The 121,896-nt window shown below is 41.4% G+C and overlaps 5 protein-coding genes and 2 long non-coding RNA genes across 8 annotated transcripts in view; 2 read left to right on the top strand and 5 right to left on the bottom strand.

Moving 5' to 3' along the window:
• Positions 1-5,218: 5,218 nt before the first annotated feature.
• On the bottom strand, positions 5,219-17,864 carry LOC128438566 (uncharacterized). Of its 2 annotated transcripts, XR_008338343.1 has the most exons (4): positions 17,736-17,863; positions 7,352-7,617; positions 6,638-6,722; positions 5,221-6,524 (listed from the first exon to the last, which is right to left on the bottom strand). It is a non-coding gene; the product is annotated as an uncharacterized LOC128438566 (long non-coding RNA). The 2 variants fall into 2 exon arrangements; XR_008338344.1 differs by lacking the exon at positions 7,352-7,617 and having other exon boundaries at positions 5,219-6,524; positions 17,736-17,864.
• A 4,652-nt stretch (positions 17,865-22,516) lies between these two features.
• commd10 (COMM domain containing 10) lies at positions 22,517-78,607 on the bottom strand. Its single transcript, XM_053420412.1, has 7 exons — positions 78,490-78,607; positions 76,630-76,720; positions 75,865-75,975; positions 75,274-75,429; positions 72,954-73,064; positions 23,381-23,440; positions 22,517-23,019 (listed from the first exon to the last, which is right to left on the bottom strand). Exons 1-7 carry the CDS (start codon positions 78,516-78,518, stop codon positions 22,981-22,983), a joined length of 597 nt encoding a protein of 198 aa, XP_053276387.1. The 5' UTR covers positions 78,519-78,607; the 3' UTR covers positions 22,517-22,980.
• Positions 78,608-79,336: 729 nt separating this feature from the next.
• Positions 79,337-88,491, top strand: LOC128438049 (gastrula zinc finger protein XlCGF57.1-like). The gene is made up of 2 exons (XM_053420409.1): positions 79,337-79,674; positions 86,836-88,491. Exons 1-2 carry the CDS (start codon positions 79,380-79,382, stop codon positions 88,065-88,067), a joined length of 1,527 nt encoding a protein of 508 aa, XP_053276384.1. The 5' UTR covers positions 79,337-79,379; the 3' UTR covers positions 88,068-88,491.
• On the bottom strand, positions 81,700-83,471 carry LOC128438051 (uncharacterized). Its single transcript, XR_008338282.1, has 3 exons — positions 83,206-83,471; positions 83,004-83,093; positions 81,700-82,511 (listed from the first exon to the last, which is right to left on the bottom strand). It is a non-coding gene; the product is annotated as an uncharacterized LOC128438051 (long non-coding RNA).
• Positions 88,492-89,171: 680 nt separating the features above from the next.
• On the bottom strand, positions 89,172-100,074 carry ap3s1 (adaptor related protein complex 3 subunit sigma 1). Its single transcript, XM_053420410.1, has 6 exons — positions 99,781-100,074; positions 95,935-96,026; positions 95,173-95,284; positions 94,994-95,065; positions 94,186-94,293; positions 89,172-89,994 (listed from the first exon to the last, which is right to left on the bottom strand). Exons 1-6 carry the CDS (start codon positions 99,847-99,849, stop codon positions 89,866-89,868), a joined length of 582 nt encoding a protein of 193 aa, XP_053276385.1. The 5' UTR covers positions 99,850-100,074; the 3' UTR covers positions 89,172-89,865.
• A 3,080-nt stretch (positions 100,075-103,154) lies between these two features.
• Positions 103,155-109,748, top strand: cdo1 (cysteine dioxygenase, type I). The gene is made up of 5 exons (XM_053420581.1): positions 103,155-103,428; positions 105,324-105,401; positions 106,682-106,839; positions 107,325-107,494; positions 108,679-109,748. Exons 1-5 carry the CDS (start codon positions 103,259-103,261, stop codon positions 108,706-108,708), a joined length of 606 nt encoding a protein of 201 aa, XP_053276556.1. The 5' UTR covers positions 103,155-103,258; the 3' UTR covers positions 108,709-109,748.
• A 5,792-nt stretch (positions 109,749-115,540) lies between these two features.
• Positions 115,541-121,896, bottom strand: part of cep78 (centrosomal protein 78) — a 7,190-nt gene continuing 834 nt past the window's right edge. The window contains exons 2-16 of the mRNA XM_053420592.1: positions 121,564-121,826; positions 121,225-121,400; positions 120,942-121,014; positions 120,729-120,832; positions 120,408-120,582; positions 120,204-120,317; positions 119,798-119,862; positions 119,569-119,659; positions 119,077-119,191; positions 118,851-118,893; positions 118,587-118,754; positions 118,395-118,472; positions 117,858-118,039; positions 117,205-117,358; positions 115,541-116,924 (exon numbers count right to left, since the gene is read on the bottom strand). Of these exons, the coding sequence (XP_053276567.1) occupies positions 116,352-116,924; positions 117,205-117,358; positions 117,858-118,039; positions 118,395-118,472; positions 118,587-118,754; positions 118,851-118,893; positions 119,077-119,191; positions 119,569-119,659; positions 119,798-119,862; positions 120,204-120,317; positions 120,408-120,582; positions 120,729-120,832; positions 120,942-121,014; positions 121,225-121,400; positions 121,564-121,819 (2,367 nt within the window). The 5' untranslated portion in view covers positions 121,820-121,826 and the 3' untranslated portion in view covers positions 115,541-116,351. The remainder of the gene's footprint in view (positions 116,925-117,204; positions 117,359-117,857; positions 118,040-118,394; positions 118,473-118,586; positions 118,755-118,850; positions 118,894-119,076; positions 119,192-119,568; positions 119,660-119,797; positions 119,863-120,203; positions 120,318-120,407; positions 120,583-120,728; positions 120,833-120,941; positions 121,015-121,224; positions 121,401-121,563; positions 121,827-121,896) is intronic.

The raw sequence follows: 121,896 nt of genomic DNA, 5'->3' as shown, positions 1-121,896 counted from the left end.
CAAGGAAGATGTTGGTTTGAATCCCGGATTTATGAGTGGGGTTTGCCTGCTTTTTCTTCAGGCATCTGGTTAGATTGAGTATTATTGGAGAATCTCAATTGACTTTTGGTGTTAATATGAGAGTGAATGGTTGTTTGTCTGTGTATGTCAACCCTGCAATACACTGGCAGACACACACAGACACACACAGACCATTAAAGGATAAGTGGTATAAATAATGGATGGATCAGACCAGGGGCGTCGTTAGGCCTGTTTTAGGGGGGCTGAAGCCCCCCTAAAATGTGCTTCAGCCCCCCAAAATAATTATTGTGATTTTTTTTTTTTTTAATTAAACTATTGTTTTACACATGGACAAGTTATTTATAACTCTAACATGCTACATGTCATTTTAAATTGACTTCAGGGCCATGAACATGTCTTCTGATCTGATATTGACCTCAACCATGAATAAATTGAAATAAATGTGTATATATACAGTAAATATATAAATGATAATGACTTGTGTGTGTGTGTGTGTGCGTGCGTATGCGTGTGTGTGTGTACGTGTATGTGTGTGTGTGTGTGTGTGTGTGCATGTGTTTGTGTGCGTGAGTGTGTGTGCGTGTCAGATGGGCGTGGTCAGTGTGATGGGTGGGCCCTCAGATGAGATGATAGTATTATTATTGTATTGGTGTCATAATTAATATATAGATTTGACCAAATGTAAAAAAGTTAAGAAACATTGTTTGTCTGTGCTCTGCTGTGTTCATATGAATAGTAGCAAACTAAATGAATCACACTGATTTGTTTCACTCCAACACTGTGTTAATTGATCAATGAATCCTGTGTGTATATTCAGAAAGACAGAGGTAGATGTTACTATACTAGTTATTTTTATTCAAAAAGTTTAACATATTTACAACACATCATTAGATCATTTCAAATATGTACAAAGGGGGACAGGGGAGGGGTTTGTTTTGAGGAGTAGAAAAAGGGTGAGGGCGGGGGCTTCTCCACCTCTTCTCTCTCCTCCAGCTCATCTCGGCCTCCTCCTTTCTGTAGCTCAGTCCCATAGTTGGAGTTTTCTCCTGCTGCAGTTTCGTCTCCTTTCGGCCCTGAAGCAAGCACCTTCTCGTTCTCCTTCTCCATGTTGACCTCCACCTCACTGCTCACTTGTGCAGACTTGCTTCCAGAATTTTAGCCTTGGCCTGACAGTCAGTGAGCTCGGCCAAGCAGTCAACATAGGCCCTGAGGCGAGCATGCCCTTTCTCTACCTCCTTCGTTTTGACAACATCTTTGGCTTTCAGCTGGTTTTCCAGCTGCTCCACCTTCTCCGTCAGGGCCTGGATTTCATTCTCCTTCTCTGTCTCCATCTCCCTCTCCGTCTCAGTCTCAATCTTAATCTCCTTCTCCTTCTCCTTCTCCTTCTCCTTCTCCGTCTCCTTCTCCTTCTCCTCCTCCTTCTCCTTCTCCACCGCCATCTTTATGATATCATCTCTGTCTTTAAGATGGTTTTCCAGCCGCCACACCTCCTCCTTAAGAATCAAAATGTTCCTGTTGGCTCGGAGGATTTCGACATTGTAGATCGTCACAAGTTTCTCCTTCTCCTTGTCCTTCTCCTTCTCCTTGTACTTCTCCTTCTCTTTCTCCTTCTCTTTCTCCTTCTCTTTCTCTTTCTCCTTCTCCTTCTCTTTCTCCTTCTCCTTCTCCTTCTCTTTCTCTTTCTCCTTCTCTTTCTCCTTCTCCTTCTCTTTCTCTTTCTCTTTCTCCTTCTCCTTCTCCTTCTCTTTCTCCTTCTCCTTCTCCTTCTCCTTCTCCACCTCCACCTCACTGCTACATCCTGTATCAGGCTGGGGTGGCTCCTGGTGCAGCCTGGCTTCCATCAGCTTAACCTTGGCCTGACAGTCAGTTAGCTCAGCAAGGCAGTCGAGATAGGCCCTGAGGCGAGCGCGCCGTTTCTTCAGCTCCTTCGCTATGACAACATCTTTCTCTTTCAGCTGGTTTTCCAGCTGCTCCACCTTCTCCGTCAGGGCCTGGATCTCATTCTCCTTCTCGGTCTCGGTCTCAATCTCCTTCCTCTTCTCCTTCTCCTTCTCCTTCTCTTTCTCCTTCTCCTTCTCCTTCTCCACCGCCATCTTTATGAACTCATCTCTGTCTTGAAGGTGGTCTTGCAGCTGCCACACCTCCTCCTTAAGAGCATTGATCTTCCTGTAGGCTGTGAGGAGTTCGTCATTGAGGATCTTCAGAATATCTGGTTTCTCCATGGTTCACCACAGAGAGTAGATCTATCTTTTGAAAAAGCTGTTGGATGAGTTGATGCACTATTTTTAGTAGAAGTTTCTGCTCTTGTCTGGAACTTGAAGTCAAAAGGCTTTATGTCTGCAGGTGACAAGATGAAATAGTGTGTAAGATTTAGGTGAATTTGATCAATCAAACATTCAATATAAAACAATTGACACAGATAGAGAGACACACGCAGAGAGAATGAGAGAGAGAGAGAGAGAGACAGACTGGCTGGTTTAAGCGAGAGATTGAGATTGAGAGAGGGAGAGAGAGAGAGAGAGAGAGAGAGAGAGAGAGAGAGAGAGAGAGAGAGAGAGAGAGAGAGAGAGAGAGACTCCCCTTCTGCTACTTGTGTATCTGGTTGCCATGGAAACTCAACTGAATGCAACTGCTCTCTCCTCACTGGGAAGAGAGAAATCTAAACTCTGAGTGCACCACTCAAACAACTATAATTCAGAAACTATAAGTCCTATCTGTGAAATAAAGACATCGGGAGAATTCCAAGACTTTGCCGGACACACAGATATATTTGAAATTTGTGAGAGTAAAAAAATGGGACCGTGTGAGCAAGTTATGCAAGTTGATGCTCCTTCCAGAAAAGTTTTCTCTGAAATAACATTAGACCCAATAGAGAGGGATTGTTTTTTTCCTTAAAGGAGCTACACACCTCATGTAATGTGCTCCTAGCATTAACTCAAGCTTCCGTCAACTTGTCCTTCAACACATTCAAACTACACATTAACCAAAAAATCACCAGTAAATTTTTTGGGGAAATAAAACTTCCCTCATCAATCACCATGGCACCAAGCCCCTTTGATTTGAATTTGAATCTGAATTTGATTGACAGTGATGGAAGCTGTTGTTTTTTTTACTTTATCTTAAATACTAAAGTTAAACACCAAGGTTAATCTTCCCAATGTTACAAAACACATCGTTTGGTAGAATAAGATGTGAAATGGGAACATTTCCTGGTGCTACAGGTGTTTTGTCCACAATGCCTCGCTCTGCCTGGCCTCGGAGACCTAACGCTACTTAGCATCACGTTAACACATATCACTCATTAAGATAAGCAGCAGAAAACACAAAAGAAGCCAGCAACAATATTTTCACATTTGTCATAAAAGCAACAGAAAACCGCACATTATCAACATGTAACAGCAGAAGCTTCATATTATACAGCGGTTTAATTTCAAACTTGAATAATGAGCCTGAATTGTATTGGTTAGCATGCTGGGTAAACACAGAGAGAGGGTGAGACATGACTTACCTCAGTCAAGGTCAGAGTGCAATAGCAGCTGTCTTAAAATTTAACAGTATTTAAAGCAATCAACAGCCAATCAGAGGTCTCCTATCAAAATACCAACTTTGATGCTGTTCATCAAAGCATCAAAGGAGGTATTGAGAGAGTGTCCCTGTCAATCAAAATAATCTTCTATTTCAAATCTTAGCATCTGGTTGCTATGGTGATATAACCACCTACTGATGAGGAAGTTTTGCGATCATTTATTTCTGTAAATAAAAACAGGACGTTTCATTTTGGTGGACTTTTAATTGCGTCATTCTTGCAGCATCTGATCTTTAATTTTTTTAATGGCTCCTGTCTTATCACCTTCTTGTCTTAGTATTTATATATATATATACATATTATATATATTATATATACATATATATTAAGGCTGTCAACGTTAACGCGTTAACGCGTGCGATTAATCTGGAAACCTTAACGCGTTAATTTTTTTTTAACGCAAATTAATCACATCACCAAGTCTGACCACAATTTCCTGCCGTAGTCCTCCAGCGCGGATGTTTACCTGCCTGTGGGTGAAGAAGTAGCGAAGTGATGAGTGAGGAGACGGACCCCGGTGTGCTTAACGGCAAATTTAGATTTAAAAAGCTTCTGAATGGGAGTTTAGATAAAACCAGAGTTGTGTGTACATACTGCAGTGATGAACTGTCTTTCCACCGTAGTACAACGAGTCTGAAGTAACGTCGTAGTGCAAAGCACAACTTTGCTAACACAGACGCTAACACCGAGTTCAAGCCGTGCTCGTCAAGCTACACTGGCAGCGGAGTGCAGCAGAGCCGGTGCTCTGTCAAAAAGACGATAACAACTAAGCTAACTAATGCTATAGCTAAATGGGTTGCAATAGACTGCAGACCCATCAACATAGTTGAAGACAAGGGGCTTCGAGACATTATCCAGATCGCCTCAGGGGACTCATCCTACAAAACGCCATCGAGGAGAACTATTGTCACAAGAATCCATGAACTCTATGGAAGTGAAAAAAAACACTGGACATCAGTAAGCAACCATAACTACATCGGCATAATATCAAGTATCAAATAATGTTATTCATTGTAGAGTTTGAAAAGGGACTGTTTACTTTGTCTCTTCAAAGACACCATGGCATTCATTTTCTTTATAAACGTTAAGCCTACTCAATGTAAAAGTCATGAGGGTAATATGTCATAATATGTCAAATTATTTACAGGTAAGCAGTTATTCTTGTACTTGATGTGGTTGTCTGCCAAATAAATTTGTATTTTATAGGTTGTTGCTCAGTGACTAAAGATATTGTTATTGCCTGAGATGTAAAATAAAGTTTAGAAAAGCCCTAACCAGTTTGTTATACATTTCTTTATTTAAACACCGTACTTGAAAATAGTATTAAATAATATTTAAGTGTGATTAATCATGATTAATCACAGCCTATTTACGTGATTAACTTGATTAATTTTTTTAATCGATTAACAGCACTAATATATATATACAATATATATTTACATATATGTTTATATACATTAACATATGCATGTAATAAATGAAACAAAATACATTGTTCATTTCATTGTGTAACTCAAAATTCAGACTTAAATAGTTTAAATTTATTTTACCAAGAGGTTCATGTCACACTGTATGGAGAATATTTAAGATAAGACGATTTTCTACAACCACAAATTCCATTGCAAGTGTTTTGCAGCAGAAAATACCTTCATAGGTGTCTATGGATGAGAGTAATACAACTCAGAGCTCAAACAAAACCTAAAGAATCACGGAGATGGATGACCAATTACAATACATATGATTAACTGGATATGAAATGACTTCTACAAGAGGATATGACATTTTGATCATTTTGCGCAGCCCTAGTTTTCATTGAAATGCTTGTTCTCTCACATGAAAATACTTTGTTCTTTAAAATGCACAACAATGTTTGTCAGTAGGACTTCCTGATATCTTCCTCAACGATGAATGGACACACATTCTGTTCATCCACCGACTGCCCTACCTTACACATGGCATGACAGTATGATTTTGAAGGTCGGATTTCAAAAACATCTCAGAGTTAATTTTTACTGTTTTAGATTCTTAGTACTGGAGATTCTTAACATCTTTCTGTCTAAAGTTGATTTTAGGTCTATTTAAGAAGACGTGTACTGTTTGTAGTGATCTATTAATGCAAAATGCAACAAATTGGTAGCTAACATGGTCTATCAATGAGGCCTAACTGGTTTGACCGCTATAGAGGCTGTTGGAATATATGAACTTCATTTGTTTGGTTAATCTTTATAGTTATTTCTAGTTTCTTGGTAGTTGTTTGTTCTGCCTTAAAAGATATAAAACAAGCACGACGATTTCCATGACTTTTATAACTTCAGACGACAAGAAATAGCCAATAACGATTCAAAGGGAGCAAACAACATGGAACCTCGAACAAACACAGGAGAAATGATACATGTAAAATGATTGAGAACAGTCAATTATATTAATGATTAGATAATAAGATATAACAAATACGATTCTTAGTTTCAAAATGTACTCAAAGGAGAGACGTTTAAATGTGCAAGAGTATTGACATTGACAAATGTGACAACTGAAACAATAACATTTGTATTGGAAGCTATCAAATCTGCACCATCAGCAAATGTAGTCATCCTTATAAATCCTAAACATCTCATTTAATTCAATTCAAAAATATATCAGGTAGCACTATTTTGACATGTGACCATCAAATACTACAAATTGCAGCACTGACTGAACTTTCTCAGAGGTTTGACCCAATAGTTAAGTCTCTGGGCTTCAGAAGAGAGTTTCCCTTTAAGTGCCACAATAAGAATCCTTTTCCAACAGTTTGGACATCTCCATCCACGACAGGTCCCACTGCACCTCCGTCACATCCAACTTGGTGGCAGGAAGCACCCCTGCTGGAACTTCCTGTTTGGAAACTGGCCAGCAGCTCCAAGTGCAGAACTTCTGGTACCTTCAGGAAAATACAACAGGCAGTGAATCATTTACTTCACCACCTGTTGGGCTTGTCGTTCATGCAGTAGAAAGTAGGAAGTCAAGACGGATGAAGATTTTATAAATACTAACCTGTAGTGACAAACGAGCCAAACAGTCAAAGGAATGACGATCAGAAGTAGAACCCCACATGAAGCAATGATCCATTTCCAGGAACCTGATCAAGACGACATAATACTTGTTTAAATAAATAAAACTGTTATAATAACAACAACAATTGGATTTCCAATCAACTTGGCGGACAGATGTAGTAAGTGTCAGGAAAGGGCCCACTGTATTTTGGTATTAAGCCGATCCAGTCATTTTTTAACTCTTTCTTTAACATTGTGCTTTTAAAACGTTTTCCTAGGGAATAATTCTTGGACCTTAATGAAAAAAATCTGCCGTATGTAGAGGACTGATATCTATGAGTGTGTGAAATTTGGTGCAGCTTGATTGTATTTAAGGGGACTGCTGGGCCTTGTTGAATATGCGCTCTACTGAGTCCCATTGTAGTTTCTTTCATCTTATTAGATTCTGAGGGATCTTCCTGATGAAATTAGACCTTGATGAAAAGACAGAGCAGGAGGAGAACCAGACAACCAAAAGGCTTCACTCAATAATGAAAAATGTGTTGATTAATATTGAGTATTTCCTCCAAAACAAGTAGATGTATATGAATAAGAAAAATAACAGTGGAGGCTGGAGTCTCCTCTGATGTGAAGTTTCCTAAAAGAAACAACAGTTGATATGTGACACTGATCCACTTCTATAGAACACACAGCAGAGTGATGATGTTCAGCTGACCACTGTCCGGTCTCACTGATAACCAGCTCTCTGGACTCTGCAGCTGTCTGACGCACACCTGTAGAAGCCTTCATCTTCCCGTGTCACATTCTTAAGAGTCATCTTTATGACTCGGTCTGAACCGGACGAACTGTTAGAGTCAATCAATGCTCTGTTTTTAAAGAAGCTGGTTTGTTTGTGTTTGCCGCTCTGATGCTGATAACACAAGGTGACATCGTCATCCGTAAACACAGGGGAGGCTTGGGTCTTCAGAATTATGTCGCCATCTGTGGAAGAAAAATAGAAGGCAAGATTGAACTCCTACTTCTTTTAGCCCCTAAGGATGCTGAATTTTTGCGGGCGCAAACATTCAGCATCCTTAGGGGCTAAGCCCCCCCTTTCTTTCAAACCTAGAAACGCCCCTGGATCAGACAATGTTTTACATCTAAATCTGTGGAGTTCTCTTTTAAAACCCACCAATCCAAAAACCCTAATTGAACTGGGGACATGTTAAATTAGGTTACACACACTGTAAACACGTTTTTCCTCTTTGACTTTCAGCGCACTTCAATCCAATTAGAGACATTATGGAAGATGGGATCCTCGGCTGATGAGCAGCACTTTCACAACAGAGACACTCCGAGGAACACTGGACACTTTGAATAAATCAATTCAATGAAGAAACCCACCCTGTCTCTTTTATAGAGGCACATGTCTGTTGTCACTAGAAGGTTAATGTGTGTTGGTATGTTTCTAGTAAAAGAAATGAAATATTTACTATAATTTTAAATATTTAATGGAGAGTGCAGTTTCTCTCTGCGCCCTTTACTTTGCTTTAAATTGACATAGTGACAGTTGCAGTAAAAACACTATCTACAGTATAAAGTACAGTCTACAGAACCTCATACATCTCAACCAGGAGACAAATAAGGATCTTAATCTTGTAAAAACAGCTTCTCCTGTCATACTTCTGTTTTATATCCCCTCTGCTTTACTCGATATAATAACATTAGACAAGCACTGGAGACGGAATTCGATATTACTACATTTTCAACAAATGCAGGCACAAGGAAAACAAAGCTCTATGAATTGGAGGGAACAAATAAAGACGTGGTGCTTTGCATTATTGTGGTCGACACAATAGTAACCTGGTCCCTGGACACTGCCTACTGCTACCTCTGTTTAATATCACTGCTGAGAAAAAAGAAATCAGACAGTGGAATTTGGGAGGTGAAGTATTACTGAACACAGATCTGTACTGACAGGTTAGGAAGTGAACTGTTCCCTGTTGTTGCCCCGAGTGCTGACCTCTGATCTGTCATCTCCTATTCACAGTATGTTGCCCTAAGAAGGTGGTCAAGCCTGAAACTGTTCTCAATCACATTGACCATTAAATAATGGTGTTAAGAAAAATCTAGTTTATACATTTTAGTGCATTTATTTATATAGTGAAATGTATTTGACTGCATAAAGTCATCATATAGAAAGTGAGGCAACAATTCATGACATGTTTTATTGATTAAGCTGTTAACTGACATGTTGGATGTTTATGTATAAACACTTATCTTGATATAGTTATAGCTAAAAAAAACAAAACAAGGTCATATGCATTTATGACTTGAGACAAACCCATAAACAGATGTTTTCTACATCTCTAACTGAAGAACACATGTAACAATATGACGTATATCACAAGCTGTTTCTTTTGTGTTCTTCTTTTTCTTTCTTCTAAATGGTTTAATGTTTATGTTTCCTTTTGTCTTGTTATTGTAGAGTAAACAAAATCATTAAAGATCCATCTTACATCATCTAATGAGACTGAGCAGATTCTACTGGGGGAGAAGTCGTCTCCCGGCAGAAAATAGAATTCCCTCTCTTTCCAGCTGCGGGTCACCTGTGCTGAATTGGCTGAATTGGTTTGTGACCCATCTTGTTCGGTGAACTGAGCGACTGAACTTCCCCATCAGGTCCAACGCAAGACCAGCTATTCAGCTCCATGCTATACCCAGGAGGCTGCAACAGTCAGTCATCCCTCTGTCCTACTTTCCTTCTTTTCATCTTCCTCATCCTCCTCCTCCTCCTCCTCCTCTCACATCTTCCCACCCTCTTTCTCCATCCCCCCATTTCACTCCTCTATTGCAGGAAAATAAAATGTAGCACTGGTCCGCCTCAAAGTACCATCGATAAAAATAAAAACACTTTCTGGACATATCTGGGAAAATCCTGCAGAAGATTGAAAGCTGTAGTTTGTTGGGTATATCAAAACATTTGAGTGAAATCTTGATGCATAGACATTCACTTAATTATAAATAACATTTGAGTTTCCGTTTCATGTGAGCAGTATTTGAATATGCAAAATGTAATGAAATATAAACAAGTGAAAACAATATAGAAAGGGGATAAGAAGCAGCTGCCTGGAAATTGATGGAGTTCAGGTCGAATGAGCTGCAAAAGCAAACAAGCTTCCAGTTTTTCCAATTTCTGATTGAATTTCTGTCGACAGGCAAACCAAAGGAAAAAGAAGAGCAGGAAAACCAATGAAGGCAAAGAGGGTTTCACATCTGCAAAGTATCAAACTGGTGACGACACATATACTCAACTGATCACTTGTTCATAGCTGTATTTCAAACAAATCTTCTAAAATAGCAGCTTAGCTTCAGCTTTTCTTCTTCTTGTTGTTTGTGTGCATTATAGGTAAAAAGAGAATTCCACTTAACAACATGAGTGAAGACAGTTGGGGAGACATTTTTACTCCAAACATTAGAAACAAGTTTGTTAGATCAAGTCTATGCAGTACAATGCTTATTACAGTATTTTGATTGCAACAGCTTCTATAACAGCCTGATGAAGTGTTATTGCTCGGTTCCTTTCCTGATCTTCAACTACACAACTCTGCAATCGTTAATTAAGAGAGAGAGACACAGGCAGACAGCCGGACACAGAGACAGACAGCAGGGCGGACCAACAGAGACAGGACCAGAAGGTGCAGAAGACAGGAAGAATCATAGAAAGTGACAGACATTGAGAGACACAAGAGAAGGAGAGAAACGCGAGTGTGGGAAGAAGGAACGCAAGAAGAGGATGATGAGCTCCCCGGGCTGTGAACCCGCCATGTGTAGAAACATGCTGCACCATCTGTGTTGAGACTGTTTACGCAGCTCACCGCTGCTCCAGACGCCCTGCAAACACCCACCCAGTGCCACCTCGCCCAGGACATCATAGGGCAGGGCGGTGGCATGCCTCAACTGGCACAGAAACAAAAACAGCAACAAAAACAACATCTACAGCAAAACACGGTGACAGCTGAGCAAAGTCAGGGAAAGGCCACGGCAAGTGTCGGAACACCAAGCACAACACTTTGAGAACGGCAGCGATATAGAGATTGTAATACAGTCACCACCCAAGGTAGACTTACCACAGCCTACGAGATTGTGAAATTATGTCACACGCCCATGTTTAGAAGCCACATGGTAAACAGCTTTATAAGAAAAACATGTTTCATTTGCAAATTCAAGAAGAAGTACTACACTGCCTAGAATCCTCAGGTGAAATAGCAACATTTCTGATTGGCAAAGTTGCTGTTAACAAAAAAATGCTACAAAATAATGTCGGCTACAACCGTATAATCCAGCGATGCATACGTGTTCCACAGAGCAGCATTGATGTCCCTCTCGAACATGTCGTTTTTTTTAGAGGTGAGGAAAAGAGTCCAAAGAGGAAAATTACTTCAAAGATATATTCAAGAAGAAGTTTGCTGGAAGTCAGTTGCCTGTATTCCAATTTGCAATATTCTTTTTTGGCTCTAAATCAAATGTTTTTATGGTCATGATTCATCTTGCTACTGATCGGCCGGGCTCCCGGGTTAAAACTATCGAGGAGAAGAATGGAAATGTATTTTCTTGGACCAGAGCAATTCTCAAAGTCTTTATCACCATCTATGAAAAACAAAATGTTAAGTTAAACACTAAGTAATAAAATAAACACTTTACAACTGCAATAACAGCAAAGCCAACATCAGTGAAATAGGACAGAAACATGGCAGCATGTTACTGGCATCACTTGATACCCCGCAACAGAACATTACCCTAAACAGCAATGACAGCCATTGACTGCTCTCTGTCGTCAGGCCTAGAATCACACACGAGCACTAATCATGATAAATCTAAATTGATCACAACTGCCGACAATGAGCCAGGACACAACCGCCACGGTATCTGCCACAGCGACTCGCGGAGAACAGAGAGAAGCAAAAGAGTGAGAAAAAGAAAAGAACATGACAGAGAACAAACAACACAAGTGATGTCATCGAGAGAGAAGGAGATGAGGCTTGTGAGGAAGGAAGAGAACGAGCAGAGGGGGGAAAAGGGGCAGAGCAAGTGGAGTAAAGGAGGCCGTTAAAGAATGACCAGCGAGACAGAGAGAGTGTAGTTTGTGTTGACAGTGCTGTCGTGTCTTGGCGGTGCCAGCTAGACTCGAGGGACGTCTTCAGCAGACAGTGGCTGCTCAGAACCTGACCTCTCTGCGTGGAACCAGAACAGACCAAATGTCCGCAGGGAGGTGGTGGTGTTCATGGTGGTGAGAGATAAAGCCACGAGTTCTTCCAAAAGCATTTTAGAGACACAAACATTTGCCATCGACTGACCTATCCCAAAAGCTCTCACCCGATTGTCCAATCATGGTGCAGCCACTGTAAGTGCACAGGGGCCGGCCTGTGAAGATAAGATTATGTTTACACATTCAAGTGCTGCGTATAGGTCTGTGATAAAAGCAGCACACAGTATAAACTCCAGAAAAGTTTGGAGGTTTTTAGCACCCGATTACACCTGTGCTTTTCAGATAACCCAATCTCCTAATTTTCGCATTTGTTGCTAACCAGCTTGTTACAGATCAAAGTACCAAGTTAACAAGGTACATTATAGAATCACGACATTTGCTTTGTGTTGCAGGCTTTTTTCCCTTTGACAACTGACAAACACTGAAAACTAGTTGCATCTTAAAATCTGAGTATTGTTAGTGTTCTGCTTTAGGAGACCTGACCTGACTTTGACAAATGATTCTGGTTTTAATTACCTCTGCCAAGGAGTTTATGTTTTCACCCCTGTCCATTTGTTTGTTAGTTTGTATGGTTGTTCGATTGCGAGCAAGATTACAAAAAAGTTATTAGATGGATTACAACGAAACTTGGCAAAAGGAAGTGGTGTGGGTCAGGGAAGAGCACATTTAACTTTATGAACTTTTGTGTGGTTTTAAAATCCCTATTTGTGGTAAAGTGAAGCGTAATTCTTGAATAATTTATAACTGTATCAGCAGACACTGTGTTGTGTACTTTAATACTAGAGGTGAAAGCTGCTTTGTATAAATATAAATAATAAATTACAATATCTGTTTGGTTGTTTTTTCCTAATATTAATGCTAGATAATATGGGGACTGTGTGCAAAATGTAATTTGGAATTTAAACAAATAAAAAATTACAACACATTGAAACGCAACCCTACAAAAAGAAAACAGACTCTGTACAGACACAGAATCTGCAACCAAATATAAATCTCCATTAAGTGGAACAGAGAGACATTATGATGTCAAACAGACAAGCAGCAGTACCAAGGTTTCAATATCAGTCTGATGCAGAGTATGTCAGACTAACAGTGAAAAAATTAAACATTCCCTATGCCTCAGAAGCAAATCCTTCATTTAGGTTACATGTACTGTGCCAAGGTCAACTCCATAAAATCAAATACGCAAGATCAAAACTGCAACTTGTTTATTGGAAAATCTGCCCATGTGGCTGAGCATCTTGGCAGGAAGATGAAAAGATGACTCACAGAAATAATGTTGGGGAATGAGGAGAAAGCAAACAATGAAGATCACGGGTAGCGGCCTGGTTAGTCCTGATTGGCTCTGAAGCAGAGACCAGACTGGACCGATCCAGACTAGGCTGAGTGCCCAGCGCTGCCACCTAGGGCAGGGGACCAACAGAGGGGCGCGGGTTGAATGAATATGTCTATTCATTCTGGCAACAGCGCGTCCAGCTAGGCAGAGAGCATGAAGCAGAAACAGGGAGAGACAGAGAAGGATGAGAGCTTTAGGAAGACATCTTGGTCATGACTGGAAGGGTTTGGAGAAGCAAAGACTTTGAAGAATGAAAGGAGGGAGGAAGTTGGTTTGAAAGGGATAATGATGTATCTCCTTCGAACAATGGGGACGGCAGAAAAGCAGCGGTGGTGTGACCTTTGCATAAAGGAGCCTGTGTGAAGATGGTGCATGTGCGATGCCTCTTTGTTAGAAAACTTTCACAACTTAAACTTTGGCCCATTAACCAGTGTTCTGTACGCTGAGCATTACTGTTGAGTCTTTTCACAGCGTGTTATCCTGCCCCTCGGTGCAGAGACGAGTAAAACAAGGCAGCTAGTTAAATACTCAAAAACAGTATTTGCAGACCTGCCTCAGAGGCATTATGTTTATATACAGTAAATTTACAACAAAGATGTGACGCAGGAAATATAATAATGGACAAATTCCTTTTTTTCTGCTGTAGTAATATGGTTATACTGAACACAGATATACCAAAACAATAATAACATAATATAATAAAAACCAAAACCCATTATTTCCCCTTATTTCTTCATACCAAAAGTATTTTTGTTGACTGAAATTTAACCACGAACAGGAATGTATGCAACCCTGAGGTGGCAAAAGTCACCACCAGTCAACTCAAAATGTTCACAATACAGTAAATGTGCATTATCCATATTACAGTCTCTGTAGGTTTATGTCTTCAATATTTAAAAGACCAACAGTGACAATTAAAAGCAAAAAGCAACATACATAATAGTTGGATGTATTTTGACTTAGCTTGGTTCGCACTAAACTGAAGGAACTGCAGAAAAACAAAATAATTAAATTCACATTAACAAAATAGCTGTACTCAAATAGATAATTGAAAATAGTCCACAAACTCCACCCTGATAGCAGTCAAGTCGATAACAGATACAAGATGTCTGCCGTTATTTGCCTGGTCCCAGATCTGACAGAATGTTGGATGGATCAACGTCAGTTAACTGAAACTGCTCTGAAACTCTGCCAGCACCGGTTGGATGCTACGAGCGACCCGGTGCATCAGCGCCCAGACACATTTCAGATGTGCGACTGTTTTGAAAACAACTCGTCAGATCCAGACTAAACCTTGTTCATAATTAATTTCAGTCTCCTGAGGTTGACTTCTTGATCAAATTCCTAATAAATGTAAGACTTATTGGACTAATCTCTCAGATGTAAGGGGTCACATCTTCCCTGCTCACTCACTGACGCCTCATCACAGTCTTCCATTCTCTACAAGTTCATTTTCATACCCTCAGATGAATCAAATCAATGGCTACCTGCGAGGTAGATACAAATCAACAAACTCACATTTTGTGATGGATGGCAGTAGCTTAAAATGTATAGGATTTGTAGTTAATGGGCTAAAACAGTTCATTCAGGCATTCCACTGGGAAAAAACAACCTTATAGGAGAATGGACCCAATATGTTCACAGTATCGTCAATTATCTAGCTTTAGTTCTACTGAACATTCCTTCATCACACTTCTACCGTACATATGCTTGAGCTCAGAGCTCTGCTGATCCGTGGATGGACAAGCGGGTCCCTGGGCAGTGACAACAAAGACGAGGGCTAATTTTAGACACGCTGCAGCACAAAGCAAAACCGCCTCGGAAAATTAGAAGCAGGCTTCTGCTTGATGAGATGACGACTAATGCTGGTGACACATCCACTGGTATTCATGGGGATAGATTTATAATGCTGGCAGATGTCGGATATGATCACATCACAAGTACATAAAGCAAACTTGACAAAACCAAACTTCATATGTCAGGGGTTTTGAGTCTCTAATGATTCCCAGTGAACGCGGTGTCAAAAGTTTGAGTGTCGGCGTGAAGAGGGGACAGTGTGACTGAAGGGGACAGAGGCAGAAAGAGTTATAATAAGTCCTTGTCCAGAGGAACACCTTGGTCCTGAAGATACAGATGAGAAAAGAAGCTTTAAGGAGCAGCGAGTGTCTTTATCTATGCAGGAACCGCAGGTGGCTGGGTCAAGTGGGGGCCCACGGCTGGGAGGGGAAGATAGTGAATTTGGAAAGTTGTGGGAGAGCGTTATAAGGATCATGAGGCGGTGAGAACAGAAGGAAAGTTTCAGGAGGAATCTGGGTGTCCCAGTTCGATTCAGTGAAATGGAAGAAAATTCATTTCATGTGAGAAACCTCCATATAAACAAGCAGAGAAGACACTGGGGTTATAACTTGTTCTGTCTCTGCCCTGCAGCAAGACAGAAACTCTACCAAGGATAATAACAGACTTTTAGAAAAGGAGGGAATACATACAGAATACAGTTTTAGAACTGAGGGAAAACTGTTGTTTATGTGGAGACTGACCACAGGTGGGTTATAGAGGTTGAGAGCAGCAGGTCATTTTGGTAGGAAAGCAAAGAGAGAGCAGCGCTAAATATTTGATGTGGCCATTCTGCTGGAAATTAACATCGGAGAAGAAAGATGAAAAGCCGGGAAGAACGACAGGTGGCCAAGAGAAAAAGATATAACATGCTATTAAATTCAGACAAAACGTGTATGAACATCGTTTTGCATGCAGTGAGGTTGTATAGCTGTAGCTCTAGAGGCGCAGTGTATGATAAGAAGTGTGTATGACAAGGAATCATAGGAAGAGTAGGTGACAGTCAGAGATTGAAGAAGTCAGATATAAGTAAAGCAACAGGAGATGACTGAAATGACGGTGGTGACATCGTGACTTTGGTTGCAACACGATAATCAACCGAGCAAAGAAGAAAGAAGAAGTGTGACCTTCAGAGGGTTGTGGGCAGTGAGGCAACGCTTTGGATCCCAGCGACCGTAAAACCTAAATGAAGAAGAAGACTGAAACGAAAGAAGAAGAAGACACATTAAAAGGCGGTAAGGCAACTTGATGTCGGTTGCCATTTGCCAGTAAACCGAACAAAGAAGAAGAAGACTGAAATGACAGACGGGGCGTAACCGATCCAAGAAGAAGAACCTTAAGGTTGGTTGCCACCCGCCAATAAGCCGAACGAAGAAGAAGAAGAAGAAGAAGAAGAAGAAAACTGTAATAACAATTTCAAAGATTTTAATAGATTTTATGAAAAATTATCAATTTGCACATAAATAAAATAACGATGTGGGTGTATCTTGTCATTTAAACCATGACCTTGTAGGGCAACTATTGTTTTATTACTTAATAATATTGGTGATAAATCCGTTACATTAAAGATGATCTATTTAGCTCATTTTTAGCTCTGTATTTTATTCTAAGACTCCACTGCAGTAACTTTTCCATGATTCACAGTTTTCTTTTAAAAGTTCTCTCAAGCTGTCTGTTATGCAACCCCTCAGTTGACCCTCCGACCGAAACAGGCACTACTTCCCTGAGCCTCCGTTAAAAGCCCAATTTCTTCAGATGGGCCGGACAAGCCTGCAAGGGGCAGCTGGCACTCTCGAGCAAGCATCCTCTTATCTGTGCGGAGCTGTGGGTATAATCGATTGGAAAGAGCGACTCCTCAAATCCATCCGTACACTCAGAATATGAGAGCGGACAGCACGGACATCCGCTGTGAAAAAAAATAGAGCAGGACGTATCTGTTTGGTAAAGACTATTCCCATTACCTGCTTGTTGTGTGACTGTGGATTCAGTCTTTGGATCACAATCTGCATTAAACAATCAATCTAACTATTTTTCCAGTTATGCCCCTGCTAAAGGTTGTTTGTACTCGAAAATAGCTAAGATGCCTATTGGGGTCACTCCACTTTTCAGTGGGGGTGCTGTGACATTCAGGGTTTCCTATTAATGAGCCAATCGGCAGAGTTTAGTTAACTCCGCCCACGATGCCATGTTTTGCTCTGCGCTGGTTGGTGTGGTTTATTTTAGCAGGAAAACTAATCAACAGATTCCGGTTAAATTTTAAATTAGAATGTTCACTTAATTTCAGTGTTTTCCACATTTTTGTTTGAATTTTCAGGGAATGAATCATGGATCTCAATGCAATGAAATCTAAGAGTTTGAACAATGTGTTACAGAACCAATTGAAAATCAGGATTTCATGATTTAAATGCTGTTTTACTGGGGAGCTGTTGGGCCTTGATGGATATGTACTCTCTGGTGAGTGAAAAGTATTTGAAATATTTGAAATAACCATGAAAAAAGAGAGGACAGCTTTTAATCCTTGAAACTGTAATATTTCCTCTGACAGTAACCGTGACATCACTCAGGAGACCGTCACCTCCTTGTTGAAATAAACAAACTGACCTCCTGAGTGTGAGGAGGGAGAAACCACCGAAGGCTTTAAATTCAAAATGAGCAGCAGAAGAAAAAACATCAAGCACTTACCATTAAGACTCCATTACAACACACTGGGTGTCGTTGTGGATGCCTGTGGAGACATCAGTGGTTTTCTGTGTTTTCTGGTAGTTTGATAACTGCTAAGACACAAACCAGCGCCATCTTGGAGTTGATAGTTAACCTGTTGCTAGCATGAGCTCCAGACGTGTTAGCTGCAGGTTTTTCTCCGCCACCTCCTCGCCTCCACCCTCAGGTGTCCTCCTGCTCGGTGAGGAGGTGTCAGTGTCTCACCTCCAAAGTCACTCTGCTTTTCACCGAGTCCCACATGAAGACGTTTTTAGTTGAAAAAAAAAAAACGAGCTAATGCTAAGACTCTGCTGCGGCTAACAGGAAGTGGTCATGAGGTCAAAAGTTCAACACGTGCCCTGCAGCTATTGGCTGATTCAGATTTCAGTTTTATATATATATATATATATATATATATATATACATATGTAAACTTTATAATCCAAAATGTATATTACATAGCTGGCAGTAAGGGATGAGCGAAAATATAAAATTACATTACATGTAATTTGGCAGACGCTTTTATCAAAAGCGACTTACAATTGGTGCATTCAACATCTATGAGGGGCCATTCAGGGGTTCAGTATCTTGCACTTCGGCATGCAGATGGGGAAGAGTGAGGATTGAACCGCCAACCTTCTTGTTGGAGGACGACCACTTTACCCCCTGGCCTCTTAAACTATAATAGAATAAAACATTAATGAGAAGAGATCATTAAACTAAGAAAACTGGAGAGTACGAGTTTTTATTCATGCTTCAATTCAATTATATATTAAAGTTTTCACTACAGTGGCTGAGAGAGCTCAATGCACTGCAGGTTAATAAAAAAACTTCATTAATTTGTCTACATGCGCGGCAAAAAGTCCCAGCACGTGCAATCACAGAAACAAAACAAGGAAATGTTTCCAGGGGACCCAAAAAAAGTGATGAACCCGGCTGTAGTTCAAAGCTTTGAGAAGATCCATCACCACTGACGAGTAGCAGACTTCAATAACTTCACAAAGCAGTGAACTACACTCAGGTTCACCTTTTGTTTGGAGTCCCCCTGGAAAACATTTCTATTGTTGTTTCCCTATTTGGGTTGTGACTTTTTGCAGCGCATATGTCTTCAAATTGAGCTCTCTCAGCCACCGTAATTCACATACTAAAAAACAGAAACAATGAATCACAAAATGTTCTGCTGCCTTTTACATATGTTTACCACATTATTTTAATCTTCTGCACATTTATAGACACATGACAACAATATATGCATACTGTTTATCTGACAGAAAATACAGAAAAGTATAATAGATCCCTTCTAAGCTACTGGTTTTTGCTATTTGCCAGAAAAAAGTTATTCGGATTCATGCCATTTTTAGTTGGTACCATGTTAATACATCTTTTCTGATGGTTAAAGCAGTAAAACACAAAAAAACTCTTTGATGACAGACGATAATTGTATTTTCTGATCATGACACGTAACACAATCGCTCATCTGCTGAAGTCGGGAGTCGTGGCTGCTTCCACTTCAGCTTCTTTTTCAAGAGACACTTAAAGTTCAGAAAAGAAAAGTCAACAAAGACATTGATTTTTTGTTTGTTTTAATACCACTGACCTTTTTTGGCTTGGAATGATTCAGTAGTGGGTTGTGCAGTGATTGAGAGGCTGCGCTTTAAATCAATCCGAGTGCACCGGGTGGGAAGACAAAGGTCAAATCTGTGTTCGGTTAAGTGTCCTATTATAGCAGCACTTTCCGCTGGAGAGCTCAGTATTAAATATTTTAATGACCAGGCGCACATCAGAGGCCGTGGCATGCAAACAGATTGTTCTTGACGCGACACAGATTTATCGTGAGTGCCTTCCTGCCATTGTTCACTTTTTATTAGCTGCTCGAAGCTCGCCAGTCAGTTGTGAAGGGTCATTCCTCGTTAATGCAAACTGGTGTCGTCTGTGCAGCTTCAACAGTCCCGCTGCCGTGACTCCTCACCGTCCATCGTGTTATGGAAAACACTCACGCTCGAGTCTGCGTTTACTTTTGGAAATAGTTTTTGTCAGGCACGACAGGGACAGACACGAGGACACAGACGCACTGTAAACACAGACGCACGACATTTAGAAAGTCCGTTATGAGTTCACTGCTCACTCTGAAACAAGCCACGTCTCGATGAGCTGGGTACACGGTCGGACTTTCGGTGAATCTCGTCTCTGAACAAATCGCTCCCAAATAAAAGTCCATGAAAGCCACGGAAACAATCCCAGTGTGTTGTAAACAATCCGGTGGTGAGATGTTAACGTCATGTATGTGCTGAGCTGAACATGGACCAGAAACAGACTGAACGTGCTGCCAAGTGCCTTTCGATGGAGATGTGTTCTCTTACTGATGTAGTGTAAGTGCTTCTCAATGGGGATGTGACCACTCAGCTGTCACATCAACCATCTCCCACTAGAGATTTCATATTCCTGTCTGTGTGGGCTGAAATTAAACTGGACAAATCCAATGGGGGCCCCTGAACAACCCACAAGTCACTATATAGATATAGATATATATACACACACGAGTTCCTACCCACAGGACTATAAAAGTCAAACTCCCCTTTGTCTGGGCGCCATTAATATGCTGAGTTTGCAAGAATGATGCCACTGATGCACTTTTTCTTGCACGATGGACATTGTCTCATCCTTGTCCCCTGATGTACTGATCTGTGACTTTGGTCTCTGTCTCTGATTTGCTTTTAATCTTGTATAAATTATGATTTGTTTGTATCTATAAACCCCCGGATTTCCCTCGGATGGGATAGTACATTGATTTGGACTTGACTTATTATGTCACTAAGCTTCAAATGAATTTCTCCGTTTGTTTTTATGACCAAACAATTATCAGCTTCTCTGTGTTTGCAAGATCTGTTTGGATCAATCGCAGGAGATGTCATTGATATATCTCACTTTTTAAAAAGTTCCCTAATCCTAAATACATCATGAGACCCTGAGAAGGACGGGTTACAATCGTGGTCGTCAACCATTTAACATCCAGTAAAGGAAAAAAGTTGTGTTATCAATCCAAAGTATTTTGGTTTGTTAACACTGGGTTGAATTGTTTGCTTTCCCTCTGTGTCCTGAAGATCGACTATCTGGGTCTGTCATCTGTGGCCAATCTCTGTGAGCCCTGCAGCCACATACTGAGGTACAGAGCAGGTCCATCAGATACTTGTTTAAGCTGGAAAAGGACAGAGCCCCCCCGAACTATATGCTCTGCTCCTCAGATGTGTGTGTTCACAAGTGTCCGGCCAAACTAAGTTTTCCTCATCACACACAGCAGAGCGTGCGAACAGCTTTGACAAGTACACACAGAGACACAGCTCACCAGACATAAGTACGCAAACTCAGACACACACACACACACGTACGTACACACACACTCCCCCTATCGCTCTGACTGGGACTGGGTGTGCTGTGTTCTGCCGGATCTCAGTGTGAGTCTCAGTGTGTGAGTGTTTTTCCCCCTTCTTGTTTTCCAGGCGGCCATCTCTGCTAAGCCCCGCCATCTGTTCTCCATGCTGTGGAACACGCCGCTCCCTCCGGCTGCAGCCGCTTGGAAATGGTGGCAAAAATTGTCAATTGGAGTAAAACAGATCTTGAGTCGTGCTTCAGACGGCGGCTGGGACTGTTCTCTGAGACAGGTAAGTCACTCTGGAGGAAGTTTTCCTATATTCTTTTTTGTGTTTACCAGTGTGTTTTGTGGTAATGTGTTTGTTCAGTTGTGTGTTTTGTGGGTGCTTACATCTCCATATAAGTTTAGCCTCAGTCATTCATTTCATAGGAGAATAATAAACTTTTGGTCTTTACAGTTGGATATTGTTAGTATCTGTGAAGTTGCCAGCTGCATGTTGGGTTCCCATAGTAAAGTGAGTGGTAGCTCCACCCTTGTAACAAGACGGAAGTGGAAGTGATTTTGTTAATTGGTGAAGTGTGTATTTAAGTTTTTTTATGACCCTTAAACATGTTGGGTGTCCCACAGCCTGCCGCCTGCTGAGGTTCCACACAAAGAGATAAGAGCTGCCCTCGGCTAAAGCTGTGAACTACGTGTACAACAACAGAAGAAGGGTTCTGACGCTATCTGAACATCCAACAAGCAGCACAGAGGGAATGTAAAGACCATCAGAGCAGAGGAGCGTGTCGCTGGAGAGTTCTTGGTCCTGAGCCGTTCTGTCTGGAGTTTCCATGTTCTACCTGAGTTTGTGGCCTTGTCTCACAGTCCCAGGACATGTAGATTGGTTAGGATATTTATCTGTACGTGAGCGTGGTTGTTTGTCGCTGTATTTTGCGATACACTGGGGACCAGTCCAGCGTGTACCCCCCCCTCTCGCCAGCAATCAATAGAGGATAAACGGTATAGATAATGGATGGATGAATGGATCTGACTTGGTTTTAAATCTATTTAAAAAATAAAACACACGCATGCACACACAAACAACAACAAAATCACAAGAAAGAACAGCTGCATGAACAAGGAAATATCCCTGCAACCATATACACACACACACACACACACACACACACACACACACACACACACACACACACACACACACACACACACACACACACACACACACACACACACACACACACACACACACACACACACACACACACACAAACACGATCACACACACAATTGCACACTCATTCTGGAGGTCCACTGTGCCCATCTGGTGAACCAACAGTCCAGGTTGGTCTTAATGAGAAATAATGAGCCTTCACTAAATAACAACTTGGAAGGATTTTATCTCCAATTCAGATTTTATTAGAATGTTATTCACAGAGTTACAAAATTCTTTTTTGTTTCAAGTCTTTCACAACATTTTTTTTTTAGTTTTTTACATCACTGGCTATTGGCACACTTTAACTTCATACAACTCATTTCAAGAAAAATGTATCATTTTGTTACTTATGGCAGGGTACAGACAAATGGTTTCCCCAACATCTCCTTGATGAAGACATTGCATTTCAAAAACATTTGAACACAGACCTGGATTGAATGGAGCTCAAAGGGGAAAGAGACTCCTGTCAAACCATTCTGACATTCTCTCTAATAAATTAGAGCAATAATGAAATCTCTAGGCTTCAAACAGCTGGCATCACTGTCAGCAACAACACTAACAACCTCTGTTTGTGTGTGTGTATATGTGTGTGTGTGTGTGTGTGTGTGTGTGGAAAGCGGGTGTCCTACAAAGAGCAGCAGGCATCAAGTCAAAGAATCCAACTGTCCTTGGACGATTTCAAGCTGAAAGAAGAGGAAACAAATGTTAATTTGGAAAACAAGTGCACACACACACACACACACACACACACACACACACACACACACACACACACACACACACACACACACACACACACACACACACACACACACACACACACACACACACACACACACACACACACACACACACACAAATGAAAAAGGGAAAGTCAGACATTGAAGGAAAAATAATTATAATAAGTATGAGGCAGTTACGCAGACAGATGTATCTTGTCAGGAGATGTCTGCTAATTAGGATAAAATGAAATATGGAAGAAACACCACGATATACATTTGATTTTCTCTTAAAGGCGACACGGCACACACTAAAGACACTAACCTTGTTGTAGAATTCAAGCAGCTCCTGGTGGTTAAACTCAACAAAGACATTTTCCTGGACCTGTAAAGAGAGAGAGAGAGAGAGAGAGAGAGAGAGAGAGAGAGAGAGAGAGAGAGAGAGAGAGAGAGAGAGAGAGAGAGGTACATTAAGAGAGAGTCAGAGATGGATATGAGAGACTAACTTCTGAGGATAAAAACTCAGCGGTAAGAGCACACGCGTAACAGTCAGGACCGAGACGTATCCTGTCGGCTTCTTGTGCTTTCTATAAAAACCCTCATTAATTATTGCTGCTCTCTGGCCAGGACGTACTATCCTCTAAGTGTTCTCCATCAGAGTGAGTAAAAATACACACGAGGCAAAGTCATTGTCCGCCAACACACGGCGGGAGAAACTCGTCCCTCCTTCTCCTTTGGGTTCGGATTCATTTCAAAGAAGTTGCTGCATCAGCTGCATACATCCAAATATGAACGCTGAACATAATTCTGAACAGTAGAATGTTTCAGCACCGACATCACAACATAGGGTCCGTGTCATTTGCAATGGTGTGTTGATTTTTTAAGTTAAATTAAAAAGATAAACAATAACAACTTTCTATATCTGCTGAGATTTTATAAGATGCAATATGTATACTTCAAATACTGCAAGGTCTAAAGTCAGGGATTTAATAAAAATAAATGAAATGGAGCAATTTTAAGATTTATGAAGAATCGTGAACACTGCTCCTGTATTTTAGCTTCAAATCGGTTTTCAGTGAAGTGACACCGTGAGTGACAGTTTCTTCTCAGACATTGTATACTGTATCAATATGTGCTTATACTTAGCGTCCCCTGGGAGACTTGTGCTTTTTCTCTCTTTCTGAAAAGACTAATGGCCCCAGAGACTATCGAGAGGAAGCGAGGTTATGCAGAAAACTCATAAGAAACCAAGGGCAACCATCTCTGGACTATTATTATTATCATCATCACCGTCACTCCATCAGAAAACGAAAGGCTGAACAAAACCCCCAAGAGCAGGCATAATGGCCATCCACTTTATCAACACCCATCGTTGAGCAAATAGGTATAATATGGGAAATGCTTAGCACAGAATAAGGACGGGAAGTGACTCTTAATAACAGTGCTGAACTCCTGGAGCTGAGGAGGAGGAGGAGGAGGAGGAGGAGGGGGGCAGAACAAGGCAGGAGGAAGAGGTTGAAAAAGTGAATTAATGATGGATACAAAGAAAGACAGAAACAAACAAGTAAAAGGAAACCTCTGCTGCGAGTCGTATGTATACTGTCGCGTCGGCAGCTCTCCTCCCTGCAGATCGGCGCTCGGAGACTAAAATGGGGCTGCGGGGCTCGAAGCGAACTGGTTGGCTGGTTGGATGCGTGGGTGGGTGGGTGGAAGGAGGTCATGTGTCACGGCAAATTAACAACAGAGATATTAATTAGAAGCAACGTTAAAAGTCAATATAGGAGGAGCGCGCAGAGGGAAAATGTTATCTCTTGTCAAAGCTGCGACTCCACAGCACGAGGAGAAGTAGGGCAGCCTTGAATTCAGCTGCAGCAGAGGAAAAAAGTGCTGCAAGGAGAGTTTCTGCTAAACAGGTAATACAACAACGTATTTAAGGGCTGGTAGCAAGTGATCAGAAATGAAGACGAGTACATTAAAGTGGTTCCATGAGGTGATGAATAATTCTTCAGTATTGTTAGGAAATGTTTTAGGTTAAATGATGAATGTTGCCAGCACCTCTGATCTGATTTATGGATCGATCTCCACTGTGACAAACTCTACTACAGTAATGAAGAGAAAACCAAGTGGTGCAGTACTCCGTCAGTTAGGTTAATGGGTCTTTAGCGAGCTGGGATCACATCGTAAAAAAAGAAAGAAACACTTGTCCTCCCACTGAGCGGCCGGCGTGACAGAGGTGAGACAGGGGGTAACTGGAAATGTAGCTTCAATATATGTTGTCAATCAAAACCGAGCAAGAATAAATAGATGAATACAAACCAAAGTGCTACACAACAGTGGCGGATAAAAGTTTGTTGGTATGCGTTCGTGCTGATGTGAATGTTAAACTGACAGCGTGTGTTTGAGGAGAATTTCCAGGCACTGCTCGGTGTGTGTGTGTGTGTGTATGTTAGAAAGAAAAACAGAGTTTGTGTCCTGGGAGCATATGCACAAGTGTTTGTGTGTATTTGTGTGTCTGTGTGTGTGTGTGTATGTGTTTGGCCCATCCCATTGTTCCTCAGGGTTGAGATTTTGCCAGGCAGTAACCCAACAAGGCTCTGACAGATCTGGGCTAACACTAATGGGGATAGGATGCATCATCCTCATCATCATCACTCTATACTACCAGTCCGCGCACGCACGCACGCACACACACACACACACACACACACACACACACACACACACACACACACACACACACACACACACACACACACACACACACACACACACACACACACACACACACACACACACACACACACACGTACACACATACACACATGCGCACGTACATAAGACTCCATCTCAGAGCCCAAATCCTGTGTGTCAGGCTACAGAAAACTGGATTAAAGCATGAAGATAATCATGAATTCACTTGCATGTTCTGTTCCATATGTTCCACTACAGGAGACTATAGTACAATATAGGCTACACACAGAGGGAGGTCCAACAATGAGACGGAATAAACCAACAAAACATAACATGGTTAAATAAATAAATCTTTCAAACATATGTCATTACTCAAATGTGGGACAATATAGTTTGTTGCATCTCTTCGTACAAGAACCTTTCAACAAGCTCACTGATGTAATTCCCTGGATGAGCTCATGTTCATTACTTAGATGTAATGACTGGAAGGTTCTTTGACACCGAGGAAGACGTCACGACTGACAGCTGAGACTGACTCCAGATTGGTCGAGCCTGTGTATCGGCCGGACCTCGACACTGCAGCTCCAACCCACCATCACTACCGACCAACCCAAGATGGCAGCACCTGCATCCAGGGTGATTTAGCTTCAGTTTATGGTTTTGACCCATTGAACTATGCAGGGACATTTCCAAATTACCAGTACCAGATCTCAGAAGTTTCACAGCTTGATACTAGACACAGCAGAAACTCCAAAGACAAAGTTGCAGAATAATGAACTACCCTTCAAGTAGAGTGGTGTGAACCTGAACGTGTGCACTCCCCCTGAAGCCCAGACGGGAACATCTGGTGTCATAGATTAACAACCTGTGAGTGCAGCGCTGGTGTTTGCAGGAGACCACTTTTATCAGCTTTCAGAGGTTTTTCTGCTTCTGACTGAACCATTCTGTGTTATTCCGATTGACAACAAAACAACACATTCAACGAGCAGTGCTCTTCTTCGTGCGGCTACAGGTGTCAGTAATGTCAGTTTACATAAGCCCATGGTGCAAGGCACTGAGCTGTAGACTTCTCATACCACAAGAAACTGTGTGAATGGATCTTTGTGGATGCAAAAATGCACTTTTCATCAATTATTTGCTTCAGCACAATAAAGCAAAGTTTGGATTTGAAACACTTGTCAAAGCAGTGAAATTCTTTCTCTCCGCTGAGTGCTTCACAACGACTGAATTCCTTACTTCTCTGCATTAAAAGCAAAGATAGGCCGAGTAGGAATGAGTAAAGGGAGCGAGAGGGGGAGACAACACGGGAGATTGACAAAACAAAGAGGGGAGAAGAGAAATAGAAAGAGACAAACGATAGAAATGAAAGGCAGCGTCGGAGCTGGAGGAAAGGAGAAAGACGGTACAGAGAAAAGAGCTTAAAGATTGAACATTTGCGATAACTCAAGAAAAGTTGAAAAGGAAGGCAAAGTCAACCTAAAGCATCTCAAACGTTGAAACTAAAAAAGAATCCACCGTCACAAAGAATGTGTCTTATATCCAGAAATTTAACTTCAAACCTGATACAACAACAAAGCTGTCGATAAGCTCACAGTGAGGCGGGGAAGGAGAGATGGAACAACACTCCTTTAGAGTCTGTGTGAAACTGCCTGCTGGGTGAAGCAGGCTTAAAATATGCATGAAAAAAGTCCACAGCAGACACAGAGTGAAGCAAATCAGGCTCAAGTGTCGACAACAAGCGCAAATCAATCTTCAGCTGAGATGCAGTCAAACGAGGTGACCTTGTGTGAGAGTTTGTGTCCTGGAGGAACATAGAGAAGTTTACCAGTTGGTCTGTAAGTTTGCATTGATCAGGGCAGGGAAGGTCAATACAAACCATTCAGCAATAGGATGTGTACTTTTTGTATTTTTTTGTAATTTGATTGAAATGTTATTTGACTCAAGACCATTAAGCAACTAAATAGCACAGTTTATAAAAAAAACTATAATTTTCTGTTGTAATAATTTATTGATGATCTTTTATTCTATGGTGAGTAATTTTAGTCAAAGAAAAAACATTCAAAAAAGTTAAATAACACATTTCTGGGGAATAACGTTTTACAGTGTACGTATGTGTTTTATGGCTTGTAAACTTTATTCTGCTTATTTTTATTCTTACTCTCTTCACTCTCTCTACCTTCATATCTCCCTCTTTTGACTTTTCTGGCTGTGAAGCACATTTTAATTTCCGTGCACAAAGTTCCTGTATAAATAAGTTTTTGCTTACTTGCATGTGGCAGATTATCATATTTTACTAGTCACTGCTGACTCCCTCTTTTAGTCTGAGGAGGCCATTTGTCCACAAGGAGAGAAGCAAACTGTTAATAGCCCTCCATTAAGAAAACTGCTCTGATGTGGGCGCTTTGGTAAATATACATGAGTAGGAGATAAACAATGTCCAGAATGAAAAATGAATGAATGAACACATCAATGATTACAGAGGTTTGTTTGTTATTGCCGAAGCCCAGGCTGTCAGGACTCCTGCTGTGCCCATGCAGTGGTCCCATGCAATGACTGGAAAGACTGTATGGAGCACATTGTCAGTCTGATCACGGGCCTCACCCAGCATGGGCAGGTTCATGTCGGTATGACGGATGGTGCGAGGACCATGCCATGCTTACCCTCATCAGCTTCCTACCCGGCAAACACTGTCAAGTGTGTTTGTGGGAGCATCCAGCCAATCTAGAACATCACAGGAGGGGGAAAAAGCCAAGTCCCCTCAGTGCAGGACGAGTGTGTTTCTACGGTGCTGCCAATAGGTGCAGCATGTGGAGATCTTTTAACCTGGACTTTGTTACTTTTTACAGAAATAATGACCCTTTCACATTTTGTCTCTAAAAGAAAGAGACAAAGAAAACAGATTATGGATAAAACCTGGTTAAACCCACTTGACATCACAAATGTCAGGTTCCAGGTTGGTTTCAATTTCTCAGCACATGAATTGGATCCACTGAATTCTGGCAGTTCAGAATATTCTAAATTAACATTCAATTCCAGCTACACTGCTGTTCTCATTGTACACACACACACAATTTGGTGGTCTTCTTATCACAGCCTCTGCCACCGTGCATATGTAACGCTGCCTGTCGATTCGGCCCCTCCACCAGCCCAGCATCCACCTGCAGGTTCCTACAGGGGGGGGCCAACGATATTTACACATCACTCCTCATTAACTCTATTTAATCATGTCTGGGCGTGTGATGGGGTCGGAGCCTAGATGTCAAACTCTATTGACTGCGCCCTGCTGCTGTAATAAACATTTCAAATGTGAGTTGTCAGACTTAGATGCAGTTAATCCCCTGCTCACCTTAAACGAATAAATAAACTTTACACGGGATTGGGTGAATCATCCTGTGTTTTTTCTGCTCCTGTCAAAATGACACCGGAGCAGCACAGTATTAAATCAGCCTCAAAAAGAGGGCGACTGTATTTTTTTCTGAGCTCAAGTGCTCCACAGAGAGAGGACATGAAAGGCTCTGTGTCACTTTGTGTGTCTTACAATGAGTTTGTCCGGATGGAGCTCCTCGACGCTGCCTGATCGTTTACTTTTGCCTGACGCAGAAGTCTTGACAGTAAAAGACAGAAAGAAAAGGTGAAACACACAAGAGGCTGAGATACTGGATTTTGGCAAACCCTTTATCCCCCCCCTACTCTCAATACATACTCATAACAATTACACCCTCCCCTTCTTGGCTGCTTTACTGCAATCTACACACAAGCACGCACACTCACGGACACACTCGTCTTTGTTTCATTGGCATCGCGACACGTCTTAATTGAAACAAAATCTGCTGCTACGCTCTTATGTTGCCATGGGTACACGCAACTCTACAAAAAGGGACTAATCTGGTTCATGAATTTGTCTTCATGCTTGAACTCTTGTCTGCCTGTTGTTCAGCTTACAAGCAACCACAGTCTATGTGTGGTGGCTGTCTGTCAGCCAGCTTGCATTACACGCATGTCTGTCAGTCTGTCCTCCTCTCTGTCTTTGTGCCAGCCCACATTCACAAGCCTCTCTGGCTGCCTGAGCTTTCTGCTTTCTGCTTTGTGTCATCTTAGTGCAGGATGATCAGCAGGGGTTATATTTACTTAGATTTCAGTTTGAGCCCTTCATTGCAGGGCTTCAAGCTAAACTTAAATCACTATACTCTGCAACATGATTACTCAGATGGCCTGTCCCACTGCTCTCTAGTGTTGAACAAGTCTCAAAAGAAAGATTGCGACAGTGCTTTTGCTTTATTAGCTCTGACACACACACTCTCAGAGCTAAGTGTAAACCACTTTTTGATCTTTTAAAAACCCACTTGTATAAGTTGAAAAGTTTGTTGCTTTGGAAATGAGTTTTTGGTCCTTATAATGATCTTTTATTGTTGAATACCCATTTCCATTTCATTTGCCGCTTTCATGCTGTGTTCTTTTATGCATTTTGTATTAATAACTGTGAAGCACTTTTTAACTGCTGTTTTGAAAAGTGCTACATAAAAAATGTTCAATAAAATAAAGTTTATGATCATTTTTACGAGGACGCGGAGTGGTGTCACTGAGCGAGCACTCGGCTGACGGAGGAAATAAAACTGCCAGGTAATCTATTTCAAAAACAGGGTGAAATCAACTGGCATCGCATCACCACTGACTTATCTTTCTGAATCAGAGATGAAAATAAGCTTACACTGATGAGAAACCACGTATCTGTCACTCATATGTAAAAGGAACATCTTAATGACACATTAAGCTATGTTCTGTTTAGTGTAATTAAATGTGTGAGCTGCTCAGTCGTCTGTCACAACAGATTCTCTGACGAAGCTGTGCTGTCTAAACACACTCTTTTAACTGCTCAATTAAGATTTTTGTTGTCTGCGTCAGTTCTACATGTGTCCTGTCGCCTCCTTCTATGTCCTGTCTCCGTCCATCTGTCTGTACGTCATCAGCACTGCTGAGGTGAGCTGAGTTTACAGCCACATGACTCACTGTCGAGGGGCAAAGCAGATGGAGGGAATTGGAGACAGGTCGAAGGTTCAGCTGAGGAAAACACTGATATGGAATTGGTCTCAAAAATATACCAAGCTTGACTAATGTCTTTCTACTCACACTGACCAGACCTAATGTAGTATACTGTATTTTATATGTCCAATAATTTCTCTAAGTACACTTTAAAAACTAGAAGGGGTTCGTATAATAAGGTAATTACATTATGACCCCCAAAACATTCAAAATGTCATGATCTATTAGAAGCAGCATTTCTCATTCTCATGCATGCGGCTGGGTATTCCCTTAGCCGGTTAGCTCCCACGCTGTGATGAGTGTGGGTATCTACAGTACCTTATAGCATTTGGACTGGATTTTTTTGTGATTCATTTGCAAGTAATACTGATATTAAATGTGTTTTTAAATCTTCCCCTGTGTGAGATTTATCTTACTTTCATAGTTATTGACGTAAGTAGAACCAATCTAAACTGTAATTTTTCCCAACTAATTTTAATAATTATTTTGTATGGTGAGTAAATAGGGATTTAAAATGTTTTGCATTTTATGAAAGTTCAGTGAGTTCCACCAAATCTCAACCTGCCTTTCTATGTTCTCCAGGAGATACAACACTTTGATATTAATAATTTTCTGATTAAACCAATGTTCCCCTAACCTCCCTGAAGGCCCAATTAACCCAATCATACCACAGGAAAAAAATGAAATGGAAAACCTGGCAAACTTCATCTGCTGATGGAGATCATGTGATATTACCAAAAGCCCCCTAAGAGCCAAATGGAGCTTAGGCTGAAATTATTTAGGCATTTCCCAGAATGTTTTGCCACCTCCCAGAGAACAGAAATGAACAAATAGCATTTAACTTAAAGTGTAGGTGGAGAGAGCATTAGTAACAGCCAGTTTTCCAATAGAGAGAAATGTACCTTTTGTTGTCTGTGGAAGCTCAAGGCAGTAAAAAAATAATATATTTTCTCTGCATCTTTTACTGTGGTTTAACCACGTAGGATTAACATGATGGAGAGTCTGGAACCTTTGACTTGTATTCACAAAGTTAAACAGAGAAGCCGAACAACTTCTCGTCACTTAAAGTAAAGTGGATTTATAACAATGAACAACTAGCCCCGAAGGTTAATGAATACCTGCAATCATGTTCTTTTAATTAACCCATCCTCAGTGTCCCTCTGCTACATGTCAATCTTATAAAATAGACTACGGCCAGTAGCTTTCCACACAACTGTAAAGTGCCAGTCAACAACAACAAGTAAAAATCAATAGTTCAAAAAAGCAGACCATGTTTAATCTTCCCATGACCCTATGATCCCAGAGTCGTTCAGAAAAACAGCCTGTAGACGCCACACATGCTCTGTGCACTGACGCTGAAAGGGAGGCACCAAGAACTGGTGTCCGCATCCACAATCCACAAAGCGCCCTGCAGCCATCGCACAGTGACAGACTTGGAACCTCAAAACGTCAGCCATTCACTAAAAGCCTGTCGACTACAACAAATAAGAGCTGTCAAATCCAAACACTAGAAACTGCCAATCACCTCTGGTATTTATAACGGAAGTAAGCAAGAGCTAGATGTGTGTGTGCACGCGAAAAAAGCCCACACAAACACGCACAAATATATAAAAGAGAAGAGGAGAGGAGAGGAGAGGAGAGAGGAAAATATCAGACATATGACATACAAGTGATTACATGGTGGAAAAGCCTTCATGTACAGTAAGGGGCCTTCATTAGTGTGTAAAGGAGCCAACATGTCACTCAATGTTTCTAATTTCAATGATCTGGAGAAAACACCTGGGAATGAACTGGCCTAGAACATTCCATCAGTCTGAATATTTCATCGCGTTTTCATGAGACCTTTGATAATGCTCTCATTCTATCTAAACTCTGAAAACAGCGGGGAGTAAATAATGGCAGAGAGGAGAGGAGTGTGTGCTGCCAAACCGGGGGGGAGACAGTGGAAACTTTGAAAACAATCAAAAGAAGAACAAGGAAGACAAAACCAGAAACAAAACAGGGATTTTGATTTGTTTTGTGCTGAGACAGGAGCTGGGAGGAGGACCCCGGCTGCAGGCCTGACAGGATGCATTCCAGAAATGCCCGGACTAAGAAACACAAACACACACACACACACTGCGCGTATACTGTACACACGCTTGGGCACATTAGCATGCATGGGTGGAAAGGCCTGCACATCCAAAAACACACACACCCTATAATCACGGTCAGATGGGAGGTTTCGTGACACACGGGCAAGAGTTCACACACATCCACACAAAAAAACTAAAGAATTGCACGTGTGTGAATTTTCACTAACACATCAGGTCCCATCAGTATATTTATATTTTTTATACAGTTATATTGATGATTTTTGAGTTATTATTGTCAAATCTGCCATCATCTTACTTAAAAATGTATCAATTACTGTATTTGAACTAGAATCCATTACTTTTAGTAAACAATTTAATCTTTACCAATTATTTTGATCCACCTGTTTGGTACCTTTTATCTTATTATTCAAACTGTTACTATTACTGGTCCTGAAGCCGTTTACATGATGCTATCAACATAATGCTTTTCTGTCTTACGTTTACGCACTTGTGTTTAAATATATATTATATATCTGATGCAACAGTATTAATAGCTTGAGGCATTTTTCACTTAAAACTGCCAACAAAGTTGGAAAGAAGTTTCCTGACACACGGGAAACGAGAGCCGAAGTGCAGTCTGCAGATTAATTAATATACAGTAGGTGTCCTGCTGCCTTCACAGGGCTGCAGGGAATTAATGACCTCAAGAGGCTTTTCCATACAGTACAAAGCAGCTGTGGACAACACAGGCTGCTCAGGATCGATATTAATCAATGCAGACTACTTTACTGCTTTAGCCGTATGAAGCCTTATATATTTTAAGGAGATTAAGTGCCTGCAGAGTGACACAGCCTCAGAAACGTGTAGAGTGATAAAGGAGTTGATCCATAACCAAGAGGTGAATGTAGTAGTTGAGTTCAAATGTCTTCACTGTGACACTGTGGGATCAATAAAGGATTACCTCATTTATTTATGTATTATTATTTATCAATATGCTGTGATTTCAGTCACCCACCTTAGTTTGATAACTTTAACTCATTATTTCAACTGTTAACTTCAATCGGTTACTTTTAGCTAACATCATCAACTGTTAATCCATTAGCTTACGTTTAGCTAAGTGACACTTGTTCATTAGTAATTTAGTCAGATAGTTAAACTGTTAAATTAAAATTGTTTGCCTTCCTTAGCTATTTCAAATTGCCGATTACTTTCAGCCGTCTTCACTTTTTCAATTGATTACTTTTAGCTAACTATTCAAACTGTTCATCCATTGCTTTTCACTGACCATTTTACCTGCTCTACTTACTTGCTAACAATTTGTCACGCGCACTCGATTGCAACCTGCGATGTTCATATGTTACACCTGACTCAGTTTGACGGGCAGCCTACACAGTATTAAATTTACTGGTCAATTACTTGACATTTCGTGTACCGCCTGGTGACTGCAGCCAGTTGGGAACCATCGCACAAACACACATAAATCACAAGCCTGTCGATGCATTTACCTCGACACTATGCTACCGGTCTGTGACCTCCAAACACACACCTTGCTGTTTCAACAATCATTCCCCTCCGGCTATGAATGAATGGGCATGAGAGGAGGTCTTCCCCTGTCTCCCTCTACCTGCTGAGGAAATTCTGTTTCCCTGTCCCTCTCTCATCTTCTCTTCTTCTCTCATCGGCAAGATACATCGCCCTCTCTTGAAATAATCCCTCACTTAATCTCCGTAACTTGCCTCAACTCCCGTCTCCCCCTGCATTAAGTGGCACCTTGTTATAAACAGCCCATCAGTGAGCTGTCTATCCGTAACCCGGCTGTGGACTGACATTTATTAAGACTCAGCTTTGCCTGAAGTCTCCTTGCCTCTGTCTGCATCCCCACATGAATACAGAGAACCAATTACAGGAACAACAGGGCATATGTCTACATGCTTCAGGAGGCAAGGCCACTAACCAACACACATAACAGAGGCAGCAGACGGATGGAGGCATGGTGGTACGAAGAGAAGCAGACCGATAGAACAAGAGAGGTTTTGAATTTATCCCACCAATAGTCAAGTCTGGGAAAAGCTTCTTGGAGGAACCCAATGCTAAGGGCAATCTTTTGACAAAAGGAAAAACCTCCCGCTGTGGTTATAGGGTGCGGTAACACAGGAGGACATAACACATTTTCTAAACAAACACCTTTATTTAAGACATTAAATGCACGAGTTACCCTGCACGAGTTACACTGCACGATCAAAATGTGCAGCAGCAGGAGGTAGCTACCAGGGCTAAACAAATAACCACCTTGATGGCGGGCTGAATAGGTCAACGGCTATTTTGCCTATTGGTTTTGTCTCTAAGGGATGAGGTCACCAATGTCCTGTCCATGCTCTCTGACTCTGTGTGTTTGTTCATTATTTGTTTGCATGCGTGTACCGTCCCAAACAGAATCCACCACATCCTGTGTTGTGGTTTACTGACAATGGGAACAGGGACAGGCTTCCACCAGAAGCTTATTCATACCGCTTCCACATCCGCCTCTTGAACCTTGCCATGCAAGACACAGTGCGACGCTCACTGATGATGATCTGCATGTGAGAAATCCATTCACATATTACTCACTGTGAGACAGGAAGTCTTCTCCTAAGAAGAAAGAAACCCGTTTTAGGTATGAAATCAGTAACACCGCCGGCTTCCTGAGTCTGCTGGAGCAATTAATTTTTGTCTTTCATACAAAGGCCTCCGTTCTGGAAAAACTCCAAGTTGACTTAGGACAGAATTGTTATTAATAGAGCACAGATGTTTGCATGCGGTATGTGGCCTGTGGCAAACAATCTATCAGCAGTAGAGCATTCAGAAGGTGAGAGACTGTTTACCAAAACATGTCACTCAGCTGTCACATTATCTCACCCATGACATGGAAGGAATTCTCTATTGTGGGCACCTGAGCTATTTACAGTCATTTTTATATAGTAGCTAGAGTCATGACGCTCGCAAAAGTGTCCCCTGAGAGTAGTTCTTTATGCTTCCAAAATCTTACCAAGTGGGAAAAAACGGTCCCTTCAGCCATGTCTGCATCTGGAGTGAAAGACTTAATACAACAAATAAAGCTACTTTAGGCTGTTTATCGGCTAAAGGATTAGCACCAGAGCTAACCACCTTGAAATAATGCGTTGGTACTAGGGCTGGGCGATTTTTCGATCTCGATTCGGGATCGCGATAAAATGTTGATCGATTTCGATTATCTCCTTGTGACATGTATTCGATCTCACGTGGCAAAAGTAAGCGCAACAACAGTGTCGGAGTCTGCCGGCTGCCGTCTGCAGGTAGGACACGACACGCCCACTTCCCATCGTGAAAGTAGCTGCAGTTGTGCGAGAGAGAAAAAGAGAGAACGAAGTTGGAAAAAGGAGAAAAAAGGAGTGAAACTGAAGTCGGGGACAGCGAAAATAATGCCGAATGTGAAAGCGGCATCACTACATCACCCGAAACCGAAGACATTGTCGAAAAAAAGGGTAACGCGACGTCGGGGTGTGTGTACGTGGTTTGGATACGGCAAAAATGACGAGGAGCAGACGGTCTGCAAAATATGCCGGCGGTCGGTACCAGCCAGGACGGGAAACACCACAAACCTTTTCAATCACCTGAAACGGCACCATCCCAGTGATTACACAGAGAGTTTGACTCTGCGGGCTCAAGTTTGCACGACACCAAACAAAGAGACAGGCAAGACCACTACGTCTTCCGTTAGCATCGCTAACGGGAGCGATTCTGTTCTGTTAGCAAAACAACGGGTCCATCCAGTCGTGTTTTGCTGCCATTGCCCCATATTAAAAACAATCGAAGCGGGGCAAAAATATAACGAGCGCTAATACTTATTGCTTAGCTAAAGATATGATGCCCCTGAGCACAGTGGAGAGGGACGGCTTCAGGAAACTGATCAAAGTGTTAGACCCCAGGTACGAGCTCACAGTTTAGCACTTGAATGTGTCAGAGGGTCTGACCCACATGTTTACTTGTTTATGTGCTCATTATTGGAAGGCATATTCATTTTTTATGTTAATAAACTTTATTGTAAATTTCAGTGAATCTCTTGTTTCTTCAAGCTTCAGGATCGTGATAAGAATCGAGATCGATCAATATGGAAAAACCTATCGTGATAACATTTTTTTCCATATCGCCCAGCCCTAGTTGGTACTCTTCTGTTCTTCCCATTCTGCCAACATTAATGCCTCATGTCTGATTTCTATGCTACGTAACACATTCAAATGCTATATATACTGTTCTTGCCTTTTTGGAAACTGATTATTACCGCTGCCAAAGAGGTTATGTTTGGCACTGGCTGGTTTGATTGTTTGTTTGCTTGACTTCCAAAAAAATGGGTGGAAGGAGGGAGAAAGAGCCAAGAAAGACGGATTTTTTTTCAGCACTTTCTTTGACATTGTGAGATTTTTACATATATCCCAGGGAATTATAACTGATTATTGATGCAAAATATTAAATTTGCAATTTGGTTTGGTTTTTATTGAATTTAAGTGGACGATTGGGTGATGGTGGAGAACTTACTGAGTCTCATTCTAGTATTCACTATGGAGTAATACAGAAAAGGCTATATTAATAAAAAAAAAATTAATCTTGAATTAGAAGAGAAATGATTGACTCAGGGTTTGTGGTAAAGTCCTCTCGCACAGGGATAATCATCTACATCAACTGATTACACCTCCTTTCCAGACTATATGGGCATTTAAAAAGTGTGCTTGATTGACAGCCCCCACGTGCACCTATTTATACAGGTCTCATTAGCGTCAGTTAGCCTGATGAGAGGTCTAATACGCCACAGTAATTGAGAACACGTGTGTGTCTGTTAACGGCCTTTAACAGTGAGAAGGGAAACACTTTTCTCTCATCACTTCCTCAAGCTTGTTAAAAGGTACAACGGGCATAAACAAGGGAAAACAAAAGTTCATTAGTGATGCTATACATGGGTGTAAAACTGGTTTCATTCAGACGATTGATAGTAAATGATATGAATGTTTTTTTTAAATGAAACAAAATTCCATCACTCACATACATTATCTACGCTGTTTATCCTTTAAAGGTCATGGAGGTGGTGGTTTGGGCCAATCCCAGCTGACAACAGCTGCTGTAAACCCTGAACAGGTCGCCAACCACTCACTCACATTCAAACTAATAGACAATTTAAAAATCTCTAGCCCTAATCTGCATGCGTGGAAGTACCCACTCCACACAGAAGGACTCTGGGATTCAAACCAAAGAACATTCTTGCTTCTTGCCATTGTACCACCGTGCAGCTCTGATCAACAAATCAAAAATGATTAACAATGAGTGCTTTCGGACTTATAGCAGGAAAACCACTGGTGTAACTTATAACATTAGTTGAGGGATCCATTCATAAACAGCACAACATATGGAGCTTGGAACTAAGAACCTTAAATTTGATGCAGCGAGCATTAATGTTGGTACAGCTACAGATTACAGGCAATGTCATGTCAAAGTGTTTGCTATAAAACTGGCCAATTGACAATTATATTCTAAAAAATTATGAGAGGGGACAGAGAGAGGGACACAGGGACAGAGAGGAAGACAAAGAGAGGCAGCAACATGGTGCCGAAGCCGAGTCAACAGAGCGGCCTCTGCTGGGGGTCATTTGTCAGGCCATTAGGTTCCACAGTTAATGAAATAAAAGAACAATAAAGAATCGCTCTGTCCAGTTCAACACAGAGAGTTGTTGTGTCAGTGTGGAGTGTCCTTTTCTCACCCACCACTTCCCATCCTGCACACATGAATATCCCCACCCACCCACATAAGCGCTCTTTCTCTCTCTCTCTGTCACTGCCTTTCTCTCGCATGTGCATGCACACACACATGCACGCAACTTACAGTGACGTCTAGGTGGGCAAGGGTGGGATTTTCACACGCCTCGCTCCCCAGAGCCCATTCAATACAGTACCCAGCATGACAGCTTGACATACACACAAAGCCTGGGATTGTCTGCACCCAGTGGGCCACTCACTGAACTAGAATGACAGAAATACACTGAGGCCCAGGATGATGCAGATACATAATACAAAGACTCACTAGTGACATGCCTGAACACACACACACACACACAACATACACACAAAGACACACTTAATGCATTTTAAGCTATATTTCTGAGAAGCACAGGCCTGTAAAGCCTATAGAATAAATACATACATCAAAAAGGTCACTGCCCGATTAGTCTTAACTGACATATTGGAAATTCAAAGACTTCAGTCGTTTGTTGGTTTGTTTGTTTGTTTGTGAGAAAGAATATACATAAACGACTGAACCGATTTCCACGAAAATTGTGGGAGGATGTTGTCGGGTTCAGGGAAGAGCCCTTCAAATTTGCGTGCAGATCAGGATCAGGGCGTGGAGTTTATATAATTTTTTTTTTAACTATCTTCATTGGAACTGAAATCTATGAGTGTGTGAGATGTGGTGCAGCCTAATTGAAATTAAGTGGACCGCTGGGCCTTGACGGAGGTTTGTGCTCTACTGAGTGTGGTTCTGGTTTTACTAAGTGTTAAGTGAATAACTGAATTCTGAAGAACTTGACTTTCAGTGAACTCAAACCCTCCCTCTTCAGTAGGAGTGCTCTGGGTGGTACTCAGGTAATGTGCTTTGTTCCAAGCTGCAAAAAAAGAGCCATAACTGTATAAATATCACTTTGATCAAACCTGCATTCAAGCTTTTAAAATGCAGTTTGATCAAAGTTCAACTGTTCTATTTCGACTGCCCTCCTGCGGTGCCATGAAGGGAAGGCGTGTTTGAGGCATTATGAAAAGTTAATTCATAAATAATAGCCAAGGCCACCGTGGACATAACAGAAATAAACATTTGAAAGCCACTTACTGTTCTCTGAATAAAATATTCGCTCCTGCCTACTTTTCTAAGCAAAGCAGTAATACAAATTCTCCCTCTCTCTTTTCTTTGTGTGATTGTTTCTTTCAGACAGAAGATAAATGGGGCCTGAGAAGCAAATGACAATTAACTATTCATTAGTTATATAATTCAATTCTTACTTGCTATATATTCCTTTGATATGTGCACACATTTTACTTTTATTGTTGTGTCTGATTTGTGCTGCTTGTTGTAGGACCAGGCTTTTCTCTTTTTTTCAACCCAAATACAACCAAGGTCTCCTTTGTTCTCATTCTCTCCCCGTCTTCCTCTTTTCTCTTTCAAGTCAGGCCACACCAGTATTCAGTCTTATGACACACAGCCTTTGTCAAGTACATTCCCTTCTACCCTATATCGAATTCTATACATGTATGTGCACAGCTCTGCAGCAAACAGCTCATGCACTTGGCCTTTTAGTTTTTACTGGGAGCAAAGTGTAAGTGTGAAAACAATCCAGAATAACCATTAAAATCATAATAAAATAATTTCTGAAGGCACCAAAACACCACAGGAAATTATTGATATAAGTCGTACATGTTGAGAGTGAATTTTAAATTGCAGAATAACACTGGGTCATCCCGACTTTTGTATAATGACCACATTGGAAAGCAAATCTACGCCTGAGTTTTAATTGAGCATTTGTGTAAATGAGTCAAAGCAGCAGCATGTGGGTACAAAAGTTCAATGTGGACACCAAGATAAACACAGGCAAAGGGAAAACATTTACGAGCCAGTAAAATGAGGCTGTGGGTTTTCACTGGTCTCGAGATAAAGGCATACTAAACATACCGAACACTTAGGCTTTTGAATAAATTGTTATTCTGGGTGAATGTCAAGCAACAATTTGGGATAAATCTGGCTCACATTTTGCAGGGGAGCATTGGTTCTGCTTCAGATCATGGAACAATCTGTGTTCGGCCTGTGAGCTAACGGACACTGACTGGGGACTACCGCACCATCGCCGAATCCTCTATTCTGACCCCTCTCTGGTGAGTGAGCAGCCCGACTTTAATCAGAAACACTTCTATGCAACACACACACAAAAACACATAGACATGCACACAACCAGGTTTTATGGGCGCTGGAGGGATTTTTGTGGGACTGGTGCCACTTCTGAACTTTGATGACAAATGACCAACTAGTCTCCTCCCGCTCCCCTGAACTTCCCTCGGGTGAGGCATGAGCCACATTATTATTCAACCACACGGGAATCCCCCCCCCCCCCCCCCTCCGTTCCTGGAGGAAAATATGACAGGTCCTCAGGCCCTCGGCCCTCCTCTTCCCCCTCGCTGTGGTCAGTGTTGAACAGAAACACAGCCTGGTTCTGATCAGCCTTTAAGTCGGCACGTCTGCAATGCGTCATCTGCTATACGCTGTGGTTGCTGCTTTCTCAGTGGCCTCACCCTCTATAAGCTTAAACCAATACAGGAGGAAAAAAAGCGCTTCTTCTCGTTGATTTGATTCATTGCCACTTCTTTCATATAAATGAGTATTCATGGTGCCGGAAAATTATTGCAGAAATCTAAAATTCAAGGGTTTGGCCATGAGCATTTAACTCTAAAAAAAAACCTGTGCGTCGGTTTGGGCTGGATGATTTTTTTTGCTTGGTTATTTTCTCTAATAGCTGAACTTTCATTGAACATCATCAGCCAGGTTGGATGTCAGATTCAGCCAGCGTCGCCCTGAGCTGAGCCAATGGCAGCTTGGAGAGTGACACCCATCACACCATGAACAAAACAGAATCTAGGGCACTTTCTTTTAAGAGGATTCACAGATACTCATTGATGTATCACATCAAAAACATCCCTAAACACTTTATATATAAAACATGTATTTTGTACTTACTCTATTGCAGTGCATTTTTAATACAACGCCCGACACATCCAATCCACTTTAGCCAAATTCACCTATTGAAGCCCAATGCGTGATCCATGACTGATAACTGCTCATAAGAAAAGGAAAGACACGGGGGAGTCTTCATGGATTTCCGATGAAACCTCTCCATTTGGCACGGAGGAAAGGAAGTGGTGCAAGCCATGTGACAAACTGTCACAGTTCATGACTATTTCAATGATGAATGAACCTGAAAACAAAGGCTCCAGAGGCTCGCTGAATCAGAGTACACCCCATAAAGAGACAAGGCTCAGACATCTGCTCATCATCGTAACAGGAATCCTGAGGTTTCAGCCCCTGTAGTGAATTTGTGTAATGTGAGAAAAATAATATTAAATGCACCTTTCCCCCACCTCATTCCAAATCTCTCACTCTTACTTTGGCCACTTAAACTTCATGCTCACTTGTTTCCTTCCAAAATACTGTTAAAAACCCGACTGTATGATTCTATTTTACTCACTCATACAGTTTCATTACTGTGGTGCTTATTGCTGCTTTCACTTACACATTTGAACTCCAAATAATCTCCCCTGAAATTATCTGGAGCTGCTGTAAGTGAGAATGCAAATGGGTCAGTTGCTGCAGACGTTCTCCAAAGGTTTCAGCCCCCCTAGTTTAAACTCCGGATAATGTCAGGGTGAGTCACACTCTGGATATTTTCCTGTTGTTGCGAGTAGAAATGAGTAGGTATGAATCAGGGTGGCCCAGCTGGCCCCCCCTTAGTAGCGCCACTGCATCAAGGCGCATTACTCAACAAGTGACTCCGCTCCTCTGCTCTTTACGAATCACTAAATTGTAGAACTTATCTTTAAAACAACCTGCTGAATTCATATTTCTGTTCCTGGATAAACGTTGCGTCACAATCTGCAGGAAGAACCTGCCTTCAGAAGTGTGTGTATGTGTGTGTGTGTGTGTGTGTGCCCAACTCTTTCACAAAATGACAATCACATTTGTTCAGTTATCAATCGAATAACCTTTTTTCAATGTGTTAAATATGTGTTTCATAAACTTTTGAATCTCTAGTTGTGAGGGCGTCTGTCTGGAGAATTTCCTGCTTTGTTCCTCATATGCAAAAGGCAAACTCAAAAGTCTACACCTAATAGTCAAGAGACTTTATGAAGTTCAAGTCTGAAAACCCTTGTATGACAATGAGACTCTCAAAAAGAAGTTGTGCATTGTTGGGAAGTTTCTCCAGATAAGAAAGTCAGCTCAGTGCCAGATTAACAAGAGTGTAATCTCCTTTTTCAGCATCAGGTAGTGTCTGTGAAAGGTAAGGTAGATAACTGCAGAGCAGCCTGTCTGCACCTGACCTCCTTTTCAGCATTTACTACAAAAAAGGTAAATGGCAAACTGGAGTATCTGAATGTTGTAAACAACATTAAATACAGAGGAAGAAAGGGCCAAGACAGAGCAAAAGGGAGGATTAGAAAAGAGAGGAGACAAAACTGAAGGGAGGGGGGGGGCAAAGAGAGAAGCCTTAAGATGAGCAATTTCATTTGAGAGTGAAGCAAGCGAGTTACGTTAATCCATTTCATAGTCACCCACCACACCACCCTTCATCTGTGGTCGGTGGGAGTGGCAGGGGCTGGGCTGGCCTAGATACATGCAAAATGAATAAAGCCATAATATCCTTTGATACAAGTCTTTGAAAGCTCCCAGCAGCATCTGTTCCTACTTTTAATCTGGTTAGGGTATTTCTCTAAATACAGCCAAATATTATCATCATCAGAAGGCGTTAGGGATGCGAGGATGTGACATGATCAACGGAAGGCGCTAATTCGGTTGAAAATAATATCAATAATCCCAATTTCTCGGTTACATGTCAAGCTCCATCAAAGACTATGAGACGAATGCAGCGGAACCTGAGGAAAAAATATGGTGATAACACAACGGTGTGGATTAACAATAAAGTAACTGACTTGTGTGTATCGCTGTGCGAGCGGAGGTTTCATACTTGGCTCCCGCTGTGTTCTCCGTCTCCAACAATCTGTCCTGTGTGGCCTATTTAGCGCAACCGACATCCGGCATTTGAAAACGACCAGACCTCAAAGTGTGCGATGCTTCTCCCCGCGCTCGTCATTACCATGTTTGTTTATCTTCCGCTCGCTCCCACAGAGGAGCACCCAGACTTGTTAAGGAGATAGAAGAAAGCTTTAAAAGTGGAAATAAGGCATACATTTCAGCCCGGTCCCAAGACGACGAGTGGTACCGAGATATTTCCATAATGGTAGCTTAACGGGGAGCTAGCCGGCTGAGCGAGGGGCACGTCGCCCTCATTAAGGCACTCGCTCAGGAACAGATTAGCGCTTCATTAACATACAGAGAGAATCGGGGGAAATTACCACTCTCCATTTCACAGTCTGAAAGGCAGGCAAAGACCGGAGTTGGAGATAAGTGGTGGGGAAAAGATGGACCCAATTTGGGGAAAGATAAAAATCGATGTACGGTATAAAACTTGTTATTAAGGCATCCTGGCTGTCTCTGACGGTGAATGTGCAAGACGGAGTTACCCATCACTGGCTGTATTGCTTGTCCATTCTTTCTGTTTTCACAACCTCTGTCTCTCATCTACAAACCAACTGCTCCTCGGTACTCCTTGAAAGAGGCCTCCCTGGTCTATATCAGTCTTTATTTACCGATACCATAAGTCCCCAGAAGCATCAGCATAAAAAAACTAGACTTCCCTCGTCATAATTACCGTGATGCTAGAGGGGAAGGAGACCCAGCACGACAGTGTGCTGAACAATGACCTGGCTTCTGAGGAGTAGCTGGCAGGGCAGGTCATACTGAAGCTTTAAATCCAAAGGCTAATGTATAGTAAGCTCACTTAAACTATAAGAAGAATGCAAAAAAGAAGATGATGTCATACTCATTTAACTTTAGCAATAGCGTAATAGTATAGACTGCATTTGAAAATGAATCTCGAGTCCCCATTTCCTGCCATTGTACAAACATGAGGTCAAACTATGCCAGATAAGGGGGCTGCCATCTTTGTGGAGCCGCGATATCAAGGTTTCACCAACACACACACTTGACCAATCACAAGTCAGTCTCAGCTGTCAATCATAACCTTTCAATGCGTTTTAGAGCATCGAATAACTAATTAAAACCAAACTTAATGGATTATGAGATTTGAGCAGACATCCATGTCATACGAACTACCTAAATGATACGAGTCCATCTTTGAGAAAAAGGTTTTCAAAGTGAAACTTTTTTAGTTTTGCTCAATGTCAGATTCACTAATAAGGAGCAGGTGGAATTAAGGACTTTTACCGCAGCCAGCCACCAGGGGGCAATCAAAGTGATTTGGTTTCAATATTGGAGGGTTGTCTTTATGTACAGTTTTTGTGTGATGGCTGACACCAGGGGGCTCAATGTTTTGGATTCACTTTTGGGAAGCTGATCTGTCCGACATCTTTGTATAACGTCATTGGTGTGAATATTATTATCACCATCCGTAAGCCAGCCCTTCACCTCCTCGCTGAAGTGCTTAACCTTTAGATTTATTGGAGCCTAATTAGTGAATCTCCACGTCAGAGGCCAGCAGAAATATTCTGACCCTCAACGGAACAGCCAAAACTTAACAAGTGTTTAATTATGAACTGTAACTTCGAAAGGACATTTGCATGAGGCAAAAATGAACTTCTCCAACCTCCTTGTCTTGTGAATTTTCTGCACTTGTGTCCTGATGTTTCTGGCCCTCACAAGACTAAAAACTTTAACCTTTCTAAGATGCATAATTTAGGAGACACCTGCCAGACGCTGCCCAATTAACATTCAGAGGTTTTGAACTTGTCCTGCATCTTTCTACATCGTCTCCTGAATCCTCATATCGCCAAACATATCAAAAAATCCAACTATTTTCAACCTTCTCTGTGGTCAAATCAGTGAAATGCTTTGCCGCTAGAATCTGACAAATAAAAAGAAAACCATGGGAAACCGATACATCCATTTATTTTCTTGTTCCTTGCCCCACAGCTTTTATTAAATAAAATTGTTACCACCTAGTCATGCAATATGTTGTCTTTATTTCCCTCTGACTGGTGGTATGCTAATTATGTCTTGTCTTTCTCTTTCCTGGATTCTTGGAGGGAGGCTGATTATCTCAAGGTTGGGAGGGTTATTATTAGACACACAATGCTCGCCGACAGTGGCCAGGAGGCACTCAGACTAAACAATGTGCTGCAGACAAATGCGATGAAAGAAAAGAATATGTATCAAGGCTCCGTGAACTCACGATTATTGCAGCAACATTAACTTTACAGGTAGTCATTTTACACCAGAAAATATCTGGAGTGGAAATTACAATATTTTTTCTCCCGGAAATGTTTCCCTTGACACATAGCCTAAACTGAGAAAAAACACAAGCATAAAAAGAGAAGACATAAGTCTGCAGCATTACTGGAATGAGATTTGTGGAAGCAGTGCAATATCACACCCGAAGCTTTTCTCTCTGACAGGCCCTTAAGAAATGTCCGCCGTAATGTCTACTATAAATAAAACCATTATTTTAAAGGCGAAAAGTATAACAAAGGTTTGGAGAATTCTGCGAGACTGTCGAAGATCATGTCTCATTAAAAAGATGCAATTATTATCTAAAAAAAAATTCACTTCAAAATCTGCAATTTAAACGTTTTATATTGAAAAACTTAACAGACCTTCCAGTGTTGTCCCTTGGTATTTTGGAACCACTTGTCTCCACAAACTACATGTTCACCACTTCTGAACTAAGCTGCTCTGTGTGATGTTTTTTAGGTTGTTTATGGAACTGTTGAGCCAGAGTCAGCTGTATAGCTAACATACACAACCACAATATACAATAGCTATTTTAAGATAAGATGAGATAAGAATTCTTCCCGAAGGAAATTCTTGTGCTGGCTTGCTCCAAGATTATAGTACAGAACAATGCAAAGTAGAACAGAATACAATTGTGCGTATACCGAGTAATGCAAAACAAGTGCCTATAGATATCGATAGAAATGAGACTATCAACAGTGGCATAATGCACTTCATATGCATTCCCTTTCGCTGGCTGAATGGGATTTAGATGTGATCAACATCTTATTTGAATAAGCTGTCAGCGTGTTGTAAGCTTCAGTTATATTACACAAAGTGCACGTGAATTGTGTTATTGCTGATGAAGAAGAAATAAGTAGCATTATATTGCATTACATTTTCTACTCACAAAAGAACTACAGTTCTCGTGCAGAGCTGCTGCCCTCTCTTTAAAACACCTGTACAGCAGCAGGCCAGCGTGGCTCGAGACTGGGTTGAATAATCAATGAACCACACAGGCAGGACCTCGGCTGGCGGTGAGAACACTGAGCCATAATGAGCTCAACCTGTGCAGTGAGATTCAGTCACATGTGAAACAGTCACCTCTTATTAGCCTGCTACATATCGAGGTGTCAGAGTCGCGCATGGAGCTGTAAATTGAGGTGAGTGCAAGAAAATCACACTAACATCTAACCTTGTTGTATAGAATTAAAGGCACAGATTCACATTTTGGGGTAAGGCACTTTGCATTTGAGGCTTTGGTTGGAACCTTGAAATGACAACGATACATAAAGGTCCACTTGGGATACTGTTATCCAATCTATAATTTATATTAAAGAATAAAATCAAATACATGTATTCAGGACTGTTCCCGTCTGTTTAAAAACAGACATTTACCGGCCGATCTAATGTGACACGTGGGTCCTTCCATCTCAACTATTTACAACAAATTTCCAAACAGGAATGATTTAGGTAAATTGACTAAACTGACTAATGCTCACATGACAACAAATCACTCAACAAATAATGTGTCCTAATAGAAGTTCAGGTCAGCTGCCAAAGCATCACATTTATCAATAAGAAAGACGGAGCAAAGACTTTTTGTTTCTTGTACAGACTTGTACTTCGAACTGGAAAAGTACAGTGAAAGTTCACAAATCCCTAAACAACTGCAACACCAACGCACATTGAGAAAAGCCTATTCTCATTTTAACTTTCTGTTTGAATTGAACAAAAGATATTTATCTTATGACCTGGTGAGCTTTAGAGGTGCTGGTAAGAAGAATGTTGGACTTTGGACAGAGCCACATTGGCTGTTTCCACTAGGTTCCAGTTTCAGCGGTTAAATAAACTAAGAGCATTTTCTAAAGCTTGAGGTAGTTTTTGTCATATTTAGTGTATTTGAGTGTAAAAATAATACAATAATCAATAGTACACCTAAAATCTCACAATGCAATTGACGGAGAAGAAATCATGGGTGTGTAAAGTTACCAGTGCTGCCCAAAATCTTACTTTATTACATAAGAGTCGTAATAGTATCTTTTGACTTTCAGCCAAAAATAGTAACCCATTCCTACCTGCTTAGAAGTCAGTTGTCGAAATGAATGATTGAAGGCAGGCGAAGTTAATAAGAATTGGTAAATCTGAGCTTTTGTTTTGTGATGTGAAATAATCGGTGGAACCACATTAAACATCATCCTCAGTAAATCAAATCATTGGTCATGAGCCGAATTTGTATGATATGATATTTGGACATTTTATATTCATACACTGCCAATAGTTCAACATTTTGTCCGAGCTCAACTGTTAAAAGTAAACAAAAGTCTTGTGATTCACACAAACTCAACATAACAACAACAGAAGCTGCATATTTGTCATCGCAATAGTTACAGTAGCAGGATGATTCCAATGCAATGCTCACAGATCACAAACCTATCTAATCCCAATGCAGTAGCCTGGATTCCTTTTCTCTCTTTCAACACCTCACATAGGGAAAGAAACCCAGGTATGAAGGCTTTGATTGTACTATATCCTTGAAGTGTGAAAAGTAAACGAAGCCCAAGCAAGGAGGGGGAAAAAGAAAGAGAAAAAAAGGGCTGGAAAAGAAGCTTCAGGTGTCATCCAGCTTCCACAGCTACCCTCAAGACTTTCATGGCTGAATCAAAACATACCCTCTGTCTCCTGTCTTCACTGTCGAAGCCTTTGCTGCCTCTCACCCTGCCCCTGCTCCTCCATCCATCCATCAGCCCTGTGTTTTTCTAACCTGAAAGCACGTTCATGCTCATGCACATATACATAAACACCTCTGGCCCATCCATCTTTGGCCTCGTTCACATACGCATACAGATAGCACAAATACTACACACGCCTGCATGCTCACACAGGCGCGTACAGACAGGCGAACCATCAACATCACCTTTAACCCTTCCTGTCTCCACACTACAATCATGATAGTCTCCGAGAAGTGAGAGACAGCAGAAGAGTAGCCTTTTTTTCTAGCTTCCCGAAGCGCAGGTTGTTTTTCAGCCACACTTTTCACCGTGTCAGGTCAAACTCACTTTATGCAGAAGGAAGCTCATCATCTCGAAACCTCTGGAAAGGTCCGTGAAAAGGTTTTTCCCATGTTTCAAGTCGAGGGTGCGTGCTGTCTCTCTCAAAAATGGATGCCTTCTGTCGACTTAAGTGCTTCGCTGAGGATGCAATTCCAAGCTGAACTTTCCCCTTTTATCTATGAGGGTGCAGAAAGCTGCCATCCAACTTTAAAACACTGAGCGCTGTCTGGGCGAACCAAAACCACACTCTTAATGGTGCAGTCACCAGATTTCGGCTATTAAAGAGAAGTGGGAGCTTGAAAACTGTTACAGCAACACAGCCGCTGGCAAGACTGAATAATGCCTTGAGACAGAATTAACTAAGTTTCAAAACCACTGGTGTCAGAGATGAAAAAGCGTGTGTGTGTTTGTGTGTGTGCGTGTAACCATCTCCCTTTAAGGGCTTCTCACATCTCCGCTGTGACTAAAAGGATTGTTAGGATTTTTTGACGTAACGGCAGAGAGAGAAAACTGCCTCGGTGGGAGCTGCTGCCAGAAAGAAAAGATTGTTTTCTCCACATCCTCGCCATCCCCATCCCGTCCTCCACATCTTCCTCCTGCTCCTCTTCCTCCTCCCCACACAATCTGTTCATTCTGCTCACCACACCGGTGTTTCTTCTTAGAGGCTTCAGAGCCGGGACGTCTTATCGAGGCTTCCCAGGTCTACAGGCGAGGCTGAGGAGAAGCTACTGTCACCCCCACTCTCTGCTATCAGCTCCGTGACAGTCACAATGAAGCCGACATGCATACTCAGGCGAGCGAATTCACACACATGGAAATAAATGCACACACACACACAAGTTTATCAACCCCTAACAAAAGTCTGGTTTTAGACTACAGTCACTTTCCTACAGGGCTTCTGCAGAAAGAAAGATTGTGCTTAATGGACCTAACAGTGAAAATGCTTTATGAAAAGTGTCAAGAGGAACCAGACCAGTAAATAGAGACTGGGTGAAGCTTACAACACGCTGACAGCTTATTCAAATAAGATGCTGATCACATCTAAATCCCATTCAGCAGGCGAAAGGGAATGCATATGAAGTGCATCATGTTCCCAAAGTGATTTTTAGAAATAAATGATGATCGCGATGAGGTTTGTTTTCTGCTATTCTCGCTTTTGTAGAAATGTAAAAGAGAGCAGACTTTTGTTTTTCACTGTTATGTAAATAACTGGAATTACCGCTCTGCAAGCTAAATCAATGCAGTTGTAGTCTATATCCTTCTTTTTGCCAGACTCTTAAGGTCACGGTGACCTTTGACCTTTGTGCACTGAAATCAAGTTAATTAATCCTTGAGTCCAAGTGATAACTGGGAAAAAACTTTGCATAAAGGCAGACTTGAGATATCATGTTCAAAACGCCATGAACATGATTTTTGAGGCCATCGTGACCTTTGATCAAATATAATCAGTTAATCCATGAGTCTAACTGATCACTTGTGCCAAATTTGAAATGATTCTCTTCAGATGTTTGTGTGGTCATGATGTTCTTGACCTTTGGCCTGCAAATTGTAGCCAGGTATTGATCGATGTCTGTGATGGATGGAATTACCACTTTTTTTGCTTGCTCTTTGCTCACACTCACAAAAACACGAGGTCACCATGAGAACCATAAATCAGCTTCACTCACGACCAGTCAGCTGTCAGGTTTATCACCCATCAAAACAACTCTCACCAACCTATTAACTAAATGTGCTGCCCTCAGTCGAGACAGTGGAATGAGTCACGCCACGAGACGGAAAAAACATGTTGGAAAACTTTCCTGCGAATCAAAATCATGAATGATCAGTCACAGGACAGACAGTAAGACAGTCAGACAGTCAGACAGAGGGAGAGAGAGCCAAGTCAAGAGCAGGACGGCATGTACATGTAAATACATGCAGGCTGTGCAGGTTCTTTGTCCATTGTTCTCTTAAGATCTGCAGGTGTGATTAGCCGCCTGGCAGTGTGAACAACCCGCGTTTTAATGAGTGACCCAGGAATCACACACACACACACACATAAACACGCTGAAATAACTTAACCAACTATTCGAGATGAAAATATCTTGCTGCCATGCTGTTTGAATACAGATACCACACACTTGAAGGCTTGTTTGCATATGTGTCTGGAGAGGGTGTGTGTGAGCTGGGAGGAGGAGAGGGTGTGTGTACCGTTGCATGACGGAAAAACACATTTCGGCATATTGAAATTACTGCAGCCAAATGAGTGCCGGACGTACAGAGATACCAGAGAGATCAGCCAGGCTTATCCAACTATATCTTTCTGACACAGTTCATCACTTAATATACATTTTTAAGATGTCTGAAATCATTTGAGACTTTAAAGTCTGTATACTTAAGGTTTTAAGTCATGTTTAGATCGGTTTCCCCTTGGCAGAAAATCATCCTCTTCGTTTAAAGAGCCAAACTTGTCAGAACCGGCGGCATCACCAACTTTCCAACCTGCAGCTCCTCAGCCCAGAGCAACAGCAGGAGGATTCCCACCCATATCAAACATGTTGGTTCTAAAGGAAAAGAGCCAACCCAGAGAAAAAAACACTTGAATGAAGGAAAAAACAATCTTTTTCCAAAATTTTTCCAAAAGATCCAAAGATCAAAGGAGCCGCTGAGGTTTAGAAAAGCTTGTCATGCTTTTTTTTTGATTTGCTTTTTATCCGTCTCACATGTTCAGCCACTTGCCTCTCCTCTTCGTGCTCATTTCTGAGCTTACAGATCATGTTCAAGCTCATAAAAGGAAAAAAGCTCCATCTTAATAAAATATCTGCTGAACCCAACATGAGAAAAATATCACCTTGCAAAACTGAAGACATTCACCCCAGTAAACCTCTGTTATTTCTTGTGGATTTTCTGTTAAAGCTGTTGGCACGGATTAATCCCAGCTGCTTATTCCAGATGTCCTGACATACACTACAGGATGTGATGGAGACCACCTGCAGGATGCTTTTACTTGTGTGTGATAAGGTGTGCAGTGCAGTGCACCCTTGGGATATACAGAGTGTGTAGGATGTGATCCGGGATTGTGTGCGTATCAGTATTTCCGCGTTGCTGTAAATACGTGTATGATGTGTATGTGTACGATGGGGCAAAAGCCTGAGAGATCCAGGCAGCAGACGCCTACATGAACAAGTGAGTTCTGACAATTGTACTCGACTTAGAACAATGAGGATTATCTCTGTACACCCACCACCACTGGCATGTTCTGGCCTATCTGACAAGCTGTCATCTCCAGCATTGTTCTCTCTGTGCTACTGCATAGCGACAAATAGTGTAAGCAAAACTGTGTGTGAGGGAAAATGAAATAGCACAGATTTTAAAAGAATGTCATGGCGAAATATTTAATCTACTCCACTGTCGAATATTTGAGCATCCAAGCTGGAGCCACTTGGATCGAATCCACTTACACTGACATTATTATTAAGTATGAAGATGAACGTCTCATACCACTATAAGGCTGCACTTTTCCAAAAATCAATATCGCAAAATACATATATCTTAGCCTTAAAAAACACAAAATACTTCCACACGCCGCATCTCTGATGCTTTGGTGTCGTGATTTCCTGCTCAAGGTCGGCTTTTTTCTTAGTAGCATCCTCCATTTTCAGAGCAAAACAATGGAACTTTACTTGCTTTACTGAAATGTCAAAAGGGCACCAACAGGTCAGTAGCTAGCGCCCTCTGCTGGATCACAAGCTATTTAAGAAGGGCTGACGTGCTTCTAGACTGAATATTCTAAATTCAAACAGGTCATTACAGTACGAATATGAACTTTTCACCCCACATTTTAATAAATGCATTCATCCCAAATAAAAAGTGACAGCCCAAACAACCTCTTTCAGATATCGCAAACGGGAGTGCTTCTTTATTCACATAAAATCTTCCACCCTAATGCTGATGCTTCAAATGTTAAGTGTGTTGTCTTAATGCTACATTGTCAGGATGATTTGCCTCTCAACAACTTGTGATTCAAACTGAAAATGAATGCAACCTTCGAGCTGCTGAACCACCACCGAGCCTCAGCTGGGAGCAACTTGGATGGTTTTTAAAGTTAGTTTAAAATGTGAGGAGATATTCAGATCACTAGAGGGATTCATGGGGCTAAAGCTGTGAGTGTGTGTGTGTGTGTCTGTGTGTGCCTTTGTTTCCGCATGATGCTTGTACAACATGAGAGTGCATGTATGTGTGTGTGCACGGGTATGCGCACCATCATTAGAGGAAGGTCAGTGTGACACTCGCTACACTACTTCATAAATAATGTAAAACGATGCAGGAATTAGACTTTGTAATTATACCTCTCCATGGCACTGTGGGCATAGTTTGCATGTATGTGCACGTGTGCATCATGTGCACATGTGTCTATGTGTGTGTGTGCGTTTGTATAATCTCTAATTAGGTCCAAGAGAATAACAGTGGCTATTAAAGTGTTGCATTAGTTAGAGCCGAGGATAAAGCAAGGAGCGCAGAGCTAAGGATGCCTCGGTTCATTAAAGTGTGTGTGTGTGTGTGCGTGTGCGTGTGTGTGTGTGTCTTTATAAAAAAGTCCAAATATGAATATGTGGAAGAGAGAAAATGGAGTAAAGAAGAAATACACACTCACAGGCTTTACTGTATTTGCCTGAAAGAGCAGAAGTGGATGGCTAATGTATATAAAGTGTGCCTGTTGGTGTTTGTACACGAGTGTTGCACTTGTGATCATATTCATCCCTGTCAGGTCAGCCACAGTTTATACTGCCACTTCCAATCTAGCGGCTGTGACGGCACATTGTATTTGGCCACGACTCTAATGACATTTAGCACTGACCGATGGGGACTGCGTGTCGCTCCAATTAGGAGAAGCACTCCTCTGTATGGCAAGCTGCTCCACAAACCTCGACTCCTCCCTGCAAATTTGGGGATGAATTATTGAAAAGGGCAACCCTGAGCACCTTGATGAGGCTGGCACATTCGGAAGCTGAATGGTCGAACTGACACAGCGAGAGGGAAAAGGCCACTGCTATCTCCACAGCTCAAAGCCCAACTGCTTCAATGGCCTTGACTGAAGTCCGGGCCTTTATTATGCAACCTACTGGACGTTCGGCCCTGAGGCAACCGAGAAGTCAACATAGTCAGAATTAACATCAAAATCCCAACAGCTGTCCTTGTGCTTGTAATTTCCCCGACACAAGAAATAGGAGATTTAGCAAATTGCCATATTCTGACCTCCAACTGTGAGGCCACATTGCTCAGAGGAAAAACTGCAGGATATGCTTCAGGCAGACCACTATCTTCTGTGAAGTCACTAGCATTTTCCCTCTATGAATATAGAAGCAAATTAAAAAGTTAAACAGCTAAAGAAGAAAGTGGAAAGGCCACGGATATCACAGCAGCTCAGCACAGATAAGACAGTTTGGCTGGCTGGTGTTAACGTACACTGCACTCAGAGAAGTGTTATTGTGTTGTAGCCTTGTTATGCTTAAATCATTTTAATGTAGGCATTTCCCCTCCTCAGTTGAACCTCAATACTCCATAATGGAAAAGCGAAAAGATAATTTTTGATATTTTAGGAACTTTATTGCAAGAGATCACCATATAGTAATTATTCAGATCCTTTACTCAGTACTTGATGAGCTTGAAACACCTGGATTACGGAGTTTTCTGTGATTTTTCTCAGCACATCCTCTCAAGCTGTCGGGTTGGCTGGGGAGAAGGGCCTCGGTAGGAGAGGTGTCCAGGAAACCAATGTTCAGAGAAATGGAGCAGAGGTAAAAAGTGTATATGTCAGAATCAGTACTGAGTGAATCTGCAGCTGTTGTTTTGTTTTGGCTTTCTGCTCGATTGCTGTTTTGCAGTACTCTGAAAAAGCAGCAATAAATGCAGTCAGATTAGAGTGTGGATAACTGGCTCGGGTCTGGTTCGGTCACGAAAAACTAAATGCCTGTCGGGTTCGGGTCGGACAGAAAATGTCTGCCTCTAATTCAGATACACAGCTGTCTTCACCCAAGTATTTGCATAAAAACTAGAACAAATCATGAGATAAATATTAAAGGTGAAGGAATTATGTAAACAAATAGAAAGTTTAAACGGCACAAAAGCCAAAAGTGGCTTTTGATATCGTGAAATACAATATTTGACTACATGGAAATGTCAGGTGGACGGTTGCGATGGGGGGTCCCACCATGAAAGCCCTGTCAATCAATTGTGCATTATGATACCGAGTGAATGTTTTCAAGAGCAGAAGATAACTGGAGAAACAACAGAGAAAACAAAACTGCTCCATATCAAACCATTATTTTCTTCATACACACAATCGCACTGAGAGCCATTGGAACATTTACATAAATGTAAAAAACCCAGTTGATTGAAATCATATTTGCATTTTTACTTTTTGTCATACTTCAAAAGCTTCTTTCCGAGTCACTTGACAGCTGAGTGGAAACACACGGCTACACAACCGCCCAGATAACTTAACTGTTAGGGACTGTTGCAGTTCCTGAATGTATGAATAAACAGCTTTCATGTGCCGCGTTTGAGAAATGACGAGTGTGTTATCCGTCCCCGCGTGTTGACTGAAGCTGCTGATGACAGGAGAGCGGAGCGGGTTTCTGTTCCGCCATGCTCCCCAGGACCCTGACCCATCTAATTGGGTTTCAGTGCCATCACAGACGCCAGTGTCAGTTTGACTGGTTTTCACTTCCGGATTCAGCTTTGACTTTTATTCAGAACTGACAAGAAAACTTTCTAGATTACACCTCTCAAATATACAGACGAGGATCCAGACACAGGTTCACACGTTCTCGTATTCTGAGGTGGTCATGAATGCGCACACACACACACACACACACACACACACACACACACACACACACACACACACACACACACACACACACACACACACACACACACACACACACACACACACACACACACACACACACACACACACACACACACAAGTAAAATCTCTCTCCCTCTTTCTGAAACAGATGCAAACACACACCGTCCATCCACCTTTCTCCATCACAAACACACACCCACCCACCGACCCACAACTATGCACAAGCCGACGCCGGTGTAGCCCCCCTTTGGTCATATATTCTCTTTGCTGTGTCAGGGTGTACTGAATGACTTGCTTCTCTTTGAATGTACTTTGTGATTGTGTGTGTGTGTGTGTGTGTGTGTGTGTGTGTGTGTGTGTTCAAAGCCTTCATATCTTTCCTCTGCACAGACTCTGCAGGACTGACAGTGCAGATGTACAAACACAGATACAAGTTCTGTGGGATTTATTTTTTTAACTGCAAACAATGTAGAAAAAGTCTCGTGCCTCGTGATCAAAGTTGCTAAATAACCACTGCAATATCCTCGCCATTAAAAATAGGCATAATAATAATATATTAAACTTTGTCGCGCTCGAAAATAAATGTCAAACACATAATGGACTTGGAGGCTTATATGTTAAATTTACATCACGCAAGCATTTGACACGAAGCATGTAACTGAAACTTCAGTTGCCTCAAAATGACTTTACCAGCTCCATAAATAGGCCAAACTTCAAGAACTCCTCACACAGCTAAACAAACAGCGTCCTGCTCAGCCGCTCGCGCATCAAGATGTCAGCCAGCGTTTGATGAGGCGACTGAAACCACAACAAACAAACCTCCGTGTGCGCGTCTGCAGCCGTCTCTCATCACCTGAGCTTTGTTTTGACCGAAACGCATTTTCTACTTCCCTACATGGCTAATCTGCACCTATCTGCCCTGCCCGCACTGTCAGGGCCAGACCAGGCGGCGAGGGGGGGGGTGGAGTCTGGCTTTGATACGGGCGGCCTTGATGTAGCAAAGATATCTGCTCCAATCTGAACTTGTTTTTTATTTATTATCTTGTTTGACAGGACTCCATCTCCACCACACAGGCAAGACTGGATAGAGCCTGGAGAGAACTGGGCTCCACCCAATCCCACCCTACAAAGACTGCCCACACACCCACACAAACACACTTTTATCCCAGGCTATGTTTCCTCTTTCGGCTGCCAATCAAACATTCATAACAACTCGCTTTTGGACTCTCCGCAACAACATCTTTCTCCATCTGCTTGTCTGTTTCCTGTCTTCTTTACAATATTCTGAGAGCGGAAAGAAAAAAAAAACCAGGACTCACAATATGAGTTTTGTCAATATTGCACAGCGGCGTCTCTTTCATTCTCCCTCTCTTTCCTACTGCAATACTGATCTGAGCGATAAAGCCTGCCTCTATTATTAGCAGTGTAATAGAGGGCTGTGGTTGTGAGGATCTGACAAGGAGATGATAACAAAAGTGCTTACTCCTCCGTTCTCCCCCGCGCTGCTCCTGTATCATTTAGAACACAGTCGCAGTGCAGCAGCAGATCATGGCTGGCTAATGGCCTTAGAATATTACCGCTGCCACAGTAAGCAACACTTACCATTACTCAGTTTGTGCAGACATTAAGAAGAACATCATTAAATTAAAGAATGTATCTGCAATTCCACCCCTCCGCCATGCTCCAATAAATATCTGCGATCAGGCACAAGAGCCAGATGCCAAATTAAGAGGAGAAATTAAGTAAGAGTCAGATTAGTCAGAGCTGGGGAGGCCCACAGTTGCTCTCAGGATTAAGATTCCCATTATGGACTTGCAGCAGCTTTTTTGTCAATTTTCAAAGCAAATGGTTTTGGCAGTTCTCCACCGAAACATGCATCTGTGGTCCGAGAAGATGCCCCTGGGTTCATTTCCAGACACGTTTATCATCTCCCCCAATTATTGCTCGTTTGGAAAAGATCTAGATTTGACACCTGGCATCGTGGAGTTGAGAATAAGTTCACGGGAGTTTGTTCCCTGGTTTCCCAAATATAGACAGGACTGTTTTTGACCAGAGGTGAAACATGGGAGAACCCACTGGTGCTTAAAGGTAAATTCTACTTTATTATAACTTGTGGGATGTTGGACCACAAGGACGCCGCTTCAGTTGAGTCAGACAGGGTAGAGAAATGCAAGCAGTCAGACAATGACCCGACGGTTGGGCTGGATAATTGCAAACACTACTTGAAGGTAAAATGAACCATGGAATATCTATAATAAACTCTTTGTATACAGGACAATTGTGCAGGGACAGCCACAGCAACAGGGGTAGTTCTAAGTTTACCCATCTGTGATTGATATGTTAAACAGACGGTTTGGGAAATAACATTACCACTTTTGTTTCGTCTTTCAAATCAGGTTTGTTAAGAGGTTTGTTTAGAGTCTCATCATGCGAGTCCATATTTTTTGCAAATCAAGCCCTCGAAAGTGGACTTGCGATGTTATTATCAATAACAGACACGAAGGCCAGACTTTCTGAATTTCCATCCATTAAGATCAACATGCACACAAAGACACACATGAGAGTAGACCCCCACCAATACACAATGGAGTCGTATATGACAGACGAGAAACAGAATGAACTGAGACCCCTTAACTTCTCTGCAGATACCAAACATCCCATGGAACACGTCCCCCACTTTGAGAAATGTGTGTAAAAACCTACTGCTGAGAATGTGTGTGAGCTTTCTCGATTATTAAGATGAGAAATGACAGAAGGAAGAAGAAGTGGGAAAACAAGATGGCACATGCTCATCCCCATAGGCCAATGTGACGATATGATTCATACAGAGTGTCTGCGGTTGAGCTAAAGGTGAGAGTCAATAACGGCCTAGACATTCATATATGTGTGTGTGTGTGTGTGTGTGTGTGTGTGTGTTGACATGGGATGTATGTATTTAAAGCACTGGGTACAACTCTGAAAAACCTTTAGAACAACTGCTTTGTATTACATGTTAAAAATGTTAGATCTATATGCCTTTATATAAAAATCGATACGTTTCCATATACGTCTGTATGCGTGTGTATATTCATGTGTGGGCCTGTGTCCATCTGTCTGGTATCCTCTCGTGTTTCTCGTGCCAAACCCCAGATAGTGACATTTCATAGCAGTTTCCTGAATCCATAATTCACAACACAACCTCCAAACAAAGAACAGTGTGTGCGGCCCTCATCAGACATGGGAACCGACACAGTTGCTGAAGCCGCGACAAAGTATAACTGTTGAGCTGCGACCTGGAGCTAATAAGACGTGTGAGACTGTGATCGTAGACAAGGGCCCACAGTCTGACAGGCAGGCAGCTGACAGCCACATGTGGAAGAAGGTATACTAGATTTTCTCTCTGTCTCTTTTTCTTTCTCCGCCTTGGTGGATTTTCTCTGACCCACATTAACAGGAAACCGACATGCAGACATGTGAACAAGTTTCAATATGACTCAGTGCGCCGTCTCCGCCGAAACAAAGCCTCTTTCAACACCATCCCCACATTTCCTTTGTTGTGATAGGCACCTGTAATCACCCCGTGCTCACGCAAAGGACAATCGTGAAATATTTAGAAACTCAAGCTCCGATCGTTCTCGGAGGAAACATGCAGGATTTATTCCTGGTGTCAGATGAGGTTTGTTTTGGAGCGACGCAAAAGAAAGCGTGTCGTGTTAGTCACACTCACCACTCATCTCTGCTAAATAAAGAGACTTGTTCCATGTCTTGCAAACAAAAGCTTCTGCATTAATCAAAAGATATTTTTTCACACAGAACAAAAGCCTGTCTGCCAAAGCTGAAATTCTGGTTATAACACAAAGTTAGTTGTTAATCTATACAACGGTCATAAATGATAAGAGGATTAATAGAGCCGCAAAATGAATTAGTAAAAATACAATGAGAATTGTTTAATATGTACATTAAGGAGAAAATCCACACATCTACTGCTTCCAATTTATATCCATATCATTACATCCACCAAAGAGGTTTTGTTTTCACCCCCATCAGTTGGATTGTTTGTTTGTCAGCAAGATTATGCAAAACTGAACAGATTTCCCCCAAACTTGGTGGAAGTATGAGGAACGGGCCAGGAAAGAACCAAAGAAATCTTGGCAATCCCAAACATTTTTGTTATCACTTTCTTTAACATTACATATTGATCTAAATGAAAAAGAAGTAACTTTTTTTCTCACATATTTAGACTTGTAGGATTGAAACAGACTAGCTGGGATGAAGTGCTGTCGGACCATGTCTCAAGTGAACAGTGTTTATGGTCTTAAAGTTTCTATGGCTGCTGCAAATGGCAAGCACATGATGAGCTGCTCAAATTGTATTATCTGCACAAACTTTCCTCAAAGGCATTCGTGCCTTTTCACTTGTTTGTGCACACGGAAAATAACAAACCACCGATTTTTTCCGGTTTTGGAAAGTCACCATAATTTGCTGGGTGCTGACAATTTTGCACGGGGGAGAGAGGGCTTCAAACAAATCAGACAATCTGATCAGGACAGAAATAGAAATGGAAATAATTTGTACTTTAAGCTCATAACCTGGAGCAGGTTCATGAAAAAAACAACACACGTGTTCTTAAGGACACAGCAGCTGCTCTTATCTTCTGACATGATGTGTCTGTTTCAAACAGCATCCGACAGGCTATCACATTTCGTGCAGTTGATCAAATCAATGGGACACGCTGTTGCTTTTATTCAGTCGGTGAACTGAGATGTTGTGATGGTTCCACAGGGTTTTCCTTCACACCTCATCCCACGAGCCTCAGTTTCGGCACCTCCGTTATAGGGGGACATGTATATTCTGTAATTAAAATGCAACATACTCTTAATAGCGGCTGACATATGTGGGAGCGCTAAACACACAAATTGTCAAGGGCTTTTGCTCTCAATGTGATGCCTGCTCCAATTATCGCAAAGACAAATGAGCCAAGCAGATGGAGGGCTGTGTTGATTAAGATGTGCAGAAAAAAAACCTGTGTGGAGGGAGAGAAGGAAAAGAGTGAGCTTGGTCAATATATGGACAAGTGATCGCAGCGATGGCAAGATAATGGCAGTCAGGAATGGTTCGGATGTGGCAACGAGGTGGAGGAAAAATAGGCTTTTCATAAGTGATGGAAGGATCATTTCTTATCTATTCATGTCTCACTGTGACTCATCCTTTAGAGCAGCCAAAAATAGCTCCTTCTCCAACTGCACACACGGTACGTTCCTCCACTCATTCATTCTCCTCAACTCAAACTGTGAGCAGCAATCCGGCGGAGTGCGGCAGGAAGAGGGCAGAAGTTGTGAGGGTTGAAGTTCACATGTAAATGTGCACAACGGAATGAGAAACAGTTCAAGAGATGTCAGCATCAAAACGTCAAATTAGGTCTTTTGAAGTGACGTCACATTCAGCAAGTGTGAATCACTCTGAAGTTCAAAAGGTTTCTGGAGATTTTTCATCCTGGAATAAAGAAACACTGTCTAATAATCCTGGATCTGTTGCTCTAGACTTACAAATAACCAATTCTAGTCCCAGAATGGGAAACAATTTCACTCTGCCCTTTTTGACCATGAAAGAGAAAAGATCTTTTATTTCAATTCTGAAAATCAGGTAATTATGTTGGTTTCCTTATCTGAAGAGAAAATCAAATGAGCAACAGGTTATTTATTTACTTGTCATGTTTACAGTGATATCTCACCATCATGGCGTTAGGAAGATTGAAGAAAAATCTGAAAGTGGGACATTAATCAAGAGATGGAGTATGAAGAGTGACACGGCCACTAACAAACTGATAAGAGAGGAAATAACAGCAGACGCAGGAATAAGAAAATAATGCTGAATCACCGGAGAGAAGCCGAGGAAAATACTGATCTTTAAAAGTTTAAAAGCAGCATACACAGTGCTTTTTATTTATATGGGACCTGACTAAGAAAAACAAGAAATGGCTTGTGTAGCTTGGTGCTTTCACTTTGTTTGTTCACACCTCCCACACCTCCGAGATGGAGGGTGCAAACCCTGAAAGGAGACAAATCACATTAAGCACCTAAAACTGTCGAACCCTAAATTGGAACGAGTACAGCTGGCAGTTTATCCGTGGGCAGAGGGAGCGCTGCCTCTGCAGACTATTTATCTGAGGCTTACTGTTTACAAGGATTTCAGCTCTTGAATTTAGGCCATGCCCACACTGATGAGGAGGATACACCTGAAAATGCCTTGAACATGAGAGGCAGGTCTCTGTTGCGCTGGCAAACATTTGCTAGTTGTTTTCCAAAAGCGTGTCCACATTGAAACGTCAAAACAAGAGAAAAATATCTTGTTCTTCTTGTTCTTCCATCAGTTGAATAACAGTGTCAACAAAATGGTGCATTGTGTCATTATTATTATTTTATTATTATATAAGGTTGTGTTTCTAACAGCAATCAAAGCATTTAGGTAGCGTAATAACGTAATAGAGTAGTTTTTGAAAATTGTTAGTGCAGAGGCCGAATTATCCCACTGGATTCAAGTTGCCTCAGTGTTCGTATCAGAGCTGTGTCAAGTTACAGCAAATGCAATCTGAACATTACGTACTATTGTTTCTTCAAATTAAAAGCATCACCAACAAGAGAATGTCTTTTCAGCAGGGTGAACAGCTTCTGGTACTGTGCTGAGATGTGTGATTAGATGACAAGTCGCTCAAGGCTGATTATCGTTAACTTCTGATTAAAAAAAAAAAGTTTGTTTGCCTTCACAGTGAACGGATACAACTGAAGAGCAACTAGAGCGATTGCAGCTGGGTTATGGCCTGTGCAGCCACCAGGGGGTGACCAAGATCAGTTGGCTTTACTTTTTGGGAGTTGTCATATTGTCTATGCTCTTCACTGAAAGACCTGGTTATTGTCTGGTTTTCCATTTTCACTGCAGTAGATCCATTAATCCAGTATCTATACAGCTTAGAACTGTCATCCTGAGACAAATAAAGTTGGTTTGAATTTGAATTGATCTTTTCAGGGTCTGGAGGGATCTGGAGCCACCAGCTGACATTAGGCCAGAGGTGGGCTACACCCTGGACAAGTCGCCAGCGTTCTGCACTATATCTGTCTGTTCCTATTTATGACCTATACCGCTGCCAGCCACCAGGGGGTAATCAAAATGATTTGGCTTCACTTTTTGGTGAGCTGTCATGTCGTCCATCTTTTTTTACAGTCTATGCTTGAAACAGACAATCTAGTCATTTTACTACTCGGCTGTAACTCCTGCACCATCTCAGCAGGGTCGATTTTTAACCCTGTTCTTCAGTGATGTCACCACATACTACATCTTCTTATTTCAGGTGATAGAACAGTGCACAGATATTTGTGTGACTGAAGCTTATAAATGCTACTGGTTAACCAAGGCTATATTACGTCCTAGGCTGTTCACCCACTACATTATACTTGGGCCGCCTCACGAGTTGACAACATAATTACAGTGATGTGTCAATTAAAACACCTGTAATTAAGCCGACTCATTGACTAATGAAATAAAGTCAGAGAAAGACATGAATGTGAACTTTTCTTAACCTACCCTCTATGTTTTCCATGTCAATTCCCCAATGTAAGACCATCATTTGTATTCATTCACCAAGGTGCAGGGGTATATGTGTTGTAAGGATAATCACCTTCTATCAAACTCTAACAGCTGCGGTCCGCTGTGGTAGAAAACAAATGATTTTTTTTTTCACCATCTCAAATTTCCCTCAAATTCATTCCTCTGTCTTTTTATAAACGAAAAATGAATCTTTTTTTAAGCGCGTCTAAATCAGGAAGCTCCGCACCGCAGTGCCAGGGCGAGAGGAGACGCTCAGCAGCTTGAGCGCTAAGATAAACAAGTCATGGAACACGGGCCGTGTGCGAGCCGTAACGTGATGATTATGGTGGTGGCAGCTAGTTACCGCTGCCTGATATGGAGACAGAGAGATGGTACCTTGTCATGTTCCAGCCTCTGCTGCCAAGCCTGTAAACTCTGTCGACTTCCCAACAGAAAGCTGTGAGGGATCAGTGTTGGACTGAAAGCACCGTGTGAACTTATATTAGATATATCCATTTGAGATTCTGGCTCTGTTTGTGTTTTATAAGTAAAAAACTAAAGTTTCGCCCGCCAAACTTCCTATTCACTTCAGAATCTGCTTACTCCAACAACGCCTCAAAAAGCTGTGTCAAACCTTAATCTTCTAAATGTGTGTAGGGTGGCTTAAATAAAAGCTGAAGCTAGGCAACATCTTGTAGTGTCAGCCTTGTCCAACCATCGGTGGGCCAGGATCTGGGATAAGTGGGCACTCAACCCCTTCAGCCAAGGCCTCCATTTTGAAACAGTATGCATTTTAATGTATTAGGTTGGCACAAGATTTGAGTCGGGGGTCATGGGCAACTGAGCTCTGTGTGGCTCTGTATTTGTGTGTGTGTGTGTATAAAAGAGAGGGAGAAAATGCCTGCACAAGACGAGTAGCGGCTCCGGTTCACAACTGTAAGGCCTGTTTTTTCCACGATGTGGCCGAGCGAGGATCGCCAAGGCAGCCAGCCTTTGCCCCGATGGTATGTAGACACTGTCATTCTCCTACACAAGGAGAGAGCGGCCCGGACAAAAATGTGTGAGTGCGTTTGTGCGTGTGTGTTTGTGTGTGTGCGTGAGAGAGAGAGTGAGAGTGAGAAAGAGAGGGAGAGTGTCAGTTGTCACTCTAATTAGGCAAAATAAATTGAACTCAAATTCACAAATATAGTCAGTGCACTACAAATGTCCGAACTTATTATATTGTATTGTATATATTATATTGTTTACATTCAATCCTGTTAGTTTTGGTTTCAGAAATGCAATCAAAGGGGCGCAATACAGACTTCTGTTTGACATATGTTCTTCCTGTTTTCATCAGCTATGTGTGTTGCGGCCACCTGACACTGATTGGTTTGTGAATGAACCAGTTCATATGGTTCTGAAGGTCCACACCATCAATGTAGGCGTGGAAGTAGCCTTAATGAACACGAGGCATCATGATTTACCTGCAACCTCAAATGAATTTTTTACATTTCACCACTATTTCCTTCCGTTTTCATGCAGAGCCACAGTAATTGTGTATTCTGCTCTGAGCGCTGCCAAAACTCAGGAGAGGAACAGACAGTGCTGTGTTTGAAGGAATCCTGTGCAAGGCTGAGGACTGTTTCTGTTTCTGTTTTCCAAATGCTTCTGTGAAGACATGGTCGAAAGTTTCCAAGTGCACAATGTAAGATATTGGAAAAAGTATAAGGACTAAAACTCAGATACTTTCAGATTCTGTAAAAAATAATAAGGAGCCAATTACCGAATACATGTCACTCTGAACCTTAAGACAGTTTTCTAAAGCAAGACTTTAGCTTTCAACAGAACCGTCAAATACCAGTTTAACATCAAAGGGGCTGGGTGATCAGTTTGACGCTGCTGACAATTTGTTGATACAGGCGGAGGAAGCACTCTGTGCCCTATCATTGCTTGTGGGATGACAACAGTGCCAGGCTCCAACCCACTCATTATAATCATTATTTCAAGGGAAGATGCCTATGGCTCATATCCTTTCATTGCCATTACACCCCGTCACAGCGCCAGGCAAGCAGACAAAGACAACCGCTGTCAATGTGAAATGAAGCACAACTCATAAAACAAAAGAATCCTATCACAATATAAATAACACTAATGAATACCTGTACATGACGTAATTATATAGCTGCTTTATTACAAATATTAGCATTTTCATGAATAACCCGAAGCCTTTTTACACTGTGTATGCTTATGAGCCAACTTTCACAGGAATGAATGGACGTGATTTGGCTGCATGGTTCTGCAATCAGTGCATCTTGTTTAAACTGAAATAGATTTCTCACCCCGGCATAGTTCAGCCAAGAGGCATAGCAGCCTCTCTAAAATAAACTCACAGTAAAAACTGAAATGAAGAGAGAAAAAAAGAAAAGAAAAGAAAAGAAAGAAACCACATGCACATCTGAAACTCCCAGTCTTAAGCACCCTTTTACCATCGCTACCGGCTATGGCAAAATGGCACCACATTATCAGGGGGATTAATGATTATTTCACAAACTGCGTGTGAAACAAAACAGGCTGAATAACGAGAGAGGAATAAAAGCTGATCACAGGAGTGGGAGATGCGAGAATAAAAGAGGGATGTTAAATCAATGAGATTTAAATGGCAGTTGCAGTTGGATTTGTGGGGTTGATGGCTTCGCTATCTGGGTGTCAAGCATGTACCGTGGGTGTACTGAACAACATCCAAACATCCCCAAATCCCCCAGGCACCTTTTGAGAGGCTAAAGAATCTGGGAAAGGGACTCGTGGAGAAAAACAGAAGTGGAGGTTAGAGGGGGAGGTGGGGTGAGTGGAAGAGGGAGATATAGAGAGTGTGTAATAGGGAGAGAAAATCAATGGGTACCCCCAGAGCAAATAAAAGCCATGACATCATCTTATGGCAAGGAGCAAGGAGCGGGGTGGCGAGGAGCTGAGGGGGAGAGGAGGAGAAGGGAGCGACGAGAGCAGTCCCATTCTCCGAACTGGATAAGAGCCGAACAATGTGCCCGCAATGAATGGGATCCCAAATCCCACAGCAGAAAAACAAATCACCAGTGGGAAAGAGGGAGGGCGAGCGAGGGATGGAGAAGGAGACAGAGAGAGATGGAGGGAGAAAGGGAGACCCTTAAAAAGATGTGCACACAAAGCGACAAAGCATCTCGGGACATGTAGAGCAAGGCAAGTAGAGATCGAGACAAAGCTGCCTTTGTCCTCCCTGGCTGGTGGGTGGCTCGGTGTGAAGGATTTGAACATGGTAGCATGTACATCGGAGCCCTCCGATATATTGATCGGCTGGTGTAATCCCCGAAATGATAAATGTAAAGGTTGTTTTGTTTGTGGGGTTTACAGGGCGAGAGCATGTGGGAGGCAGAAAGTGGGCTTTACACAACTCTTCAGAGGAAAGCTTTGAGTTTGGTTCAAAGTTGGGGCCTGCTGCTGCTGCTGCTGCTGCTGACACGTGAGGTGGGGAGGGACCTTCAGGGAGCCTCTGATCACAGCACCTCCTCACTGAAGTCAAAACGGGATGTTTAAACGCGTTCCTCATCACACAGTGTTAATAAATAAAGTCACAGCCTTCGCTGGGAGGGCTCAATGTGCATGTGGGTGTAAGCACGTTTCCATGCAAGTGTGAGTTGTTGTGTGTTTTCAGACAAAAGAGCTTCCGTTCCTCTGTGACTACAGCGCTGGTGCTGTAAGCCCGAACAGAGAAAAAATAAATTAGAATCACAAGGAGAGAAGTCTTTCATGTCTGATGCTTTGATAACAAAAAACAAGCAGGTTCCCACCAACTAGAATTAGTTGGCTTAAAATTTGGAACTAGCTGGGGACAACTTCATACAGAAATTTCAAAACAACAAATAAAAGATTCGCTTGTGTTTAAGACAATAAAAGAAAGATATACATGAAAGAAAGGTATTTTGGGGATTAACAAAAAAGGAGCAGAAAGTCATGCAAATGTGTAAAGGTTAAAAAAAAAATGCTCTGACACTCGGATCGGGCAGAAATATGATCCGACAATTTAGAAGCACTTAAGCACAATCAATAGCAGCTATGATGCAACACATCATGCAACAGATCATAGCTGCTCCAATGGAAAAAAACTGATCAAGAATAACTCCAGCCGTATTTCTTAAGGTCCCACGTGAACTGAACAATATTTTGGTTTTATATCCACCAAGAAGAAATATTTTTCTCTCTTCAGGAGAAATTGACAGTTAATGATACATTATTAACGGTTCTGTGTTCAAATATATATTTTGTGTCTGACATTTGGGCCAAAAGGAGGTGTATTTTGCATCAGACAGGTTTTTCATTGGAATCCCTGTTGGGCCTGAGCCTTCCTGTGAAGTTATCTGTGTGGATATTACCCAGGTACCATGGCTTCCTCCCACAATCCACTGGGGTTAGGTTAATTGGAGACTTTTGACCATAGTTATGTGAACCATAGACTTTAAATAAAAATGGACGACACATCTCCACCTCCTCCCACTATCAAGAAATTAAGCTAAAATATCTTGGCAAAGAAAGTTAGCAACTTTTTTCAGTCTGTCTAACATATTCTATTTAAAAGCAGAAAAATCTGTTTGGGATTTTGTCTGAAAGCCGCACTATGTATTTATTTTTTTCTCTCTCTGTGGTTTGAAACTCAAGAGCTTTGCTTTATCAACTCTCATCAAATCTGTCTGAAGCTATCAGCTGCAGAGATACTTTGAAGTCGGAGCCAGCAAGCAGAAGCTACATTAGCTCACTAGCTCTTACCCCCGTGCCTTTGTGGCCTGGCATGTCCACAATAAATATTGAAATCGGCGGTGGCTGCCTTGCAAGTGGATGTTCTGTATTATAAATGTCACCCTACCCTTGGCCGGTGGAGCAGTGGCTCATTCTGATGCCACAGGACAGAGATGGAGAAAGGGAGAGGGAGAGAGAGATGGAGAGGGAGAGAGACGACAGCGACTGGCGAGGGAATTCAACTTTCAGACTCATTAGAGCGGCGTAGGGGTGTGTGCTTGAATGTTTATGATTAAGAGGGAAAATGGATACTGTGGAGAATGAGGGACAAAATGACAGCGAGGGACACAGAGGGGAAAGATGGAGGGAATGGAAAGAGAGAAAGAAAGCGAGCCAGCCAGCCCTCTGCTCCACTAAGCCTCTCTTCGGGAGTATATTTGACTCGTCTGTTAACCATTATTTTCGAGCTAAAAATCAGTGATGCTCAAATTGAGGGGGGGGGGGGGGACAAGATCAAAGAAATAAATATGAAAAGTTTCTGGTCCTTATTTATAAGAACATCTTTGCATTATTCTTAAAGAATACTCAACAGTCCTGTCTCCTCAGGCCTTTAAAGGTTATTCAAGCTACCCAACCTGAAAACGTTCTCAGCTACTGGAACTACATGACCTTCGAGGGGAGGGGGGGGGGACACGAGCTGATTTTCATATCTCCTTTCCAATTCCAAAAAGGTTGTGGACCACTGAGCCAGACGACTCCCTTTGAGGCTTTTCGGCCTCCGAAGGCCACTGGAAACTTCCTCCATGTGATGTGGGATCCCTGCCTGTTGTATAATTCTGGAATGAGGCAGCTCTTGTGTCGGCTGTGGTCCACGATGGTGCCCACAAGCCCTATCTTGCTTTGCCCCCAATGATTTATCAGTGCAGCTTTTTGAAACAAAGACTGATTGTGGTACCGCTGCCCTGAGTGCGGTACGAGAAAATGATATCAACTCATTGAAAAGCCTCATTCTGTCTCCATCACACAGTTTATTTGTTCTCTTGTGCCTGTGATATACTACACCTTGAGCTTTATACTGCACAGATCAATGGTGCAATTGAGTTAATTAGTAACAGTTGGTTTTGTTAATTTGTGGCTAAATACTCTGTAGTAGCCCTGTAAATGCTATCCTCCATTATATACAACAAAGATTATACATTAATAGGTTAAGCGGGTCTTGATCCAGAAATAAATGATGTCCTATCGGGACCCGGTACTGTCCTGTTTTGACAGTGCTTTTCTAAGTTAACTTTTCTAGCCTTTATGGCTCAGGAAACTGACAGACCAATGGCATTCGTTGTAAATGATCTCTCGTGACGCCAGCCAGCCAATCAAATCTGTGAGGTCCGATGAATGTTATGACTGAACTCGGTGTGTGTGACAAACACAGAAATAAAAGGAGGAATAGTAGAGAAAAGTAAGAAAATTAGGTTGTTGAGTCATGTTGAAATTGGTAGAACATTGACTGCAGCACAGGGAAACCTTTATTCAAGACTATTTTAAGATACATCTTTACTTTTGGTTACTATGTTCTGTGTTTTGTGATTTTACTGCAAACCTTAACACCTACACATAGAAAATTTATAATTTTTCATCTCATGCAGCATATTTTAAAGCCTAAGATCAAATAGAAAGTGCATCTGAAGCTCAGCAACTTATGAGAGTGGAAAGAAGACATGGGTTCCTTCTTCACTTGGCTGTAAGAGTGTTTGGCACATAAGTATAACAGCTTCATCCCACCACGACCAAACCTCTGCAGACAGTATAGAAATAAAACGAGTAGATTGTGTACTTCATGATTTCAAGGGATGTGAAGCTTGACAAGAACTAACAGCCGTCATGTGTGGGGAAGATAGTGAGCTATAGTAGTCTCTTAAAATACAGATGAAAGCACAGATAACTGGTGATTATTTTCTGTGTTGATGAATGAGGAACTCCACAAACCATCAATAACAGCAACTGCCTAAAGTAAAGAGACATCCCACATGCTACTATTATTACCGACACCACAGCTAGTGAAATACACACAGCAAATTGGAGGAGAAATTTTAAATCCCCAAGTTTCATCTTTGTTGTCTCCTCCCCCATCCTCCTCTTCATCCTCTCTCTCAATGTCATCTCTTCGTCTCCTGTTTTTCCTCATCTTCTTCCTCCTCTGTTCTTCATCCTTCCTATAACCTTCCTCTGCACGCTCGTCTTCCTTCCGTCCCGTGCTCAGATCCTGTTTCTATTCTAACTTTTTCTTTTCTTTCTGGAAGCAGATCACTCAAGTCTTTTTTGGGTCTCTGCTGCTTCGCCAAACAAAATACGCAACAGGTCTCGTATATCTGCGACGATTGAGGCTATTTCCACCCGCCCTCGCTCGAGACGTCACTCTTGAAACATTGAGTGGGTGAGTGAGAGGACATTTACCTGTGTGCAGATGTACTGCACTGCTTGCACGGCACATCAACTCTCTGCTGAACCCAGTGCATATTCAGTTAAAGGGAACAGCAGCTCTTCCGGGTGGGATGACTGCTTCATCGATGCAGAAACAGTGATCTATAATTTGAACGTATGTCATCTCTCCACAGGTTTGGAGGCACAGACGGAAGATGTCATGAAAGAAAATCCCTGCATCACAAATATTTCAATGAAAACAGAAAATATCCCAAACAGCAGTCCACTAATTTCTCTAAATATGTATTTTCTCCACTGCACAGTAGATATTGGATGACACATTGTTTGGGGTAATGTGATGCTCCCTTGCGTTCCCCCCCCTCTGGCTCTTCTGAAAGCGTCCTAGTGAAGCAGGATGCTGGCTGGTCAAGCAATCAATAATATACAGACGACCGCCCTCGCCTTCCTTTCCTTCCCTCATTTTCTTTCCTTCATTATCTTTATCTTCATTATTTTTCTCCCTCCGTCCTTTTTCATTGTTTTCACCTCCTGTCCCCTTACATCCTTATACCCCCCCCCCCCCCCAAATATCTCCTCCTTCCTCCGTCACCTTCAATCCCACCAACTTCTCCTAATTGCAGTTGTGCCTTCCCAGTGAGGGGGGTTATACATCTGCACTGTAATTAGAAGGACACACAAGGCAGAATTTCGTTCCTAGTCACAACTAATTTTGCTCCTCGGCCATCGCAGTGTTTTGAAGATTGCAGAAGGTTTGCACTGAGCTATTCTGTGCCAGTTTGGAGGAAAACAAACTTACTGTAATCGCAGAAACACCAATGGTTGAAAGTGAACCAAGTGAAACAAGGGGTCGTATCCATCTCTCAGGTACTTCACTGCTGGAGGGAAGCTTTGCAAACTGTGAGACGACAGCGCCTCCTGCAGTCTCACTGCGGACGTTCACTGAAGTGTATCCCTACACTCTCCTAACGAGCCCTGTGTTAGACCCCCAGCTATATCCTCCCACAAGGGGAATCGTGTAAGTGGATTTAAATAAATTAATGCCTCTTTCTGCTAGCCTTGGGAAAAGAGGGCAGAAAATATTCAAAAACAACAACAACAAAATCCGTCTGATTTCACATTCACAAAGATAAAGAAAAACATTTCTTTAAAGATTACACCTATAGGCTCCACATTTAAAACAGCGGCAATTTGAATATGTCATGGCTAATTCCACGTTTAGGCTGAGCCCACACTCTCCAGGGAGCGAGCACAAAGCAAGAAAGACACTTGACTAGTCAGCTGGAACAACACGATGCAGGCTCGGGAGGCAATCAGTCCCAGCATTTTGTGAGAACAAGGCACCAGTCAAAAGCCTGGGAATCATAACTGAGAAATGTCAGTTTCCATGCAAACAAAGAGCGATCCTGTGGAATATATTTGTCAAACCATCAACAGCAATTGATTAATCGTAATCTCACTATGCTTGTGCTCATGTTTAGGTTGTCAGACGGATCGATACGTAAAGTCTAGATGAAATATTTCACACAAATCACATACTTCTCAGATGGAAAATCATTAAATGTGTAAAAAAAACAGGAATTTGTGTGTCGAACAGAAAACCACAGCCCATTGGATAAGAGAGAATTGAGTGAGGGGAGAAGTCTTAGAGTAACTGCATAGCATTAGCTAATTGGGATCAAACAAACTCTACTGAATACAAATGAGAAGAAACAGAAATCTAAGTTAAAAGTTAAAACCATAATTGCATCTTGTTTCTCTGTGTTTTCCTCTAGTATACAAATATTTAAGACAATGCTTCATTGCAATGCTGCACCAAAAATTGGTATTTGTATCTCTATGCAAAGACTGAGATATAAATAAGGAAACCATTTAATAATCAGTCATTTGCAGACAGCAACACTAAATCCATAACATATTGTAAATAAGCCTGGATACTGTGACTGCATGGATACAGTTCAGTGCTAGTTACAATGAGCCCCTGCAATAAAATGCACACACCATCCAATTCTAGCTCCAGAGTGAGTCTCTCAAGAGAACAAAGAAACCCTGGAGGTTTCAGATAACAAGCTCCCTGATCTCTGGTCTTTACACTACACTTACTCTGGAGCCAGATGTACATGCACCTCTGGGTCAACACAGACACCAGTGGGATTAACATCTATTAACAGGGAAGAGGGACAGATTGGAGACGCTCGTCATTAGGCACAGACACAGGAAACGTGTCTGATTTCAGTGGTTTGGTGTTCACAGCAGATAATTGATGGTATGAGAGAAGCAAAGCAAGAAAAATTATACATGTTTATTCATACTGTACATGTGTGTGTGCGTGTGTGTTCATACCTCGGAGTTTTCCTTGCGGAGCCCCAGTTGGAGGACGGCACTGGGAGATTTCAGTTTGGCTTGGCTGGACTGGGCCATCTGCAGGTTTAACTGCCATCCTACAAACTCCAGCTGAAAAACACACATGGCACCAGGATTCAGTTCATAGTAGCATAGCTGTGATAAAGACTCAGACTTTTAAACGCTCCCGACACATTTTTAATTCATACATTCTAAAGACTACAACAAACTAAAAAAGTAGCAATTACCAAAAAATAAGGAAATGAACAGTATTTGTGAAGAAACATTTATATTTGTGTATATTTATGAACACATTCTTTTATGATTTGACCTCAAATTTTTGCCGTTCTTTGATTAGTGCTATATATATCAATTTTATTATACAATTTGTGAAGATTGATTTTCTTCATATCGCTAACTATTATCTATTGGTACTTCTGTAAAACTTTGTGTCGTCCTCAAAGTTTAAGTTGTCAGACTCTTATTCTCTCATCCAAACTTTTCTCCAACGTCTGTAAATGTGAAAAAAAACTTGCAATGCCTCCAAAACACCAAACTCACCAATCCACCGGCTGATTTACTGAGCGCCACCTCATCAGTCAGCTGGAGCAGTGTGATAGATTAGCAGTGGAGAGTCAAGGCAGGACAGTTAAGTGTTTTACGATGCAGAGAGAGGCCATAATAATAAACCATGTGTGACTTATTGGGGCTGGACGCTTCCGCAGCAGAGGACAGGTGTGAGGTGAGGAAGGGCCGGGAGCCCGGGACGCATTATTCACGACTGGAACAACCATCCACATTAGCATGAATAAACGCCACAACTTTATGATGTGTTACTTAAGACTTCCAGTGTAAGCAAATAAATAAAGTTGAAATGATAAATCTGCAACGATCAATCAACTGAACTACAAAGTTAAATTCTAAAATACAGTGTATTCTTTTTATCTAAAAAGAGAACAGTAACTTATCAATTAATTTCCCTTCCCTTTGTTCTGTATTAACTGCTCCATCATATGTTAATGTCTCTGTAAATAATCTGTAAATAACTGCAAGAATATATATTTCTAGACACACACACACACACACACATACATATCCACAGGAAGATTTAACATAAAGTATGAGTAGAAGTAGAATATTGATTTAAATACTCAAAATATACTTTTACTGATGATTGATTAACGTTCAGTTGTATTGTTCAAATAGTTATTTTTTTGTGGACTGGAAAATGCATTTATGAAACCGTATAATACACAACGTGTAACATGCATTCATTTTGTGGATCATCACTTGTCACTGTGATAGGTTATTCACAGCACAGGGTGATTTCTTTAAGTTTCAAACCCAAAGATGAGAAAGAATTTCCAAATTTGAAAATTTGTAAGGAACAAATGTTTGTCATTCTTGCTCAAAGAGATAATGCAAAAAATCAATTACCAAAGCAGGGGCCAGTTATTTTTCCCTTGGCAAACTACTTGATAAATTGGCAAATACTTGCAGGTCTTATTGAGACTGCTTTCCCCCATTCTTACCATCGCCTGCTTTCCCCCATTCTTACCATCGCCTGCTTGTGTTTAATTGTTGGTGTCACAACTGGTGAAAATGATATCACATCTCTTATTCAGCTAATAAACAAAAAGGTGGCAATTAGTGTCTTTACTGTTTCCTGAAAAAGATAAACAACTAAATCCTGCTTTCTACTCAATGGAAAATGGAATAGAAAACAGCCACACGTCTGTTACACACAGTCTCTTGTGTGACTTGATCATTGCCCAAAGTCAAAGCAGTAGCTGAGGTCGTCGTGAAGATCGACGGCTGTCAAGGCCTTCTGCTGCCAGCGACACATTCATGGGTATAACGGAGAGAAGACGTGTGAGACACAGGCAGGTGAGGTGTTTGGAAAGTATGGCAGCAGAAAACAACTCCTGCATAATGTGACTGATGCGCATTTACTGCGTTAGATCCTAAATTCCCTGGAGTTTGAAAGCGAGCACTGTTTGAGATGTCACACCGCTTAATAAAGTTATAGAGAGGAACACGTTTTAAAATTACTCTGACAAATAGTGTGAGCTGTGTAAAGACCCTTTTTTTCAAACTAACAGCTGGAGTGAACTCGCACGAAAGCAGGTCATCCTCAATACGGAGAGTCTGATTCTCAGCTCAGAGCAATGTCGCACCAAATCAGTTCAAAGGGATGGAACAGTGAGAAGAGCCGCCTGAACCACTCCGTCTGGGACTGGATTCATCTGGCTTCGGTTAAGAAACAGTCGACTTGAGGTGGAAATGGTGTCACGTAGGTGCGGGGGGGAGGGTTCAGTACCTTCTTTGGGGCAAAGATGTTAAGCTTTAGCTTCTCCACTAGCTCCGGTCCAGCAGTGGCCCAGGCTTGAGAGAAGACCTCGGCCTTGTCTGGGTCCAGATGAACGGCCTCCAGCTGCTGCTGCAGAGAGACCGGCTTTACGTGATGATACACAGCCTGCAGGGACGACACAACGCACACAAGTTACTGTAGATTTAAAAACCCCTGCTAATGTTTCACAACAACAACTGATCACTTTTACAACAATTTTCCTTTATACAACTAACACGCAACGGTGCTACAACATAACACTCACAATACAACAGTGACCCCTGCTGGACAAATAGGCACAATGTGATCCACAATAACAGGAACCAAAATTAGAGACACTTTTCGAACTATGTGTTACAATTACTATGGTTTTTTTTTTACTTGGCCTCCACAGTCAGATCTAATATTTAACCCTAAAATGTACATGAACAATAAAAAACAATACATGAAACTCCAATTTAGGTAAATGATCATTTCAATCAAATTATAAACAAAAACCCTATCATGTTATAAAGTGATAAAGGATTGTTAAGGACAGATTGTCAGGTGACCTCCACTCACCTGCTCGAGTATGAAGGCAGCGGTTTCCAGGACTAGATTGAGAGCCTGTTTGTCCAATGAGAGTGCAGCCTGGAGTTTTTGCTCCTCCTCTTCACTGAATGTCTTCTCTCCCTATGAAGAAAAAAAAATTCTGAAAAGATTCCTGAAACATTTTCAAGAACTGACACATAAATTAAACCTATAACATAAACACAAATCTGACACCAATTTAGAATGTGGGTCAGGAGTCAACCACTTAAGGGGATTTCAATGTATAAATACAGCAAATAAGTATCAAATCAAAATCCATCTAAATGTAGTTTTGCATGTTATTGTATAATCTTTTAAAATCTTAATTCAGTGCTTTTAATGGTCCTGCAGATATCAGCCATGGTGAGCTATCATGCAGAACAGTCATCATTAATGTTTGCAGTTGCACCTATGTTTTTACAGATATGACAAATGTCAAAGTGTTGAGTATACTTTATGTTTTTATTAAACAAAAGGAGTATTACTTTCATTTAGCAGTTAAAAAATAAAACTAAGGACAAAAATGTTTCTTTGAAATGAATGACTGACAGCTTTTGACAGCCGGCAGAGTCTTGTTAAAAATAACAGAATGATCAACAGTGTCAGCCATGTGTGTGCATTAATTAGAGCCGAGCCCCCCTGATGCTCCAGCGAGTCATTATTCATGCCCCGCTCCGCCTGGCACCACAGCTTTGCTGCAAAAAGCCTCAAAAGCCTCTTGTCTTTAGCGCAGAGAACACCGTGCAGCCTCAGTACCTTCAGATGGAGCTTCTGTATGATGCGAGAGATCAGCCTGGAGAACTTGTTCACATCAATCGTGTTGATGAAAGTCACCGCTTCTTTTATGCTGTGTGGAAAGAGGAGCAGTGAGTTGTAATGGCAGCGGTGCAGAAGAGGAACAGAAGAACACTTCACACGTCTATTCCATGAGACAGATGTGAAGGACGAGGATAAATGGATCCGAACTGCCTCACTTGCAATAATACGTTTAATTGCAGCGTTTGGATGATAGACCTTCAGGCAGATGAAGGTCTGTCGACTGAAGGTATCTTCTTCTGCCTGATGAAGGTTTCTAGCTTATTATTGCAAGTCAGACAGTGTGGGGGATTTTGTTTGCTAATGACAGCGGCGTTGAGAGCACTTAGATCTTTTAGTTAAGAAACAGCATCAGACCTGTCACTGTCAGAGGATTCAAAGGTACGTCTATACATTGACAACAAACAGGAACTATAAAGTGCAGCGCCAACAAACAGCAGCCACAAACAGCAGTGTTTTCTATCGGCTGTAATACGTAGCACAGAGTAAATAAGGTCATCTGAAAAGGCCTGAATAGTAAAATGAGGTTATTTACATTGAACATAAACGTGCTACTGCAAAGTAAATAGACTTTACACACATCTGTTTCAGTAACTGTCAATATGGGCTTTAATACCTACAGTGCAGTAATATCTCAAAGGTAAAATGCAATCGGGAAAAAAAAGTTTTAAATATTATGAAAGTCAATTGTCAAATGGTTTTACGTTTCAGACTTTGTATTTCTTTAACCCCCCCTTTAATGTAAAAGGATTCTTAACTTTTAATCCAGAAGATTCAGGTAAACCTTGTATTAATTTTTCTATCAATCAAAAAAACTAGTTCAACATAAACTCACAGCAATACAAATGTTTAGTCTATTGATCAATAAGTCGATAAACAGAAACCTACTTGCGATCATTGATTCAACCTTTACACTCACTTTTCAATTCTCTGTTTACCGTCTCCAATGTGAGGATATAATACTTTCTGCAATTGTAAACTCAATATTTGTTTTGAATTATCAGCAGATTCAATAATAAAATCAACCTTATTTGTTGCTCTGACATAATTAAACATATCTACATACTTGATAGTATGGATTTAGAGGAATTGTGATTTTTGTTTGACACTAGAAAATAATCATAGCTCTATTTTCTGGAAGCAAATTATTGAGTATGATATAGATTATGCCATATCTCAGCAAAATATCCTTGAGAACTTGAAATCGAACCTTGTTGGCATTTGATTTTATTTACATTTCCCTCTGACATGTACGTGTACAGAACAAAGTGTTATTAGATAGATTGACAGACAGACAGGCAGACAGACCGATATACAGACAGACAGATAGACAGACAGATAGACAGATAGACAGATAGACAGATAGACAGATAGACAGATAGAGAGATAGAGAGATAGATAGATAGATAGATAGATAGATAGATGAAGAACAGCTGAGCCTGCTGTGTCTACATCTGTTTGTCCAGGAGGGTCACCTCGGATGGAATGGATGATTTTTTTGTGGACTGAACATTGTTGTCTGTATAATATATAAGAGTGTGACCACAGTGGTAACGAACAGATATTTTCCTCCTGTCTGCCTCCACACACATGTCGTGTATCTGTCCCTGGATGTCGTGGAGGAAATCTTCAGTGAGAGACATTAATAACAACACAGTTTATCAATGACAGCAGTAACTAGCATTCCGCTAAATCTCCTTTCTGCCGCAACACCTCTAGCTTCCAGGACGTGTCTCTGCAGGTGGGTTCAACATGGCTGTCCCTGAGTTTTAATACGAGCCGAGAAGAAAAGATTCCCACCTTCGTGTTTCTTTAATGATGGACGTCATGTTCGTCTGTGGCAGAGATGAAGAGTGTCAGCAGCAGCAGCAGCTCTCCACTTCCTGGACTGACGTCAGCCGTCACATGACCGTCAGAGCTGCGCGGCGAAGAATCAGAGGAACTACAGAAGTCCGTACGGAACAGGATTTAGACAAACTCTGGAACGTACGCGCAAAGTCACGAGAGGGTAGACCTACAGGCTATGGGACAGACAGAAAGACAGACAGACAGACAGACAGATGCACAGACATAGATACATAGATAGATAGACAGACAGACAGACAGACAGACAGACAGACAGACAGATAGATAGATAGATAGATAGATAGATAGATAGATAGATAGAGATATATATATTAAGACTATTAAGAATGGATCCTTTTTTATTTGAATGTGTCCTATTTTATATGATTATCGACAATTAAAAACATATATTTAATAGCGTCTGTGACATTATGACACATTATACTTCCAAGACAGTAGTGAACTCTGTTTTCAGTCCTAGAAATTGTTGTTTATGTTTGGTTTTACTGTCGGAGTTTGTTTAATTTAATTAATGAGTATTTCTACTTCACTGTCTTAGTAGTTTTACTTGTAATGGAATATTACTTTACTGTCTTGGTACTTTCACCTCAGTGAATGATCCAATTTCTGCTTCCACCATTGGTTAAGTTTATTTTGTTGCTTATACTTTAGTGCTTGTTTTACAAGTGCTTGTTACAGAGTATTTCTACTGTGCAGTATTAGTACTTTCGTTTCCTCTTCGTCCTCCAGTCCAACAGAGGTCGCTGCGGGCTCGGAGTCTCTGGTTTCCTGTCGCTGGCTCTCTCAGCTCGCTCAGAGAGTCAACGTACGCAGAAAGGAGGAAGATGTCCGCCGTGCTGATGCTGCGGATGTTGGTACATGAGCGGATCAGCGCTGCCGCTGAAGACTTCCTGCTTCAGGTGGAGAAAGGAGGAGGAAAGGCTCAAGTCCCGCCGATGAGAGCGATGCTCACCGAGCGGCTCACGGCGGCGGCAGAGGAGATCCTCGCTGGGCTTGAGGAAACCTTGGCAGAGTACGAAGACAGAGTGGAGCGGTCCGAGCGATCCGAGCGGGAGAGCTGCCGCGAGAGGAGGCTGCTCGATGCCATGATGCAGCCCGTAGTCCGGCTGCACATAGAAGGTCAGTCCCTAGATAGGGGTCGGCAACCCGCGGCTCTGGAGGCTCTTTGGCCCCTCTGCAGTGGCTGAGGGGATGCTTGAACTCTGTGTGATGTTGAATGAATCTAAGGGAGTTATGCTTTAATATAAAAAGTTAAGTATTGTGATGGAAATTCATCTTGAGATTTGAAATGCCATTGAGTCTTTATAATAGACTCAATCGAAGACGACCTTAAAGGCCGAATTATAGTCGGGTTGCACGCACGCACGCAAGACACGCAACACGCCCCTTTCGTGCCCTCTGGCGGCTTGCGTGCGTCCGCCAATTTTTCTAACTATACGACAAAACGACGCGAGCCTCACGCAGCCCGCAAGGCTTGTGATTGGTCGGCTTACTACATCCCGTCCGGAGTCTAGTTTCCGGTTTCATGCCCCACAATACGCGGAAATCACGGAAGATTTAAAAGAACGAATATGGACCAAATAGATGAGCACTTGGCAGAAGAGATCCGAAAGTATGACCACTTGTATAACCCGTCACTGACTGGCCGATTTGTCCGCCAGAAATAGGCTATGAGGAGCCGGAGTGGCGATCTAAATAAACAGTCGACAAAGAAGAAGACGTCTCTTCTTTGTGTGTTTTGTCTTCGACAAACAACGTTACTCCGCCTAGTGTTACTGGCGGTGAATTGCGTTGCAACACGCGCAACACGTTAGGAAGCATAAAGGCCAATGTATGCTTCTCCGTTTTGACGGACACGGACAGATAGGACCGCCCTCTCCAACGTGGAACGCCCTCTCCGTGCCTCTCCGAGGCTCCTCGGAGAGCTTTTCGTGCAGCTCTCATTTTTCTAACTACACGTCGAAATGACGGACAGCCCACGGATAGCACTTGGCTGTGATTGGTCCGCTAACGCCAGCATTTCGGAATGGAAACTTCCTGTTCCATTCCCTACATCACAATAAACCAAAATCACAACTACGACTCTATGATTAATGTGACAAGTGTGTTAAGCCAGCGGCGTTGTCCAGCTGACGGTGGCTGGTTAGAGCACTTACAGCATGTGTGTACGGTCACATACGGTTATAACGAACTTTGATAACGGGGGTAGCGGGCTAGCCACCATGCTAACTGCGGTGGGAACAGCGCAAAAACCCGCTGACTTTAATCCCACGGCTGTCATGACACTGTTTCTCAAACACCGTCAGGTTAGAAGCAAACACTTGGTAGTAGTTAGTATCGGGTGTCCGTGCTGACTGTGTGTGGAAGCTGGGGGGAGCTAGCTGCCTCCGTGTAGCTTCAAGCTGTTGCAGCTGTTGAATTAGCAACGCAGTTTGGAAACAAGACCGGGGAACCGCTGCGTTAAGACACGATAACATAAGCATTTTGACCCGCTGGGTGTCACTTTATTCAGCAAAAACTGTCGCGTCATCAACATCCTTTTTCTGTTAGTTGCCATCGTTCACTGTGTGTGAGGAGCCGGGAGGACGTAAATAAACCAGCGTGGACTTCTTCTATATACCTCATGAGGTAGGCTTGTCTAAGCTCGACTTCCGTTTCGCCATCTACTGTTCTGGCGATGAATTGTTTTCACAACAAAAAGGCTCGTAGAACTATAAATCAAAAAGGGTCCGTCCGATCCCTCTGTCCGTCTTTCGAAACGGACTCGGAGAAGCATACTGAGGCCTTTAACCAAAACGGGTCCGTCGATGCAGCTGCGTGGCCTTCCGCGGTTGCAGTCGCAGGATTATAATTCAGCCTTAAAGGGGACATATTATGCCCATTTCACCACAGTTGATATGGTTCCTTGGGGTCTTAATGAAATGTCTGTAACATTTTTTGGTAAAAATACCACAAGGATAATTTAAAACAGCACCTTTTTACTCTGTCTAAAACAGCCCTCCTCAGATCGACCTGTTTTGAGGGCCCCGCCCCCCTCTCAGTCCGCCCCCATCTTACCCCACCCCCTTTCACCCCTCTCATCCCTCCCCCTTCTCACCCCTCCCCCCTCTCATGGAGGTGTAGGACATAACGTTTTTACCTCCATTAATTAGCCTGTTTGAATGTGTTCTTCAACATCTATAGGGCAGATTATGGGCCTTTATGTCTAAAAGGAATAGAGCAGTAATTTCTTTCTTTTTTTATGCATGAGATATCAGTCATTTCTGCAATAAAATTATGACTGAGGAATAAAATACATAAATTACTCTTCCCTCTGTATTACTTTGCTAACTGCTCATCTTACACGTGTCAATTGTTGACATGTTACATATCAAACATTAAAAGCACACAACTGTTTCTATAAACTTTTATTGTCAGAAAGATTGCTAGAAAGATTGCCACAGAGCTTTTTAATCATAGTTATTAAATGTACTGGCTGGGACAGAGGTAATAAATACTAAAAATACCAAGTATAATAAATACATTCATTACAAAAATACAATTTGTGCCATCAGTAGCTATACTGTAAACAAAGGAACACTTTATATTTGTGTGTCACCTTTTATTCTCTAAATACAATGTGAACTTTGCTCAGCCGTTACAGGTATTTGGCGTACAGAAGCTTTGTGAGCTGGTGTTGAGGCTATCTGGGCCGGAGAATCAGGGTGGTCCTGCCCTCCTGCTCGGTGCTCCAGATACGCAGAGTGTTCCCTGATGCTCAGGGAAGTTATACAGGGTTCAGACCTGCCCTTGATTGAAACTCGACACATAGCTGGCTATAACTTCCTGCTTGTCAGGTTTCTCATACTAGGCAGAGAGATCCTCAGGTTTTGAGATCTTCAGCACCTCATTCACATATGGGGCCGGGTCCTGAAAAACCTCGTGAAGGATGAGGTCCAACAGGTTATCCACGTAATCTGTAATACAAATTGAGGGGAAAAGTTGGACATTTTGCACTTTTTTGTATTTATTATTTTCTTTTTATAATTATATTATTCTATTTATCGTGAAGACGATAAATAAATGGTCTTTAAATGGTGAAGACCATTTAAAGATAGCAGTTAATTGATATGTTATTTATGTTTCACATACTGTTTTCACATTGTTTGGCTTTAAAATAGAGACTGTGAGAATCACGGAAGATTGCATCTGCTTTCACCGACTTTTCTGTGCACTCGCCCTTCTTATATATTACATCTGTCCCCCGCCGACACACAGGACAAACCTCAAACAGCTCCAGGAGGCAGTTTTCATAGACAATATATGTGGGTGTCTTATGAACAGGGTTGGAAGATTCCATTCTATTAGAACGACAAAGATTTCACCAAAAGGCTGCAACAGCTAAAAAAGTGTAGGATGGTAATCTATGTGATTATTGAAATGTTTAGATTAAATATTGAGTCACTCACGTCACATCTTGTCCTCTCCCTCCTCCAAGCAAGGTCTCTTACAGCTGAGGTCCCAACACCGACATCAGTGCAGCACAGTTTTCTGTGTGCCTATGATAAAACAGACACAATATCCATGGAGTCACAACAAATGAGATGCTGTTACAACTTTAACACGGAGACACAATCAATGACATGACGAAGTAACTGAGGGTAAACCAACCTGTACTTTTGTAGTGAGGTCGCAGTGTTTTCATAGAAAGCTGTGTTCCATGTGTGCGCATCTTTGGTGGGTCCGTCTGGCATGCTAGCCTAGCACCATGAACAGATGTGCTTGCCTGAACACCAAAAGCAGCAATGTTATTCATGTTTGTACTACTGTCATGCATACAAGGATAAAAGGGCACATTTCCCAAAACTAGGGCTGGTAATGAATAATCGTTCTATTCCCGCACATTATGACAACAACATCCTCCGGTATCTTGAACGAGCGGCCATAGCAGCAGCTGCAGCTGGAAGTTAGGTTCGTGAGTGTTGTGCTCTCCACGCTTCCCCCCCGCTCGCGTATCCTCCCGTTAGTACTGTGCCGCCGATTTTTTTTCCCAAGGCAGCACTGGGCTGGAAGTTAGCTACGGCCGACACTCGTAGCAGCTACTACAAACTTCCGTAGCTAACTTCAAGCTCCAGCAGCTACAACCGGAGCTCTTAGCAGCTGCTACAAGCATCCGTAGCTAACTTCAAGCTCCAGCAGCTACAACCGGAGCTCTTAGCAGCTGCTACAAGCATCCGTAGCTAACTTCAAGCTCCAGCAGCTACAACCAGAGCTCGTAGCAGCTACTACCGGGGTTCGTAGTAGCTGCTAAGGGGCTCGTAGTAGGTGCTACGGCCCCTCGAGCGGGGGGGGGGGGAAAGCGTGGAGAGCACAACACTCACGAACCTGCCATGTGATCACCGTTCACCGTGGACTCGCCAGCCGTCCTCGATTAATGAAAACTCCTGTAAAGTCTCTACCTATCCCCCACCACTACATACTAGCCCCCCACCCCCTCACACACACGGCACAACATGCTAACGGCACTAGCCTCCACACAAAATGTCTAAAAGAAGCAAATACCAGAATTATAAAAAAAAAATACTTACATTTCCCTCGTCTTCATTATTGCCATGGAAAGATGGCACCGACCCCTCTTTCAATAACAACCTTTTAGAGAATCCAGCGTTATATTGGCCCAGGTTGATAAAAAAGTCCGATTCAAAGTGGTGGCAGGAACGTTGCCATCATATATGAACTCAATCCATCTCAATCTTGTGTCTTCTGAAGCTGGAGTCACATGAAGACATGTTTGCAGCCGACCATCGATTCATGCTGCTAGTTAGCTTATCCAAGTGTTTCCAAGGCTTGCAAGAATGAAATGGCGGACACTGGTGGACCGAGCTTATATAAAGTGGGAGGGTACATCTAGGGGTGGGTCGAGTGGTAGTGGGGGAGTGCATAGAGCTATGGGGGAATGTACTAAATGGGCATTTTTTGACTATGACGTCTATTTCGGGGGGAAATTCCATTGGACGCACTTTAGCACATAGTTTCTGAAATAGAGGAACCACAACAAATCGCGGGAGTGATTTTTTTCCAGAGTTTTTGGGACTGTAGACATGCCAGATACCCAAACTAATGTGTAGAAGCACTACAAAAGTGGAATTTTCATAATATGTCCCCTTTAAGGCCGGCGCCCGGCGCATGCTTCTGCGTTTTCACGGGCCCGCAAGCGCAAGAGCCCTTCCGGGCCCCTTACGTGCTTATGTATCTCTTCTTACGTGCGTCGCCCAATTTTTCTAACTAGACGGCAAAGCTACGCGAGCCTCACGCAACCCGCAAGGCTTGTGATTGGTGTGCCTACTACATCCCGTCCGGAGTCGCATTTCCGGTTTCATGTCCCATAATACTGGCCGAAACAACGGAAGATTTAGAAGAACGAATATGGACCAAATAGAAGAGCACTTGGCAGAAGAGATCCGAAAGTATGACCACTTGTATAACCCGTCACTGACTGGCGGATTTGACAGCCAGAAAAAGTCTACGAGGAGCCGCAGTGGCTATGTAAATAAACAATCAACGAAGAAGAAAGAAGGCGTCTCTAAGGTCGTCTTTGACAAAAAACATTACTCCGCCTAGTGTTCTGGCGGGGAATTGCTTTGTAAGACGCGCTGAACGCGCAACGCTTGGGGAAGCATGAATGACAAAGAGCCCTGCGACACAGCTGCGTGAAAAGCCGCCGACGCAGTTGCCGAAGCATGCGCTGGCCTTAAGAAGGGATACATAAGCACGTAAGGGGCCCGGAAGGGCTCTTGCGCTTGCGGGCCCGTGAAAACGCAGAAGCATGCACCGGCCTTTACACGACAAGCACGGGTGCTCAGGATGGAACAACCGGCTGCAAATTAAAAAAAGCCAGGACTTATACAAAGAGGCGTTTCATAGGACAGTATGAGAAAAAGAAGACATGCCAGAACTAATACAAAGAGGTGCATCATAAAACTTAATATGAAATCCTCTGCTGTGTCCGTCCACTGTAGCAAACTCCCTGTTTGCCAAAGCCACAGCAGTGAGACACCTGGTCAGTAGAATTTTCCTTTACAGTATGAGAACAAGTTAAAGTACCGTGTATAGTATGTCACAGATTTATCCCACAACAGGCAGCGACTCTTAACAGACCTTTTATCAAGATAGGTGTGAGACTGAACAGCGATGTGACACACACACATTCCAACTTCAAGATTAACCCTACGCAGCAAAGGTTTATTATAAATCAAGTGTGTGAAGGCGGTTTATCTGGCCCAAACTGCTCCTGCCCCAACTCTCCTTTCATTTGTTTAGAGTTCCATTCCATAAACATCTTCACAGACACACACACAGACCAGCTAAAAGTTAAAATCCTGACAGAGGAAAATAGAGAGTTTAATTCTGCCTGGACAGATTAATTTGCTTTCACTGCCAACGATGCTGGTTTACCTGTATGCTTTATATGTGGCGAGGAATTAGCAAACTACAACAAATGTCATGTTTTAAGACATTTCCAGAGCAAGCACATAGCCTCTGCTGAAAAGTACCATGCTGGAGATGAGCAAAAAAGCATAGTCATGTGTTTCATTTATTTCAAAGTAGGCCTACACATGCCAATGTATTTTTTCTCCTCTTAATAAGAGGTAAAAATAGTAAAAAATACTGTTGCCATTTTATTGCTGTCGTTCTATAATTTAATAAATGCAACTAACTGTAGTTTTTATATTTATTGTATACATATATATATATATAAAACTTTATAAGCTGTGTTATATTTTATATATTTTTTGCGGCTCCAAACAGATTTAATTTGGGGAAAGAGGGGGCAAAATGGCTCTTTCGATAGTAAAGGTTGCCTACCCTGGCCCTGCTGCACCCGGCTGCTCCACCTCTCACCTGAATAATAAGGAGGATTTGATGCTTTTGGTAATGAGTCTGTGCAGAAAACCAGCTGCTTTGTTGTTCATGTCTGAATCAGAAAGTCTGGACACATTTCTCTAAGTTTTACCCACAGGTCTGAAAGCAGCGTAACCAACTAACTAACTTCCCCTCGCCCTGTTCTCCTCTGTTAGTGAGCTAATTAGTTTATTCGGCCTCAAAAAGAAAAACTTTTTTACCAGAAAATCTTCTGTTTTATGCTGCTTCCTCTACAAGCTGCGTCGTAACACCAACTGTACACAACCTCAACCTCTCTACTTCCTGAATGTGATTGTTCAAAAATCACAACAGTCGACATTAAACATCAAAACACTTCAGGAAACTCTGAAATGATAAACGTATTTATTTATGTTTCAGTGTGTCCTGCAGACGTCCAGCAACTGATGGTGAATAAAGAAGATGTTCCCCCTGAGCAGCAGCAGTGGAGCCCCCTGGTGGACCAGGAGGACCCAGAATCCCCCCACATTAAAGAGGAACAGGAGGAACCGTGGACCAATCAGGATGGACAGCAGCTTCAAGAACTGGAGGAGGCTGATATCAAGTTCACATTGACTCCTGTCGCTGTGAAGAGTGAAGAAGAGGAAGAGAAACCTAAATTGTCAAAGCCTCATCAGAGTGAGATGAAGGAGAACAGAGCGGACTGTGGAGGACCAGCACCAGCCAGGAACTCAGGTTCTGATGGACGTTTACAGCGAGGTCCGGAGGACAAGACTGAAGACAGTGAGGATGATTTGATGGAGACCAGTGAACCTCAGGCTGGTTTAAATACAAGAAATAACAAACAGCCTGTAAGTGATTTGGGATGTAAGACAGAAACAAAATTGTTTAGTTGCTCTGAGTGTGGTAAAGGATTTAACAAAAAGAGCCATCTAAATAAACATATGAGGAGTCATGGAGCAGAGAAACCATTCAGTTGCTCTGAGTGTGGTAAAAGATTTATCCAAAAGGGCCATCTAAATATACATATGAGGATTCATAGAGGAGAGAAACCGTTTAGCTGCTCCGAGTGTGGTAAAAGATTTACCCAAAGGGGCAATCTAAATATACATATAATGGGTCATACAGGAGAGAAACAATTTAGTTGCTCTGAGTGTGGTAAAAGATTTATCCAAAAGGGCCATCTAAATATACATATGAGGATTCATAGAGGAGAGAAACCGTTTAGCTGCTCCGAGTGTGGTAAAAGATTTACCCAAAGGGGCAATCTAAATATACATATAATGGGTCATACAGGAGAGAAACAATTTAGTTGCTCTGAGTGTGGTAAAAGATTTATCCGAAGGGGCTATCTAAATAAACATATGATGGGTCATACGGGAGAGAAACAATTTAGTTGCTCCGAGTGTGGTAAAAGATTTATTCAAAAGGGCTATCTAAATATACATATGAGGATTCATAGAGGAGAGAAGCCGTTTAGTTGCTCTGAGTGTGGTAATAGATTTATCCAAAAGGGCCATCTAAATATACATATGAGGATTCATAGAGGAGAGAAACCGTTTAGTTGCTCTGAGTGTGGTAAAAGATTTATCCAAAAGGGCCATCTAAATATACATATGAGGACTCATACAGTAGAGAAACCGTTTAGTTGAACTGAGTGTGGTAAAAGATTTAAAACTCAGTCCTATTGTACGAGACGTGAGAATTCATAAAGGAGAGAAATGATTCAGTTGCAACCTTTGCAACAAAAGATTTATCAGCACATATTCATAGTTCACTGTATTAAATATACTATTAACAGTTTTAATGTCCCTAGAAAATATAACTCATTGAATAACAAGTAATATTTGTATTTATACATCTTGTTTCTCCTAATTTATCAATTTTTCATAATGTCCTTGTCATTTTAAGGTTAAGTGTATTCTTTGCACAGTATGAATGTGTGTTCTAAACTAGTTCATATGATTATGTTGTTTTAAAACAACGGTTTCTTGGTTCGTCAGATTCAATGACAGTGTGTGTTCTCCTTTATGTATGGAATTTGTTTCCAAGAATAAAAGTCTAATAAAAAGGTCATGGCGTCGTCGTCCTCCTCCTCTTTGTTTCTGTACGAACGGAGGCTGCACTGGCTACAGTTGAATTGTCTCATCACGTGACAAATGAATTAGCTTCTCACGGTCAGACATGTTTGTTTATGTTTGAAGTGAAGTCTCAACTGGGCAATTTCAGGTCAGAATATCTAACATACGAGTCGTCTGGAACGCAGCATTAAACTCACACACGGACAGTGAAGCAGCGATGATAGAGGAGCCCTCATTGACATTAATGCCGGTAAATGTCAAACAGCAGGATTGTTAAATTCAGAGACGGCTGCGATGTCCCCAATCCATACAATTTAAGATAATTGTTTTTATGTATGCGTTTGTACTGGGATGGTTCCGTCGGTCAATCTGTCTGATACTGGACTCAGTAGATCACAGATCCATATAAAGCAACATGGATCATAAGAGAGTGATTCAAAACAAACATATTTAATCTAATGAGTAATTAGGCAAGGATCGACATCACGTGACGAAGGCAGGAAGGGAATCCATGCATGCCACGCCTCAAAATGCATGTGCTTGGGCCCGTTCAGTGCGGCTTTGCAGTCCTAGAAGTTGTAATTATAATGTTTAATTGTTTTGTTTTTTTCATCTCAATTTGAAGTTGATCTGATGTAAGTAATCATGAAATAATTAAATTTGACAAACACAAAGTTAGAGTTTTGACAGTTTATTACGTTGAAAAAGAAAAGGGTCGAGCACAGATTCAAATTAGAATTTTTTTAAAGACATAGGAAATCATTAAAGAATATTTTGCATACAAACAAGAAAAGAAAGTTTCATTTAAGCATATACATATATATATATCCATATTTCTGTAACACAGCAATATAATATCCTTTATTGTTTGCGCTGATTTTACAAACAAGCTATAACCTATGAGTTTTAATACTGTAGCAGACTTGCTCCAATTTGGTATTTGAAATGGTTTCTTTAAGTTACCTCTAATGATGCATTTCTCTCACCTGGAATAACCAAGACCAATAGTCTGCTCCCAAACTTCATTACGTTTGGATTGAACACTTGAAAAGGTGAAATCATTTTATTGAGAAACTGACACAGATCTGTGCTGAACGAGGGTCAACCTCCAGTGAGGCAGAAGGAATGTACCACGGATAAATAAATACTTCATATTAAACAGAAAAAGAGAAAAAAACAAAGAAAAAAATGTAAAACATTGTCTTCTTTACTCGGAGAAACAGAGTGAGAACACCAGAACGAGGAGTGACAAACCACACAGTACCTTCATGTATAGCTTTGATAAAAGTTGGTAATTTGAGGTTTTGGTAAACAGATTGCATCATGGTAAACACTGGCCGACATCCGCCGACTCAGGACTTCACTGCCGCTATTTGAAGGAGGGTAAATTTGGCACTTTTATGCTGATGTCACCAATGTTGATGTTTCTGGGCATTTCGGGGAGGTTCATGTTCTTTACAGCTGATACGGCACGAGCAGGCGCTCCTGCAATGCCGGCCTAGACACACACACACACAAAGACACACACACACAAAAACACACAAGGAGGGTTGATAAGATACAAAGCAGTAAATAAATTTAAAAAAGAAACATGCTGTACACGACAACACATTGAACAGAGAACATTGGACTCACACAATGCTAAACAGAGTACTAGACAAAACCACAGTCACTTGTTGACACAATGCAAAAGCACTGACAGCTACTGGGACAGACATCATGTGCAAATGTACATTCAGATGCCTTCATAGCCTCATACACACATGCAGTATTTGTTTCTAGAATGATTTACGTCACAACCAGAGCCAATTATGAATCAACTGTGAGGACATTCTGTACTGGGCCATTCACTATCAGTTGTTTTTTTAACGTACTAAACAGTACTGTACATTCATCGAATGGACAAAAGGCTGCATTGCTTGGAAAGTGGACCCACCGGACTCTTGAGGACCGATAAGGGTAAAAATGCAAGGAGAGAATTGGTAAAGCAGAAAAAAATGGAGCTGGATATGAAGGCGGAAATGATGTTTGGATAGATAAGTGTGTACAGAACGTGTGCGTCAAATTTAATTAACAAAATAATCAAATGAAACATCATGTAAGCTTTGGCCATGATAATTCAGGTGGTACTGTACCTGCAGTCGGTGAGATTACTTCAGGGAAGACTGTTGCTAACATTGTTTTGTCTAAATACATATTTATGAATAGAGGAACACGAACATGGTGCCATTGACTCTTCTATCGTGCTGCCTATTGATGACATAAGTAGGTTGTAAGCCTAGTTGTGCTAAACTACCATGGTAGATCTATTCTCAGGGACAGAGGAGGCACTTCACTCTAACACAATGAATCTCAATGTGAAGCTGTATCAAATCAATTTAGGGTTTTAAGTTCGGAAAAATCAAATAAAGCTCGGTAAGTGAGCGTTTGTGGGGTTTTTTCGACTCAAGGTGTGAGCTGACATTTGAGAATCACTGCGGTTAGAGAACCCCCGACTGAATCTTTAGGAGACGGACCCAAAAATGACCATGAGACTTAAGAGCTACGCATTCTTTGCCCTTTTCTCTCAGGAACACGTTCAAATCACCTCGTGAATCATTTAGTGATGGGACATGCTCCGAGTTCGTCTGGAATGTAGATTTATCCACTCCACTTATTTTCACAGGATTAATTCAATGGACCATTTGTCTAATGGACATTCCTTCTTCAGCCAAGAATCAAGGAGACTCGTGTTGGACAGAAAGACGACCGTGTCCTTAACAAGGAGGAATGCTGATCCAGCACATGGGCTGGGTCTTCAGTGGGACAGAGTCGCAGCGGGGCCACCGGGAGGCCAACTGTGCTGGTCCATTATAGTGGGGTTTTTAATGAAACGCTGGGTGACTCATATGTACAGAAATAGTAACACCAGCTGCGTGACACACAACAGTGGTTTGACTTTCTGGTCTGTGCTTGTCGGAGAGTCTTTTAAAAATTTAGCAGCACCCGAGCTCTCGTCTGTGAGACATCAGTGGGAGAGATCACAGGATAAAAGCTCTGGAGGTTTATTTTTATCGTGGGTTTACGTCACTTTACCTTAGGTGTGGTTTAGAGAAAGAGACATAAAAAGGAAACGTTTCACAATTTGGGAAATAACATTTGCCGCTAGAGTTAAGATCTAATATTACTACTGCAAAAATATGCAGCATTAGACAGTAGCAAAGTAACAAAGTAACAAATTTTAGACCGTGTTGTTCAATCTCTGCAAAAAGTGTTAGCACAATTCCCGGTTTTATGAGCTGTTCAGTGCCAGAACATTTCTAATTAGCTGGGACCAGTAGCTGCATGGATTCTCCCCCGGGCCAAGAAACAATCAGACACATAACAACCTGTGAAACAGGAGAATTGTTGTTGAGCTACACGAATGAGATGAACCCTCTTTATTACTGAGATTTACAGGAGCAGGCTAGGGGATTATGTTGAGGTTTGACAGAGTCCCACCAGATGTTTCCAGCTGTTTTAAGTATTTATGCTTAACTGAGATATCCAGCTGCCAGCTCCAGCTGTTCTTATAAAACGCTTGAGAAGAAAGCAAATGAGGGAATATCCCAAAATGTTGAACTATTCCTTTTATACATAATTTGTATTGGCTCCACCAAGGAGGGTATTTATTTATCTGTCTGATCATCAGCAGTATTACGGGAAAACTACAGGTCGGATCAACGTGAAACTTGTTGGAAGGATATGCCAGGGGTCAGCAAAGAACCAGATTTTGTCATATCCACTTAAATTACTTTATCACCTCAAGATAGGTTGTACTTTTTCTAAATGTTCCATGTTTTCTAAAATAATAATATATGGATCTTGATGAAAAAAATCTGACCTTTTTTAGGGGGCTGATATTTTTGAGGGTGTGCAATTTGGTGCAGATCCCCCCCAAAAATATCTGGATTAAGGGAATTTTAATGTAGTTTCATAAGAGTGAAATTCTAATTTATTTTATTCTTCTTTATTCTAATCCTATTATGTCAACACAGTTTAAGAATTTTCTAAAAAAGAAGCACCTGTAGCCGGTCCCACCTGTTAGATTTACACACTACACTCTCAGGTCTTTGGTTTTTCCCATCCACCTCGTGGGAATTCACCAAAGCGATAACATCACGTCACTAGTTAAGAGGAGAAATGGCACATTTTTGGGTCTGCCACGAAAGATCCCTTGCATATGTTAGTGACGTCAGTTTACTGTTACATGGAGCGCCATGTGAAGAGACTATGGGGGGAGAGTAAACTTCAGTTAAGGTTAAAGCACTGGGTTGTAAATTTAGCAGTACCTGTGTCTACCTGTCCTGCCTGGTAGACTGAAAGATAAACGTCTGTAAAGAGAGAGAAGAATGGAAAGAACTAGACAGGGTCAGGAAAAAAGAGGAATGAGGAATGTTAAAGCAGATTAAAAAGGATTTACAGTTCATCTCCACAGAAAGTGAAAGGACCTATCATGGACCACGTCTGGAAAGTCAATCGTAAGCTTCTCCCAGAATTATTTCTGATGCAAATAATAAAGATACGGGTTAAGAAGTATTGGTTTGATGAAAAAACACTGATGCCACTTAATCGGTCGTTGCCAGATTGGAGGAAGAACAGCTCTCTCCTTGTTCCCCAGACACTGCGCTATAAATGAACAGTGTCATTCTGAATTAGCATCAGTGTGAAAAACACACTGTGGTCGAGGGTAGGTCCAAGAGGGAAGAGGCAGAGCCGCTCTGATGATTGTAGAACGGTAAAAGACTCTGCCTACAGAATATCAATCCAGAGGAAAGACTCTGTCTGGTATAAAACACACAATGCAGCTCAGAGGTTGGGAAAAAGGTGCATGTAGTTCACACTAAAACTTTTTTAATTCAAATATTAGAGCACATAATTAATGTCAACCTAATAACGTAACCCTTCACTCGAAAACACAACAATTGCGTGACCGTCTGTCATTGCAAAATCTAAAAATGCCTCCCCAGAAACATTGCCTCAGTGTTTAGACATCTCTTATGGCAAGTCATTTAAATAACAAAACCAGATCATTACTGCAGTAATGCTTTAGGAGCGTGGAGGCAAAAAAATCAACACACAATACAAAAACAGAAATGATTTCATGGAATTGTCTCTGGCTGTCGGATTAGAAACTTTACTGATGGGTAAATGAATGTTTATCTGCGGGCAGAAGCTGCATGGAAAGCAAAGCAATGTCTCTTTAGAGCACATTAAGGAAGCAGTTACTTCAACATGGACAGCGTTTAATATCCACATTCTCCTCTAACATAATGAGCAGGTTGAATAAAAAACACCTACTTTAAATTCAAATTTAGAGGATATGAGAGATTCAATGGTCACAGATTTTGGAGATTACATCGGATAATGGTACAGTTAAGTCTAGTAGTGACCAAAGTGATGACTGTGATACTATTTTTGTTTTTTTATTATTACAGGAGAGAACATGTTGAGCCTTGGTCTGCGTTGAGAGCAGTGCAGCGGCAGGAGAAGAGGCCGGAAAAAAGAAGGAGCACAAACACTCAAGAGGAGGTAGGGAGCATCCACAGGTTCACTGGAGAGTGGCATGCAGGGTGCAGCATACACACATGCCTGCATACTGGATACAATACCTCAGAGAGTAGGGAGGTAAAGTCGAGTCATACAGGTGAACAGGCGGGGTCACGCTTACCTCAGACTTCTCCATCTTGTTCTGAGCATCCACCTGCATGATGATTTCGTTCATGTTGGTCTCCAGGACCATCCCGCCCATCACCATCTCTGCCAGGATGTTGTGGACCTAAAAAGGTAATTATGTATATATTTTTTTCATTGTGTCTGATGTAAGAACATTTAATAAATAGGTTATGACAGTCTATATAAAGTATTTAGGTGTTTATTCATGTGCAGTTTTTTTCTAAAATTAAAACCTTATCTAGGAAGAAAAATATATACTATTACTGTTATAGTTTATTATATTGATATTTATTAGCAGCTCATGCACCATCCTCCAGTTATGGGAGCCCACTGAGGAGCATGATAGCTGAAATCAAATTAACAGATGGGCTGCAACACAGAATAATCTGCCAAACATTTTATGAATTTCATATTTTTCAAGAAATGCATACAAAGAAAATAGTGATAAGCCAGACATGAATTCCAAAGGGTCTAAAGAGATATTTATGTTGCTTGTTTTTGTCCAGTCAACAGCTACAAGATTTCCTTTATCACAGACCGGCATTAAATCCTCACATTTGAAGCTCGAGCCAGGAGATATTTGGCACTTCTTATTTAAAGAATAATAATTAATTAGCGGGCAAAATAGTTGCTGTGTCATTTACATTAGATCTACTAATTTATTCATCATCTAATAATTTCAGCCCTTTGCTGTGGCATGTAGTACAGTTGTTCTTTAAGAAGCAGCCGAATCTGATTTCAATACAAAATCAAAAGGTTCAAATAGCATAAATATATATATCATCACAGAAAGTATTTCCTACCTTATCTACATGGAAAATTAAGTCAAGCTCACAGACGTTCTCAAAGCATTTGTCCAACGTCTCCACAAATACCTGTCAACAGAAGCGTTAATGATTGTGTGAGACAGAATTCAAATGGCCTGTGGCACGTATGTAAACATAGTGTGTAAATAGACCCTGTGATTCCAATCGGCTGTTACCTGGATTAAGTCTAAAATTCCTAGTTCACTCTCTGAGGAGTCCACACAGAACACAAAGTACAGTGTGGCATAGTGTCTGTAGATCAGCTTGTAGTCTGATCCTCCGATCAACCTGAGAACAACAGGGAACAAGGAGATACAAGAAGTAACGTTAGTGTTGATCGAAGCATCACATGCAAAAAGTCTTGATTTCTAAATTTGAATAATTGACACACAAACAAGAGGAGTTCAAAAATACACAGAGGATGTTACTCTCTGGCGCCGAGCTTGATCTGACACTTGTTAACACGTCAGTAAAAGTAAAGACAACACAAAAAAACACAGGGAGAGAAACAACAGAATGCTTTATGTGTAAAGATTGGACGCACAATATACTAACATGAAAAGATATGGCAGGGAGGCAGGTTAGGTAAGACCTCTGGGAGAGTGTAAGCTTGAGCCACAGGAAATGTTGTAAACCCTCTTGATCATGTGTAGTCTAGTACTCTGAAGTTGTCTAAATGCTAAATGTACAGTGCGGTACAATATTTGCATAACCACTTGGCTTTGGTGTTGCACGGTTTGACGAGTTGAGGTGAAAAAAAAAAAAGATCGAGTGCAAGCAGAGGAGTTTCCTGATGTAAAACAACACCCGGTCCCTCCTTCATGAATGATAAATGATCTGCAAACACTGTTACTATTGACAGACGCTCACAAAGCCCTCTCAGCCTTAACAGGGCGAAATTAATTCCTGCGCGTTAAAGTCACTGGCGGATCACTTACAGTCCTCCTTCTAGGAAATTACAGACGTTCTCGTCTCTTTTGGAGACCAGGTGGAAGGTTTCCCTGATGATCTGTTGCTCCGTGTCTTCACTCTGCAGGAGGAACGAGGAAACAGGATATTAGAACAAACACGAGATGGTAAATAACACACTGTTTGTGCACTTAATTGTTTCCAGTGAGCCGCTTCATTCGGTTGGCAGGTAAAAGAATGGGTCCTCTCGCCTCTGTGTTCCTCAAACACATGTATTGGCTCCGAGGGGGATGAACAGGATGTATACCTACCATTTTCTATTTCTATATTAAAACATACACTGGTGCCCAAAGGCAACACAGCCAATGATTTCATTGTACAAACCAAATCAAGGCAGGCTAATCACATTGTTTTCGAATGGACGAGATTGTGTTTAAACCCTCAAACATCCTCAGGCCTGGAACTAAAAGGCTTAAAGAGTGGACTCACATTTAAAGACCTCCTGAGCAAATAGGGGGTAAAGTCTCCGGCATGAGGTCGATTTAAGAGATTATAATTCAGATGAGACTGTAATGTAATCATAAACATATGATCTCATTTTGTTTCTCATTTAACCTGATGGGGAACATGTTTGTGTGCAGCTCTAACACTGAGGCTGCTTCCCCACAGAGAGCTAATGTCCTCGCAGGGTCCACAGCAGGTCAGCGAGCACAAGGAGAGGAGAGGGTGTTCAGAACCCGGCCGGCTGCCAGGCGGAATCGATCATGTGACTCGCAGCACGAGACCAGCAGGGTTACTGTACTCACAGTGTAATGATACAGTCGCAGAGAATTAAAAAAGAGCAGAGCAGTAAGAAGATAAGAAACTTTCCCATTGTATGATAACTGTAAACTGTCTATAAAAGGCAAAAACATAATCTTCCAAAGGTTTTTATATCTATATTACACACTGTAATGTAGCTGTAAACCGATGTGAAGTGTTTATTATTTTATAGTATTCCTCCACAATTATAACTCCTCATATTGAGACATTTTTTATTATTACAGCTGTGGTTAACTACAGTGTCATTCTTTATGTAACAATACACCAGCCTTCACTTACTGGTCTACACAGGAGGAGATCTGCTTATAGCTATAGCTCGATCGATATACATGACATACATTCACATTTATTTCCTTCATTCAAGTTCTGTAGATCTGGTTGTATTTGTGGTTTCTTTTTACTTAAAGGTATTAATAATGAGATTTATGGTTTAATGGTAAGATATCAAGCGTCAATTATATTTTGTTGTCAAAAGGGTTTGATGACAACAGCTTAGTAATCAGTGCCAATTTCTTTTTAACCTATAGGCGGATTTATTGGTACCGGAAATGTTTTACTGCTCAATATGGACGTCTGAAACACAAAAATCCATATTGTGATTGGCTTTACTACAAATACAGATTACACTTATTAAATAAGGCAAGGGTTAAAAGTGTAACCTACACGTGTGAAACTGCTTTATTCTGTAGGTTGTAGCTCAGAGATCTGCAGCTCGGATTTACTGCATATGGGAGATTATTTTGCACAAAGGACACTAGTAGCTGCGAAAGAGCCGAACCACAAACTCACACACACTCACAGGCCTTGCTATTACCACACAGATGTTCTCCTCCCCGGCTTCTGAGTGAAAATTGATGGTGCATCCATTTTCTGCGGTGTGAGTTTGTGTGCGACCATATTTCACCCTCCTCTCGCCGACATATCTCGCTTAGATTGGACAGATGCTTTGGCTTTACGTCTCAACTGTCTCTCACAACACAACAAACTGCACGACAACACAAGACTCAAACACACATCTTGTGAACACCGCTTGCTGAGGCTCTGACTTAACAGTACATAACTTAGATAAACTGAGTGCTGAGTAAGGGATATGTGTGAAATATGACGTCTCGCTGCCAGACGGTAATCTTACACCTCAGCTTTTAAAATAGCAGATGGTGTCTACAAAGTCGACTTATAATCCAGTCAACTCCAGTTTATCCTCCTGAGACCCGTGCATGTTCATCTCTTCTCCAGATTAGACAACATGGAGGACGATGCTCACTGGGGCTGCTACTGGGGCTGGTTTAATTATTGATTCATCTGCTGGTTTCTCTTTTGGATACTGGCGCTTGATGAATAAAATGTCACAAGATTAAAAAAAAAAATTAAAAATCAATTCCTTGTTGTGTCTTATAAAAACAAATAGTACGAAACTCAAGATATCAAGTGTAACCGGATTTTCTGGTTTTCACTGCTTACACGGAAAATCTAGTCCATTAGCAGGACGATAGGAAAAATAAATGACAGAACTTTTGATGAACCAAAGAGACGTAATCTATTTATGCCAATATGGTGAATAATGTTGTTTTTATGTCTCCATGATATGAAGATTTAATGTTTGTTTTTTTACTCCATAGCACAACCTCACATCTAGTAAGTCAGTACAAGAAGATGTGAGCTTGAAAGATTATTCATAATTAAAAAGATTATTTAAATACTCCTGTCAGTCAACTAAACTATCAACTACTTTGCTAGCTGGTGGTGCATCCTCTTGAGTTTGTGTGCACTTTATACAAGGGGCGTGCAGAAACTACAGACGCTCTCACTCGGACATTAACGCTCACACCTGCACCGCTCATCTCCGGAGTTCAGTGCGTGTCTGAAAGCCGCGTATGGTACAAAATGGAATTCTCTTGATAATTTTGATAAGAAAAGATGAATTTGTTTAAAGGTTCAGTGTGTACGATTTAGGTGAAAGGAATCTATTGGCAAAAGTTGAATATAATATAATCCTAGTGATGTTTTCACTAATGGCATTTCATCTAAAATTGTTGTTTTCTTAACCCTAGAATGGGCCCTTTAAATATTAATACTTGTTATATTTACATCAAGGGCGGGTCCTCTCGACCGAGGCAGCCATGTTTTTTCACAGTAGCCCAAACTGGACAAACTAACGATCTTTTTCAGTTTTTATGACAACTATAGGCTAACACAGGTTCCATGTTTGGAAGGGGAGGTTGAGGCGAGGGGTCTTCAGCTGCAACATGCAAGTTCACCACTAGATGTCACTAGATTCTGCACACTGAAGCTTTAAGTGGGGGTGTTTGATTGTTCGATTTGGCCCCCCCAGGCCCCTTAGTGGCTAGGGGGCCCCAAAAGTCCATTGAAATGCTCCTGCGTGGCTGCAGCACAGAAGTAGGCCACCTGGCTGCGGCTGTGGGAGCCGACCTACAGATATAAATCCAATTATGAGAACAAGCCAGCACAGCATGTCCAGCAAAATAACATTACCCAAGCTGTCATTTCCCCCCTGCACCTCCTCCTCCTCCTTCCTCCTCCTGGTGCAGCAGGTAGTGTCACCGTAGCTCCGTGACAATCAAGTGAATTGAAGGAGCAGTGGTGGAGGAGGAGGAGGAGGAGGGTTGAAGTGAGCACGAGTCCATCACAAGGGCGTCACTGGAGTCATGTGACACAAACACAGGGTGAACTCACTCGCTCCTCCATCACCTCCTCCTCCTCCTCCACAGCTGGACACTGACAATGGAGCCGAACTGAGCCGGACACGGCTGGCTTGCTGCGGGGGAACGTGATCGCCTCGCACACGGTTAATAATTCAGCGGGCTCACGCACCGACATCTCATCCGACACAATGGGAAGTGGAGCTCCGCGCATGCAAGCTGCGGGCGACCTAACTCGAGCTGGTGTTTCCTCACGGTTGCATAAGAGCAAACATGTGGAAGATAAAGTCATTCAGCAGATTCACGGTGGCCCTTTCGATGCGAAACACATCCGGGATAAAAAACAACACAGAGACGCTGCTGTAGACATGATGAGATCGTCCGGGTACTCACGTAGTGCTCGTAGAATTTGGACATCCGTGGTTTGCCATGGTTGTTGAATATTAAAATGGCTTTAATCATGACTGTGTGGAGGCGGGGGACACAGCCAGAGAGAGGGAGGATCCGTCAGCCCGGCTCGGCCTCGCTCGCACCGGGACTCGGGGCTGTGTGATCCCGTCGCGATGCTACGTCAAACCCGGGTTGGAAGTGGAGCTGCACGCCGCTACTTCTTCATCGTCTCTTTACGGATATAATCCACGTCAGAGGACCAGTCATGCTCTTCTCCTCCTCCTCCTCTTCCTCCTCCTCTTCCTCCCCCGGCTCCTGCTACAGAGGCCGACATGGTCCAAACTTCCTCCGTCTGCAAAACGCACACGGGGAAAAACAAAGCTGTTGTCTCTCTTTGATCATCGATCCAGTGGATATTCTTATTATTAACAGTGTTAATATAACCATACATGTAAGTCTACATGTCTAAAGCTCTGTTGTGTTTTATTTATATACTCAAATATGTAATAAAGCGGTCCCCTTGTCCGGCTCTTTGTCTTATAGTGATTCCATTTTAAGAATATGAATAATAGAACCACAAATACCTCACTCAGATTTTTGTAATTTTCTGTGTAATTTCTATTTGATGTATGTGAAATACTATAACAGTGTATATGAGCTGTTTACATTTTGCCAAAGGCGTATTAATTTCTTTGTTTTAATATTTCCGTGTGTTTACATTGTGTGTTTACTGTCTAATGCAACATGGCACATTTCCCCCTTGCGGCACCAGATCAAGATGATCATTTATCTTATCTTACTATTATTTTTGTTCCTTTTAAACAAGTATACAGTGGAAAGGAATATGAAGGTTTAATATTAATTGATTGATTTATATTTCATTTGTTTTAAAAAATCCTCTTTTTGTGAAGCATTAAAATATCAAATAATGAATACTTTGTGCATGGCATATTTATCGATCTATCTATAGATTTATTCATTTACTTATTTATTTATTTTTGCTGTACATTTCTGTGACACTTCATACAGGACACTGATATTCTTTTTGAAATGTGTGTATGAAATGCAGTTAAAAGACACATTTACTGTTTGCACAATAATAATAAAACTTCATTATATAAATACATATACATCTATATATAAATGATATCTGACACCTCTTTCCCCGACATTTGAAATGTGTTTGTAGATATCATGTGCACAATCAGCTGATCCTGCGTGATCCTATTCCATAGTGTGGTAAAAGTTACGTAATACCAATCTGGTAGATGAAAACAATTTTCCTTTTCCTCAGCCCCATTATATTTAATTATGCATTCACTCTGCATTTAAATTACTGGTTTCTCTGTCTCCTGTGCTGACTTGATTTGTTTTTGCAGATTTAAGGTTTTAGCCACAAGATGGGGCAACAGCACATGCGGTGTTGATGATGTGGCAGCTCGCAGGAAACTTGGCACTGCTCCTGATGCAAAGAACATTCTCCACTTTTCATTCTGCCAGGAAAACTGAAAGCCTGAAAATCTTCCTGAGTCAGAGAGGATTTGTCTTTGTCACACCGACACACAGCTCGGTCTCTGCTGACCAGTGACACTGACACAACTGTACCTGATCCATTTCTGACAAGTGGAAAAGAGAGCTTTTCCTCCCCAAGCAGCCTCCTGTTGATTCCCCTGTCCTCGACACTGTGCTCACATCCGCATGTCAGCACTCGTGTTTCAGACCAACCTGCTCAACAGTGTGCAAAGAATAACACTTTGCAAGTTTTATCAGATCCATATGTGACCTATAATACCCTCAAACTACTGGCTGCCACTCTCTTGTTTTTCTCCACAGTGAGTCCTCTTCTTTGAGGGAAATCGGGGGAGCACCGTCTGTGATTGATCTGTATATATATCTGTGAATGTGTTGCAATGACAAAAAGGATTTATGATTAGTTTCTGCTCAGTTGTTACAACTGGACGGGCTGACAAACAGCGGTGAGGACATCCCAGCAGGAGGATGTGGGATGTGATGTCTCCAAAATCTCCATGTGTCTGGCTCTGTGTCTTAGTTATGTTCATAGTACACGTACATGCACTCAGATCCACACATGGACCTGCAAAATATAATCCAAGTTCGCTTCCTGTTGTTTGTACTGAGCTTTGTTTGCTGAGCATATTGGAGAATGTGTGAAACAACATTACAGATCAAAGTGAGCTTTTAGAATTTTTTCTAATAAACTGTAGAACAATCCTCAGTGATGACTTAACTTAATCTGCAGGATAAAAAAACGAGACCATTCTTTTCCTCTGGACTCACATCTGGGCATGTGCACCAAAACACACTATCACTATGTGCAGCTATCCTTGTAAGGACTTCGCCTTCCATTCATTGTAAAACAGCTTAAATCAAAACCTTATACTTAACCTCCACTCGACTCTATCCACCCATCCCACCACTGACTTAAACCAGGACCTCGAAGTTGACCTTTCAATCATTAGGACCACAAGGTGTACTGGTCCTGAGAAGGTCAGTCCTATATTATAATATATATTTCAATGTATATCAGACTAATTGATTTAATTATATATGTGATCAATTACTACTTTTCCACGACCATACCCATAAAACCCTCCACATTTCTTTACTGTATGTCCCATCATTAGATTATGAATATTTAAGTCAAAGCATCAAAGAATTCTCTCTGATGTTTCTGTCTTTTCTTTTTCAGTTTTAAAATGCATATTGTTTTAAACAGTATTCTGGGTTCTCATGTAGCATATTGTTAGTCCATCTATTCTTCCATGACTTCATGTAACCAAAACTGTGGTGATTAAAGGTCTGAAAATAAACCCTGAGAACTTAAGTCTCCGAGGTAAACATTCTTGATACCATTCAATCTTTCTCATCCCTGTTTTTACCACGTTGTTTTTGTTTTGGAGCCTCTGATGCGCTGACACCTTGGACTGTGTTGATGACTGTGTTTCTGAGGAGAGGGCCCACAAAGAGTGAGAGAGGCTGCTATTGTTTGAGGAATGCCTCAGAGAGAGAGAGAGAGGGGGTAGGGAGAGCAAGAGAGAGAGAGAGAGAGAGAGAGAGAGAGAGAGAGAGCGAACAAGGGAGGCTGCGTTTGTGACAACGTGGTGGAATTGGACTCAGAGAGGATCAGTCCAAGTCCTTAATGTGTGAGCTTCATAATAGAACATGCAGAATAAAACATATACATAATATCATCTCTATAGAAGGAGTATAGCGAAAGTGAAGCCACGTGTTTATTTTTACACAATCTCCCTATATCTTTATTTCCCATAAAGTAAATCTGATATGGCTATGTGCAGCTGGTGCTCACCTCTTCTGCACAGTGGTACAGTCCATCGCCTGCTCGTCCCAAAATACGGCGCCAGCCTATAAAAAGTCAACGTCTGTGCAAAGTTGGTGAGAGAAACTTGTTTGTTTTAACGGAGGCGAATTAAACCTGAGGGAGTAAGAAGGTCTGAGAGACATGGAGCAAACCGAGCTGCTGAAGCCAGAGACGCTGGACGAGCTGATCAAGTGTCTGCACGACATCTTCGACAGTGACTACATCAATGTGGAGGAGGTCCAGGGAGTGATGGAATCTTATGAGAGCAAACCCCAGGAGTGGATGAAGTATGCAAAGTTTGACCAGTACAGGTAAAAAAAAAAAAGAATACACACAACCAGTATCCTAGTACTGAGATATTACTGGTTTATTCTGCTGATGCACTTTGCGCCCATGTCTGTCCCAGTGGCCCAGTGAGCTGCTGTGAACCAGTCATACTCTTCTTATAACCTATTCTTTATAATGGCTCCATATTACATCCTATTGCAAATATGCAGATCAAAAAAATGTGAAGGCTGCTTTATACAGGTGCATGTTTGATTTGAAAGAAATTGTGATTATAATACATTAAGGACGGGTTATTTATAACGTTTTCAAACTAGTAATTTCATGGATAAGAATATCAGCTTTTCTCTCTTTCTTATTTCGTATATTTTATTTCTTGTGGAAGCACAAAGCCTGAGCTGTAAGGAAGTGGAAGTGTAAAGATTAATGTATAATCATTGGGCTCCGGATACAACAAACACACAAAATACAATTTGGGAATAACATATGAACTAATATCATAATAATTAGACCAATAAAATAACGAGATGCATAAAAAACAATATAAGGAATGAGATCAAATAAAATGGTTTGGTCACATCAAGATACTTGTTTTTGTTGTTGTATTATTATTTATATGAATGCGGCCTGTTTATTATGTTATCAGTCTAAATTGGTTTACGCCTGTTTTAGCGGATATAGATCCTCACCATTTAAATTATACAGCAGCTCTATTCATTGATTTTGTGAAAAGCTCCATGTCGCAGTGTTTTGATGAGTGAGGGTCGGTGGAGGGAGGGTGCAGGGGACCGTCCAATCAACGTCGAGGACGGACACACACCCGCTGATTACTGCCGAGAGATGGATGCGTGTGCGTGTGCGCGTGCGTGTGTGTTTGCGTGTGTGTGTGTGCGCTTGTACAGCTATCTTTGTGAGGACCAGGTTGAGCCTACAACCGACGGAGTTAGGGCATTTTGCAAAGTGAGGACCTTTTGGCCGGTCCTCACTTTGTGACCCCCCCCCCCCCCCCCCCCCCCCCCCCCTTAATGGACTGTTTGGGGGTTAAGACTTGGTTTTAGGGTTAGGGTTAGAATAAGGTTTAGGTTAGGTTAAGGGTTAGGGTTAGGGGTTTAGTTTTGATGGCTAGGGTTAGTGTAATGGGCTAGAGAAGGCATTTTGCCAATGTGTGTCCTTACTAAGATAGAAATACAAACGTGTGTGTGTGTGTGTGTGTGTGTGTGTGTGTGTGTGTGTGTGTGTGTGTGTGTGTGTGTGTGTGTTTTGGGAGCTGCAGCTGTCTCAGAAGTATTCGGAGCCTTTCAGAATGTCTCAGAGCTGTGCATGAAACGTGCAGAGGTGTCCTCGGGTTTCTTATTTCAAACTAAGCAGGGACACACTCAGGCTGATATCATGCTGCAGTTTATGGATGGAAATAAAACAGTCAAAGAGTAGTGGTAGGTCAGTGAACCCCCCCCCCCCCCCCCCCCCCCCCCCCACCCCAGCCCCTTCTTTGTTGTCTGTCCCTTGTGAGGTCCAGCTGGGTTTTTAGTGCATGAGAAAGATTGTGTTTTCTTTGGCTTCTGTCAAATAAACAATATGAGACACATTTCCTTCCCTATTGTACGACCGGTTGAGTGGATGGAATTGACAATATACATAAAAATCTAGCTGTTGTACTTTGGCAAGACATAACAAAATAAATGAACCTCTTAACACAGGTGCACGCATCAAGTTTTAAGTTTTTCCATTAAATAAAATGGAAATAGAATGGATTTATATTAACTTTAAAGAAAAAACTTCTACAGCTACATTTTCAAGTTACAGTGAACCCAGTGTCATGTGGATTTCCCTGAACGCTTAAGCCAGCTCAGATTCATAATGTACCACACAGTATGTTTTCCTGCTCCTTTGTAACCGGTTGTACGCTTCTTTTTTTCTTCAGGTACACAAGGAACTTGGTGGATGAGGGAAACGGGAAGTTTAACCTCATGATTCTGTGCTGGGGTGAAGGACACGGCAGGTGAGATGCTTCCACACGGAACCCAATGACTTACATGACAAAAACTAACATATTATATACATAACCATATGTATATAATATGTATTATATGCACTAAATAAGACAATTATATTCATATATAATCTTCTATGGTTTGGTCTCATAGGTTACCACAGATATATTTAAACGTATTATGCGTCTCTTTTATATTTCCATATTTGTTGATGATGGTTATTTTAAATCCAGTGTGTGATAATGATTTTATTTCATATTTGTAGTTAATAAGTCCAGTGTCTTTGAGCAGTGTTAAAAGCGCTATACAAATATAACTTTATTATTATTATTGATAATAATCATTTTATTTGTATATTTATTATTTCTATTATTATACCTGTATTGTAGAAGCTTTAAATTGACAAACCCATGTATTTAGATTAAACCCATGTAGATGAATCCACTGAAGCAAAGGTGTTTTGGTGGTTATGAGATTTTCTCGGGTCAAGGTTCACTGATGGTTCTTTTCTATACAACAGATACAAGTGATCTTCTTAGGGTCATTATTTTATTAGTTGTTAAAAGATAAGAGGGTCCAATGTTCCTCAGCCTCTTGGAAAGGTGGTGTCAACACCCATTATTAGATGATATCGGTCGTACGTCACCACTTTGTCGGCAAACATCACATATAATATTTACAATAGACCTGGAAGCGATTCATTCAGATTGGATGTGGTTGAATCATTTGTGGATGTTCTGCAGAGCTGTGCAGCAGGGTCTTTATGTGAGTCCACACTGTGGTGTGGACGTGGTTGTAGCAGGGATGTGGTTTAACCATTTTGTGTACATGTTACACACATCTCAGGTCTTGTGAGAGTTTACTGGACACATCCAGGCGTGTTTCAAGCCTCGGTGCGTTCGGGACTGGTGCTGGGATTTAGTGCAGCACTGGGGATGTGGTGTACATAATGGTTTATAGAATGTCTCATTTCCCACAGGAGCAGCCTCAATGTGTGACACATGTGTTACAGCTTATGGTTTTTGGAACTGAAACAGCATTACATCATGTTACGTACATTTTATGGATGAACTCAGCCCTGCCAACCGGAGACACTGAGAGTATCTAAAAACGCAAACTCTTCTAGATAAAAAAATCCCCTGGCCTTTAGACTAAATGCCACATTTATATACACACGTTATATGTATTTTTTAGATATACTTTTTAGAGTATTCTCTGAACTTGTCCGTGAAGAGGTCGGACGTTTTCTGACGCCGTGTCCCTCTGTGTTCCTTTTGACGCTTTGCAGCAGCATCCACGACCACACAGACTCCCACTGTTTCATGAAGCTGCTCCAGGGTCAGCTGAAGGAGACGCTGTTCGAGTGGCCCGACTGTCAATCTCACGGAGATATGGTGCAGAGATCGCAGAGGACTCTCCAGGAAAACCAGGTTGCTTACATAAACGGTGAGAAACTCCGCCGTGTGTGTGTGTGTGGACTGTCTCTATTCTTCGGAGTTAGCTCCTCTCTCATGTTAACATCACAGATCTGTTGTTATCTCTATTTGTGCTCAGGGCACACTAACATTGTTTTGCCGAAGCTAAACTGCTGTGTTCTGTACAGTAGAACAAACGTCCTTTACATGTTCTGTTCCTCACAAGATACGCTGCTGTGACTTATCTCAGTGTAATGTGTTTGAATCGATAGGCCTCACTGTTACCAGCCACTTGTAACTTTACACTGAACTGAAATATTCAGGTCTCCCTCCCTGAATCTGTGCTTTTCGCAAAGTCAGCAGAGCCCTGGTGTGATGTTTGTTCTGAGTCGCGGCCTGTGAGCCCCGTTTCACAGCATTCCAGTGGCATACTCTGTCTAAATGTATGTTGCTTGTTCCTGTGTGCGTCTGTGTGTGTCTGTGTGTGTGTGTGTGTGTTTGTGTGTGTGTCTGTAGACTCCCTGGGCCTGCATCGTGTGGAAAATGTGAGCCACACTGAGAGTGCAGTCAGTTTGCACCTGTACAGTCCCCCTTTCCAGGCGTGCCAGACCTTTGACCAGCGGACAGGCCACAGGAACACTGTCAAGATGACATTCTGGAGCAAATACGGAGAGAGGATTCCTTTTGTAAGGGACTTTATTTCATTTCTATTGCTTTAAAACATAACCTCCATGACATTTACAGTTACATAACCAAGTGGGAAAAAATCTGAATCGAAAACCCAAACACAGAGTGTTTCTTGACCTTTGGAAGCCCAAACCTTTTTAAAGTCAAATTCTGTCAGTGGGATTCATGAACTAGTTGGAGACTAAACACAAATATATCAAAATATGAAAACTTTTAAAATCAGCATTGCACTCAGACCAATAAGACATTAAATATAACGTCTCTGTAGATTTTTTGCTGCAACTGAACAGAGAGACCCTTTCTATCGGACCTCTTTTCTTTTTCTATTTCTAAACTTACAGAAATATGCATATATACATACAGAACTGCTCAAACGTACATATTATATATATATTCCATTACTTGCACACACCCGGCACTTTAGTCTGTCTTTTTAATACCACCCACAGGATAACGACAAACATTTAATTGAATGCACACAACCTCCTCCACCCTCTGAAATGTACCTCCTTAAGAGCAGGATGTGGGGACTTTAATAGTGTGCTGCTGCTCACATTAAGAACAGCAGCACCCCTGGAAAAGACACAGGTTTTATGAGTAAGGTTTTCTATCGGTTTCCATATGCGGCTGCTGTTTCAACAGAAATGTTGCTGTAGTGCACGAGAAAAGTTACTCAACGAACAAGTGGGAGCTGTTCTTCATCTTCAGAGAGGAGGAGGTGTCATCATTTATTAATGGACCTTATGAGTGTAAAACTTCCTCTTATTTCTAACTTACTTTCACAAGAATGAAAATTACACTAAAAAGGTGAAGATGTGAAACGAGAGCAGATTCAGTGTTGGACCTCTGCCTGCTGCAGCCAACAAACATCGGCCTTATCAGAAATCTACCAGTTGTATAAGCATACCTTGACCACGCTCTCGAGTTAGTGCGTTACATTGCAACACAAAGCAGCGGAGATAAGATAGTAGGAGAAACAAGCATGCAAGCCTGAGTACACAATGACAACGCACAAAGCTTTGAATCGTTGTGGTGGTTCGAGGTTGAGGATTTGGGACAGAAAGTCCAGTTAGCTGCTGTGTTATCCAGGTTTAGCCTTGAGGTGGACGTACTGTAGCTAATGTGTGATTCACTGACCTGACCCCATCGTCTCACTCTGTCTCACTTTCACTTTCTCCTCCAGGGGACCACAGCCTCCCAGGAGAACAACTAGCGGTCACCCGAAGGAGGCTCCCGCATGACGAAGACAGTTGCGTTTGAAATGACAATGTGAGATGGATCCAAGGGAAGTGAAAAGCAGAACCAACTATGACTAAGCAGCCCGTGTTAAAAATAAAAAAAAATGAAAAAAAAAGACCCGGAGCGGACCGGTTCAAAAGGACAACCCCGGTAATTAGAATGGCTTTATCGCCGCCCAGTGTGAGCGCGGCAAATACTGATGAGCACAGGATGAATGCATGAATAGGCTCGGACATGGACTGAATCTGCCTTTTGTTTGCCCGGCCGGAGGAGACCCTTTTCCAATAACAACATTCCTGTCTGTCCATGACCTGTGCACCCACATTTCTCTAAAGTTATGGCCCATAATCGAAGAGTAGAGCGCAAGCATTTAAAAACAAGAAAAGAAACAACATCAAAACTGGAAGATATTGCCGTTATAGTGTATCTCTCAAAATGTCTCCACGTCAAGGAGAAGGAACACACGAATCTCGATGGAGCACTTTTATATAACTGTGTTTAGTTTGTGCCACTCTGAATAGTTTTAACACCTGTTGAGCGTTGTGTTGAAATGTAACCCTGTTTGTACAGTCTGATTCAAGAGAAAGAAAGTGTTTGTTCCTTGTGTCCTGGATGAAGAAGTGTAAAGCTTTAGAGTTGTGTTGTTTTTAAAAGTGTGATGCTTTTGTAATTTATTTACAGAGTACTCTGTCCGTGGAAGGAGTGTTTAAATCAGCCAGCGACCGTGTTTTCTCCTAAATGTGTTTTGACCAAGAGAGACTTTAGAGAGGGACTATTTTTTCTTTTTCTTTTTTGTTATTGGCAGATCCAATGTGTTTAGATTAAAAGCCTTTTTTTTCTCTCTCTCTCAGGATTTTGGCATATTTTGATTGTAGCCGTATTTATGAAGTGTGTAGTTTTGCAGCATAGCACCTCTCATAGCTCTGTCAGACGCATGCCGGCTTTCTGTGATGCAGTAAATGATGAATCTGGCCATGACTGTAGACCATTAAACACGATTACCCTTTCACAGAACTGCAGTCTGGGCTGTCTTTACTGTTTCATGTTAAAAAATATATATATATTTATTAATGAGTAACATTACTACTGTCCCTACCACCCCAGCTTATACTTCGGGGGGGTAGGGACAGTAGTAATGTTACTCAATAATAAATTATGAAACTTCACAATGTAGTTCGTCAGGCCACATGGTCCTTATTTATGTTTTGTGTTTCCTGAAATCAAATACAAATTCTATCATGTTCTGTCAAGTTTGACTTGGCTGAATTGAAAGTATGTTCTTGTATCTGGTGTATAACGTAAAACAACGTCTAAGAGTAATGTTAAGGTAGTGAAGTCCCGTGATTTGTGTGTTTGTGCGTGTGAGTGTGTGCTTGTGTGTCTGTCTGTGTGTTCTATATCACTGAGGGAAATGTTACGACCTGAGGTAACCGTGATGGCACCAGAAGATCGGCTTCATTTAGTTGCTGCTAGGTGGGGGAAGTGTTATCTCCTATCGACTCCTCTATCAAATTAGAAGCTAATGAAAGTAGGCTTGTCCGCCTCTAATGGCGCACTGCTCGTCACATCAGTGGAAATACAGCAATAGATGAACATTGATTAACTCGGTCTTGCACCAGCCAACAAATAAATAAATGCACACGTTTGAATTTGTGAATTAGTTCAGAAGAAAAATTGATGTGTCATTAGCCTGACCAATAAAAAGATAACTTTAATAATGCACTGATAACAGCCTAGATATGGGTGCCAGACTCAAATTAATGTCTCCTTGTCACGATCAACTTTGGATGGAAAAATTAGTTTTGTGTTTAAATCAGATTCTCCTATATCCACTCGAACCAGAGGGAAAAGATGAGGTGCCACAGATGATCGAGACTGTTGCAAACCTGATGACTGAGTGTGACGTCAAATGACATGAATATTGCATTCTGCCTACCAATGGCTTCAAGACCGGTCCATTTGCATTTTTCCTCACTATACTGTCTTTAAGCAGTTTCTACATGTGAACAAATTGAAGATGCACAATGTACTCTGTGTTTTCTCTGAGCTTGGATTTTTAAAGGTGGGTATTTTAGTTCTGCAGAAACACTGCAGAACTCCATTTCAGTTTTCAGCGCTGAAAATATTAGGCCTTCATCAGATCACAACCACACTCAATCACATAGACTCAACCAAAATCTCCTCATGCGTTCTGCACCAGCCTGGTTTTCACTTTCGCCTTTATTCAGCCAAAGAGGCATTTCTCTCAGATTTATCTTTATTACCGACAGTTTAGTGAACCAACAAACACGCGTTTCCATTTCCCCATCGAGGGACTAATAAGGGGTTATCTTATCTTATCTTTATAGTCACAGTTCATCCTTGTTTTCCTTCACCCAGCGTATTGGGGAGTAGAGCTTGATGAATACGGTTCCTCAGGGATTCTCTGCAGCAGGTCAACCATGGGATGGCCTCCAGCCACAGTTACCTAACAGCAGAGTGACAGCCTCCATTGTCCCAGTGAAGCACCTGTTTTGTAAGAGGCCATGATCAGCGTGTGCCAGGCAGGATGCAGCCTCCTGCAGAGCCCTTTATCGATCGTGGTGCTGCCTATCAAGTGATTCATCCTTCAATAAAAGGAAGGAACAGTGCAGAGTCAGAACACTGCTGGCTGATGATTTATCCACAACAACAACCACAGGATGTTGAGCTTCTTGGCTCGAAACAATAAAGCCAGACATTATATTGTTAGATCGGGATTTGAACTTTCTCTCAGTCTTAAATTATGGTTTATCATCCAAAAATAAGGCGTGAAATGAGCTTTGGCTGCAGAGGCCAAAAGCAAACGTTATTTTTTGTGTCATCATAATTATGTTACACATTTTATATGTTATTTTGTATATGGGCCATTGGTTATGGAGCCCTGATTTATATAAGACCAAATATACTTGAATTAGTTCATTTTACACTTGCATTTCACAGGTAATTGCTGAATGTCTTAGAGGAAAGAGTTATCAACTTTACTAGACTGTAATATATCGTTAATTTACTGAGTCCTGCATGTAATTGGGGGGGAAATATGAATGCTGCTTCATGAAATAGTTTGAACCTCATTGTATAACATGTTTCCATGACATCCGACATGACGGCACAAAGACAAACTGCAGTCTTGAGCCTTCCCTTGCACCTCCGAGTCATGAGAGGCTGTTCACGACTTGTCTAGTGAGTATTTATTTGTAAAATCTATATATTAAAGATATACTGTTATTAAAGATAGACTCACAAGGTTTTATTCATGCTGTATTTAAGTTTGAATTCAACTTTTACCTTTCTACCCTACCATATCCATTCCACTGTATTTAATTACATTTTATTTGTATTGTGCCAAATGTTCATATCCATTATCTGAAGACACTTGTACTTTTTGTTGTCTTTATCTCTCCCAGTGTACTTGTCTTCAAGACTTGTACTTGGTCAACAATGACTTGTTATTGGCTTAATACTGTGTATGGGGGGGAGGAGTCTTATATTTTGTTTGTCAATATGTCAAGCACATCAATTTATTCTTTGTGGAAAAAGTGTTTTATGCAATATTTGGAATCATTTAATTTTCAATTTCATTATCAATTACCAAAGGGTTTTCCCAGTCTGATTTCCTGTCTGTCATTGCAAGGAAACTGTCCCCGAGGAGGAGAAGATGAAGGGTCACTGTGTAGGAGGATGATGATGTCACAGTTGGTGGATCCTTCCCTTTTCTACATTTCCTGCTATCTCATCTCTACCGTACATCTCTCATCACCTAAACGCCCTTCCTTTTTTTTTATTCTGACCTCTTCTGTCTTTATGTTAGTTTAACTTTTTCCAAGATACTCACAAACTCAGATCTACTTCCAACTCCTTGTCTCTGTTTCTATGATTTCTCCCTTCCTGCCCATCAGTCACACTTCTATAACATGTATCTGCTCCTTATTTTACCATGTTATGTTAAGATTCTCATACGTTAAGATATGTTTCTGTCTAAATTGAAATATGCTCATAATTTTTTACACAGACAAATCTGAACCTAAGTACCTTTCTTAGTTTATTGACAATTATAAGTTCTAAAAACTCTGAGTAAGGTTATCAGAAGTAAGAACTGAAATTGCAAAATTGTAAATTTATAGGTCAGAAGTAACGATTTTAAGCTGTTACAAATCGAAAATATAAGTTAATTCAACTCTGAGTTAAGTTGAGAGAAGTTAAGATTCAATGTTGCTCCAATGTAATAGTCAACTATGTGTTGAGTTAAGAGAAATAACAAGTGAAAGTAGAGCTAACTCAAACTCAAACTCAAAACTTTTGAGTTTTATTGCCCTACTTACATTTTTGCTGAAGTCTGTTTTAGTCGGAGTTGATCTTGATTAAAAATGAGGAATATTTAGGGGGCCAATACCCTTGATTGCATTTTGGTGTCAATCGAAATAAAAATGCAGATGTGTTGCGCCTTGACTGAGGCCTGAGCTCTACCTCATGCTATTCTGGTTTATTCATCGTTTTCACTTGGTGAAAATGTCCTTCTTCCTTAATGCTTCCTCTTGATGTCATCGCACTCAGCATCACATCATTCGCTGAATAAAATGATCACAATATTTGAGTTTTCCTGTTTCACTTTATCCGACTATTTTCACCTCAGTGAAATTTCAGCTGTATAAATGGAAACAAACAAAACATAACACAAGTTCTGGGACTATATGCACACAGTCCAGAACAATATAAAGAGTGTGTGATAAAAGGAAAACAGCAACACCACAGTAAAGATAACAAAAACAAGATAAACCATGTGAGTGTAAGTGATAAAAACAAGCACGGTTTTCACGAGTGACCTTTTCACCTTTAAAGTAATATTGAATGTGGTCAGAACTCTTTTTGAATACACACAGTGCTGCAGCCTGTATGACTCACCTGTACATATGTTCTATTGCGAAATTAGTATTCTTTAATCTGTTATATTTTGCTTCCGTTTGAAAGATGAATGCAAACCCCTGAATGACTTGACAGAATGAATGTCATGAGTGCAGTCGTTGAACTTGGCTGGTTTCTCTCTCTCTGGTGTGGAATGCAGTCACAACACTGGTCTACTTGTCTTACCGGAAATATTTGGAAGTGCGTTAGTTTTCATGTGGTGTTTGGATTGTTGTACTGGCTTCGTCACTCCGGCTCCACTGGGATCTCTCCTCTTCGTCCAGTGGTCTTCGTGTCTGAGGAGCAGTTCGGGTGATGGTGGGGATCGCTAAAAGTTTCCGCATTTTTCACACTGTTTTTCAGATTGTTTTCTGTCTGCGCAGATTCAAAGGGCAAAGTAGAGTCTGGGACTGTGTCCTGTGACGATAACAACAGGCCTGTGGTGCTGTGGGATCTACGACGGCTCCTAAGAAGTGGACGAGCTCTGATAATAACACTTATCGAAGCAGACTCAGGACATTGATAGTGAGACGCTCCTCCATACAGAAAGTAGTGCACATGCTGTAAACTGAACATACAGTGGCATGACAGCCCATTGTTTAACTGCACGAGGGTGATAACACTCTGTTCTTCACCTTGAACACCTTGGGCTTAACAATTCATTTTATTACCTATGTACATAACATTTAGATTATCGGCTTTTTATGCTTTAATGAATCCAACTTTAATAATAAAGTAAAAATGTATCGAAGCTGCACTGACCATTTCCAATTTTTTTTAAACACAAACCTTTAATGATTATTTGCCAAACATTATTTTTCATTTTTATGTGTAACTCCATTTTATTACTGTTTTATGCACTGGTTGTCTTCTTTTAATTCTTTCTTCCTGTCACACACTTTGTAACTTTGTTAATGGAAGAGTAAAATGTAAATGAAGGTTATTATTGTCTTTACTTGCACAATGACCTGTAGTGTCAGGTATTCACAGTCACACATGGTTATCAATGACCTGAGCTTTGTCTGACTCTGGTTTCTTTCCTACAGTGCACTGTTTCTGGCACTTTAAACACTTTTTAAAGTCAGAGTGAAAGTTAAATCCACTTCACCTCATATTTTTCTTTGCTTCTATTGTTCAATTCTGTTAAAAGCTCAAATATTGAGTGACAGTAGCAGAAGTTGAGGAATAAGACAATTTAACAACCATAATGAGTCAAATCATATGTGCGGTAACATGCATCTATAACATTAGGAGTCATTGTGAGAGTGGATACAAAATCCCTGTGTGTTATTTTCATGAACGTGACATTAGTTACTTCAAAAATTACAGTTTGCCTTTAAATTAGATAAATGGGATTAATCAATACCATGACTGGGATGCTGCACACATGCCTCACCTAGATGAATCAGCTTTGATTTCCCTGTACTGTAAGTTTTAGATTTACTGACATTAGGTCAAGATTGTTTCACATCATGACACCTTCTATAATCACCATCAACTCTCACTCTAAGAAAATAAACAGTGAAATTCATTTGAGTAACAGGAAGTTAAAGATCAGTGAGATAAAGCAGTTACAACTCAACATGCAGTTTGAATCATGTAATTTCTGCTCCTTTGAAGAGAGCCGCCCTTCTGGCGTTCACGGTGTTTGGTTCTCACTGCTAATGGAAAATATGCAGAGTCCAACAGAACACTATGTTCCGTTCAACCGCACAAGAATCTCGCTGTGGTTCAGTTTTTCTCTCTCACAAGAAGCTGCAAAAAACCAGACTGTGCTAAACAGAATCTGGTCCTGTAGAGAAGTTTCTACTTTTAGACTAGACACAGGTTCCTTAAAGTATTTAGACACAATTCTTTCCACTAACATTCTGAATAAAATGGACAAGTAACAGTGACAGATGGAAACTTTTATGACTTGACAACAAATGCGAGTAAAACCTACATGTTAAACAAGTAAACAGCCATTTTGAGATGATGTTTCACAACCCATCTGTATCATTAGTCAATATTTAGTCAGTAGTAGTTCTTGGCACTGCACTTATAAACAAGTTGAAAATATAATCTGAACCCGATTATGTGTTTATAATTAAACATAAGATTGTGTATGAACAAATGTCAATACTGATATCTATTTTAATATCAATAAAAACTGTATATCAGCAGTGACACTCAAAAGTAGTGAGGTTATGTAAAGCTGTGGTAAAAGAGTTAAAGCACACATGAAAAATTATTGTATTATTACTATTATTGTAGTTCAAAGTCTCATTAACTGACTCTGAGGTTTGATGTGTTCACTCATGATGAATCAAATGAAAGCTTGTGAATTAAGCTTGGAATCCAAAATGTCTCCAATGAAACGTTACTGAATTAAATGTTAAGCTTCTGCATACACTCTAAGTGCAAAATATCTCTATCAAAAATTGCTAAAATAAGAAAACAAATATATACATTCAAGTTTTTCTTAACTCATTTTATATTTCTCAGAACCTGGAACTCTGCGTTGTCTTAGATGCAGTTTGATGTTTGGTTAACTTCTCTGTCTCTCTTCATAAACATGAATAACCTGAGGTTGAAGGTGTAAGAACTTTGGTCTTGTGGCTTCTAAATCTTAATGAAATATGAATAAGATCTTCATCACAGCCATTTATAAAAGTGAATAAGAACAAAGAAGTGACAGAGCTTTCTGTGTTCCTCTGGTCAGAAGGATGAATTCACTACGTGTCCTCCTGAACCCCCCAGAGACCTGGACTGCTCCAGACTCTCCCTCCCAAGATAAGCTCTCTCCTCTGACCCGGACTGACCTGTAGTCACTAGCCTTCCCTTTCCACTGATCCTCGACGCTGCTGATCCCACTGACTCTTCCTTGTCACTGAACATGTCACTAACACTCGATCTGACCGATATTCCACCGCGAGACCCATTGCTATGGGAACTGTGACTTTGAGCATTGCTGTATCCATGGGAATCGTTCCCGTGACGCGAGTAGCTCCGGTGAGAGCTGCTGTTGCTGTGGCCGTTGCTTTGTTTAGTCTGAAACGTTTCCTGGAATGACCTTTGGCTTCGGTAACTGTGCTCGGAACCTGAGTCATGCTGTGTGTCCGGCATGGCAGATCGATCTGGTTCCTCTTCTCCGCCTACACAAGGCTCTACTGCAGGTTTCCTGAAGGTCACATCATGCAGCCTGTCGTTGCGCAAGGACCCCCGGACTGAGGATGAGGACCTGGGTGTGGTGGTGTCAGCACCAGGGGGAGCAGGCGGGGCGTCTCTTACCTAAAAACAGAAACCAGCAGTGCCTTAATCCTGCAATGATATTATAACCCTGGCTCCCTGAGTAGGAGCTTAGTCTTATCAACAAAAAAAAATCAGGACTATCTTGACCTTGAGGTCAGGTTAGTCCTCTAGAAGGAAAGTAAGTGGTGCTGTTAAATAATTTAACTAACATGTCGTCTCACTTAGTCAAATTTACTCTCTGCTACTGTTATTAAACCTTCCTGAAACTGAAACACTTTCAGGGAAAACCTTTCACAAACACTGCTTTACATTTCCTTACCAGAGAGAAGGCCTCCGTCTGTGCCTGGACATCCCGTCTAGTCAGTGATGGGGCAGCATCAAAACGTGTTCTGCTAGTCGAGGAGAGCTGAGGTTGTCCCACAGGTTGGAAATCGGACTTGTCGATTCCAGCAATTGAAGCTAGCTGACCGAGGCTATAGAAAAGAATATAATATTAAATTGAATTTAGAGCCCTAAAGTAGCAAATGCATTTCATTCATATACTTAAAATAATCTGATATTGAAATAATAACAGTTCACGTCAAGGATTTTCTGTTCAACCATTAATCAGCGAATTCAATCAAAAATGGAAAAGTAAAATAAGAAGCTGCAGAGGAAGGTTTTTTTAGCAAAATGAACAAAATGTAAGGTTCTAGAACATAATGAATATTTAACTAAGAAAAAATACATACAATTGATTGATTAATAGTGAGTAATGATTGTTATAGCTGTCTCAAAATAATTATATTAAAACCCTAAATATAAATTTAAACTAGCCATTAATAGATTAAATAAAAATAACTCTCATTTTGACCTGGAGTGTGCACCAGATATCCCAGTGGAAACCCTAGGACTATTTTAAAAGTTGTGTAGTTGAACTTTCTTTAAACCGCTGAGGCGCAGTCCCATTCAAACAGTAAACTGTGCACCCACCCAGCGTCCCTGAGGAGATCCAGGAAAGCATGGAACTTGTTGAATGAGCTTTCAATACTCTCGAGTACGGCCTCGTCTTCAAGAACACTGACGGCAGGTGGAGCTGATCTGGAGCCAGTGGCTGAAAGCACCTCTGACAGGGAGCGGTTGGCGTCACGAAGACGACTATTCTCCATCTCAAACTGAGGACAAAATAATAGGGTTTCATCTTTCATTTTCTTACTTACAGAACAACTAAACACACAAAACATCAGGATCAGGGCGTGTATATCTTTTTAGGAGTGCACTTAAGTGCCTACATGCAGGTCTATGAAAACCTAGAGCATGTGGTTTCATGGGACCATTTATGAGTTTTCATAACAGACTATTTTCCCTGCAGGACTAAGTATATGGAAAATAATTTATACAGCAGCAGCAGGACAAGGAGTGCAGCTGTGAAGGTACACACCACTTGCATGGACTGAAAAGAGCTTTAAACTAAGGGTGTCACTGTGTTTACTCTGCTAAGTCAAACTTATTTTTAAAGAAAATCACTACCTCCATGAGCCTCGACTGAGCTCTCAGTCCGGCTCTGCGCTCCTCTGCCAGCCTCAGACGACACTCCTTCAGCTCCATCTACAGGTCATACAGAGGAACAGACACACATACACACTATTTGAGATCCAGTCATTTGACGTCACCAACAGGACAGAAAGGTTCCTGTTTGGGATCGATGCTGTTGTGACCGACCTGTAAGCGTTCAAACTGTCGGTCAGTGATCCTGTCCTGGAGATTTAAAGCAGATGGTCTCTGCTCCACCTCCACCACAACTCCTTCCTCTTCCTCATCCTCATCCTCTTCCTCATCCTCCTCTCCATCTGAGTCTGAATCCACAGTAACCTTCACTGTAGCTCCAACCTAAATAAAAGCATGTATTCCAACAGATATTGTGTGAGTTTAAAACCAGTTTTGCTCACTCACTGTCAGGTACATCAACACAACAAGGGAGCTCACCTGGAAGCTTTGCTCTGTCACAGTTCCTCCAGGAGGCAGACCTCTGCAACAGATTCATCCAACATAAAATGAGTCTTTGATTCGTTTAATGATATTACAGAAAACCCCGAACAATGCTTTTTCAACATAGGAGGTGTAATAGGGAAATAACAATATGTCTAAAACTTATAAATTGGAATACACTTTGTTTTTTAACCCATAATAAATGAGTAAGACAACATCTCACCTCTGGCGTCCAGCTCGAGCAGCAGTGCGCCAAGGAAGGAAACTGGAATGGGAATGGGGCTTCGGGGCCTGAGCAACAGTTGACCTCTTCCCTTCTGATGTTCCTTTAGAAGCAGCTGCATCAGAAAGAGAGCAATGTGACAAACTGGATGTTAAAGAACAGACCTGCTTTCTGCAGGGAGTTATACTAAGAGTAACGACCACAAGCCTCTTGATGGAGTGTTCCCTTAAATCTTAGACAAGTTTTCAAGGAAAAATGAACCTTTAAAATCAAGTTTAACCACAACAGTATATTTTTTTATGAGCCTTAAAACGCCTTGAGAGAAACATTCCCAAACTTAATAAAATATACTTAATTTTTTACTGGCTGATTGTGTTGTCACTACCAATATAATATTAGGGGTTATTTTGTTTGACTAAAACTATATTGAACATTGTGGAAAATACCATAAAATGCATGTCTGAGGGAATAAAAAAGCACTTCAACACATACCTATCCTTATCAGAGCTTTTCTTCTCACTGTTTGTCTCTTTGGACCAGCAGCTCTCTGTGGCTCAGTGGTCGCAGGCTTGATCCAACAGTACTTAGGCAACAATAGAAAGATACACAAGCCATTAAAAACATATCCAAATTTAAACATGGTGCGGATGCAAAGACACAACTCATGCACATAGAATTTGAACATCTGTTGTTAATGAGAGTATTAGGTGCAGACACTGACCTCTAGTGACTGTCCATTAGCATTCGTCAGCACTTTCTCTATTATATTTTTAATAGGGACCTTGTCTGTAAAGGAAAGAAAAAGAATTTAGCAGACAAAAAAAAAAATGTTTTCCCCAGAGATTCTTGTTTTTGTTTTCCGAGATGTTTCTCAACAGTAAAGTAAACACAGCATGATGCATCAGTTAGTGTAATTTAGTATGAAATACAACATATTCAAAATGTTGAGAATTAGCATTCAGTTGGCACGGCTAAATAAAAATGAAACAATGTGCTAGTGTCTAGAGGGTACAATGTTTATTACACACACAATTCAAAAGAACTGTGTGAACCACACAACATATCAATAATTCATCAAACTGGCCACAGGTCTACGCAGTGTGCGACTTTGATCGAGAGCTTCTTACCAACTAAAGGGTTACTACGGATATCCAGCACACAGAGAGAAGAATTTGTTTTCAAGGCTTGCAGCAGATGATGAGCTCCTTCGTTGGAAAGACCACATCTCTGCAGGTCCACGGCTGTTCAGCAAGTCACAGAATAGAAACAGAAAACCTGAGCAAACAACAAACAAAAACACATTCTCCTCTGTTTGACCAACACCTACTAACCTTTAACCCAGAGGTCCTCGGCCAATTCATGTGCGAGAGCAGCAGCACCTCGGTCCCCGATCAGAATGTTACAGTTGAGGGTGACTCGACGGAGGCCTCCCATTCTCTGGAGATGTGGCTGCCGATACCTCAGAGACTCTGCCCACGCAGTGCCATGCCTCTGCATTCCCTGATGCTGAGAAAAAACTTTATATTATTACAAATATGGACATTTTAATAATATTTATATTGTTTGATTAATTACATGACACTTGAGTATAAATGTAAATACCACATCAAAAGATATAATGCCAGATCAAGCATTAAAAATGTATATTACACCTTGATTATGTTGGCCATATGCTCTGCTCCTCTCCAGGTGAGATTGCATCCTGTGAAATCCACCGTCCTGATGCTTAATGAGTACTTAACACTTTGGCAAATCACTGAAAAACATGAAGAGGCAAGTTACAAAGATAAAATGCTCACAGACAGCGTAAAAACTCCAGACAACTGTCTGAATAATGAAAGGAAATGATACTGAGAATAACATACCCTCTAAGCCCTCATCAGATATTGGACAATTGGCGAAGGATAGGTTTTCCAAGGAAACAGTTTTTGCCAAACCCTGGAAAAGAATACATATGGCGGTTTGAATCAACTTTAACCCAGATCTATTGTTTCCAAACAACCAAAATAAATGTTTTATTCTCCAAGACAACCGAAATCCCTGTGGTTTATGAAAAAAGATCACTTGATTCTGTACCAGTTAAATTAAATTAAACAAAACAAAAAAAATTACTTCACACACTGCAAATAACATCCTCAGTGTTGTCACCTTTGTCAATGTGATGAGGTCCCGCTCTCTCAGTGGAAGTCCGTTCAGCTGCAGAGTCTTGAGGTTGGGTGAAACAGTCAGACAGTCTCTGAGCGCTTTGCACAGCTTGAATGTCGAGTCCTTCGAGCGAATGGCTGGGATCTTCCTCTTGAAGTTGGACTTATAGTACCTTCTATCTGAAGATGATGATGATAAGATTAATGTTTAGCAAAAAAAATAGGAAGTCACATGAGTTTCTAATTTAACTTACGATTACAGCTTAAAATCCTAGGTTAATAAGAAGATATAAACTACCTTTTCACTTTTAGTTGTTGAAACAGGTGTATTTTGGGGCCTTACCTGCAGCTCCAGAACTAGCTTGGTACGTGCTGCTTATTGCGATGTGGTGCAGCTGTTTGTTGATGGAGATAGAGGCGAGAACCGGTGGCCAATCCGTGACTTTGAGCCTGTCTCCATTAAAGTCCAGCGTCCCTTTGTCAAGGTTCATCTTGACAGCGGGGAGAGGGACTAATTCCTGGCTGGCACAGACAAAGTCATAGTACGCCATAAAGTCCTGGGCACCCTGCCGCCGAATCTGAGCACCGTCCTGAACCATCTTTGATCTAGGAAGAGAAATACTTTTAAGAATTCATTTAAAAGACTTGTAAAGGCTAACAGGGCCATGCTGTCCAC

Source organism: Pleuronectes platessa, chromosome 4 (assembly GCF_947347685.1).
Source record: "Pleuronectes platessa chromosome 4, fPlePla1.1, whole genome shotgun sequence".
NCBI lineage: Eukaryota > Metazoa > Chordata > Actinopteri > Pleuronectiformes > Pleuronectidae > Pleuronectes > Pleuronectes platessa.
The sequence above is the reverse complement of the archived record's forward strand: the minus strand, read 5'-3'. Positions and strand labels throughout refer to the sequence as shown.

Coding starts and splice junctions, on each gene's coding strand:
- commd10 (XM_053420412.1), bottom strand. CDS start 78,518: ATGACGTCCATCATTAAAGAAACACGAAG. Junction 75,976..76,629: donor TACAGAAGCTCCATCTGAAG/GTACTGAGGCTG, acceptor TTTTCTTCATAG/GGAGAGAAGACATTCAGTGA. Junction 23,020..23,380: donor TGCTTGAATTCTACAACAAG/GTTAGTGTCTTT, acceptor CTCTTCTTTCAG/CTTGAAATCGTCCAAGGACA.
- cdo1 (XM_053420581.1), top strand. CDS start 103,259: ATGGAGCAAACCGAGCTGCTGAAGCCAGAGACGCTGGACGAGCTGATC. Junction 105,402..106,681: donor TGGGGTGAAGGACACGGCAG/GTGAGATGCTTC, acceptor GACGCTTTGCAG/CAGCATCCACGACCACACAG. Junction 106,840..107,324: donor CCAGGTTGCTTACATAAACG/GTGAGAAACTCC, acceptor GTGTGTCTGTAG/ACTCCCTGGGCCTGCATCGT.
- ap3s1 (XM_053420410.1), bottom strand. CDS start 99,849: ATGATTAAAGCCATTTTAATATTCAACAACCATGGCAAACCACGGATG. Junction 95,066..95,172: donor GAATTTTAGACTTAATCCAG/GTAACAGCCGAT, acceptor TTCTGTTGACAG/GTATTTGTGGAGACGTTGGA. Junction 94,294..94,993: donor TAATTTTCCATGTAGATAAG/GTAGGAAATACT, acceptor TTACCTTTTTAG/GTCCACAACATCCTGGCAGA.
- LOC128438049 (XM_053420409.1), top strand. CDS start 79,380: ATGTCCGCCGTGCTGATGCTGCGGATGTTGGTACATGAGCGGATCAGC. Junction 79,675..86,835: donor AGTCCGGCTGCACATAGAAG/GTCAGTCCCTAG, acceptor TTTATGTTTCAG/TGTGTCCTGCAGACGTCCAG.